This window comes from Stenella coeruleoalba (genome assembly GCF_951394435.1).
Source record: "Stenella coeruleoalba genome assembly, chromosome: 1".
Taxonomy (NCBI): domain Eukaryota; kingdom Metazoa; phylum Chordata; class Mammalia; order Artiodactyla; family Delphinidae; genus Stenella; species Stenella coeruleoalba.
The window spans coordinates 169,118,566-169,262,744 of record NC_137169.1 but is presented as its reverse complement, the minus strand read 5'-3'; the positions used below and the strand labels follow the sequence as shown (position 1 = coordinate 169,262,744).

At 42.4% G+C, this 144,179-nt stretch overlaps 1 protein-coding gene across 1 annotated transcript; it reads right to left on the bottom strand.

The window, feature by feature from the left end:
• Positions 1-40,199: 40,199 nt before the first annotated feature.
• Positions 40,200-93,077, bottom strand: PROX1 (prospero homeobox 1). The gene is made up of 5 exons (XM_079900138.1): positions 92,942-93,077; positions 83,418-85,215; positions 76,356-76,457; positions 70,258-70,452; positions 40,200-45,624 (listed from the first exon to the last, which is right to left on the bottom strand). Exons 1-5 carry the CDS (start codon positions 93,025-93,027, stop codon positions 45,439-45,441), a joined length of 2,367 nt encoding a protein of 788 aa, XP_079756264.1. The 5' UTR covers positions 93,028-93,077; the 3' UTR covers positions 40,200-45,438.
• Positions 93,078-144,179: the final 51,102 nt, after the last annotated feature.

The following is a 144,179-nucleotide window of genomic DNA, read 5'->3' as shown; positions in this document are numbered from 1 at the left end:
TCATAATCAAATAATAATTCTGGTGTGACAAATGCAGGGGCTACAGAAATATTTATATTTTAGAGATACTCCTAAAGACATTACAATATGAAAGGTAAGATTTGACCGGCCCAAACATATATACAGATTGAACAATTCTGACACTATTTGCACAGCACAAGATATTTCCAAGGTCTGTTGTATAAACATTCTAAAAGAGTATTTGATAAAGATAAATTCGAATTTAACAAAAGAAATTGGACTGTTCCTTAGAGTTCAACATAACAAAATGTCCCCCTGGAGATGAGGCGAAATGAACTCAAACATAATATCTAAGACATATATTTTAGAGAGGAACTAGTATTTAACCTTCTCTCCCCAAAACCTAGCACTTGTAAACCTAGTTAAAAAAAAAAAAAAAAAAAACCTGGCAATTTGTATATCTGATACTGGTGCTTTGCATAAAATAATCATTATTTTGATGACTGGACATTCTTACTCTTCAATACCCTTCACCCAGCCTTTTGCTGGGAATTTCTCTCAGGCCACCTACCTCTGGGGATTTCTAGGTTTCCTCTGACTTCCCCTCTTCTTTCTTCTTTGCTCTTCTACATCCCCCAATTGCTGTTCATTTCTTTGTTTCTTGCTCACAGAGTTCCAGCTACTTCTTTGTTTTACAAGTCTTCATCTTTTACCTGTGAGACTTAGGAAAGTTGTACAATCATTAACCAGAGAGAAAGGCTTTCTTTCATTTGTTTGGAAGTAAGGCAAGCAGTTGCATAGAACTCATGGAAGCAAGAAACCAAAACGGAAGCACAAATTCCCTCTTTATTTTCTATCGTTATAATTCTACTGAGGCTCTGACCGCAGATGAGCTCATTGAGAATGTGTGGTGGTGGCCTTGACAGTGAGTTTAGGAGGTTTCCAATTCTAGGAAGTGCAATTGACCAAGGCCTCTAGCTTCTGTGCTCTGAAATCTACCTCCCCATTCACACCAGGGCTGTGCTTCCCTGGAGCTTCTCCCGGCCAATGACTGGGTGTGGCAAGAATACTAAGGCAGATTGCACTCTGGGAGACACCGGACTCCTCTGATGGCCGGCTTTGGTTTGAGGATTTCCCGAAGTCTTGCTGAACCTTCCATAGACTACATGGGAGTCTAGGATGCGTCTACCCAATTTACCCTCTTTTTCCCCTTCCCTTGGGCTAAGACTTGCATCACTGCCTGGCAGATCTTCCTGCTTTCCCTGGTTCCTTCGTCATTTTCTATCACAGAACTTTCCTCTAATAAAATTCTTATGCATGTCTGCTTCCCAGAGCACTTGGACTAAAATACTCCCCTAATGGAAGAGCAAGGCTTACAGTCACATGTGTCCTAAACCCTGATACTCTCACTAGCATTTGGTTCTGCTCACATAACCTACATCAAAATAATTGAATGAAAGTGATCTTATTTGCAAAGGGGCTGGTGGTGGCTAAACAAGCAAATCTGGTGAAGAGTCAATAAAATTTTTATTGAGACATGATCAGAAAGTCAAATGCTGGAAGACATTTGCTGAAATTCTACACTTCACTACCCTCACTTGGCATTGTATTTCTCTCTTCTACTCACATTTCACACAAGAGATAGGATTGAGTGAACAGACGTTGGTTGGGTAAGGTCTCTTCTCTGATCTCTAACAGATTTATTCAACATTGCCTGCATATTTGAGGGAAAAAATTGACTCAGTATTACTAGGAAATTGTCCTGACTCAGAGTCATAAAGTTAGGAATATTTGGTTTCCTACAAATGATCTATAAAACTGAGATAAAATTTTTTACTTATCAGATTGGCAAATATTTAAAAGATTGATCTCATCCAGTGTTGGTGAGAGGATAAGGAAATAAGCCACTCCTTTATACTTGCTAGGAGTATAAACAAGGTGAAAACCTTTCGTAAAGTTAATTTGTCAGGATCTATCAAAATTAATGAGGAACACAATCTATGGTCCAGGAACCCCATTTTGGAATCTTTTCTACAGAAATGTTTGAACAGGAATACAAAGATCTGCAGTTTATTATATTATTATGGTTATTGCAATAACAACACGGGAAGCAATCTAAATGGCCAGCAAGATGAGGTTAGTTAAGTAAATTATAGTATGTCCATACCATGGAATATTATGCAGCTGTTAACAGGATGCTACTAGCCCAGAGGGCACCTTTATGTAAATTAGAAAAGGATACCCTCTCCTCTGGGTAAACAGAGCCAAAGGCTGGGAAGCACAATTTGGTGAATGGAGCACAGGCTAGATTTTAACTCCCACTACCCCCGCTCTGCCAGGTGCTCCCTTGCACTGCAGAATCTGGACAATACTTAACAACATTGGCTGTTAAAAATAATGAAATAATGTTTTACATAATGACATGGAAAGCTTTCCATGATGCTGTACCCTCCTCCCCTACAAGAAAAGAAAGAAAGAAAAAAAAAAAAACACATACAAGAAGAGAAGAAAGTTGGTGAAAGTATTACTTATTTCTGCATAATAAATTTCCCCAAATCTTACTGCATTAAAGTAATATTATATTACTTTATAATATTAACACTAACCCGTATTGCTGGGTGAGGAATCCTGCTATAGCTTAACTGGGTCCTCTGGCTCAGGGCCTCTCTAAAGGCTGATATCAAGGTGTTGGCCAGGGCTGCAGTTGTCTCAAGGCTCAACCAAGGAGGGATCAGCTTTCAAGTTCATGCTTGGGGTTGTTGGCAGGATTTAGTTCCTTGTCTGCTGTTGCACCGAGGGCCTCAGATCTCTGATGGCTGTTGGCTGGAGACCACCCTTAGTTTCTTGTCAGGTGGGCCTCTCCTTAAGGCAACTTGAAACATGGTGGCTGACTTTCCTTAGACTGAACAAGTGAGAAGAGCCAGAGAGAGTGTGAGCAAGATGGATGTCAAGGACCTTTGCAACCAAATCTCAAAAGTGACATCCATCACTTTTGCAGTATTCTGTTCTTTAGACACAAGTCACTAGCTTCAGCCCACACACAGCGGGAGGGGATCACACAAGAGCTTGAATACCAGGAGGTTGAGTGCATTTGGAACCATTTTAGAATCTGCTTACCACAGAATATGCACTGAACTGTAAATATGTAAATAGTTATCTCCAAGGCAGGAAACTGGAGACAATTTTGCTTTTTACAATATTATTCCAAACTTAAAGAAAAGTTGTAAGAATAGTCCAAAGACCTCCTATATGCATGTTTACCCAGATTAACCAATTGTTTCCATCTTGCCCCCTTGCTTTATCATTCTCTCTGTATGTTCATCTATGTATGCATGTTATCTTTTCTTTCTGAACCACTGGAGAGTTAAGTTGGAAATATAGTGTCCCTTTTCCTATTTTTATCTCAGTGTTATTTTCTAAGAACAAAGACATTTCTTTTATAACCATAGTAAAATATTAAAATGAATCAGAAAATTAAACATTAATACTATACTATTACAGAATCCATATTCAAATTTCATTAAGTTTCTCAGGAATTTCTTCATAGCTATCTTTTTCTTCTTGGTCCAGGATCCAACCTGGGATCATGCATTTCATTTAGTGATCATGACGCTTTAGTTTCATTTAATCTGGAGCAGGTCCTCAGGCTTTCTGTGTCTTTCTTGACCTTGATGTTTTTTGAAGAGTACGGGCCAATTATTTTGTAGAAAATCCCTTAATTTGGATTCGTTTGCTCATAATGAGATTTAAGTTGCATGCCTTCTGCAGGAATACCACAAATGCACTGTTACCATTAAAAGCATTGTGCTTTTAATAAACATATTATTAAAATTTGTTCTATTTCAATTGAGTTATTTGTAGTGAGGTGGATGGACCTAGAGTCTGTCATACAGAGTGAAGTAAGTCAGAAAGAGAAAAACAAATACTGTATGCTAACACATATATATGGAATCTAAAAAACAATTGTTCTGAAGAACCTAGGGGCAGGACAGGAATAAAGACGCAGACGTAGAGAATGGACTTGAGGACACGGGGAGGGGGAAGGGTAAGCTGGGATGAAGTGAGAGAGTGGCATGGACGTATATACACTACCAAATGTAAAATAGATAGCTAGTAAGAAGCAGCCACATAGCACAGGGAGATCACCTCGGTGCTTTGTGACCACCTAGAGGGGTGGGATAGGGAGGGTGGGTGGGAGGGAGACGCAAGAGGGAGGAGATATGGGAACATATGTATACGTATAGCTGATTCACTTTGTTATACAGCAGAAACTAACACACCATTGCAAAGCAATTATACCCCAATAAAATTTTTTTTTAAAAAATTGTTCTATTTCAATTATTATTATTGAATAATTATTATTTCAATTTGTTATGATGAAGATTTACTTTTGTAGAGAAAATGGAAGATTTAATATCAATACCAGAAAAAAAGAAACCCTCTTTCTCTATTTTCACCAATTGCACCACTACTTCCCATGATAAATGATAGGACATTGCTTTGGGTGTTTACAGTGGACACTGACCATGGGTTTATTTATTCTCACCACCCTTCTGGTCATAGCATTCTCTTGGATGCTCTAATGAAAAAGCCAGACGGGGTGGCAGTCATCAGTGAAATGAGTAAATACTTTGAAAATGAAGTCTTAACACAGGAAACGACCTACTAATCTTTAATGGCTATAACTGTGATGTGGATTTCAGCTGGAGATGCCAGCAAAAATTCAGTTCAGGTTCAGGGCCAACATTACCTGGCCAATGATAACATTAGTTCGAGATTCAGCTAATCTTCAAAGGACAAGGAGAACTTTCTAATTTTAGCACCAGCACTTATTAGCACTTCAAATGAATGGGTGATTACTTTAAAACACCCCTGCTAGAGGAATGATAACTCAACTTATGACGGCATTGGAAGAAAGCAAGCGTTCTCAGCAAGCGGAAGAAAGAAAAGAAATGGGGTTGAAAGAGGAGGAACTCCCATTGGAGACTGAATCTGAGAACACATCTCCTTCGAAGATGTGTTGTTTCTCCATGATCCTCAAATGCCTTCTTTATTACTGTCATTCACACACCTTTTATGAAGCCTGGCCACGGGACCTTGGCCTTCTGAACAAAAATCTCCCAGGTAGATCAAGCATGGCAGATAAGCAGTGCCAACTGGGGAGCGTTAAACCTCTAGACAGCTTTTGATTTTGAAATTGGAAAGGGTGAGGGGGCCCTTTCTGGGATATTCCCATGGGCGCCCTGCATTTGAAGGTGCCACCCTTCTTGCACCATTTGCCACACGGATCCAGACATCCGCCTCGGCGCTGCAAAGCTCTGCTCATCAGGGGAGCTCTATCCTCAGCGTGGCCCGTCTGGCTTGGTCGCGCACAGTTGTTGCTCTCTTCCTCAAGGACCAGCACCAAAGCTTTTACTTCCATGGGCATGACCTCCCTTATTCGCTTCCCCGACCGGCTTAGCGCTTGGTCTGGAGCCACTCGACTCACTTTCCACCCCCTTGATTCTCATCTTATTATCAGATTTTCTCCGCTTCTCCTGAACGGGAGACTCGGGGGAAGGGATTGTTTTGGCTGGAATTTGACAAGGCCCAGGTGGTTTTACCAGCTGCAAGTTCTTTCGTTCTTGTTGGCCGCTCACCAACTCTTGGTCTTTTCACAGTTCTTTCAGGGGTGGAGGAGGCGGGGCAGGAAGGGACAGTAGGTCCTTGATGTTGTTGTTCCCCATCAGCAGCTGTCTCAGGTTGGCATTGAGTCCAGAGCGGTCCTTCAGGAAGGGTTTTTTTTTCCCCCAGAATTTTTTCCCCCCCTGGAGACTGGAGAGAGCTAAAGGGCACAGCCATAAAAATGGCAGCTCTGCCTGCGTCTTGATCATATCCCCCAGGGGTTGAGGCCCACGGGCTCTCCCTTGCACACACCCTGGTTGCAGTTGTGCCCGGCTTCCGTGCACACAGATCACCGCCACTTTCAGCCTCAGAAATCCAGGCTTGGACTCGGCTGCTTGCCTCTCCTCTCCCTGGCTGGTTAGAGTCCAATGACACCAGCATCGTCTCCCAAAATAGACAAAAATAACACTCAGCTCCATTGCTCACATGCCTCTTTTTGAGGGAAGAAAAAAGGAATTTAAAACTTAAAAGCATTTTCCCTTCCTCCTTTTCCTTTCCAGGCATCTTTTTGATAGCAACAATAAAACACTTGAATGTGCCGGTTGACCTCCGGTGCCACCCCGTTCACTGTTCTCTTCTCAGCCTTTTTTATTTTGAAAACATTCATTGACCCCTTTCCTTAGTAAGGTTTCGAGCCCCTGCTCACGTTTCCTCAGACTTTCCTTCCTGCGAAGCTCTGCTTAAAAACCTTGGTCCTGCGTTCTCCTTGATGTGTGTGGGTGCTCGCCTCCCCCATTAATCTGAGCCCCCGTGAAAGGGGACGCTAAAACGGTCCTTTACTGGTTGATTCCTCTCCCTCTTCTTTCCTCTGATCCTTCTGCTTCGCTTCTCCTGCCCTCCTCCTCCCTAATCACCTCATCCCTCAGCCCTTAGATAAACACTGGGATCTTCATGTTGGCCTTTGCTCATTAGAACAAAGGACTTGCCTAGAAAACCCTCCAGGGGTGCGGAGGCAAAGCCCAGTGTGGCCCCTCAGTATTTCCAGGGTCTCTGACATCTTATCCCCCTGCCCCTTTACAGCTGTACGAAATGCTAATTCCTCTCCCAGCCCCTGACTGAATCACCTGATTGTCTCCTGGGACTCTGACTCTACCACTTCCTACCTCACCCTTGTCATCCCCAAATGCCGTCTTCATCTGTTATACATGATTATTCTGTGTCCTTCCCGGTTCCAACTTGGAAAAGAAAGCTGTAAGAGACACATCCCGCTGTGTGCGTGCGTGGTGTCGGGCTCTCCCAGCCCAGCGGCCCAGCATCGGCTCCTCCGGGGAGTGTAAGTCCATTAGCTGTTTAATAAAGCTTTGTTGATATTCCACCGTTTTCTGTTTGCTTTGCACATAGAGCATTACCTTGAAACCCAAATAGCCTGGAATGAGGTGCTGAAGGATGTTAAGGTGGAAGCGTAGGGGTGTGTTTGTGGATGGTGGGGCAAGGTTAGCAAAGCAGAAGTATCAGTAGTGGGGAAGGAGGTAAGAAGAGGAAAGATGAGGAGTTTTTCTGCTTCCTAGATTTTCCAGGGGAGGACACTACATTGGTACGTATGAATTCCCAGAACCGCAGAGACACCCATCATCAGATAAGTATAAACACACATTCTAAAGCCCAGTATAAATGAGTTTTGGATTGCCCCTTGCTTTGAATTTTCCATACCCCGTTTTTTATCTCCTTCAGCCAGAACAACCAGGAATGGACATTATTTGATTTGGCCAGCACCAGCAATTTAAAAAAAAAAAACCCATAGTTCTGTTTTATATGTCATTGCAAAGTATCCATCATACTTAGGAGAAGCTGCATACATCTGTCAATTCAGCTGAGAAAATATGCATCTTTCCTATCTGTCTCTCTTTGCTTCAAGGGCCCAGCAATGCTAATCTTCAGCAATATTCTTTTCCCAGTAAGAGCTCACATCCAATCTGAATGCTAAATAATGTTGTCACGAGGTTGCATGGGCACTGGTTAAGATCTATGCCCAAACTATAATGAATCTCTCTTCTACATAACTGTTATTGTGGCCAAAACTGGTGAGCAACCCATTCTCGAGGGAGCAGTGGGAGGAGACCAGAATATTGTGTTGGATTCTGTCCTGGACATATCTTCGGCTAGACTCCTGGAGCAGTTTAAATCAAGGGCTGGGCTGAACAGGCCTGAATGGCTTGCAAATGACAGATTTATGGAGGGAGGCCTAATTAGATCATGGTAATTTGTAGTACGACAGTATCTTTTGCTCAAGATCTCAAAGCAAATTTCTGCCTTGATAGGTGGGCAAAACAAAGACGCACGAATGTCAAGGGAAAATCCCAATTTCCCAGAATAAGTCCTTGGACAGCCCAGGATAAGAGTCACACCTTGCATCTGGAAAACATTCTACAGTTTTGCTCCACGTTCATATAATTTTGCCTCACTTGAGCGGCACAAAATCCTGAGGTGGAAGTAGGAGGGGTGGCCAGTATTATTCTCATTTTGGAGAAGGGGAAGATGGAGACCTTGACTGGTTGAGTGACTTGCCCAAAATCAGAGTCAGTAGCGGGGTTGATTTTTGGATACCCCGTGTGGATTGACAACGTTTCTGGAGAAATGAAGTGGTGTGACTCTAAGCAGGAAGGGCAGAAGGAAACCTTGAGATACTGAGATTCCGTTTCTGATGACTCGGCAGAAAGGAGCATGGCTGAGGAATACACGCCCCAGAGATGCCAAACTGGAGACCAGTAACAGGAGGGCTGGGGATGCATCTGGGTCAAATGCTATCCTGAGGGATTATTTCCAGGACCCCTGAGGATACCAAAATCTATGGCTGCTCAAGTCCCCTGTATAAAATGGGACGGTATTTACACTCAGCCTATGCACATGCTTTAACTCATATCTAGATTACTTTGAATATCTTATACAATGTAAATACTGTGTAAATCATTTTAAACACAATGTAAATGATATGTAAATAGTTGCCAGTGTGGGAAATTCAAGTTTTGCTTTTTGCAAATTTCTGGATTTTTTTTCTGAATATTTTTCATCCCCAGCTGGTTGAATCTGAAGATGCGGAACCCGCAGTTATGGAATGCCAACTAGATGCAAAAGCCTTTAGTTTTTACCTCATGGTGTTGCCTCAGCCGAAAGTACTGTTTTATGTATGCAGCCATCAGGGGACTGTGGTGGCATGCCATTCATTTTATAGCTGCCCACAGAGGGGGTGCAGAAACAGTAGTGGATGGAATTCCTGAGTGTTCTCCCTCTGGCCTCTCCTCCACAGGATCGCAGAGTTGCCTGACTGCCTGATGAGATTGTCCATTCCAGGTGACCATTCATTCATTTAAATTCATTGGGAATCGACTTCCTGTTGGTCCCTACCATTGAGGTTAAGGTGATGATGGATTTTGCCTTCAAGCAGTTTACCTTCCAGTAAGAGGGCTAAAATATGTGCCTATATAATAACGAGCTAGGAGGAAAGTGATACCTGTAACAGAAAAGGCTTGTGATCCCTAGTTTCTATGCTAGCTTGTAAGGGCATCATCTAGGTCTTTTACAGGGGACAGACCGAGCCTTACTCTCTTCGGTTTCCCCAGTAGAACTTTGCACATGACTGATGCTCATCAAAATTTGCCAACATCCAGATGACGGTTTCCTTTTCCCTTTTGGTTCCTTAAGATCTCTTACTGAGAATGATCTCAATAAGCAACTGACCTACCTCAGTAGTTTGTTTGTTTTTCATTTTCATTTCTCTGTCTCTCCATCGCGCCCTCTCTTTGTCCCTGTCTTTGTCTCTCTCTCTCCCTTACTCACTCTAAATATGAATATTTTGCCATTTGGGAGATGGTGCCAATACCCGTCATGATTAAAAGCAAATGGCAGAATTTGCAGCAACATGGATGGACCTAGACATTATCATATTAAGTGAAGTCAGACAGAGAAAGACAAACATCATATGCTATCACTTACATGTGAACTCTAAAGAAAAATGATATAAATGGACTTATTTACAAAACAGAAATAAACTCAGACACAGAAAACAAACTTATGCCTATCAGAGGGGCTAGCGGGGTGGGGGAGGGATACATTAGGAGTTTGGGGTTAACATATACACACTACTATGTATAAAACAGATAAACAACAAGGACCTACTGCATAGCACAGGGAGCTATATTCAATGTCTTGTAATAACCTGTAATGGAAAAGAATCTGAAAAAGAATCGATAGATAGATAGATATAGATATATAAACTGAATCACTTTGCTGTACACGTGAAGCTACCACAACCTTTTAAATTAACTCTACTTCAATAAAAAAAATGGTTATACATGTTTTTTAAAAAGCAAATGGCAGAGTTTCATTTTCTGACACTTGTGTCCCCAGCATGTTAGGGCAAATTTTAAATACAGTTTTACACGTTTTAGCAAATCCAAATATCTTCATCCCTAGGGAATAAATGAGAAGAAAAAAGTGAGTTTCTTATTCTCAACAAAGTCACATCACATGGTGCTCAGCCCAGGCATACCCTGCCTTCTCCTTAGAATTAAACCCGAGTGGGCAGATAATGGGTGGAAGGTGGCTTCGGGGACAGGCAGAATCTTGAGACAGTCTCTCCTGGCTGTTGAAGCACATGGATTATGACAAAAATCACACCCTGTGGGCTAGGCAGTTTCCCCCAGAGCAGGAGGGGAATGTGATAGCCTTCTCCAAAGTCAGAGGAGGGATGGGTATTGAATAAATCACAACAAATATGTGATACGTCCTGCGAATGATACGAAAAGTTAAATACAGAGAAAAGTGAAGACAGGGCTTCTCAAATGACAGAGCTGTGGAGAGGGTAGTGAGGGAAGAGGGGCAAGGCGGCAGGGAGGAGGGGGCAGAGTGCTAAATTTGTGAAAAGAAAAACACTGATGCTGTGCAGAGTCTGAGAGACGACACGTTTCCCTCGTCCAGATGGTAGTTTTTTAGAGTCTTACTTGCGTTTTCTGATGGAGTAGACTTTGCTCGGATACTGTTATTCATGTTAGAACTCGGAGCTCGGGCTCCTGTTTTCTGGCCAATGCAAGTCGACCCTGCTGTTCAGCTGCAGGGGGGTTCAGAGTGTCAGAGAGCAGCAGCAGCTTATGCTTCTGGGGAAGTGCACGGCTGACTCCCAGGCAGCCGATCCCACCACTCCATAAACTGGAAGAACCTTGGCTCCCCGTGTGAATTCTCTCTGTGATTTGGAAGACAAATACCTCCACTGAGTTGTCTATGAACAGGTGCTGCAGATGGCTGTACCCTGGTTCTTACAGGCTGTGCTGGAAACGAGGGAGGCTATTTTACTCTTGTTCAGATCTACTAAGTTGTTGGCTAAGGGTGGGCTCTGGGGAGACAACGAGTTATGTGTAACATAACACCGAGGGCAGGAAGGGGGATGCAGGCTGCCATGTTAGGTCTCACTGTGAATAGGTAATGTATTCTATAAGGTTGCTCCTATGAGAAAGTCATTGCGCAGCTTCCAAATGTGTCATGATTCCATTTGCCATAAGGCAATGGTTGGATACTTTTTCTTAGGGAATCCCAGGCAATAGGGAATTCCTCAGAATCCTTCCTCATCTTGATATTGGAATCCAAGGGCTATCTTTCTCAGATCAAAGGATTTCAAGGGAAGCAAAAAAGGAAGGGGACAAATATTACTTTCCAGAGTGTTTTGCTCTTCTTGAGATTTCTAGGTAACGATGGATGCTCAATTCTTTTGTTCAGAGATGTTAGCCTGTGAATCAGAGGCAAAGCTCCCTTTTGGTTTTAGTTGTCACCGATGTCTATTTATAGTCATGGCCAAATGTGACCTCATCCTCTAGGTTCTGCAAGCTCAGCAGAGTGAGGCCAGGTTAGCCTGGCCACAGGTCTCCAAGGAGCACCCCAGATGCTACAGTGTGCCTTGTCAGCAATGCCAAGGTTTTTCTCTTGCTGTTACTCCTCAAATGCCTCATAGCTAAGCACGTCAGAGAACAAGGTGATGGGAGGAGCCATCTTTGAAGTGGGAAATCAAATGGAAGTTCCTGAATATGCATAGGAGTTGCTGGGTTTTCTTTCTTTTCCTTCCCTCCTTCCCTTCTTCCCTCTCTCCCTTTCTTTCTTCCTTCAATCCTCTGTTTTCCTTTTCCTTTCTTCTTTTCTTTTCCATTTTGGAAGAATAAAATGGAGAAAGGAGAAGATGGTGAGACTATGAAGAATTGGTAAATCCCTGATGGAAGCATCCTTGTGACTCTAAAGTCTTCCTGGGATTCAAGCAGGACCCTGATTCTTTCTCTTAAGCAGATGACACATCTGTGAAAATGACAGCTCTCCTCTTGGCAGAAGCGCTGGTGGTAGTGAGCCTGACCTCATTTCACAGTCCATTTCTTGGGGCCCCTTGTTCATCCAGCCAATACTCACCGTGTGCTGCTTCCTCAGAAGTCAGCTTCTATCCATTTCCTGGAGTTTTTCATCTTTAGTTTGAGAACAACCAACTTAGCGATCAAGCTAGAGTTTTGTCTTTGAGGATCAACTCCATTTCTATGACATGGTCTACTCCGTTGAAGTCAATGAACATTTATCCTTCTCTGAATCCAAGAGTTTTCACACAGCTATCGATGGTTCTAGCGATCCCTCCCTTCGTATTTCAGTCATACTTTTTAGGCATGACTTAAATATGTGTCTTCAAATTTACAAGGTCATAAGAATCATAGGATTCAGCTGAAAAATTTAAGTCACTAGTTAAAGAAATGTGACTCTTCAGTCAAGAGCTACACGTTGATGTGGCCAAAGGGGTGACATAATATGAGGCCTCATACACAATGGTTTGCTTAGATGTGGTCCCGGTCCGCCAGTGAACCAACACAGACTAAAATGTCGGGTGCTCAGAGAATTCCATGAAACTTGGAGGAAATCAGCACAGCAATGAAGAGAGTTTTGCAGCAGCTGAGAAAAGCATACATGTGCTACCCTCAACTTCTAGCAGCAAAACCATATTTAAACCACATTTGTGCCATCACAAAGATGTATTCTATAATGGAAGCTGCCTTGATTTTTAAATATGTGTTTAAACTTTAGTTTTTCTAAGATAAGGATAACCCAAAATAAAGCTGAACAAAATCAAGGATTAAAAAATGTGGAGCAAGAAAACAGCAATACAAATATTCCTCTTTCACTAAGTTTCCCTGTCAACTAAAATCCCAAGAAGCTTCTTTGATTTCATTTTTGGTAATTGCAACAGAAAATTGCATCTGGACCGACAATGTGTATACCATGCTTCAGCCCAATGTGCTTACAAATTGCCAAGTTATAGCAAAGCCCGAGTAGAAAGGATGGAGAGTTCTCACAGTCATATTGGCAAACCTTTAAGAGCAGTGCCATTTACTGACACTACATCCTAGGAAAAAGAAATGGAACTGAAAACTGTACATCAGGGTGATCATCAGTGTCAACTGAGTTCTGATTTTTCTTCTCACCCCCCCTGCAAATAATTTGGCTTTCAAAATTGCATCTGCTGTTCTCTCTTTAGTGGATACATAAAATATGCAGTATCTAATTGGAATTCTCCTTCTTCCCCTTCTCCCAACCTCCTGGAAATTTGTTCATTTGGAGATAAATCTGGATATTGAACTGAAGCAGTGGGGAAAACATTACAGGCAAATCACAATCACTTGCGGGGTAGGGAGGGAAGAATCCATTTTTGAGAGCTAGAATAGAAATATTTTAGGAACTATTTAATTCCATGCTGGTTTCCCTGTCCCACTCAGAACTCTCTTGGTTGTCCCCCCGAGGCTGTCAGTAAATCTGTTTTTTAAAAAGCCAAACTTATTTCAGTAATTACCTGAGTGGAACATGAATATTCCTTAACCCAATAGAACGGACTTTTGCATATTTCACTGGGTGGGATTAATATATCTCTATAATTACGAAAGATCTAGAGTTAATTGGAGCTAAAAGTGCATGTTAGAAAGCTCACTGTGTCCATTGTGTCACCTGTGTAAAGAATTTATGTTACAGGGTGCTGGGGGTCATAAAGTGTCCCCATCCCTGAGAGGTTGGGAAGATGTTCTGGAACACAGAACTCTCAGGGATTAATCCTGAGCTTTGGCTGGTTTCACTTGAAGAAGTAGGAGTCTGATCCTCTCCCTGACAAAAATGCAACGGCGACACGATATATACACATCCGAAAGACTAAAGAGCAGTAACATGTTTTTGTGTGTATGTGTTTTTGCTTGTTGGTTGGTTTTGTACTTAGGCTGTGTCTATACATCTGAGCCAGCTTGAAAAAAAAAATACACTGCTTAATCTTGGACAATCATTTCCAGCAACTATCCACTGATTCCTTTGGTGGTTTTCAAAGTAAAATGTTTGATGAGAATACACTGCTGTTTCATGCTATTCTCTACAAGATGAACAAGGACTGATTCTCCTATTTCCTGTAAAACCTGGCCAATAATAGGTATTTACTGAAGACAATTTCACTTATTTATATGCTGTAAATAATTATACCTCACTGTGTGAGGTATCACTATAATAATAATAGTCATCTTCACTAAAATATAGTATTGTTTGTTCTTTTAAAACATGCATGACTACTAGAGTATTAAGTGGTCACATGGTAAAAATTCCCACTAAAACAGGAAAACAATTGAAAACTATGCACAGTCTGGTGCCTTGAATATATTCATCACTGTGTAAGAAGTCAATGTCCAGTCCTCTAAATAGTGATCCGTCAGCCCCATCACGCTAAAGTGGGTTTCTATCAATACTGAGGTTATCTTTGCTCTGCCTCTCCTGACCCTGAGTGGGAAAGGAAGAATAGCTCGGGCACACCTAATGGCTACTTGCCGTCAAGCAGCCGTGGGAAGGGCAAGTGTACTGAAGCAGCGGAATCAATCACCGGATTCATTAATCTCGCAGCCTTCCACCCCTCCCACGAGTTCCCCAGCCTTACAACTTTGCCACCACTCTCCCATCTCTCTGTTCCAAACTCACCCAAATCACCTTCAAGGGGCTGTGCACCTGCTCACTGCACCACACTTCCCTCCTGGCCCCTTGCAAATTGGCAGCTGAAACTTAAAAGAATGTTTCCAAAATAAAACCTCCACTTGCCCCATTACACACACACACACAAGCTACACACACTCATGCACAGGCACACACACGCATGCGCTGTTAAAATGCCACCAGGGTCAGTGTTGCGCACAGATGCCCCTCTGCTCATGGCTCCTAGCCTTCCATTCCTCTCTGCCCCTACACCCCAAGCCTTTCTCTCTGTCCGAGGATGCCATGCTGCCTGCCCTCTGAGACCCGAGCGGCCACTGCCTTCCCTCTCTCCTGCTCGAAAGTAGCTGACTCTCATAAGGGCTCTGTTTGCCAGCCGGGCACCGTACTTCATTAGGCAGCTCTATTTAATGGTTTCAACAAAAGCCATCATTTTAGCCCAACTGCCTTGACTAAATTAAAATTTCCAATCTCTGTTTTAGTGTTCTGCAACTGATGTATACATGAGCAAAACTGGTCAACATCTGCCAGGGGGTTGGCCAAAAGTTCTGTAAAGATGTACTTCACATTTCTGAAGCATGTGCAAAGTAACAGCGTCCTTATCCTCCTGGGAGCTCTCATGCTTTTACTTCACCATTTGTTCAAACACACTTTAGCTGCGTAGAAGCTATACAGTTGATTCTCCCCTTGGTTGCCGTTTTATCTGTAGTGTCATTTTGAGTAATTGGGGTATGGTAGCTGATCAACTTACACGTTTCTCATTGGCAGAAAGGGACCATATTGGCACCAAGAAAGAATATGATGGGTCCTCTCGGTGCAGAAACAAGTGTCCCCCTCTTGCACTTGGCTACCCAAGGCCATTAGGAAATAAGCTTAATGAAGTCTCCAAGTGTATATGTCTTCACTCTTCCCAGGCAGAGGGAGGCACCTATAGAAGAAACATCACACACCAACGTGGAAAGATGGTCAATGTACATATTTAGTCAGTGATCTGTGAAAGTTTTTGAATTAGTTTTTAAAGCTTTGTTAAGACCAGAACGCACAGATGTTGAAAACAAGTTCAGATGTAGCGACAGATGGTATTTGATTATGAAGCAGACTGTTCATATAATACAAAGATGCTGCTTCTGCCATACACAAGTAACTGCAGAGAGTGCAGTAGAAATTTTGGAAGGCAGGCGCTTCGAGAGGGTCATTTTCCAGCAGTGCTAGAATTGGGATAATTTTCCCCTTTTCTTGCAATCAGGGCCTCTCTCTGCTCTTCCACGCCCCGCCTCCCTTTCCAGCCTCTTTTACTCCAGCCTTAAAAACTCCTCTCTCCCTCCGGCAAATTGTCCCACCTCACCATCACGTCTTTCACAACCATGGTGTCGATCAGAGAATGCATAGCCTCGTCCAAGGCAGGCTCGTGCCCAAAGTTAGGGGAAAATAGGAAGCGGCTGCCAAAGTTCCCGTCGTCTAAGGAAAAAGACTTCATCGTTCATGCTTTGCAATGAGAACTCGACCTTTAAACAGAAGCCAGGTTACAGCTTCAAACACACGCTGAGGTGGCCGCTAGCACAGTCTGAGCATTGGTGAGACTCAGCTGTCCCTTCTGTAAAATGGGGATAACGTCGGCCTCTCTGATGTCTCAGAAGTGCAGAGAAGATCACATAGAATGCTGGATTAGAAAGGGCTGAGAATGGGAGAGTGTGGTGTCTTGCACTGAAAGGAGAAATCGCCCTGTACCTTGGGAATTCTCAATCAGAAGTCCACTCTCCTTCCATGTAGGTCCGAGAAAAGTGTTGTGGTATCAGAAGCTGGGCTTGTTAAATGATGTGAGACCAGCAGAAGCCCTGGCTAGAGAGGTACGTCTTCCAAATGGTTGTTTCGCTTTTTCAAATTAGGGACTTATGGGGATCAGTGATTTAGAGATTGTGGTGCTGTCAGATCCCAGTCAATGATAGAACCTTTTCAGTGGAGGTCCTGAGTGTAGTGCCAGGAAACAGACACACTTGGAGAAGAAGAATGTGGATTCAACAGCTTCCATTCCAGACTCCTTCAGAATCCAAGGTTTTAAGTCTCGGTAAGTTACCAGGCTCCATTTCCAAAGCTTTATCTGGATCTATTACTTTTCTTTCTCAGCACCGTGGTGCCCAGTTCTGTGTTACCATGTCAGTGTGGTGGGAGGGGAGAGGAAGGTAAGGGCAGCACAGCCTCATCCCTGCATGGCTTGCAAGCCCACTGCCCAGCCCCTGCAATCCAAGTCTCTTGTTTTGAAGAGCTTACCGTGGGCCAAATAGTATTTAACAAACACAGATGTGCGATAGGGGATGAGGGAAAGAACCATCGTGCCAAGACGAACAGGAGGAGATATCGAGGGACTCCAGTGGGGATGGGGTGGATAGAGAGCCACTCTGGATGGGACCAGGATGGAGGTGGAGGGGGGCACAGGGGGGAATTTGCAGGTACCCACCTAGGGGGGAGGGCCATCCTGTGATGTTTCACACGCTGCTCCTACGAAGACCTCTTCTTTTTGCTTATCTTTATTGGTTAACTGGTTAAAGAAATCAACCTGGTTTTAGTGAGGGTAAAGCTGATCACATATATGTGTAACTGAATCACTTTGCTCTATACCTGAAACTAACGCAACGTTGTTGATCAACTATACTCCAATAAAAAGTAAAAATTTAAAAAACAGCTGATAGGACATTGAGTTATCATAAATGCCTGGAGTTAGATTAGCGAATGAAAACAAGGGATTCAGATGATCTCTCCAAGTTGCAAATGTATGCTAAAGCCCTCTGTATCTTGACTGCACACAGGACTGGTGACATAATTTGCAGAGCTCAGTCCAAATGTGTGGCCCTTTGTTCACAAGTTATTAAGAACATCAAGACGGTACCAGCAGGGCAGTAAAGCAAACGTGGGACTCTCCCTAAGTGTGGGACCCCGAGTGACCACACAGGTCTCATGCCTATGAAGCTGGCCCTCATTGCAGAGGAAGGATGGAAAGGAGACCTTCTCCAATCACCTCCATCTAGAATCTCTGCAGTGCATGGGAGATTCCTGTGGTTGGAATATCAGTTTATTGAACTGTGAGACATTAACAGAGTACCCAGAGTGAGGAGGAAAATGGAAGGCAGTGGTCACAGAAGGCGGGCTAGGCAAGGATTCACAAGTCCTGGGTTTGCTCTCAGATCCTATCATTCATCAGACTAATGAAATTACCCATGAGAGAGGAATAATCAGGTCTTCTTTCTCCCGGAGTCTCAGGGTTGTGAGCTCCGGGGTTGACGATGTGAATATGAGAGGGTAAAGTACAGAGGCTGGCAAGTTGGGGCTGTCGGTTCAGGCCATGCGCACTGCAGGGTAGTGGGAAGGGAGGTGACTGACTAACCAGCCAATCAGGGTTGGTGAGTTATCTTTGTGGTGGCTGCCATAGTTACTGCAGTCATAATGGAGGGGACATTGCTGATGCAAAACCAGGCTGATGGATCTTCTCTCTGAATATGCCACTGAGTGTTACCCATTCCCCAGACCTTATAAGCAGAAACTTTAAGTAAAACTGTGCAAGTGTGTAGGAGGTACAGAGACCACTTGTGAATGTTCACATAGGCAGGGAAACCAGCTCTGGAAGAGGCTATGTTAACCCATGAGAAATTCAAATAACAGTGAACTTGATGAGCAGAAATAGTATCTCTCTGCGATGAATCAATGCTATTCGATTAAGGAGTTCCTTTAAATTGCAAGACACAGCTCCAGATCCAGAGCAGAGAGGCGGGAGGGGTGTTTGGCCCTGGCTCAGGCTCTGTCCCCTGTTCTTGGTCCTTTCTCCCCAGCAAACCATCATCACTCCTACACTGAGGGTCAGAATCTCCAAGGCACATATTTCAATCACCTTGGCTGGACTATCTCTGAAGAAAGGAGATATAAATACTTTTCCCAAATGGCCCTGATTCGTGTGTCCTGCTTTTGGGGTAAACTGCCCCCATTAAGGTGACAGCACCCAGCTAGTCCATGCCTGAATTCCTGCCCATAGAAACTATGAGATGATGAATCTATGTTGCTTTAGGCCACAAAAAGTGCGGTAATTTGTTCTGCAGACGTAGAAAACCAATATGTGTTGCAATATTTTATTATCATGTAGTAATAGCTACCCCTTATTGGGTGTCAACTGTGCACTTTACTTTGAACTAGGGTATATACACATGTTCTCTTGATTCTCACAACAACCTGGTGATGGAACTACCTGAAAGAGCCAGTGACCCTGACGTTCAGGTAATTTGTCAAGAGCACAGAATAAGAGTGGTTTGAAGGGTTTGAACCCAGGTCTGTCCTGTCTAGAGTTCAGACCAATAATGTATAAGGCAATTTTTTTAAACTGAAAGTAATATTCTATTGTATCAATAGTAAAAGTGGCACAAGGACATAAACATTATTAGAGCAGGATACTTCTAACACGTATCCAGAAAATATTCAAGAACAGATAGGCCTTGTATTCAGAGCAAACTATGCTCGCCCAAACCCAAACACCTGGGAGAACAGAGGTAGATTTCTTAACCCTTCTGATGCTCAGTTAACTTATCTGTATAAGGAGTAATGACATCCACCTTGCATGGTTGTGGAGTGTTTTTAAAACTGTGATTTATTCCTTTTTTTCCCAGCTTCCATCCAATCCATTGCCTTTTCGGTTCGGTAACATATGAAGATCCCACTACACGCTTGAATTTCTCCCTCTTCGCTGTCATTTCTGCAAAGTGCTTGAGAAACCTAACCCATCCCCTGCCTATGTCCCTGGGTGCCAAGCCCTCCTTCAGAGAAACGTAGCACCCTGAGCATGTCCAGACAGGATTTTCCCAACAGCCACCTTTGCTGCCTCCTGGGCCGATGTCCCTGGAGCTATAATACCTTAGGCTCCAGCGGTCTTTCACAAGAGCAACTGGTCTGGTGCCCACACCACCTACTGGACACCATCATTGACACTGCAGTGTGAATTCGTTTTCTATGGCTGGGTACCAAACCACCCCAAATTTAGTGGTACAGTGGGCCACAACATGGCATAGTGCAGACAACAAGCAGGGCTTTTCAGTTAGATAGATTTGGATTCAAGTTTTGGATTTCTTGAGCCTCGTACTTACCAGCACTTAGTCTAGAACTAGCATGTAGAAGACACTTATTAAAGTCTGTGGAACAAATAAATGAAGTTAAAAAATACTCATGATGATGATGATGTCATCAGGATGGTGGAAGAGGAAGCCTCAGGCTTTGTTCTTCCACAAAAACACCGACTTAGCAATATTACACGGTCCAAAAGCCTTTAAGAGAACTCCAGAAACCACTTAAGAATTCATAGTACCCCTGGAACCAAAAGCCGAGAACAGTGCATTGAAACAGCTTCATCCTCTGGAAATCAGAAGTGTTAGAGACTTGGAGACTAAGTAATAGAGAGAGGCAGCAGAACGATCCTCTGTATTCACTTGTGGTCTTTGGAAGACACTCCGCAAATTCGGCTGCCCAGAGAAAACCACCATAACTTGCCATAGTGGAGAAAGAGAAAGTCAGAGAAGCATTGTTAGAGTTGGATGTTTCTTATTATTTGAGAGTTAAGAAAAGTCAACTGCATTTGGCAGCCTTGGTGAAATGCATGTCTAGTGATTTACATATTTTATGATTGAAATTGTTTTATGATTTGGGAACTGATTTATTTATAAAGCCTTGTAAAGTGATAGATAAAAATCACATGTAGTTACACATTGAAAAAAATCATTTTCAATGATTAGAAAAAGTTTAGTAAGACAAATGTATTATCTCAAGAGTTTTCATATGGCAGGAGTCTTGGTATGGGCTAGCTGGGTCCTCTGCTCAGGGTCTCAGGCTGAAATCAAAGTGTGGGGTAGGACTGTGATCTTGTGCAAGGCTTTAGAGTCTCATTCAAGCTCTCCAGTTGTTGGCAGAATTCAGGTCCCTGTGGTCACAGTACTAAAGGCATTACTCTCTTGTTGGCTGGTGACTAGGGACCATTTTCAGCTCTTGGAAGCTGCCATCAGGTCCTTGCCAGGTGGGTCCCTATATAGATAGTTCAAAACATGGCATTTCAAGGCCAGCAGGGAAATCTCTTTTAAGAGCTCACCTAATTAGTCCAGGCACATCCAGGATAACTCTCTTTTGATTAACTCAAAGTCAACTGCTTAAGGACCATAATTACATCTGCAAAGTACCTTCATCTTTGCCATATAATGGAGCTTAATCATGGGAGTGATAGCTCATCATATACATAGGTTCTGCCCACACACAAAGTAAGGGGACTGTTCAAGACATGTACACAAGGGACAGGAATCTAAGGGACTGCCCAAATATTGCCAACCCCATAGAATATAAAGACAGTGCAGCCATGTCTGAAGACTAAAGGACCTGGAGGGGTTAGGATGTAGCAGGTATAATTCCTTTCTTTTTAAAATTTATTTTATTGAAGTGTAGTTGATTTACAATGTTGTGTTAATTTCTGCTGTACAGCAAACTGATTCAGTTATATGTATGTGTGTGTGTGTATATATATATATATATATATATATATATATATATATACTTTTTCATATTCTTTTCTATTATGGTTTATTACAGGATATTGAATATAGTTCCCTGTGCTATACAGTAGGACCTTGTTGTTTACCCATTCTGTATATAATTGTTTGCGTCTGCTAATCCCAAACTCCTAATCCTTCCCTCCCCCACATTTCCTCCCCCTTGGCAACCACAAGTTTGTTCTCTACATCTGTGAGTCTGTTTCTGTTTCATAGATATGTTCATTTGTGTCATATTTTAGATTCCACATATAAGTGATATCATATGGTATTTGTCCCTCTCTGTCTGACATACTTCATCTAGTATGATAATCTCTAGGTCCATCCATGTTGCTGCAAATGGTATTATTTCATTCTTTTTTTATGGCTGAGTAATATTCCATTGTCTATATATACCACATCTTCTTTATCCATTCATCTGTTGATGGACATTTAGGTTGTTTCCATGTCTTGGCTATTGTGAATAGTGCTGGATATATGCCCAGGAGTGGGATTGCTGGATCATATAGTAATTCCATTTTTTTAGTTTTTTGAGGAACCTCCATGCTGTTTTCCCTAGTGGCTGCACCAGTTTACATTTCCAGCATGTGTAGTTGTACTTGAGGGAACTTGCAAGTGGATGATGGCAGTTGCATGTTGTGGTCCTCCAAGGCAACGCATCTTGGGGTCCTTTAGTCCAGAGAAATTCAGGACTTCCAGTTTGCACATTCCCACAGTTTTCAGTAACACATTTTCATCCATGCATTTTATTCTTCCTATTTCTATTGGGGCAAAAATTATCACTATTTTTTGGGGGAAATTTTTATTTTCAATGTTTGCAATTTTCCTACTTTCTTCTGGTTTCTAACGTGGAATAATTATTGCTTGTAGAGGCAGCTCTCAGGCTCTCCTTTGTTGTGGAAAATCAAAGTAATGCGCATATGATAGAGAATATGAAAGAAAGAAACCTGAGTGTTTCATAAACTAGATAACGTAGCAGTTAAGAGCACAGGCTCTGGAGCCAGACAGACGAGGTTTAAATCTCAATTTTTCCACTTACTAGCTGGGTGACCTTGGGCAAATCATTTCTTTCAATATCTATATCTTCATGTATAGGGTATAATAGTAGTATCTGTCTTTTGTGATTGTGAAGATTTAATGAGTTGATATATGTAAAGTAGCTGGAACAGTGCCTGGGATGTTGTAATTCTATCTAAGCATTTGTTATTATTACCATTCACAGAGTAAAACACTGTAAGAGACTGGGGAGGGTGGAAAAATGTTTACACAAGAATCTGGGGAGGTTGGGAGTGAAAAGAAGGAGTTGAGAGTGAGTGTCAGGGAGCTGATGCTGACATGTGGGAGGTTTTAGAAGGAGCAGAGATGGAGAAAGAGAAATTTTTATATGTTCGTTGAGCTTTAACATTTCACTTTGTCTTCTAGCATTTCATCCAGAGACTGTGTAAAGATTTGAAGTGCTTTTAATCACTTTATTGTTTCAAGAGAGAATTTCTTTAAATGCACTATTGGGCTTTAGACTGGGCATGTTAAGCTTGAAATCTTTAGTGGACTTCTAAGAGGAAATGTTTGATAGACACTTGGATGTAAGAGTCTGAGAGATTATCCAGCTGGAACCACACGTTTGGGAGCTGGCAGTGTATAGATGGTCTTTCAAGCCACGAGGCTGGATAAGATCACTTAGGTGCTGTACGCAACTGGAGAGAAGTCTGATAACAGTTCTTGGGTGCCCCTATCCTACTACTGTTTACCTTTGTAACCTTAAATATCATCTTTAAATCTCTAATTCTAGTTCTATCATCTTTAGACTGTGTTTTTTGACTCCCTAGTTGAGGGTATTAATATCCCCACTTCCTCCTTCTCTCCACCTCCTAATTTTGGCCAATCATGCCCTTGCTTTTACTTTACCAACTTTGATAACCTTTACATTCTTCTCTGCAACCACCTTTTAGTTCTCTCTGTTAGGTCCGTAAGCTGATCCTCAGTGGTAACAAACAGTAAACAGCATTTATACTATGAAAGCATATAAGTGTTGGGCATTGCTAAGCCACTCTGAGTGCCAAGAGTACATTTCCTTCTTTATGCATTCAAATCATTCATTTACTAAATAGTTATTGACTCTCTGCCGCATCACAGGCACTGTTTTATTTGTTAGCATTATACAAATCAAATTGCCTGCCCTCATCACGCTTACCTTCTTTCTGGCATGGACTCTTTATCACTCGAGAGAGAATGCATCTAGAGTACATTCAAAAGTATTCTCTTCTTAAAAATCCTCTTTTGTCCCTTTTATCAGCCTCTTTTGGTCTGATTTTAGTGTCACTATACCAGCTTTCTTTGAGTTAGTGTGGGCATGGTATATATTTTTCCAAAATGCATTCTCTTCACATAATTTATCAATTGCTTAAGATCATACTGTTTTATTTTCTTTTAATTTCACTTTCTTGTATTTTTGTTTCATTTATTTTTTGATTGTCTTGGAGTTTCCCTCGGTTGTTTTCTTTTTTCCTTGTTATGAGACCAAACAGAATTTCATTATGATTTCACAAATATTTTCAAGCTACTTACTCATTCTGCCCACTGTGTAGAATCTTTTTAACTTTTCTAAAGACATCTTTCTTGCAACTATGGAGTTCCTGCTCTAATTTGAACTAATTGTACTCTAAGCTTGTTGCACAGCTGTCAACCTGTCTTCTATATAACTCAGTTTGTTCTACTTTTTCTTTATTCCACATCTTCCTCTTTTTTGGGTTTTAGCTTCATTCTGTTGGAATATAGCTCAGGTAAATTTTTCAGAAAGACTATATGGAAAATAAGCTTTTGAATCAGTGCACATTGGAGTCTTTATTCTTATGCTTGTTGATAGTTTGGATTAATATTGTATTCTAGGTTTTCATATTCAACATCTGAATAGTGTTTTAGAAAGTAACAAAGAGTTCAAGCAACAAATAAGAAAAGAAAAACATTTAGGCAGTGGGAACATCTGTGCAAATGTACTGAGACATTAAATGACAGGGGATGTTTGGGGAACTACAATACAGTACAAGCAAGTCAATATTATAGGGGCATAAAGGGCAAGAATTAGAGGGAAGGGAGAAAGTAGTGGGAAATACAGCGGAAGGAAGAGGTAGGGGTAATATCCTGAGGGGTCTTATCTGCCATGCTAAGGGGATTGGCTATAATCCTGAAGTGAAAGGGAGCCTCAGGTTAGTCTTAATCTGGGAAATACCAGAGATGTGATATAGACAGATTGATTGCTTATAACAGTAGTGTGGAGGATGGCCATGAGATTGGAAGAAAAAGGACCAGCACAAAAGAAGCATTCATGATAGCAGGAGTGGAGAATGGTAAGGAAGTAACCAGGGACAGATCCTAAGGGGTGTTCAGAGCCACACTAAGGAGTTTGAACTTTATTCTGGGGCAATGGTAAAACTCCAGATTTTGAATAGGGGGACAGGTTAATACTTTAGAAAAATCACTCTGGATAGAGTACAAGAGAATGAATTCATGTTGGGGTGGAAATACTGGAGGTAAACATGCTAATCCTGATATTGTTTACTTCTTGCCATTGTAGAAGCAGAGATCAGAGTTGAGACCTGTGTGTAGAGAGAAGAGAATGGATTTGAGTGACATGAGGAATGTGAATTGACAGCCAAATAATGGTTGATTACATGTGGGAATTGAGAGAAGAAAGACGGAATGACTTCCGGGTTCTCGGTTTGGGCCAGCAGATGGGTGGCTGATGACACCACTTACTTAGGAGAAGACGATTTTGCGGGAAGGATGCCATAATCTGGGATGGAGCAGATCAATCAAGTGTGGCTCTTTTTTTTCTCTCTCCTTAAATATAAATCACTTTTATCTGTCGGGTGAAGCAAAAATAAAATAAAAACCTGGGCTTCCCTGGTGGCGCAGTGGTTAAGAATCCGCCTGCCGATGCAGGGGACACGGGTTCGTGCCCCAGTCCGGGAGGATCCCACGTGCCACGGAGCAGCTGGGCCCGTGAGCCGTGGCCGCTGGGTCTGCGCGTCTGGAGTCTGTGCTCCGCAACGGGAGAGGCCACAACAGTAACAGGCCCGTGTACCGCAAAAAAAATAAATAAATAAAATAAAAAAATAAAAACCTAACAGCTGAGTGTTTTTCCTCCTCCAGTGTAATAGAGCATCCTCGCCATCACAACATCCTCTCCTGGAAACATCCTCTCTTTGGCTCCCTGGCTCCAGAGCTACAGTCTTCCCTCAGGCTTTCAAATGCTCCCTATTTTCTCCAAACTCAGGACCTACTTCTCTCCCCCACTAGAGTATAGCCTCTGTCAGGATAAGAACCACGTCTGCTTTACTCATCGCTGTTTCAGCGAAGCCTAGGACACATGTTTATGGAAAGGATGAAAAAGAAGGATGCCCTGAAGCTTAGCGTGGCTGTGACCTCAGAGATGCTCTGCCCCCGGAGTGAAATGACTCTTCTCCGACAACGCTCAGCAGTTGTTTGAGAAGTTACGGGACTAATTCCCAGACAGCAGCTCACCGCAGGCCATGTTGGGGGGGCACTGCACAGAGTTCAGGCAAAACTATAGCCTCAAGACCTTCAGGATGCACCAATTCAAGTTCTGAGCTGGGGAAGCCACACTTGCTGCCGGACAACTCTGGGCAGCAACCAGCAGGAGGCTTACGATTTTACCACAAGGTGAGGGGGCACACACAACGTAAGTGCTTTACTTCAGGGATGTTTGCCATCTTGTAGACCATGAGCTCCCTGGGGGTAGCCTCGTCTTGTCCAAGACCTCCCCTGGACCATGCTGAGTGCTGGGCACATAAGATGCGCTCAATGTGTATGTGTTAAATAAGCAAATGTATACATTAAGACAGAGCTACTTATCTGCATCTTATCACATTTTTTTAAAGTAAAATTTCTTCTTTTAAAAATTGTTTTAAAATGATAGAGGCAATTAAGCTTGTAAACATTCAAATAATAAAAAGATTATTTAATGAAAAATTAAAGATACTCAATTTTTCTCTCTAATCCCAAGTATCTCTCTTTTATCTATCATTTATCTATATCTATTGTATCTATCTAATCATCTATGTATCTATCTATGTATCTATGTATCTATCTATCATCTATATCTATCTGTCTGTCTGTCTGTCTATCTATCTATCTACCAATCTATCTATCTAATCTGTCTTTCTCTGGTGCAAATTGGTCCAGAACATTCAGAATGAAGCAGTAAGTAAGACATTTTCTTTTATAATGTGCCCCAGCGCCCATGCAGCAGAGCTGGCTGGGCATCTAAACTTGATTACCTGAGGGAACTCTGTCTCCCTTGAGGTTGATCAAAGGCTTATCCAGTAAGATTGAGGATGGGCCTTGGGTCTTCAATCAATTATGTTTCTGTACCCAGTGCTTCCTGCTTATAACGCTAAAGGCTACTAAGGCAAGTGGGTCTGATGGGGCATCTCTGCCACTATGACAAGCTTGGTTGCAGACATCTTTGCTTCTGCCATCGGCACTGTATGCTTAGCACTCTGTTCTCCACAGGCACCTCTGTAGCAATTCCACCCATCCTTTCACTTCAGGGAAGTGACTTTCTCACCTCTTCACCCAAACCCTAATTTCCCATCTCCTCCAGTCACCAGGGCATGGAGTTGGTCTACATCCCTCTCTTCCCCTCGAGGCACAAACACCTCCATCCTTTTTTTCTCAAAGATAGTGCTATCAACCCATAGATCTGATGGTTAGAGGCACGTAAAGTCCCCTGGAATGAGTGAGCCAAATTCAAGAACATAAAGACCAGATGACGCTTAAAGGGAAAGGAAGAAAATTCTATTCCTCCCTCTTCTTCTCCTCCCACCTCTTCATTTCCGTTAAAGCCGGGTACACAAGAAAGGCATCAGTTAAGTTCTCAATTACTCATTCTATTAAATACATAAATAAATATAATTTTAAATATAAGTGGGATCATATGATTTACTGTATTTCATCAAGTCTAAGCTGCATCAATTGTAAAGCATGCCGTAATTTTATGTTTTACTAAGAAGAGAAAAATGCCACCTATTACAATTATTAGACACTGTTGATTGCATGATGCCTCACAATGTCAGAAGTGTTGAAATGTGAATGAAATGATTTTTAGAATCAACAGAATATAGTACTACATTATTCTGCTCCTAGACATTTTTAGTTAGTAATTTGTCTTGGATATTTTTCTGTGTTGATATATAAAGATCTACATCATTAAAAAAAAATCACTCTATAGTATCCCATATAAAGATATAAAATAGGGGCTTCCCTGGTGGCGCAGTGGTTGGGAGTCTGCCTGCCGATGCAGGGGATGCCGGTTTGTGCCCCGGTCCAGGAGGATCCCGCATGCCGCGGAGCGGCTGGGCCCGTGGGCCATGGCCGCTGGGCCTGTGCGTCCGGAGCCTGTGCTCCGCGGCAGGAGAGGCCATGGCAGTGAGAGGCCCGCGTACTGAAAAAAAAAAAAAAGATATAAAATAATTTATTTAAAAAAAATTAAAATAATTTATTCAGTTATTCATCTACTGAGAGATTTTATTTTTTGCAGTTGAAAACAATGCTTTAATGAAGATTCTTGTACTTTCAATGTATTTTGTGAACATTTCCAGTTCTTAGATGTAGAATTACTAGATCATATTAAATTTTGACAATTACTGTCAATTTGTCCCTTAAAAAGGCTATTTATAATGCTGCAATAATGTCTGAGAGTGCCTATTTCCCCATGCACTTGTCCAAACTGGATGATATCAATATTTTTCATTTTTTCTAATCAAATTGACAAAAATGGTATTATTTTCTAATTTGTATTTCTCTGATTGCTGGAGAAGTTAATCATATTTTCAGATACTCATTAGCCTCTTTCATTTCTTCTCTGGTATTCTGACAATTCGTGTCCTTTGACCATTTTACCATTGAGTGGCACAATTTTTTAATTGATTTATAGATGCTTTTATAGTAAGGCTAATAGTTTATATGTATCTACTATTAGACAAATAGTAGACAAATTAGACAAAATAAAAATTTATGAATTTGGATCTTTCTATTCAAAAAGTTACCTGACCTTTATGTGCCCCAGTTTCCTTTTTTTATAAATGAGGGTAATAGTATAAATACCTCATAAAATTTCTGAGATTAAAGAAATCATGTAGATAATTCCTGCCACATTATAAGAACATAATAAATGTTAGTTACTGTTATCATCATTATTACTGCTATCATTATTGTCTGACTGAATTTTTTTAGGTCTTCTTTATGTCTTTACAGCACCATTTTTAGCCTTATTCCTAATATTTTATAGGTTTAGTGTTACTTTATTTCCATTTTTTTTCTTCTAGCTGTTCATTGTTTAACATATAGAAAAATAAATTGAAATATATGCTAATTGGCCACATATTTATTGAGTGTCCTCTATGGTCTCTTCCCATTCCTTCCTCCAGTCTAGCTCTGGTGATATTGGGAATTACCAAAAGTGGAGAAACAGAGGCCAGATTCAGGGGTTACTGTGTGACTTCCTCTCAAGGCTGATGGGTTATCACTCCAGAATCAAACATAAATACGTTTTCAATGCTCAATTGTTCGTATCAATCTTCCCTCTGGCCAGATTGTGTACATTGGAGAATTGATTGTATTGCATATGGAAGTCATTATTGCTGTCAGAACCTTTGAAGACTGGCTTATACAAAATACACATTTGACCATCTACTTTGCATATAGCTATTTATCTAAAGGGTAGGAGGCAAGTTTGCTTTGAGACACCTGGGGGAACTCGGGAGGCCCAAAAAGAGGATATAGTTTGGTGGATTCCAGCCATTCCAAGAATGCTAGGAGAGGAAGTGGCCAAGGGTTACATAATCTACTACAATTTTTACATGTGATAACTTCAAACAAGAGATAGTGTTGGAACTCTAGGTAGAACATAGCAGCTGAGGCTGTATGAGTCTGAAAGAATATTACCTCTCCTTGGAACAAACTATCCAGGAGATTTATCATTTCATTTACTCGGTAACCAAGTTACATCATTAATAATATCAACAGAATACAGTGGCCTCTATGGTGTGTAGATTAAAAATCTCCCCAAAGGTCTCCACATGGAGATTTTTTTGTTGGCAGTGTCCAGGTCTAGAAAGCACAACTACAAGTTTACTTATATATTTGCATTCTTTCAAAATGTCAATGGAACTCACTCAGTTTACACTCAGATCATTTAAAAGTGAACATTGCTGTTCTGAACATTGTTTAACCTTTCCTTTTCTCTATTCACTCTTATCAGGATGGTATCCCCTCAAGTGTCATTGGCCTGATTCCACTATGTCAAATGTATGCAGCAGAGAAAGGGGATACACCAGCAGCTGGAGGAGCTGAGCGGAAGGAAGGAGACTAAAATGTATTAATCCCATTTTAAGCAACAGGCACTGTGTTAAATGCTTTCAGATATAATACCACATTTAATCCTCATGGCTATCTTGCAGGGAGAGCACTGTTATGATTATTTTCACATAGGAAGAAACTGAGGCTCAGAGAAATTAAGATTTGAGCCAGGGTCTATCTAACTCCAAAACCCATGGGTCAGAAGTGCCAGTTCATTCTCAGTTCCTGTTAGAACTACTAGACTTAGGCCACGTCTCCAGGAATTCTTAAGACAAGATTTGTGTAATATTGAAGCCAAAGAGGAGTTTAAATGAGTTGGAGCTTTCCATTTAGCAGTGTGTTTCTTTATTGGCAAAATATTCTATCAAGCTCTCCCCATGGGCAAATCAAAAAATTTCCAACAGAATGAGGACCTAAAGTCATCATGGGAATGCTGCTCTCTTGCTCTTTCAGCTTCAAAATCTACTTCTTAGGGCTTCCCTGGTGGCACAGTGGTTCAGAGTCTGCCTGCCGATGCAGGGGACACGGGTTCGTGCCCCGGTCCGGGAAGATCCCACCTGCCGCGGAGCGGCTGGGCCCGTGAGCCATGGCCACTGAGCCTGGGTGTCTGAGCCTGTGCTCCGCAACGGGAGAGGCCGCAACAGTGAGAGGCCCGCGTACCGCAAAAAAAAAAAAAAAGTCTACTTCTTGGAACCAGGTCACGGACTTGTAGGACTTTCCATCTACAAGTTTGCTTAGTGTGTTAAGATCAGATGAACAGGGCTGAGGAAGCTGTAGGCAGACAGAATTAGTGATAATTCTTTCCCACAATACTGCACTCCATTCTTCTAACATACCTCAAGTGCATGCCCTCGGCCAAAACAGATCTGGCAAGAGGGAGATTAACAATGATGACAAAAATAGTCTCTGACTTGATAAAACAAATATCAACTGGGGCAGGGGACAAGAACTGTCCATAACCAAACTTGGGATCTGATATGCTCTTCATTAGGACAGGATTGCACCATCTTAAGTATTTCACCTCATGCTAACTCTGAAGTTAGACCTTCTACCACTGCCCTTGAACTTAGTCAATATTTGCAAACTGTGGGGGGGGGAAAGAGGATACAGATCAGCAAGAAGGGTGAAAGTAAAATATTCTGGAATCACTTTTCTGGTTTTCTGTAAGCTCATAGTTCCCTATTTGTTGATCTTCCAGAACTGAACTTCAGAAATGAGGTTACTAGGGTAGATGTCTTGTGTGATATTGTGTACATTGTGGGGTAAGAGGTGGTGGCGGCAGTGGTGCTGGTGGTGTTAAATTTTCATTGAATAAAATGTGGCTTTGTCTGGGTCTGGGCTCCCTAATTTCCTCTCAAGATAAAGATGAGCTCATTTGAACCTATCCGTCTTTAGATCAGTAAACACTCTGCATGGGTCAGATTCCAGCCCTAGACCCCGGGCTCCTGCACTTCGGGAGCCTATTGATTTTCCCTTTCCTGAGGCTTTAGGGTGAGAGGTCAGGGCAGGTGGGGATGTGGGTGGCCTGTATTTCCTCTGCCTTCCAGCTCTGCCTCCATACACGCTCTGCCCTAGTCTCCATTTCCTGGAAGTGTAAGCGTCACATCTCACTAAGTCCAGAGCAAGTTTTGACGTCTGAATGGGCATTGTTTACCATCCTCTCTGTTGCCCTCTCTTACCCTGTACCCAGACTTATAGTGTGATTTGGTGCCGTCTGTTTCATAAGTTAATATCTTTTCTTTTTTTTTTTTTTTGCGGTACGCGGGCCCCTCACTGTTGTGGCCTCTCCCGTTGCGGAGCACAGGCTCCGGACGCTCAGGCTCAGCGGCCATGGCTCACGGGCCCAGCCGCTCCGCGTTCCCGGACCGGGGCACGAACCCGTGTCCCCTGCATCGGCAGGCGGACTCTCAACCACTGCGCCACCAGGGAAGCCCCAGTTAATATCTTTTCTGATCACTCACCCTAAACTCTGGTCTTCGTAAATAAAGTTCCCCTGTCTCTTTCCTTACTTCTTCCTCATACGTGGTGGGGAACTGCAAACCCATTATCACACTGACCCAAGCAAAACACAGCATATGCTTTGGGTGTATTTGATGCCTCCCTCCCATCCATAACACCCACACCTACACACCACCTGGAGAGAGCTAGTTTTGAGGACAGTGCAGAGCTCACTCCTGTGTGTGTACCCTGCTTGTTTCCTTTTCCAGATGCTCAATTAGGGTGGATCTGGGCTGCTAAGTTGAGGGAAAAAAAGAAAGAGGAATAGGCCACCAATGGTGCGTTACCGTGTCAATAACCGCCCTGTGGGGACAATCATGGCTCCCAGGGTTATCAGTACGTCTTCCTACCTGAATTTCTCCTCCTCCTACTGTTTAGGAGCACCTTCTATACCAGGCACTTCACACAACACGTCTCATTTACTCCTCAGTTTGAGAGGTAGGTGTTATTTTGTGAAAGAAAGAATGGTGATTCAAAAAGACTAAAAGCCTAACAAGTCATGGATTAAGCTTCCGAGGCAGGTCCATCAGGCTCTGTGCCTCCTACTTTCTTCAGGAGTCCGTGACACCTGAGGCCAGCTGGGTAGTGCAGACTGCCCACTGGAGAGCAAGACAAGACAGGGGATGCATCCATCCAGGGCAGGACCTTGATTCCCCTCTGAAGTGAAGGGCGCACTTTCCCTCTTTGCTTTTGTCTTGGTAGGTAGGCCCCTTACAAACAAAAGTTGTGCTTGCTCACTAAAAAGAAACTCCAACATTACAGAAATCTATAAAGTAAATGTGACAATTACCCCCTCACCTAAACGCTTCCTTGCCCATTTCTACTCCTCAAAAGTAGCATTTACTATGGTGGTGGTGTGTGTATGTGTGTGTGTGCACACACGTGTGTGTGCCTGTACACAAGCGTACGTGAACTTTGTAGATATAGATAGATATATCAGCTGAAAAACAACACCAAAGTGGAGTCATGTTATATGACATATTCTCACATTTACTTGTAAAACTCAAGAACGTATTGTGGAAACTTTCCATTTCACTACATAGCTATCGCTCATCCTCAGATTTTTCGTGGCTGCGTAATATTCCACAGGCCATGGAATCAAAATACAAATCTTACCACTGAAAGCACAAATAAAGCTTTGGAGAAGCCAGATACAATTTTTGTGTGGCTGTGATGACATATTAGGGAAATGGTTATTCTTGGGGTCAGTTCTACCCAAGTCAAGTTCAGCTGAAAGAGGCATAAAGTAACACAATTCACTTTAACAATTCAGCTTGTGATGGATATTTAGTTTGTCTACCATTTTCTATTATTACATACAATCCTGCAATGCGTATTTCTGAACCTGTCACATAAAATTTAGACATATTAACTGAGGTCCTCCCAGCTGCAAACCAGTATCTGTGACTTGTCCTCATTCAGTCACGGGCAAGCACTGCTTCTAGAAGGGACTCATGGAGCAAATGCGGAGAACAAAGAATCAAGGTTTTGACTTTTGAATTTTAAAATAGAGTCTTAAAACTCAGTGTTGAGACGATAGTCTTGACAGTAAAGGCTTTTAATTTGCCAGAGCCTAACTTTTTTGTGATAGAAAAGAGTGCTTTTAGTCTCAAAAATTAAGTCAAAGGAATCAAGGCGTAAAGCCTCATCCTCAACAAAGAACAGAGTGATAACAGATGAGGAGCCAGCCTGGCCCACCTTCACTGGTTGGAAGAAGTTTTCCTAGTCTAGGGGACAAAATGGCTAAGACAAGAGGCACTTAATCAGACCCTTTCCCTACAAAGGGGCCCTGCACCTTCTGTCCTGGGCTGAGCCTGGGGTTTGGGTGGAGGTGACAGAGCAGCCAAGTACGTTTGGAGTAAGAAAGAAGGGATTTGTATCTATGTGCTGCCTGGCACCTAGAATATAGTAGCCATGCAGAAATGCCATGGGCCAACGTAGTGTGGCTCCATAGGGTACCTACAGACTTTATGAGTGCCAGGGGCAGAGAGCATAGACCTCAGAGTGACTTGAGAAAAGAGTCCAACATCCCTGTGTCCAGAGCCCTGACGGAAATATAATGGGGAAGAAAGTGAGCCAGTGAAGGCCTGAAGATGCCTTCGTGGAAAGTGGTAGGAACCCTGCAGGCCGGAAGCTCAATGCAGTAATAGCCATGTTAGCAAACAAAGACTGGTGGCCTGATGACACCTTGGAATCAGAAGTCTCAGGGCTCCTTGCTCAAGGATCAGAGGACCTGGCACTATTAAACACCAGCCAAGAACCAGAAGCCTCCTTCTCCTTGCTAATACCCAAGAGTTTAGATGCCATCCTAAGGGAAAGCAGCAGAAAGGGATGGAACTTCGTCTGAAAAGGTTGAGCACATCTGAAAGTGACTAGATTATTTGCTACCATCAGACAAAAAAGGAGCTTGAGGAAGAGATTAAGTTGAGTTATAGAAAAAAAGAAAATCACACATTTTAACCTAACTGAATATGTGCTTTTGTGATTCCTGTCTGCTTATGCACTCAGTTATTTCCATAAGGTTGATTGCTAGATGTGGAGCTGATGAGGCAAAAACATGCACGTTTAAAAAAATTAAGTATATTGCCACGTCCCTCTCCAAAGTTCTAAGCAATGGAAACTCTCATAAGCTTCACCAGATGGCCTGGGGTCAGTGCTGGCCAAGTCAATACTTCTTTAGAGCCTGGTATCTTATCCTTTCCTCTCATACTATAATTTAGGTCAATATTCCAGAAAATGAAAAAGTCATGATTCCTTTTATGTAGAAGAAATAGCCTATCTTTAATTAGCATTACTTTTCTGGATTTCTTTTCCTTTTTTTATTCTTTTTAAAAAAAAATTATTGAGGGAAATCCTTAAAGCTCTACTAGATGAATCTGACTCTTTTAAAGACTCGGAGTTCCAAAAAGACATATTAAAATGAGACACGGCCTCTGAATTAGGCAACCTGGCAAACTGAAGTGGCTGAAAGAGCAAAGGCTACTTGGCCCTAATAACAGAAAAAATTAGCTGACAGCCCCAATAAGATATATTTGTCTCCATTGTCATTAGAAGGTAGAAAAAACAAATCAGCATATCAGTAAACTTTTTCCTGCTTTTCACCCAGAAAATCAGTAAATCTGGGTCTTCCTTCATCTCAGTTTCATTACAAGCCCTGCTTGTTTATAGTATAGTATAGTATTTTATTTTTACTCTACTGGTGGATTGGAATTTACTTAGGAGTTTTGCAATTGTATTAATAAGTGTGAACTTCATAAAAAAATTGGGATATATATATATATATGTATAGATGTAGGTATCTGAACTGTTTATCCAATATTTTAAAATATTGAATAAAATTCACCCATAAACCTATGAGGCCGGGTGCCTTTGGAGGAGAGGAGATTATATTTGTTTTTGTATTGTTTTTTGGACAGCTTTTTCAATTTCTTTTAGGATCTCGGTTCTATTAAAACTTTTTACTTCTAGTGTAAATTTTGATACCTTCATTTTGCTTAGAGATGCATCCATCTCACTGAGATTTTTCACATATCTAACCATAATGTTGATTCTACAAATTCTTGGCTATTGAGTGGGGAAAAGATATAAATAATAGTTGGTAATCTATATATTATTCATAATTTTTTCTAGAATGCAGATACCCATACTCAGAGGCACATGCCCACACCATGCTTGGGTTCATGATCATTAACCTTCCTCTGTGTCAGACTTCAAGACTCTCTTGCTCACTGTCAGTTGCTGAGCAGTGAACAGGGATTTAGAGAAAATGTTTCTTCTGGTTACCAACAATTTTCATGTTGTGAATAATTGGAAATAGGACTATCGATTTTTGAAATTATTTCCCAACAGGTCAAGGGTAACAACAATGACAAGAAATCCATAGCTCCGATTTTCATGGTCTAGAGCTGCTCACACCAAGGAATTTCCGATACCAGCAAAGCACAGAGTACTGTTTGCACAAGCACTGGGGAAAACCCAGTGCTTTCTCCACCAGCAGATTTATTTGCAGAGACACAGGCATTTTTTCCAGGGTGGCTGCCAAACTGTCTCCTGAGCCTGTCTAGCTAGCACCTGGGCCACCCATCAGGGGGCTTTGCAAATAATACCCTCCCCTTTGCCAGGGTAGAGGCAACCCTTGCGATTGTTTCAGCTTGTTGCGGCACCTTAATCTTTCTAAGCTGCTCCACTCCTATTCTGGGGCCTACCCAAGCATGGCTGGCTGGAGGTGGGGCTACATACAGCAGCTATAGGCCTGAGGCTGAGGGCAAGGGCCCCAGGCAACAGGAGGCATGGGAAGAAACTTTCAGTTCCTGGAGAACGTCTGTGTTCTTCAAAATGTGAATGTCCTGGGAAGCTGCCATGGGTTTGGGTGTAGTTCTTAGATCACAATGGGAAAAAATACGGCAAGATGACAAAAGCCACCGGCTGGGGGAGAAGAAAGGGAACTAATGGTGATTCGGCAAAAAAAACCCACGTGTCAGGCAGGCTCTGTGCTGTTTCTATAGTATAAAAATGATCTCTTTTTTTTGAAGGTTTGCTAGAACTCATAGAAGGTACTATTTTAATTTTCACATTCATCCTTAAAGATCTCTTACTCTACCCAATGAGTATTGTGTTGTTGTTTAGCAGAGCACTCCTTTCCTTATTTTGTTTTACCTTTTTAAAAAAATGTTTATTGTTATATTGTAAAATATACATAAAATAAAAGTTATGTTTTTAGCCATTCTTAAGTGTACAATTCAGTGGCAATAAGTACATTCACATGGTTCTGCAACCATCACCATTATCCATCTCTGGAACTTTTTCATCTTCCCCATTTGAAACCCCATACCCCTTAAACAATAGCTCCCCATTCCCTTCTCTTATCCCCTGGCAACCACCATCCTATTTTCTGACTCTTTGAATTTGACTGCTTTTAGAACCTCATATAAGTGGAATCACACAGCATTTGTCTTTTTGTGACTGGCCTATTGCACTTAGCATGATGTCCTCAAGATGCTTCCATGTTACAACTTCTGTCAGAATTTTCTTCCTTTTTAAGGCTGAATAATATTCCATTGTATGTATATACCACATTTTTTTAATCAATTCATCTGTAAGTGGAAAATTGGGTTGATCCCACGTTTATTATTTTGTGTTTTTGTTTGTTTTTTCATTGATTGACTTTATCAGTAAGCATATATTTTTAAGATCTTTATTTTATATTGGAGTATAGTTGATTAACAATGTTGTGGTAGTTTCATGTGTACAGCGAAGTGATTCAGTTATACACATACATGTATCTATTCTTTTTCAAATTCTTTTCCCATTTAGGTTACTACAGAATACTGAGCAGTGTTCCTGTGCTATACAGTAGGTCCTTGTTGGTTATCTATTTTAAATACAGCAGTGTGTACATGTCAATCCCAAATTCCCAATCTATCCCTCCTCCCCACCCTTCCCCTCTGGTAACCATAAGTTCGTGGAACTCCTTTCTTTAAATGAAAGTTTGACAGAACTTACTTATTGAATTTAATACTCACATTCATACTTAGAGATTTGTTCTATTATACCTGGTGAGATCATTGTTATTTTAAACAGGGAACACCCTTTTTTAAAAATGAACATTTTATTGCACCCCAATATAAAAATAAAGCTCCTTTGGTTAAAAGAGGTCCCAATTTGGTGGCCCCTGAGATAATACACATTACCCTAGAGATCTCGGGAACAAAAGTCACTGAGTTATATTCTCTTTAAAATTTCTTCAGCACTAGTTATTTTCCTGTCTAACCAGAAAAATAAACCAATGTCCAGTGGTGGAGAAGGGTCCCTCCTTCTGAATGATTTTGGAGACATTCGGAAGGACTCTATGAAAACGGGCAGGAAACAAATCCTGCAGAGAGAGAGGAAGGGTGCCCAGACAGATGACACTGCATTCAGGCAAGGTGTAGCCATGAGTGATACGGCTCAAAGGGCCTGGGCTTGTGTTTGGTGGGGAAGGCCTCCAGCCCCTAATCACTCAGGCGTCCTTGGCCCTAATATGAAAACATAAAATGCACCATGTATTTTTTAATGCCTATACCACTGGAAGAGGAACACACCAAGTCAGTGATTTCTTCATGTTACCTTCAGTAGATGCCTCAGTCCCCATGCACAGAGGAAGGGCTTGGGCCACACGAGAGCATTAAATGCTTGGCAGGGGGCAGAGGCACTTACTGACGGGAGGATAGATCATGAACAGAGAGAAAAAGATCCAAAGTCACACTTGGCCAACTTCAGAATTTTGCCCTTGTCTCGCCCTGCAACTTAAATTCCCTTTCTTATGAGAAGCGAAAACATCTTGACAAACTTTTTTTTTTTCTTCTGGCGTGTAGAAATCCTTCGGAGAAAGTCAATATGGTGGCTGCACTGATTCTAAGAATCCTTTAGCCTTTTATAATTCTTTTGAGTCTCCTGGACACTCAAGGGTTACGTGTCATGCCCTGGGGTCCCAGGGAGGCCACATAAAGGTTTTTAGAAATGAATTGATTGGAGGAAGGTCTTCTGACACCCAAGGCAGTGCTCTCTTTATTTTCCTTTAGTTAGAAAGGTTACCCCTTAGGTTTTTTCCTCCACAGTATTGACCCTCCCTCCAAAGGGTTATATTGCTTGTGGGGCGTGGGGGACATGTGTGGCACAATTTATCTCTTTAGTAATCTTTCACCATTTTGCTTAGATATCATATCAGCTGTTTTCTAAAATTGTATGAGCTCTTTTCCTTTATAAATACCTCCCTTGTATTTTATGCCTTCGAGAGTGTTCATAGACCCCAGAAGTTGGTAACACACAGTAAATATTTGATGTTTTCCTATGACTTGTATTCAGGGACATCTATCCCTCACCTTAGCATGTGTGAGTAAATTAATTGTAAAAATGTGATGATCTTTAGCTGTTAGTCTTTAAGAAAAACGTGTAAATCATTTATGATGATAAATGGAGGTACCGATGAATAAAATTAACCTTTTCTTTACTATTAGTTGGTGAAACTTATCCCTTCAAGTATAGCAAGGGTACTGCCAGGCATCAAGACAGACATATGTGGCAAAAGTTTTGTGATCAGAGTTCAGATCAATGTTAAGAAGGACGGTATATATTATTCTGGACTAGTACCGTCAGATAATTAGTCACAAAAGCAATGATTTGAAACTAACATTTTAAATAAACCTCCTCTCAGAAAACATTACCACCTGCTGTAACTTCTTAGTGATTTAGTCTCTCCCTGGATTATCCAATCTGATTTAAAGCAGATTGGTGTTAAATAAGTATCAGAAGATGGGAGTCATTACATTACCACAAATGCCTTCTCCCTTTCAAGAGCAGGTAGAAGGGAGATGGGGGGAATTCCCTTTTTTCTCCCATCAGGGAATAAATATTTTGGCCTAGAGGGACACAGGCATGCTCTTTTGCACAATTTAGTTAGGAAGACTGGAATTTAAGTTTGTGCCATTGATAGAAAAGAGCTGAAAGTGGAAAAGTACTGTTAGCGCTTAATAGTTTCGAGATTGCATTGGTTCTAAGCACCCTCATGACAACAGGGTCAAAATACCAAGTTTTCATCATTGAGGGGAAAAGCAAATGAAGCCATCTGAGAGATGAAGACTCACTGAACAATAATATGGCAGACGGAAAGGGAGGTGCAGCTGTGAATGACATTTAATAGGGTCAATGATTTCTGCTGATTCTTCATGCTCCTGATTGGAAGATAAAGGAGACATGATTTTAAACCCAAAGCAAAAGAGATAAAGAAAAATTTCAAAAGCCATACAACCAATGTTCTTAGTATGAAACACGCTGCCAGTCATGTTAAAGGAACACTTTAGAAAGGTTTTGAATTTACATTAGGACTTAGTTCTGAGTTCAACCAAGTAGAAACAATACATGCTCTCACTCCCCATATTTCAAATAATATATTTACCATTCTGTGATTTTGGGGAACATCTTTCCTTGTTCTTCAAATCGTGAGACATTAGCAATCGTTGAACTGAATTTAGCTCACAACATTGTTTGGAACCAAAATGTTTGTTGTTTTTAAATTTTGAGGGCTAAAGTTAAATCTGTGAGAAGAGTTTTCAGACAGAAATCTAGCCATTTACTACAAACGTCTGAAATAAAAAAGATCATTTCTAGGAGTTGCATGCATCGATCCTAGGTTTGTATCAACGTAATTAAGAATTGCAATAAAAAGAAAACTCCAGGGAATTCCCTGGCGGTTCAGTGGTTAGGACTCTGTGCTTTCACTGCCAAGGGCACGGGTTCAATCCCTGGTTGGGGAACTAAGATCCTGCAAGCTGCGTGGCCAAAAGTAAATAAATAAATAAAATAAAGCGCCAAGTGTGGGGAGAGAAAGGAAAACTCCATCACTGATATTACAGTCACAACGAGCCTGCTGTCCTACAGCTGGACACAGGTCCAAAAATTAAATGTCACATGTTTAAAAAAAAATCAAACGGCACTGAGCTTGTAATGTATATTTTATTTTGCACAAGCTTGCATATATACTGCACATACATTCAGTTTAAGAGAAGATGGAAGGCACACAAGGCAATTGGACTACTGTATCCTTTAAGTGGTACAAAGCAAAAGGTAAAAGTTTGGAGAGTATACAAAAGCTTAAACACACAAAGAAAAACCCCCTTCCCACCCTTCCCCCCACAACTATTTTTTTTTTCCTGTTTTAAAATTTAGTAGCTGCCAAACTAAACTTTTTACTTTTACTTTAAAATCAATTGTCTACTGCACCTTTTTATTTACTTTTTAATATGGACAGGGAGTCTCATTGTTTTTTTATCATATCAATTAATATTACAGTACATCCTTGGTAATACAAAATTGTACACCTTCATCAAATAAATTAGGATAAATTAAACCAATAAATTATGCAAAGTCTTCAGAACAATAGACAACAACAAAAATCCACAATTGAAATTGCCTCTAGCTAAAAAAAAAATCAAAAATTGACTTTATCAGTTCAGTTATTGTACTATATTCAAATCAAAGGGTCTTTATTACAAAAAAAAAGAGCTTAATAATGCTATTTACAACATATTGCTAAATAATATAAAGGCAGTGTTTTGTCACGGTTTATACTATATACATATGAGAAATGGCTGGGACAATATTGGGGGAAGCCAGGACCTTTGATTTTTCTGGGTATTGCTGAGACCAACCCCAAATACATTTGCTTTTCTAATTCTAATTTTGAAGTGGTAATATACAATTTTAAACTGCTTTTCCCACCTATGGAGAATATCTGAATATTTTAAAAATAAAGAATGAAGCCATTTTCACAAAAGCGGGCCAGTCTGTTTGCCTTTTCTGTTCATGTCTGTGCATTTTCGGGGGTGTCAGGTTTGAGAGAGGGCTCAGTTGAAAAGACTCAAAGTCCAGATGCTTCCAGATTCCGTTATATTCTTAGAAGGATGATTATAAGAAGATGCAAAGGTTAAATACCAGTTTTGATCCCAGCTCTGAATATGAGCATTTTAGCTTTAGTCTTATGGATGGTTTACAACCAACAGATCTACAGAAAACAAAACTGCATTTCCTTCAACATCACATGTAAGTGCAATACAGTAACTGCTTTACTCACAGAAACCAGTTACGTTCTTTTAAGGGGAGCTTTTTGAAAACAATGCTTCTTGTAATTTGCAAACACAGAGTTTGTACCAGAACGAAACATTTGTACTATTCACACCAATGAAGATTCTATAATATACATGGCAAAGAGATTCTGCTCTGTCCTCACATGTACACTGCTTCTTTCAGGGGAGTCTGTAAACCACTTTTTCTTTGATGAATTTATGATTGCTTCTGGGGGACATCTTATTTTTAAAGCCCCCAGATCTTTCGCTTTATGACTTAATATTAACCTGTATGTGTATGCATGTATGTGTGTGTGGGGGGGGAGGGAGGTTACGTACTAAATGTCTTCATGTACATAGAAAAGAAATTTCATAAATTTACAGAAACTGCATTACCCTTGCCCTTGACATCTGATGAAAGAGACTGTTATCTTTTAAAAGTAGAGAGCAGGATTTTCAAGAATGCTTTCAACTGTCTATACAGTCACTGAAGTGTTCCTAATAAATTCAACAGATGTTGTGAGAATGTAGTTATTTATTAAAATCTCATGTCTTACGTAACAACAGCCATGAGGTTAAATATTTACATTGCTTTATAAAAGTTCCCCTCTTGCTTTAGTGTTTTTGTTTTGCTTTTTTTTGTTGTTTTTAAAATTTTTTTAAATGATATTCACCCACATCCCTAGCACAGCAACAAAGATTCTGCAAACATAAAACACTTTAATGAAATAATACTTGGAGGCACAAAGCAAACTTCAGGAATATGTGGGTGAACATTTCCTTAAATAATGACTACATTCTACCATCTTCCACGTTGTTTTACCATTTAAAGTGAAATGTCCTCATTAAACAGCCAGAGATACAGTAAGAATTAAATGTTTTGTTGTTGCAAATAGAACATTCTTTTCACAAAACATAACAAATGCCTAAAATAGGTCCTTAAATCTAGATAGGAAAAGGTAAGCTTTCCACTTCACACGCATATATATATGTATATTTTTACATGTGTGTATATGTGTGTATGTGTTTTTATGTTCACACATCTGCACACACATATATAGCACATGGTATGAAATATTGCTTCTATACTACTTTTCATTAGGCTAAGAAAACACAAGATTTGCACCACAGTTACAAAAAATTGGCTTCTACAAGAATTTTCAAAACTCGAATGCTGCTCAAACAATTGAGGAAAAAATAATTTGCGGTATCAAACTGTTCTAAAAATTCTCTTCTTCAAAAACGTATTCTCCTGCTTTGTTTTAAAAAGACACAAAATATGCATAGCTATCAACGTTATGTCAAACAGCCAGAAAAAAAATCTAGTGTTTATTGCAGCTGTAGTAATTGGAAATAAAGTCAAAAAGATGAAATCGAAAGCCACAGAAGGCACAAGAACAATTGTACTTGTGGGAAAAAACTGGAATTTTGAAGGATTTTTAAAAATCCCCCCGCTGGTGCATTTAGGTCTAGGCACAGACTATAACCTCAAGTGTAGATGCAAAAATAATTTAGGGTTAGCAGAAAATAAGTGGAAATGTGGTATTTCAACATGGACTTTAGACTTTGTTTCCCTATGTAAACTGTCCCTAGTCCTTCACCCTCCCACCAGAGAAAGTGAACTTTCTCCCAAGTCGCCAATTTTTACTTGGTGAGAGTTGAGCTAAGATTGGAAAGATGGTGTTTTAAAGAAAACTTGTTAAACAGGAGTTTTGAGAGATAGGCTTTTGTCATTTTCCAATGCACTGGGAGGCACAAGATTTTATGATGGTGAAAGAGAAAAGAATCACCTAAAAGCAAAACGATTGAGTTCTGTTTCCAGGACAATGAGGTGAGTTTCTCCTCACTCTGCAATTTCTACTCTGAAACAATTTCCATGCCTCAGTGAACATTGAGAGGATATTATTGTAGATAAGTGCATCAACATTTGGTAGTGAACACACGTTTTTGCTTAATTTGTCTATTTCAATTAGAAAGGCAGGGGAGAATAATACTAAAAATTCAAATACGTCAGGAATCAATACTGAATTTGCCCCAGGTCAGGAAGATACTAGCAATCTATCTTTATAGGTGAAGACATTACGGTTTTGCCTTTTACCTTGCAAATGGCAACACAATGGTGATGTGAATTACACGGGAACAGCAAAGACCCAGTTCTGTGCTGATGTGAACAATGAATGTCATACTCTTGGTCGTGAAGCAAGGCGAAAGAGTGTGACCACAAGTTGAGATTGCTTCCCTACTTTGTGCTGATTGGATTTTTTTTTTGGGGGGGGGGGTTTCATTTTATTCCAAGGTGATGATTATCCAAACACTTTTTTTTTTTTTCCAAACAAGCCGGAACAAGAACAAATTGGCTCTCATGGCTCTGTAGGAGCCTGCGAGCTGGGCGATGTGTTTGGCTGTGGGTGCAGAGTGAGGCCCAGGGTGTTCCAGCCCGGGCCACTGCACTCTGTCCACACCGCAAGAGGCCACGTCTCCTGAATGACGCAGGCATCACAGGACCGCGCCGTTTAACTTAAAGTCAGCAGGTTTTAAGGCTTTGTGCTGACAATAATTGCCTTCATACATTCCTGTCCATCAGCAGAATTTATAAATGATGTTAAATTACAGCGATTGGGTCACCTAGTTACATGGGTCAACCTGCAGTCTCCAAAGTCAAATGTAATTTTTATAAAAATCAAGGAAAAAACGATATTTATGTTGTATACGATCTAAATACCAGTTTTTTTTGTTTTTTTTTTTTTACTTTGTCACTTTAGGAGATGTAGATCAAGTTACCAAAGGGGAGGGAGAGTTCTGGAAAACACTATTAGAATAAAAAAGGAATTCTTACTGCATCTGCACACAAAACCCATCTAAGAAAACAAGTGTGAACACCACACGGCTTTTTAAAAGCAAGTACGGGACTTTGTACACCTTTGAAAAACTGGAAAAAAAAAAAAGAAAAAGAAAAAAGAGGAGAACCATTGAAGAAAGCATGAAATAGCAGCTAGCTTTCTTATGTGTGCTGAAATTGTGTCTTTTGGGTTAACTCCCAAACTCTCCTATTCTATACACTCTTCACGTTTTGGTCAATTACTAGCTTCTGAATTAGAAGAGACTGTATCAATTTCTTTAAAACGCTGTACCTAAAATGAAGAAACACTTAAAAATTAGACCGTCACCACTTTGAATATCCATCAGGGTAGAGTGGAAATGTATAGGAAAATAGGTCATTCTCATATGTACTCCTCTCAGGAGGGGAAGATCGAGTCAGCTAGCAGCTGTTAACAAACTTCTAGTGTAGGCAGGAATTTTATGGTCAAGTTGGGATGTCCTTTATTCCTTACCATAGAAAGGAATTCAGAAAATAGTGTTTTTTGAAAAAAGAAGTGTTAAATATTAAACAGAAATGATAATGCTTTTAAACCACATAAACAAAGTTGAGCAAAGAATAAATTTGAAACTTATGTGCCTTTTAGTATCTGAAGCAAGATAAATAGAAAATGATAACACGTTATAGGGGTTTTTCTGTATGAAGAACGATAGATACTTACTTATTTCCAAGAAGAACCTATTGCAAAATTTCGAGAGGTGACTAGAAATCACATGAATTTCCAGTCTCATTTTGAAAGAGTCAGTTTTGTACAAACCTGCTTTGCCTCCAAAGAAAATGGTACTAGCTTGTGGCGTTTGCCATTTCTCTTAGGAAAGACTTGACGGTTAGTGATTATGTTCTTTTTAAAATTTGACCTTTTGGGGTACTTGTGAAAAGTGAGTTGTTCATCTGCCACTGGCATTATTTTTAAATGTGTAATAAAAAGCGACTTACTGAGTTCAAACCAAACAAAATATTTAAGTTTATCAAGTGGTTCCATTGAGTTTTCTGACCTTCTCAGCAGTAAAAACAAGAGACACATCACTGACTACAGAGTAGTGCTGTGTCACGGGTCTCCCTCTGCCAACCGCCATGAGCAATAAACCATCAATCCAGCAGAAGCATCTTTTAAAAATGCCCTTCCTTGCTCATAGAGACCTTACACACGTCAACATTCTTTTTCCCTGAAAATTAACCCTATTTTAAGTCTCCAAATGTTAAGGGCCTTGGGCAAAAGTAAACTAAAGGCGGAAGGAAAAGAACCATCCCCTTGCGATGGAAAACAGAAGGAAATGAGAGAAAGATGATGAGGAGGGATTACCGGCTGATTTTGTAACACATCCATGCCTCCCATACACATATATATGAAATCAAAATCTAGACACGGATAACTTGGACATCCAAAGGGGACTGCTACTATTCATACATTCGAAAAGAGTTGTTGAAATTTCTACTCATGAAGCAGCTCTTGTAGGCAGTTTGGGGATTTGAAAATCTCAGGGACTTCACTATCCAGCTTGCAGATGACCTTGTATATAGCCTTCTTCCAGGAAGGATCAACATCTTTGCCTGCGATAATGGCATTGAAAAACTCCCGTAATGTGATCTGCGCAACTTCCAGGAATCTCTCTGGAACCTGCTGATACAAGGAGACAATGGCATTAATAAAGTTTTCAGTTTCAAGTCTCCAGTTCTTCAAAGGAAATTGAGCTAAGTTCTTTCTTTCAGAAAGGGGCTTACATGGCACCTGCATTTTCTAAAAATGGCCGGCCTCTATTCTCTTATGTAAAGTCGTTATATATAGTAGCATTGTAATGTGGGGTTGACAGCTTTATAGAGTTTTAGAAAAAGACTTGTGCAAAGGATACATGCAGGACTACTGAAAAACTGGGATTCCACTGTGAATATCTGAGTAGAAGAAAGGCGACATACGGTTGGGATTCCTCACTTCATTAAATAGGTGTATTCCAGAAGCAAGTCGCCACCTAATCGTTCAGAATTTGAATCATATTTCCATTATGAAAACAAAATGTGTTCTCAACAGTAGAATAATAATTGGCCTTTGATATAAACTAAACTAAGCCCACACTATAGATGAAGATAGCAAAAATCTTAGTTTCCTGCTTGTATCAGAGGATTGTTGACCCAGATGTTAAACTGTATATTAAAATAATCTGCACTATAAAGTACAGGCATACCTTGCTTTATTGCGCTTTGCTTCACTTTATTGTGCTTCACACATAGTGCGTTTTTTACAAATTGCAGGTTTGTGGCAGCCCTGTGTGGAGCAAGTCTATCGGCGCCATTTTTCTAATAGTATCTGCTCACTTCATGTCTCTGTGTCACGTTTTGGTAATTCTCGAAATATTTCAAACTTTTTCATTAATATTATATTTGTCATGGTTATCTGTGATCAGTGCTCTTTGATGTTACTATTGCGAAAAGATGCAACTCAAGGCTCAGATAACGGTTAGCATTTTTAGCAATTAAGTATTTTTAATTAAGGTATGTACTTTTTAAGACATAATGCTATTGCACACTTGATAGACTACAATATAGCATAAACATAACTTTTATATACACTGGAAAGTCAAAATATTTACGTGACTCGCTTTATTGCGACATTTGCTTTTTTGCGGTAGTCTGGAACGGAACCTGCAATATCTCTGAGGTATGCCTGTCCTCTATGTACAAAAAAAGAGTAAGATAATGATACTAACACTGAATCCCAAAATACAAAATTTGAACTGAATCTTAAGATCCTACATTGGAAAATACTTTACCTTGAGATTAGAATTGCTCCATGAGAGAGTGATTTATGCAGCTGATAGCAATAATAAAACCCCACATTTTTGGACTGCTTATTATGTGTCAGGCACTGTGTTATGTACTGAATGTGAATTATGTCATTCAATTCCCCCATCTCTGTGATTATTAACCCCATTTTACAGTGAGAAAATGGAGGCTCAGAGAGATTAAGGGAATCGTTCAAAGTCATTGTACTCTAAGATAAACATTCTTCAAATATTCTTTTCAGAATCCCTATCTGTTAATCCTTTTCTCCCAGAGCGGTGAGTATATATGTGGGTGTTTTTTGTGTTTGTTTATTAATTATTTATTAATAGTGGTTTATTTAATAGTCTAACCTCTTGTCTAGGGAAAGGAATAGCTATTGATATACTTATTCAGTATTCTTTGTAAGTTACACGGTAAAGCATGGCCTGTCTTTCCCCACAACAAGGAAATGGATTCACAGAATCATTCCATGTACTCATAATTTTCCAAACACACACTGACACTCTGTGGATTTCTTTTAGTGGGGTACTTATACATGAATAATGTTTTATTTTTACGGTAAGTGCAGACGTACGAGGAAGTAAACTGCACTGCAGTTATAGGTGTAGACAGATCTGTCTACACATACACAAGAGGTGTATATTTTCACCTTCGTTCACACTTGCCCCTCGCCAAAGTAAAAGGGAGGGATTGTCATTTTGAACACATTTGATCCCTTTCTCCATGTCTTTTCTCAATTTGTGCAGTGGACCTTTTCATAATGATAGTAACTGTTAAAGAAAACGAAAAAGGTACCAGACATCCCTGTCTTACATATTTGGAGTTGGACAAAGAAGTTCAGTGCATCCCACGGCAAGTCACTTGTCCTTTGAAGGAAACCTAATAACACCCCAGCAAAAAAGGACCCCCATCTGGGGCTGATCAGAATCTAGAACAAGTGAGAAGTTTGAGAAGCCCCTCCCAAAGATATTGGCTAGTTTCTTAGGACACAGTCCCCACCACTGCCTGGAAAATCATGGAAACATCACCTTGTCCCCCATGGATGTGCAAACCCATATACCCCAAAGGCCATTCCCTGCTGAGAATTCATCTGTATTTTCAACTGAACTTTGATGATTTTCTCCCCAACCTCCTGCACATACATGAGTATTTGTGGGATGGGAAGGGCCTGGAAGAGCAATCACCCCTCCTAGTCACCTTATACTAAATAAAAAGTCAAAAAATAAATAAATAAAAAGAAATTTAAAAAAAGGGCCTTCCCTGGTGGCGCAGTGGTTGAGAGTCCGCCTGCCGATGCAGGGGACACGGGTTCGTGCCCTGGTCCGGGAGGATCCCACATGCCGCGGAGCGGCTGGGCCCATGAGCCATGGCTGCTGAGTCTGCGCGTCCGGAGCCTGTGCTCCACAATGGGAGAGGCCACAGCGGTGAGAGGCCCGCGTACCGCAAAAAAAAAAAAAAAAAAAGTCATTAAGCAGCCCTTTTGAGTACTCCTCCCTCTTCCCCAAAGATGATCCTTCACATTTTATCAAATGGGCATTACTGAGAGAGGGATTCTGGCTGGAGAACAGTTATGCAGTGCAACTACCCACTCTAACTACTAGGTTTGGGAGCTGTTAGCCAAATGCTACAGAAACATCATCAGAGTGGTTTTCCTACCCATTAGCAACAGATCCACGATGAAGATCTATGTTCCTTGAACACTCGGGGATGCGGCCTGGCCTGGCGGAGAGCTGCAGGGACAGAGGGTATGGCAGCGGCTCCAGATGAAGTCCCACCCACTCCAAGGACCCCCCAAGAGATCTGGGGAGCCAGGGACCAAGGGAGCAGGGCTGATGTTTAAGACAGTCAGAGGAGGGAGGTGCGTCCAGAACGGCATCAGCCCTGGAGGAGGGAAGAAGCGTAGTTCTAGGGTTTGCCTGAGAGCAACTCAAAGTAATTTCTTTGGAGGCGCGTGCAGCCTCCACCCTGTTATTCCTTATCATTCACCATGCTGGTTACTGGATTTTAGTGCGTCTTATCCTGTTTTAAACATGCATTTCTTTTGGCAGTAATCTTGGGCTGTCCTTTAACATCTTTTGTATTTGTGTCTTGATGTTATTTACCTTTTCACCTACTTATTTCTAGATGCAATGAATGTACCATAAGATGTCTTTAGAGAGGAAGTCCTGGCTTCTATTCTGCGTATCCCTCACAATGCTTCACAGAGTTCTTTCGCATCATCTTTGATAAACCGTTCATAATGAGACCCTGCCTTCTGCTTTGTTCTACACTGCGCTAGAGTCACACTTACCTTCTCCCTAAATACTGAAACAAAAAAGGAATTTTAAAGTAAGGATCGAAAACAGAATTTAAAGACTTGAAATAGATCTCAGAACTCATTTTATAGATGAAGAAACAGATTCTGTGAGATGAAGAAATTACGAGATGAAGAGACTCACGTGAAACAACTTATCCAGGTGTCTTTCCATTAAACCATGCTGGTTCCTTTTTAATGCAATGTCCTACTTAGAAGAGGCATCAAAACCTTGACAAGCTGTGGATCTGTGGTTTAGAAAAACCACGGAAGAGCTAGTAACTTCAAAATAAGTGCAAATGACACAAAAGATTCCCAAGAGGAGACTACGGTTATTGGTTTATGTTTGGGAAGGGATGAATTCTTTGCAAATGGTTTGCTAATTTCTTGCTTACTTTGAGGCAATACTCATGCAATGGATTGGGCTAGGTAAAAGAAAGTTATAATGAGATCCTCTACTACTAGAGCAATTAATCTTTCTTTGGTGGCTCCAGAGAGGTAAACTGATGTGTAGCAACTGAGCTGAGTGCCAAGGAATCCCATCCACAGGTAGAACTATCACCCACGAAAAAGAGACCCTTACCTCTCTGCCAGAAAAGTTTCCCCAACTCCATTTAACAGAGTAAGGGGCGGGGGAGTCCTTTCTGATGTTTTTGGGGGGGTATCTTCGAATTCAGGGTTATGAGAATGGTGTTGCCCATATTTTTTCAGTACCTCTTCACACCTAATGGATTTCCAATCACTAATAAACATCTGCAGAAAATCCCTTAGTGACAAGTAATCCCTTATCTAGGTTTCTTTTAATAGAACCCAACAATCTGCAGAATGAACCCCAGAGTTATCTCCTCAGCATCAGGTGGCAACAGTCAATCAAGTCCCTGGAATGCAAGACAATGCAGGCCGCTGGGAGGGGGAGGGAAGGCCGTGCCTTTGGACATGCCACAGGGGAAAAACAAAAGGCTTCCAAAGTCTCTGGCTGGGACTCTGAGGCTATTGTGGGAGTGCTGAGTGTTCTTCAGGAGAGGAGAGTGGAAACTTTGCTTTGATAAAAGGCATCCCAATATAGGAACCTCACCCCAAATGGTCTTGCCTCTCCTTGCTCTGATATTTGGAGGAGAATATCACTGCGGGGAGGTACTTGAATGCACTCATGTATTTCAAGGGGGTTGGCTATCAGCATCCTCCCATTTCACCACAATTGTTTGCACTTGAGTCTCCTCAGAGCACATGAGGGCCCCGTGGGCTTAGATAAAACGGGAGAAATGGGAGGATGTTTTCCAGTCTGTCAGCCCGTGCCCGAGTTGCCCATATGTGCGCGCAAGGCGCGCGCACCCACAGGCGCGCGCGCGCACGCACCGTGTGTTGGGTGAGTGGTTGCTTTGCTGTTCTTTTTTTTTTTTTTAATCAGAATGAGTGGCAAAGACACGTTTGCCCCCCGTCTTCCTCCTCCTCTTCCCAGTTGCTTTACCTTCAAGGATGATTTGTTTTATTAAACTGACTGTCCCTAGCCTCTGCAGTACATAATAAAAGCCTGACATAGCAGGCTGCCTGCTTTCTGTGTCCTGCAGACACTCATCATAAGTGTCAGGACATACCAAGGTTAGCGGTCACTGGAAGTGTGCTCACTGGCCCAAACCTTGCCAAACGCTCTTGGCAGATGAATGAATGTCACAGAGAATAGAAGGGGAATTACAAAGGTTAAAAAGAAGACAGCCTCTCCTATTTTCTGGAGATAGAGAAGCTGATTTTTCACACCTCGGAAACATCCGTAGGCTCATCCATCAGCCTCTCGCAGGGGACCTAAACCCTGCCCCTTTCACAGCTCCCCGTGGATACCTTTCCATCCTCCATCCCCTTTAAAAACTGGTCCACTGGCCGAATTTCATCAGTGGAATGATCTTTGCTGAAATGGACAGAAAACAAACCAGGCATTGACCTCTCTCCCTGGCCCCTCCCCGATAACCAGTGGCTCAAAGGGCTTATCAAGCGAATCAATCAGTAGATTACGATCTTATCAAGAGACATCATCTTTTAGGTTCATCTTTTAAACTATTTTTCTTTTTCAGACTTCAGTGGGGAAATGGAAAAGGAGACATATATATGGGCAGAAGTGGCTAACTGATGGGAAAGTAAAATCCTGGCTAGTATTTTGGTGAATTAGTTTGCGTGTGGGTTTTCTTTCTTCATCCTCCACCATTTAAAAAAAAAAATACTATAAAAGGGCAATAAAATGCTGACTGTAAGAAGACCATGTCAAGGAGAAAAGGGTACTGGTATTTTGGATACTCTTCACTGCTCGCCTTGGAGAGAGAGTTATTCTTGTCACAAACCCTTTTGTCTGCATCTGCTGACTGCTTGCCTGTAGCCAGCAGCATACTTTAACTGTTTTGTCACCTCCTAACATCACATGCATCAGCTGTTGGGCTTTTGTTACGGGTATTGTAGAACTAATCCGCTGTGGCTGGTCTACTGTGCAGTAAATAAAACAGAAACGGGCTTCTCAGACAATTCTGCATGAATATTTCAGATGGCTTTTACAACTCCGATTCACAAAATCAAATAAATAAATAACTCCCACAGTCCCCCGCCCCGGCCTCTACCCACACAGAAACAAAACCCCTCAAACTAGACCCAGATGCCTCCAAGTCAACTGCATTGAAGGCACTGACTTGAGCCTTCAAGCAATTGTTTGAGTGAAGTTGAAAGAACAGCGATCTCTAAACTTCAACACTGTGGTGTTTGTATTTATTATTAGAGTTAAACACGTCTGATTCCGAAAACTGGGTAAGAGGCTTTGAAAATCTCGAGAGCTACTTTTCTCCTTGGGCTTTCTAAAAAAAGATGTCATGCCATCAGTAGTATATAGTTAGAGTTGCCCTATCAAATCGCTTTTATTGTTTCCATCTGCATTTTCTTCCCTTCCACTCATCTGAAAGGGGTCAGAGGAAGATGCTTGTGCATCTAATTCATCCTAAGAGCGTTTCCAAAATGTTTAACCTGTACTGGAGCACAAAAGGAAAAGCAAACTTGGGGCCAGGATTTTTGCAACTGAATTGACGTCGTGAGTTCTCTTAAGGGATAGATAATGTGCTAACCATAACCATATACAGTGAGGCATTTTTCTAGACAACTTCTAAGTGTCTTTGGAGAAGTTAAAAAGAAAAAGGGCATCTGTACGCGGCTGCGTGCATGTGCACACACACAAACATCAAGATCCTAGGAAAGGAGACAAAGTTGAAGTACTTTCCCGAGCATTCATTCACCCTAGTGTGCACGTGATTCCTCTAAACAAACTCTCCCATCCCTGATGTTTGTTAAGTAAATATTGATCAAGGAGAGACATATCTCCTGACGGCAGTGGCACAAACTGGGGACTTAGACTGCAGACAGAGTGGACTTAAATGGATAAACTCAGATGCTTCAGTAACTCCTCATTGAGATTATCAGACAAAAAGGGAAGGACAGATACGTTATTGCTGTTCCTCTCCACTGTCTCACTCTCACTGAATTCTCCTGCCAGAGGTGGAAGAGGGGAATCGCGGAGCTATGAAAGATGGTGACAAGATGCTGCGACTAGGGGGTCTCCCTTAGCAGTCACACACGCATTTATCCTGCGTGTACAGCCGGGGACTAGCTGGCCCTTCAGAAGGGCAGAAAGGGTGCAGGGGATGGTGAGATTGTGTTCCAGTGCCCTCTCATTATGGGGAAGGATTGGATGGGAAAACAGGCACGAATGGGCTTTGTATCCAAATGTATCCAAATAGTATCCAAATGTAAGGTGGTGGTTAGAACCTTAAGGAGGAGTCCATCCACTTCCTAGGAGCCAGTTCACTGTGATTATTAAGTGTATGCAAAGCAGTGTCTTGAGAGATGCTTTGAGGAGGTTCACGTGGCTGATTTTATTGGCCGAGTGAACACACTGAGAAAAGTTGCTTTGTGTTTCCCAAGTTTTATTTCAGTCATTTCATGAGTGTGACCAGAATCCTGTCAGGGGCTGAACGGCCACATAAGCTTCCCTGGAAAGGCCAATTTTAAAATCAACTCTAGAGACTAGGTTTTGTGTATTAGGCACTGAGCACCACAGTCAAAGAGCAAGGTGTTATATTTAAGAGTTCCTACCAAATGGCTACATGGCGTTTAAAATTTAATAGGATGCTCGCACCTCTGTTTCAAAGGACTGGAATTATTCAGGGAGCGCTGGCTACAAAACTGCTTGCAGACGCTACACCGAATGAGGCCGAGGAAGAATCTGCAGCCACAGCCGGGCTTCAGACTAAAGTCTCTCTGACTCCGATGCTCCAGGTGGCTTCAGCTTTCAGGGACCTTACAGGATTAGGTCAGTGTGATGCCCACACAATTTTAGGCCTATGAGTGGGCTCACCTCCTACTTACATGTTTTGCTACTTAAATATGTGAAGGCTAAATGCTTATAGGAAGTGGCTAGAGTTCAAGGCTATCCTTAAAACAAAACAACGAAAAAAGAACCACCCCCCCCCGCCATGTTTCCTCCGTCTAAGCAAAGGAACACATGGCAGTAACAGTCTGTATCAATTTTTTGTAAACCTTCAAAAGAACAATGTTCTGTTGAGCAAAATTCAGTAGCATTCTGTAAACATTAATTTAAGGAAATCAATAGACTCAGTGAACTAAAGCCATATTGCAAGATAAACTGGCCAGAGTGCCACTTTGTCAAATAGATTTTCGTTTTCTCGGCCTGATAAAGACAGTTTCAAAACGGGGCAAACGTGTTGCAACCAAGGTTTGAAAAGTATGTGGCCTTCAAACAGTCTGCTCATTCTTCCTACAAAGCTGGATAAACATACTTTAAAAGTGATAAGACGGTTTAGAATTGATCTGGCTTTCAAATTTTACATAGGGTAGATTTCTTGGTTGTCTCACAGGAAAAGAGAAAAAACAAAATAATGCGCACATTCAGAATAGAAAATAAATGTACTTGGGAGAAGGGGTTAAATTGTCTTGAGAAAAAGAGCTCTGGGGGCAGTGTCGGTTGATGCTTGATTTTAAAAAAAGAAAGGAAGAAAGAAATCTTTATTCATGCTGACCTGATGGGCAACAGGCTTTCTTGCCAAACTCCAAAAGCCAAACTCTCTAGTGGGTTTGGGATCAGAGGTTTCAGCTGGTGGAAGCTGCTCCTTTCTGTGAGCACCATGCAGTGTCATATTAATATGCGAGGGAGGAGCTGGGGGCGGGGAGGCCGACCTGGGGAAGGGCCGGGGAAGGACCCTGAGTGGGCGAGATCCACGCAACAGCCTCAAGGTTTCTCTCGGCCAGCCTGCAAGAACTGCAGGGATCATTAGGAAAAGTGGCAAAAGGAAAGCCTGTCTCTTGTCTTGTGGCTACAGCAGGGACCTGCACTGAGCTTGTGGGGATACACTTCCAAGTGAAATTGCCCGCCATCCCCTGATGCCACACCAGCTCTTATGAATGCCGGCAAAGTGGCGCCCGGCTAGGACATGGTGCAAACAGTCCGTTGGAGGGAATGTAATAAAAAGAACGAAGGGTCACACGGGAACTGCAAGGAGGGAGGTTAAGGATCTACCTTGACTGGACAGTGGAGCGCCATGGCAAAGGATGCCAGGCAGTGGACTCTGGTCTGCGGTGTGGCCGTATGGGCTTGGCCATCACCCCTCACGTGGACTTCTCTCAACAGCGCGAAGGAAGGGCCAAGGCTGCCCTGAGGAGTTTCTTTGTTTCCTCATCTGAATTTGAACCTTTTACCTTTTAAGAGTGGGTATTCCCAAATTACAGAATTCACAATAAAATTCCTATATGTTTCAGATGTTGATAACATACACATTGATAAAATGTGCTGGGATTGAGCATTTGGAAAAACTGTGACTTTAGGTAATAAAAAAGACTGCCTTCACATCGATGCTACCTGTTAATAATTTGTGTATACATTTTAAACTGTGTAAACATCCCACTGGCAACTTTGCCTATAGATACCAAGATAAATAACCATGTCTCCCACAGCCCCAGAAAAGGAAGTACTAGCTTGCTGGGAATGGAATGACGAATGTCTTTATAATAAACTCTATGAGGCTGTCAAAATTATTTTGTGCCGCTGAAATCTGGTTCACCAAATATGCCTAAAGTGGCTAGTTTGCTTGCTCATGCTTGGAGGTCTTGGTGTTGTATGTATTAGGAAATACAGTAGTTGTCATGTTATTCGTTGTCATGAGTTAAAATTTCCTTCTCTCCCAAACACGTCTCAACACATGACTCCAAGTTTAAATGAGCATCAGTCAAAATAAAACAAAAACAAAATCATAGAAAAGGCATCAAACGATAAAATCTCATATTTTCTCCCGTCCCTCCACCCCCAAGAGACTATAAAGATACTCTCCCATCTTAAAAACAAGGGTGAGCTCTCTGCTGGAAGGACACATCTGGTAGGCTGTTCGGATAAGATGGGACCGAGACTACTGCATCAAAGAAGCGTAGTTTCGGAACTTCAGAACTAGAAAGGATCTCAGAGAGTTCACGTTCTACCAAAGAGAGAAAAAGCCTCTGCCAGGGGTCGGCAAACTTTTTCTACAAAGGGCTGGACAGTAAATACATAGGCTTTGTGGACTACATTTGGTCTCTGCTGCATATTCATCTTTTTCACATTGCTTTACAAACATAAAAACCCTTCTTAACAAGGGTCATAAAAAACAGATTCAGTGCCAGAGCTGGCCTGTAGGCCAGAGTGTGCCAAGCCCTGCTCTCAGCCACACTTAAGAGCTAACCACTTTTCTGAAGGCCTAATGCTCTTTCATTCTTCTCTAATCCTGTGTCAGCACACTAGTAGTTCTTGCAAGGGTAGCTGGGATCAACATACCCGAATTCAACCTACATTGTCACGCCACTCCTCAGATGCGTGTAAGGCTGGCCGTGTCTACAGGAATAATTAATGGACCACACAGAGAGATGCGAAGAACCAGGTGGACCTCAGTCTTGCCCTGCTTTGACAGCGAGCTTTTCGTTAGGAGCTTTCCTGCCAGCAAATATTCAAACGAACTACATGGAGGAATCTATCCCTCCTTCGTGACACAGGTAATGAATCAGCTTCGAGGGGAAAATAAGCAGTATACCAGTCACTCTGCAGCCTTAACTAACTTCCCTTCAAGTCAACCCCGTGAATTATGTGCCAACCGCGTCTGAGTTCAAGACAGGCTCATAGTGCTTGAAGTTTAACTTTTGCTACCATTACTGGGTGAGGCAGTAGGATAAATAGGGCCAAGCTTGCTGCCCTTCTTGGATGGGAGATTATTCAAAAACAACATGGCATCAACTCTCCAATACTGCACGAAGGAAGCTGGGGCACGGATAATCGCAGTTACTCCTGTTTCGTTGGAGAATGCATCCCGTGATTGTTTTCTGCAGAGGTTTACCTTCATAATTCCGCTTTGCCCAGGCTAACATCAGAACTAGCGTGTGTCCTTTATTCATGTGGGTGGAGCAATGTGAGAGAGAAGCCTAGGGAGAGACTGCTAGGAAGTGGGGTTGAGGCAGGACAATGAGAATAGCATTGCTCAGAGTAAGCACCAAAGAAGGCACTGGGAGATACGGATGCTAGATGAACAGAGCTTCGGAGAACGCCGGGTCACGGGAGACACCGCCTCTCTGCTGACAACAGCTGATGCAGCCCCAATAATACCTGGGTTGTTTTGGGAAGGGACTGGGATGAAAGGCAAAAAAGTCAGAAAAATTCTGCTTTGTGTTCTAGGGAACTCTATGGGTTTCTCCTCCAGGCTTACCCTTTGCGAAACTAAGCATGAGCCGTATTTCAAAAGCAACCTAAGAGTTTTGTGAAGGGCTTTGACATTCCTTTTTCAAGAAAGGTAAATAGCTCGGAAAGTCAGAGAAACAGATTCCAGAAGGGCCCCGGGAGCCTTTGGAAGTCCTCTAGAACGCTACCGACACCTCATGGGTCTGGAGGTTATGTCTGCGGTGGGAAGACTTAGGATGCTGTCGAGACCTGGGACTGGCCCTGCTGAAAGGCAGGGTCAGGAGTCTACATACAAATTATTTGGTACACCTTCAGGTCATTTAAGATGATGAATCTCTGGGAATTCCCTGGCAGTCCAGTGGTTAGGACTCCACGCTTTCGCTGCTGAGGGCACGGGTTCAATCCCCGGTTGGGGAACTAAGATCCCGCAAGCTGCGCAGCACAGCCAAAAAAAAAAAAAAAAAGATGATAAATCTTGGAAAAATACTCTCTGTATTAAAGGAAGTACAGTGGCCTTGAGAGCACAGCCGACTTCTGCTTCTGATCATGCCTCTTCCTTCACCCCTACTCAAACCCCCCTATCTGTGCTCAGGGAATATATTACCTTTTACTAAAAGTCATTTTTAGTACCAGATTTTATTTTCCACCGTTAAGGTAGCCTTAAAAAAAAAAAACAGAGGTTGGGTACAATTACCGTTAAGAAAGAGAGAAAAAAACATATCCAGGTGACTTGTGTGAGGATTGGATACCTCCCAAACACAACGCTGCACATACAAAATCCCAGTGGAAAAGACATTCCCGATTGACTACTATCATTTGAGACATGCTTAAAGGGAAGGATGATGTTGCTTTTACAAAAACTACCAACCAAACCTAGTAGTGACGGTCGTTATAACATCCAAAACAATTAATTCTGTCTTGAAAGAGGGGAGATGTTGTATATTCTACAGAAGTTAATACGTATTACACAGGCCGATTGTCTGGGCTGAGTTGTGGCCCCGGTGGAACGTGTGTGGGGACAGGTATACAGGCTCCCTGTTAGTTTGTTCAGGTCCATATCGTCTCCTAGAAAACCCACAGGCATGAGGGCTTCTCGGATGAATGACCTCACTGTTTGGCTGCCCTAGCCACCACAACAAAGTGAGCAGCAGATATAATGCCAATAAATTGTCTATGAATTTGAAAAATTCGCCTCTATAATCCCAGCAAGGGAGTTGCCACATCTCCAAGGGCACTGTTAAAAGATCTGCAAAGAGGGCCTTGGGAGAACACTAAACTGGGCACCCTGGAGATTTTTACTAAGATAATTAAGACACAGCAGCACCCCAAGGGTGGAAGTGGCCCCACCTGGTTGCCATCTGTATTCCCAGGGCCTCCACAGTCACTGCTTAAGGCTTTGCATCCTGCACGAGACTTATGTAGAGAAGGCATAATGTCTTCTGTTCTAGAATCGCAGAATTTCAGAGCTAGAACAAAGCTCTGTTTTGAATCTTATCACTTTACAGGTGAACGAAGTGGAGCCCACAGAGGCAGGTGCTGCCAGGGGCAGACCCTCCCATCTGGGGCTCCTTCCACGCTACCCTGTCATCTCGTGGCTGCCCTTCTCATCTGGAACCCACGACTCCAGAAGCCCGGAGCTGTTCCGGGCTGCTGTCATCTTTATAGCCAACCTTGGGGCAGGAGGAATCACTTTCTCTTTTCAAAACCACTTTTGCACTGACTCTTTGTCCCAATTCTAACGGGAACTCCCTGTTTGCTCTTCTGTTTGTTTGTTTTCCTGTTTAGGGTCAGCAGGAAATGATGCAAGAGTTGGGTTACTGACAGTGGCGACAAGGGAACTTCTCTTTGGCTTGACAAATGAATGAAAGCAAATGCTTATATAGCGCTGACTTCGTGCTAACATATTCATGGACGTTCCTTTAATTCTCACAACAACTCTGTGAGGTAGGCACTATCATTTCCCCCATTTTACAGATGAGGACGCTGAGGCAGGCACAGAGAGGGTAAGACACTTGCCAAGGTTTCACTGCTAGAAAGCGTCAGCGCTGGGATTTGATCCCAGGGACTGGTTCCAGAAACCATGCTCTTAAGTTCTACGCTATTATTAGTCCAGGACCACTGACATTGGAAAGACTCCCCCAAAGGAAGTCCCTTTTAAGATCTCAAGGTGATGTTTTTATATAAAATTATACCTACTTGTAAGTGAACATTTTGTTTCCTGCTTGAGAATAATACAGAGATCAGAGCTTTCTTGCCTTAGTTGTCATTTTTGTAGACTCAAGCCCAAGGTTAAGGCTGTGTCTTCATGATGTCAAACACTCCAATACGTTACCTACAAAAACACTGAAAACATCTGCACAGCAGGGTGGATCTGTGCAATTTTTATTTGGCTGGATATGTTCCGTAGAACAATCAGATTTGCAAGAATACTTGCCAAGGGTCTCATAAATTGGTCTCATAGGATCATTTGAACCAGTAAGTGCTACTGAGACGCTAGTCAAGAAATCCAGCCTCTGAGGATGAACTTTGGGGGCGATCAGAAAAGCCGCACTGGAGGTGTATGTGAGGTATAAAACCGTGATGTGGCCGCCCACTGGAATTCTGCCCTGTTGTCCTGTAATTGTAACTGTCCCTCAGGAAAACATGGTCCTGCCGGAAGAGCATTACAGAAGGGCTGCTAAAATGATCAGACGCAACCCACTTACTGTATGAGATTAGACTTTTAAAAAGGATTAGAGCTCCTTAATCTGGAGAAATGAAGATTAAGAGGGAGTAATGATCAAAGTCTCTAAAATCAGAGAGGAAATGGAGAATATGGCCACAGTCCTGTTCACAAATCCCAGGATATTCTAACAAGGGATATCCCTTTGGAGTTCCAGGGAAATCACTTTAACAGCCATACAAAGAAGATACTATTTTCACAGCAGGTAAGACATTTAGAGAATGACTACCTTGAGAAGTGGTGTATTCTGAGAATGGAGTTACATTTTTAAAAAGGTTTTAATAAACCCAGGGCTGATAAAACCATAATGATCTAAAAATGGCAGGTTAGCAATGTTCTGGGGACATCCTGAGTCTTTCGAAAATGATGCAATCAGTGACAGGTACCCGCCTCTCCCGACATGCTCCCTGCCCAGGGCTGCTGGCCTACTGATCTGGCCACCTCTGTCCTCACTCTGTTACCTAGCTTGTTCCTAATATTCAGAACAGGGGTCAATGACTGGTAAGCTCAGAAACCCAGTACAAAACAGCAGCTCACTCCTCGGAGGGGGTTTTCTTTAATCCTTGCCAGGGTCTTTGTCCTCGGATTCCGAATTAGAATTCAGGACAGTGATCTGACCATGCTTCCTATAAAAAATATGAACTTACTCCTTTCAGTAGACCTTCAAATTAAAATCTACATTTTACTCAAACAGAGAGACGTTGGAAACATCTTATGTTGCAGTGGTGGGGGGACAGAACTGGTTAAACTCTCTATTGGAGAAGCTGCTAACACAGATCAATTAACTCACATTTAAGGGGAAATTAAACATACCGATTATGTAGTACCCATCACAGCCCAAGATATTAAGCTCTAAAATTTCCTGCAGTTAATGTAGAAATCAGCTCACCTTAAGAAAAGCTGTGCTGTATGTATTCTAAACATATAGAATAAAACTCGAGAGAAATGTTTTAGCTCGTTTCCAAAACAGCCACGTGTTCGTCACTTTCAATATCTAATAATAGGTCATTGTTGGGGAGCCAAAGGCAGCCAAAAATAAATAAATTAAAAAAAAAAAGGTTATGACAGCAGGAGGAGGGGGCAGGGGATTTTGGGAGGGGGTAGAGTGCAGACGAAGATGCCATGCAGAGAAAAAGAACCTTCAGATGACTATAACATGCTCAGCGAGGCATGAAGAATATTTTCTGTACTCACATTTTAGACTGCTTGCTGAAGATTGGTAAAACGTGGCAATGTGCAGGAGGAAATAAAAGAGCCGAGGAGAGGGAAGGGGCTGCAGGAGAAAGGCACCCATCTCCAAGCAAATGCCTAATAAGTCCTCATTCTAACCGTAAGTGCCACTGTAAGTTGGGAGCAATCCCGTGGTATCTTTTCAAACTGCAAGTTTGAAAACGTTAGTCCTCCTGTTGGGGAGATATTCAGAATCACTACTCGTCTGGGGAGGAGAAAAGTAGGAAGGTGGGAAGGGGTGAGGATGGGTTAAGGGGTAAAGAGTTGCCTTGTTTCGCGTTGTGCACTTTCAAGGGCTCTGGGCAAGAACACTGGGACATCTGGAGTTCAGAAGTCGAGGAAAATGGGGAAGAACCAGGAAGATGAATACACGATCATCAGCTGCACAAAAGAACGGAGCAGAAAGAAGCCTGGATTTGGGCACTCGCGTCTGGCAAGGAGGCCGCCAGCAGGGCTAATGAAGCATTTGTGGTGCAGGACGATTGCCAGCGCAACAAAGAAGATGTGCTTGGGCTCTGCAGATGTGCCAGGGCCCCCAGAGCAAAATAATGACATAATCACCATCAGTGTCACAGACCAGACTGTACACAAGGTGACAGGGGAGCAGGGGGGCTGTAATACACACACGGGGAGGACTCGCCGGGGCCCATGGCGGCTGCGCCCTGAGGCCTGGGACGCGGGCAGGACTACCTGCCTACCTCTCTCTAGCTGTATCTCACATCCTAAGGTGAGGCTTGTCCCCACCACTGGTGGCTGTGTTTTATCCAATCCCAGCTACTCCTGAAGAGGACACAGAAATCTGAAAAGCTTACGAGAGATTCAGACTGGTTGGAAAAGGCTGGAAAAAGAGGAGGAAGGGGAGAAACGGAAGGAAAGAGTTTTGAGTAAAACTCCTTGTGATTCTGCTAAGTTCTGTGCTCCACCTTCCACGAACCTGACCCTAGCCATTCAACCCAACCCGAGGGACAAACATTAGCATGAGTGTCAAGGTTTCCTGCTGCAAAGAAAATGCAAGAAATATTTGGGGGCGCCTGGAGGGAGGATCGCACAGTAGCAATAAATGGTCCACCTCAAAGCAGAGCACGAAAACAACAGGAAGGCAGGAGGGAGCTGCCCCTGCCCATTTTAAACAAGGTCTCTCAGCTGGCCTCGGCACCTGCCCTGGCTTCAGCTTCGTAAGGTGGGTGTGTTAGTACAGCTGTCTGGCTTTTAAGTGACTTTTGTCAGTTTGAAAGTGAAAAGTCTGTTTGAGGAGCTGAAAGAACAATAGCCCAGAGGCCGGAAGAAGGGCTGGCAACACAAAGGACTTAGACTACACTACTGTCCCTTTTCATTACTTCTAATGAAAGATTCATAAGAATAACTTTAATTTTTTATGATCCCCTTTTTGGTATGACTCTAGTAGTTGTGTCAACTTCCAGATCCAGGTTCTCTTTCAATAGCAAAGGGTCTGTTGTGAGAGTGTCTTCAAAGAACAACAGGGACAGAATAGATTCTGCCCATCCTGTAGGCCCCTTTCTCCAGAAAACACTGCTCTCAGGGACACAGAAATGCTCTTTAAATACGGTTTCCTTCTGCCTTGAGGTCTCTGTGAACACTACAGGGAAGCGATCTTAAACCTCTCTAACGTGCTGGTTCAACTGCTCCTAGGAAGAACGATTCTATTTGTTTTCTTGGCTTCACTCTATTTAACAGGAACAGTAGTATAATCATCATTAATCGCTCTCTTTTCCCTTTACTTTGCAAATAGCTGTCTCCATAGTGCATCTTTATTTGGTGTCTCAGCCAAAAGGGCAGGGGTAGGGAGGGGGGGCGGGGAACAGGTTGTATTTGTTTTACGTCCTGTTACCAAATAGCACTGAAGACTGGCTTGAGGCAATCGTTGAAGGTGAAACAATATTTTAAAACGAGGATAATCTACTTTCAAGAACCAAAGTCCTACGCTTCGTCAGAAGAATGTTTGCAAAAACATTCATTCTGGCAAGTGTACACTGAAGTGGTTAAGAGAAGTGACTGAACGATCATTTCATTTTCTGCCCTATGGCTGAAAAAGAACCCAACAGTTAAAAGTGCAATAAAATCCTGGGGGCGGGGCCGGGGTGGGATGGGGTGAGGAAATGTGATTTAAAATGTTATCTGCCACGTGAAAAGGGATCACCAACTTTTGAACAAGCCTGGGGTTCGCTAAATGAGTTTGTTTAATCTAGGCGAAATAAACAGGCTGCTTTTCAAGAGGTGGTTAGACCTGCAGACATTTAATCCAGGATGGGCCGAACACAATGATACCGACCCACTGAAAGCTCCAACCACCACCGGCGGCTCTCAGCAGAGAACGGGCTCCCTTTCTCCTATTGATAACCCTTTGTGGGGCACAGAGAAAGAGGCGAGGCGAGGAGAACTGAACGTCAGACAATGGCCATCATGCCACACACTGTCTCTGAACTTTCCTCATCTCTGAAGGACAATTAATTATGAAGGCCTTAGGGGTAGGTCGAAGCAAGGGAAAAACCCAATGCTGTCCCAGCAGTGGACGCGGCTGCCACCTCTGTGTTTGCTAAATGGCTTTGCCTGTTGGGGTACAGCCACCAAGAGAGCCAATAGATCACTGGGCGGGGGGAGGTGTGGGAGGAAAGCAAAAGATTTTTTTGTGTGTGCGCCTGCCCTTGTATAATTCTATTCTCACTGTGAACTCATCCATACACAAAACACAAGGACAATTTTTTTTTTTTTAAAGAGAGAAAAGCCACAGGGTAGGTTGCAGCAGAAACGGCCTCTCAGTGGTGTGTTAAAAAGGATGGTCTTTTCACCAAATCATTTCACAGAGGCAAAACAGACAAACACAAAGAGTTGAGACTTTTTCTCTGACATTAAATGGAGTAACTGATAAGGTCAGACATATGATACCTAAAGACATGAATCTGTGAACTCTTGAAGTCAAAGGGCCTCTCTGTGCCGAGGAACAATCTTTCAAAGGAAATAGATCATAGAACTCCACTGAATCTGCTTTAAACTTTATGAAGCAGGAGGAGAAAAAGCTCTAAGTAGGGAAGCTTGACAGAAGAGCCTTGAACTATTTTCTGAAGGAAAGATGAGACCCTCCCTAGGCTGCCACAAAACATCTTTTTTTTTTTTTTTCTAAAGGCTCCTCTGAACTTTGATACCAAGACACTGCCATTGAAAGTTGTATAATTATGTGCTATAGCCACTGTAGAAAATGCTTTGTTCCCCCCAACAAAGGACAATAAGCAAAGTAAAGCGACATTACACTGTATCTTTTTCTTTAAGAATGTTGAGAAAGGTCATGGAATGCTATAACTAATAAAGCTGTTGAGTAAGGAGGTTTGAACGTTGATCTTCCTGTGCTTGAATGTAACCCGATGACAAAAAAGACACAGGGCGCTAAAAATGCAACGACATTACCAAATAGATGATAAATCAATGGGCCTGCTTCATTATACTGATCAACACCTTGAATCCCAGATGGACGGCGGTGCAAAAATGAAGCTTCGGGCACGCAGTTCTCCCTGTGCCCTCCCCTACCCCTGCCACCTCCCCCCCCCTTCCCCACCCAGCCTGGCGTCTTTACGGCTCCCTCCTTCAAATTTCAGGCAATCATTCTGTACGAGGAATATGTTTCCAGATAGCCATGTGTGTACATATATTTAGAGAACATTCATTTAGTCTCTTAAAAGATCAATTTGGCTTGTCAATGGGGGGACTGGCAGGGAAGGAAACGGCAAAGGTTTCTTTTCCTCCTGCCACCCACCAAGAGTGCGTTGTGTGATCGTTTAAATGACACCTCGGCTTTGAGGCCAAAAGACTGCAAGAGCAGTAAAAGGGTTTCCCTCCTGTGCCAGTTTTCCAAATGATCACTCATATTTAAGTATCTATTTGGAGCAGAGGGAAGCGCTTCCTAAATCCACCTGTCCTCATTTTTCTTTAAAGAGGGGACAGGGCGAATGAAGGACTTCCAAATATATTAAATCTTCTTAAACGTGCATCGTGTGGAAAGCGGGAGTGGGCTGGGAATGGGGGTGAGCCTGGTGGAGGGAGTGGATGCTCTCTATGTGTTTAAGTGTCGTGTGTTTGGGTGGGTGTGTGCGTGGGGGGATGTGAGGAGTGCTGCCTTTTCATTTTCTCTTTCTAAGAGGAGAGTGAGAAGACACAGAGAGAGGCCTGCAGAAGTACCCTTCTTGCCTGTCATGTGACACCTAGAAATAAGTCAAACCACTGGCTCCACGATGGAGCGTCTGCCCCGTGAGTTATTAGTATCTTAGGAAATGACAGTTACAAGCCCACTAATCAATGAATCAAGTTCTCTTTTCTATTTGTTTCTAAGCCTTCCATCCAAAGCCCTGGGTCTTTATTGAGGGCAAGGGAAGTTAGTCACTCCTCCTGCGAGTTTGGACCCTGCCCGCAGTTAATTGGCTAGCCACTAATGGCCCACGGGGGACACCTGGCTGACCACCGCGGGGGAAGAGCTAGCTCATGGGAATGGAGAAAAGGAGAAGGAGTGCTCAGGGAAGTCTTGGAAATTGATTGCAAGCCTTGCCTTCTTTCCTGCCCCAGTTGTGAGGGAAACAGAAAAGCAATACAGTCCAAAGCACATGCCCCTGCGGTCAGAAGGGTCAGCCCAGAAGAAGGGGTCTGCGACATTCTCTTCCCAACCTCCATGCAGGCCATCCCAGACCCCAAGCTCTGGGTCATCCTGCCTTTCCCAGCGGCCAGCCTACCTCAGTCAACCTAGGGTGGCTGTCTTCCGGCTCCCTGAGCAGTGCGTTTAACCTTTGTGACTTACACAGATCGGTTGCCTTAGTCGAGTTCTCTGCAAAAACGTGTCAACCTGCCTTGGAAACTGACAGCGCTCATTGCCTTCTTTCCCTGCCACAGTTGTGAGGGAAACAGAAGTAATAAAATTCAACTCCTATGCCCCTGAAGTCAGAAGTATCAGTGTGATTTAAAAACTGGGAAGGAATCCCAAACCTCATTTCCCTCCCTATAAAAATCAATTTTGGAAGCTCTTCAAAATGAAGTGAGAATGAAGCATGGCAATATATACCATAACACCTGGAACGACGAACGTATTGTTACCCATCTCATTTAACGTGAAAAGCGGGAGTTAAAAATGAGGCCTGGACTTCCCTGGTGGCGCAGTGGTTGAGAGTCTGCCTGCCGATGCAGGGGACACGGGTTCGTGCCCCGGTCCGGGAAGATCCCACATGCCGCGGAGCGGCTGGGCCCGTGAGCCATGGCCGCTGAGCCTGCGCGTCCGGAGCCTGTGCTCCGCAACGGGAGAGGCCACAGCAGTGAGAGGCCCACGTACCGCAAAAAAAAAAAAAAAAAAAATGCGGCCTGTCACTGAACGTGCCTGTCTGAACACCTTCACGGACTCGTGTTGGGAGGGAGATGCCCGACCCCTGTCCTGTAGCCAACTTTCTTCCCTTGAGCACAAGCTGAAAGCGTGGTTCATCCCCCCCTACCCTCCCCCTTCAGTGTCTTCTTCCACATCCCCTGGGACTTCTCAAGCTCTCACCACCCCAAGTCTGAATGCCGTGCCAAGAATCTTGGCAATTGTGTAAACTGATACAAAAGGCAGAACAGGCTCTCCTGTCACTTAGAAGGTTCTGACTCATACAAGACAGGAAATGCGCAGGGTCTAGAAGAGCAGGGAGATGCGAGCCACTCCCTCTGCACTAGTGATAAACCTTCCCCATCTGCTTTATTTTCCCGCAGGCCAGGGGTCAGCAGCCACTCCAGCCTTGAGAGCCATCAGCAGCAGGGGCTGGAGGGGGGTGGCGCTTAGCAGTGACAGAGGTGCCGCCAGCAAGCTTATGACAGAGGCAGAGGTGGAGCAGAAAGCTGAGAAAAGGCAAGGGGAGGAGGAGGAGGGAAAGAAGGAAGGAGAAGGTAGCAAAGGACAGAAAAGCGTTAGCCTCACCCCCGCTCTCTCTCCCTGGCTCCCCTGTTCCCACCCACTTAGAACTGCTTTAGAAACAGTATAAAGCTTTAGGCAAGCTGAAGTATTTCTGGTATTAATATCCATATCATTAGGACTCACATTAAATTAATTAATATGGGTAGCCCACTTAGAAGAGTGCCCAGAACATACTAAACAGTCAATAAATGTGAGCTATTTTATCATTGCTACAAACCACTGATTAACTGATTGAGGAATTTTAAAATGCAATCAAGAAGACGTTTTATTATTTGGCCAGCTAATGGTTGGTTTAATATATTCCTTTAAATTGACTGGATCTTTGGGCATCATGTAGGCATAACTTCCGTCTCTCTACTAGGCCCCATATCTGGTTAAAAATTTAAGAATAAACCAGGTGTACAGTTCTCTACTTTGCCATCTTCTTCACTTGCTCATTTTAGACTGCAGATGCACTTGACTTGCTCTTCAGGGGAGAAACTTAGATGCAAAAGTCAAGCAGTGCATGCAATAGCAGCTAAGGTATCAGATAGAGGTGCTGGGTCTACTTCTGGCTCACAGCCACGGTCCACACTGGAAGAGCAACAATGATAAGACCAGTGGCTTTTTTTTTTTTTTTTTTACAAATTTATTTATTTATTTTTGGCTGTGTTGGGTCTTCGTTGCTACGCGCAGGCTTTTTTTAGCCACAACTACTGAGCCCACGAGCCACAACTACTGAAGTCCGCGTGCCTACAGCCCCCGCTCCGCAACAACAGAAACCACCGCTATGAGAAGCCCGCGCACTGCAACGAAGAGTAGCCCCTGCTCACCGCAATTGGACCAGCGGCTTTTTAAGCATCTCACTTAAGCACTGACCTCCATGCACAAAGGCACAGAAAAGAAGGATCATCTTATCTGAAGATTTTATTAGTAAGTGCCCCAAACTGAGAGGCTAAATTAAAAACTACTTCATGATATTAGGATCATATGTGGTGGTAGGGGTGTGTATGTGCATATGTGTGGGTAAGTGGAGGGGGCAGGGCAGAATCCAGCTCCTGCTTTGTTCTTAGCACATTTCCGGAAAGAGCCTAGTTTTTACCGAAGGAGGAATAAGGCCCAGAATAGTCCAATAACTTGTCTGAAGTCACATGAGAAGTGACAAAATTGCTCCCTGGGCCCCATACTCTTTGCACTGAAGCAGTCTTAAAATAGACACTGCAGATAAAGGAGAGGTGGCCTGGCTGGAAGTGGATATGATTCACAAAGAGAGGAGTATCAGATGGTAATCATATTAAAGGAGGATTTAGATGATGCTAAACGGAGCAGCTTGTTGGGTATCTCTTGATTCCAGCCATCCCGTTTGTGTCATTTTGGCCCTTGCGCTGAGTAGGGGATTAAAACCAACCAGGTAAGGTTTACACGACCCTAAAAAATCCTAATGGGCACTGTCAGGATTTGTTCTCTTGAGTATGTCACTCAGCAAAAATGCACAAACCATCCCGTGGATCTCGGGCAATTCTTTTATGAAGCTTGACGCACGCCGCCAAACGAATATTTATCATAATAAACTGCAATTAGTTCACTAGCACACCGCTGAATTCTCTTAGCTCAAAGTTGACAGCAAAAGACTTATCAGAGAGGGGGTGGGGAGAAGTGAAGCTTTTAATAAGATTTCTTTAAAATGTTTAGCCATCGTCATCATGCAGGAGAAACGGGTTCGATCCCTGGTCAGGGAACTAAGATCCTACATGCCACAAAGTGTGGCCAAAAAAAAAAAAAAAAAAAAAAAAAGTTTAGCCATTGTCACAATCTTCAGCTTTAGAAGAAATCTGCTAGAGTGTTCTGTCGAAACAGTAAACCAGTGCTCTGTTCCAACAGAGACTTTAAAATACTGAAGCAGTAAGTACAAGAAAGAGCCTCACTTTTAATGTGTTTGGCCAAAGAAAAACTTTGCTTATAACCCATTTGGCAAGAAAAATACATTGGTATTGGATAGCAAAGAGAAATTGGTGGCTTGCAGTATAAACACTCCAACTTTCAAGGAAAAACCATGACTTTCCCGCTGCTAAACTTCCCCATTCAGTTCTTCATAAGCCACAAAAACTGATCTGCTAAGACCACTGGGAGAAGGGTCCCCAGAGGAATGGGCAAGCAGCGGGGGACAGTGGGGTTCAGGTCGGTATTGACAAGGCCAGACCGAGGTGCCCCTTTCTCCTTTTTTTTTTTTTTGCGGTACGTGGGCCTCTCACTGTTGTGGCCTCTCCTGTTGCGGAGCACAGGCTCCGGATGCGCAGGCTCAGCGGCCATGGCTCACGGGCCCAGCCGCTCCGCGGCACGTGGGATCCTCCCGGACCGGGGCACGAACCCGTGTCCCCTGCATGGGCAGGCGGACTCTCAACCACTGCGCCACCAGGGAAGCCCGCCCCTTTCTCCTTTGACACTGAGAACTTTGCGGGCATTTGGGGGTACCTATCTGCGTAAGGAAAGCAAGAATATTAACATAAGGTCCGCGCACGAGCAGATGTGGGGGAAAAATTCTCCTCCTCAAGGTACTACAAGAGAAGGACCACCTTTGTCAAGCCACAGCCTGTCCATTCTCATCATCAGAGGTTCAGCCTGCAGAACCCTTCCCACATTCCCACTTCCAGCCATCATTGCCCCAGTCAGCAGGGCTCAGCGAAATGCTTTTGTGGGTACTGGGAGATTCGCTGGTGTTGTCTCATGGAAAGTCATCCCGTTCAATGAAAAACGCTGAGGCACCACATCAGCCAGTAAAGAAATGCCTTACTCATAGCCACACATCTCTTATAGTTGCATAGATACGGCTTTCTGGGAACCATCTGCACTGCTTCATATGTGCCTGGAATATGCAGGTTGCAGACACATGCAAGTATGTATAAGACCGTATGAAGGAAGGGCAGCAAGCCCGTGAAGCTGCACGTGTGCAAAATGAACACACAAGGGTGTCCTCCCAGAAGAACAAAACCAGAAGCAAACAAGCGAACAGAGATGTCCATGGGTCTCTTATCATAGGTACTTGGGAAATTCTCACACCGTTTCTTCCAGAAAGGAAATGAATGCTCATGAAAGTTTGAAACCATGGAATCACTTCCCCACCATCTTTCTAGACTTTTTAAGAAAACAACTTTTGAAGCTACCACTGAACGCAGCATATGTCAACTCAATCCACACGCCAGAATCTAAATGTGAAAAAGGCCTATTGGGGGAGGGACCTCTTCTCTGGAAAGGGAATCACTCTGTGTGTGTTCCTTGCTGCCGTTTCTTTGGATTCGCCAGTTCCCTCTTGTGTGGCCACATGGGTCTTCCAAGCAAGCAGCAGAGGCAGGGGATGGGAAAGGAAACGGAAGTGGGTCAGCTCCCAGGACTCTGACGGGACCCATGGGGGGGCTCTTCATTGCCACTCGACCTCTTACCCTACTGGGGGATGCTTGTGTGAGATACCAAAGCAAAAAAAAAAAAAAAAAAAAAAAAAAAGACAGATTTGGGGCATTTCTAAAGAAAATAATTTTTTTTTTAAAAAAGGGAGATGACCGAAAAACAAAGATGAGTTCCTACCTCAAAGTCATTTGCTTTATTGTAGTGCATGTTCAGAGCCCTGTACAGCTCACAGTCTCTGGTTATAGACAGCTCTTCGGTACTGGTGACCCCATCGTTGATGGCTTGACGCGCGTACTTCTCCATCTGAATGTAGTAAAACTCACGGAAATTGCTAAACCACTTGATGAGCTGAGAGGTAATGCATCTGTTGAACTGTTAAATTTAAATGTTGAAAAGGATAAGAACATTGCCATTTTTCTTCATTCATTCTTTAAGCATTTGAAGAATTTTTAAAGTTCCCCTCCCTTCCTTACTTGGAAAGGTATGTTTTTAATTCCACCAAAATGGTGGCAAGAGCAATGATATACTTACGGGATATTATAAAACCAACTAACGATGGAAACTGCGTCACGACCCTCCACATCTCAAATGGAAACCTCATGTTCTAAATCTGATTTTCCTTAAGCTGAATGTCTTATTTGAAACGTTGTCCTTCATCTTTCGGTAGAACAAACTGCATTTGTATACTTCTTGTGGACATTCGTTCAAGCCACAGAATCCTGGGAAGTCGTCATATTCAAGTACCAGAGATGGTGAGTCACGTGACTTCACCACGAGCGTGATTTATTTTTTAAAGAGAATTTGTGTCACCACATGACAATCTCATTCAATGCTGGCAAATGGCTTTCACACAAAAGGGGAGGAATCTGGCACTCGCTTAGTTTTGGGTAATGGGTGATCCCCGTGGCTGTCGGCTATGATTCCACTTAATGTCTGCACCCGGTACCCACGGCTGGTGCTGTCTGGTCAAACCTCCGTACCTGTTCATACACTTCCTACAGCCAGCACTGGAGAGGACCCATGCCCCCTTCCCACTGGAGTCTATGCAGTTTGGGAGGTGTGCTTAAGACACAGTCCACAGACAGCATAGACAGAATCTTATTACAGTGTTTTAAATGCCAAGTTACAACAACATGATCAGGCTTTACAACTTTGTTTACCAAGGTTTCCCAGTGACCTTTTAAATGAAGATGTCTTCCTGGATTCATGCAAGTGATACCATTCTTATTGACAGTCCTCTGTGCACGTAAAGGACAGATGCATCTCAACTTGCCAAGTCAAAACCAATAAATCCATAGCTTTATATCAGGCAGGCTGACAGACAACCCCCTGCCTTTTGTCATCACAGGCATTCCCTTCCCTGGGCCCCCAGAAAAAGATGGACATTCATCAAAAATCAACAAAGACCACTTATCAAACACTGGCCATGAGAACATCCAGACTCCAGCAAGATGACAGCTAAAGTGTGTATCGGGGCTGTAATTACTACACAGAAAGTTGTTTCTATACCAGCAAAGATAATAAATGAATGAAAATTTATGGCAGAGAATGGAAGTAACAAGGAAACAGAAGCAGGGAGACTGGTGTTTCTCCCAAAAGGCCAACTTGCATCATAATTGCCATGGAGTTGCAAGGGCCCTTACAGATAATTGACCAGAAAATGATTAAGTCATCAGCAAATCGCTTCTGCTTGCTAGAGTTCAAACATGTACTTAACCTATCCAAGAATTATATTTTCACTCTGTGTGTCTGCTCTGTCTCTATTCAGCCTTGCGGGGAACCCGATTAAAAAGACAACTGAAGGACCCCCGTTATCTGATCTTCTGGTTGCCGATTTCAATAGAACTTAAACCCATTACGATTTGCTGAACTTGGAGTTCTTTCCATTTTATCTCAGCAGTAAAATACACTGTCCAAATTTCCAGACACTGAGATAAGGACTACAGGCCCCCGTGACGGCTTACTGTTCCTTTTTAATTCTTTTAGAATAAGAAACAAAACATTACAAAATGATAGCAGGCTGTGCACTGGGGAATGAAAATTGCTTTGACATGGAGATTAGGCTTCTGTATTGTTACAAGACATTGTCTCATATGGACAAGAGTACTGTAGAGGAAAAAAATAGAAGGGTTTTTTTTTTCTAGAATGGTCATGAATGACCTAATGGGGAAGGACAAAAAAGTAAGTGCACTCGCCATTATTTAGGAATGGGACATAAAGGGAGATTTAAAGCTTATTGTTAGAGAATGGAAATACCAGAGAGGAAGAATGGGCAAAAACAACAGACTCCCCAAACATGAGACAAGGAAAATGACCAGCACAACAGCTTGAAGAGCAGGGTTTGCTCCACGGGGAGGTAACTGAAATTTACTGAAATTCGTTCGGTTTGGGCTGCTGGCCACACCAGCAGAGGCCGGCCCCCTCTTTTCCAGAGAGTCACCTTGGGGGAGAAAAAGTGTGCAACTTGAAAGAGTTAATGTCCCCCATTCTGTAGTGGCTTCCCAGAAAAGGATCAATTGTTCTGTCAAGGCAAGCTCTGTCGTGTTAATGTGTTACTGCAAAAACTGATCGCTACAATAAAGAGGCTGTGTTTCCACAGTGTACGAGTCTCTGTGACTTTGATTAATGCTTCCCACGGGACATCTCAGCCTCAATATGGGCTGGAGAAACTTCCTAAATATTCAATGAGCATGGTCAAAAGATGTATAAAACAAATCAATCTGACACCTTAATCTGGCCGGACAGCAGTTGACTCAAGGGGTGGAGGGAATGAGATACATCATTTAACACCGCCGGCTTGAAAAGCCGTGAGCGTCTGTTCTTCAAAGCTAAAATGGCACTGAATCTGTTGTACTTAGTGGTCTAAGAGTTATTAGTTTGTACATTAAAATCAGCACCCAGGAGTGCCCGGGAAGACGGTGGAGGCCCATGGATCCTCGGCCTCCGTCTCCCACATGCCCCCTTGCCCTTCTCAAAGGAGCTGAAGGCCCATGAGCTGAGCTTTTTGTCCGGCTGAATGTTGGGATGAGGGAATTAAGCTGGACTCTCTGTGAGAACACGGAACTTTGTTTAGATTCTTACTCTGGGAGTTCAACTAAGACGGCCCTGGTTTCGTCCTTCATGTATATCATCACCATAGAAGAATTTTTCTCACCAAGCCAACGTCTCTGAATTGTATAGGATTTCCTCCTACCTCTTTTTTTTTTCCAAGGTAATTTAAAAACCTTCACTTCCTTCCCAGAGTGGAGAGTGAAGCACTGTCTCCCTTCCTAAGGAGAAATACAAGGGAGGGAGGATCGCTCTGGTGGGGCTCACCTACCAGGAGCTGGTTGGAGATTAACTCAGTCTAGCGCTACCTCCCAACTGTGTCTTGGATGGACACCTAGGCTACACCTTATTCATGAAACAAAATATTTTCCACTCGTGTGAGTCTCTTGGTTTTTTTACTTGCAAAACGAACTTCTGATCACTATTTGAAATGAAGTGACTCTGTGATTCAGAAAGCGACATTTTGCTAGAATTAGGAATTTTCTCTTCATGTATGTGGCCACAAACAAGTATACGCTTGTATCATTGCGACAAGTATTACTTGGTCCAGAGTCACAAGAATATGTCCTTTTCAAGATATATGACGCAGGGTTTCATTTCTGATAAAACCCTAAGGTCTCTTCTCCAATTTCTAGGGATTTCTCAATTCTGTGGTTTCTTGAATCTGGACTGAAATAAAATTTTGGATCGTATATCTATATAGTTATTTCAGCCTTGCAAATAAGTATTCACATTTATATATCTAGATAGAGATATGTGTGTATATATATATATATATACATACAAACACACTATATATATATATATATATATATATATATATATATATAAAACACATACATATGCATGAGTATATGCACTGTCAATATTCAAATTCTGGATTTTCCTTAATATTAAAGAAATCCAAGAACGCTCTGCCATTGCTTCCTAGAAAGTTTCTGGAACACCTTGTCTGGACTATCCTTCCCTTTCTATGCATGACTTTCCACTATCATTCGTGTAAGCTCAGGGAATATAAATTCATTTATTACTAGCCAAAGAAAAAACACAATTAGGAAAGTTAAAAATGTATAATTCATTCCAAAAATAAAAGAGGAATGACCTTCGGTGACTTTCTGCTTTGCCTTATATGCCCTACTGTTTCCCCTCCATTAGAGTGGATAATTGGGAGTTAACCAGACTCACGTACATTCTAACTAACAGCCTTCTTTCCCAGTATGGATAGAATATGGATGGAATCTATAATCTGAATATTAATGCTTTTTTAAATGAAATGGTCACCCAGGTATTTAATTGTTATTTACATAAAGTGAGTGATTATTTGCAAAGCTGAATTACTAGATGTGTTCTAAAGGAATGGGAACAATTTCTTGGTGGTTTACAGTGCCCGGTATTTCTAAAGCTACAAATCCACAATCTCCCCCACCCTTGCCCTTCCCCCCGCCACACGTGTGCAAAAGCATGAATGCTTCTAATATTTACATCTACCGTTGGATAGTGTTGCTGGCTCAGAATGGCTGCTACTTTCCACCCTCTAGGTGTCTGCATGTCAGTGGTAGATGAGTGATCCCTATGTATGCAGTTTGTAAAGCTCTTTGGCCTTCTGAATGAAAGGATATTGTATTATAGATAATATAAGGTGTTGTTATCATTATATCACAACACTGCAGATCACAGCGCCAAGAGGAATGAAGGAGGCAACATGGACATCTAAACACACACACACACACACACACACACACACACACAATAACAATTTTCTCCCTCTCCTCAATGTCCCCCTCCTAGAACTAAAGGGTTGGGAGGATGCCCTGGAAGAAGAACTAGGCTCTAGAAGCTGGTTGGTCCTCAACCAATCGACAAATGCCCTTCAGTTTGTCAGTTTCAGATGGTCCCCCACAAGGTCCCAACCCTGTCCTGGTCTACTGTGGCACTCGACCTTTCTTGGGCTTAGTGATTCTTATCCAGCTGTTTAAGTAACTGCCTCTCTCTGCCTTCCCATCCTGCCCAGTTTGCTGGCACTGAAGGAGGGGGAAACATGCCTTCCTTAAGGAGCTCAGCCAGGGAAGGAGAGAGATAAAAGGCTGAAGTTGCTACACGATTTAAAAGCAAACAGGAGGGAAAACAGAACTTTTCTTACAAGGCCAAGTAAAACACCAGTGAAGGCAAGACTGAAATGGGTCGGCCTGCGAAAGGGGCCAATGAAACGACTCAGACATTGGGCACAAAACCCACTGCAGAGAGAGGGGAGTCGCGGAGGAAGGAGCACATTTTGGCAGCTTGTGGGTTCTCCGTGGCAGAAATAAGAACTTGTACACACGGGGGTGGGCAGGAGAGGGTGGGGGGAAGAGCACCCAGCCTTAATAAACTAATCTCGGCTAATGTAATGTTTATCGAGTTCGTTGGATAATGATACCATGTGTGTCATTATCATCATCAAAACCCAATCTATGTTTTAAAAAGTTACAGATGATTAACACAACATCAAGTTGTTGCAAACAATTACTTAAAACCCACACATAGACACAGACGCATACACACACACACACAGACACACACACACACACACACACACACACACACAGAACCAGGAGGTCCCCATATTCTGTAGAATGAGGGAGGCTGCAGCTGTAGGCCGACAGCTTTCATATCCTCATTTGAATAATGTGTCCTGAATCTGTCACTTTATTCATTCTCCTTATGCTCAGTGTACTCTACATCAACAACAAATTAAGTTGTAAATAAGAGACAATCATCACTTTTGTTTTTAAGCAGCTACTGCAGAGAGAATTTCAATGTACGCTCCTTTCGACAGGGGGAAAAAGAGGTGCTAGTGTTTGCTTTCCTAAGCACAAATATGGGGAAACTAACAGAAACAAAAACAGAAACAGTTTACTGTGGCTGAGGGGAGGAAAATAAAATTCTCTAAAGCACATCCCTCCAGGACCAACTGAAATTTCTTCCCAGGAGTTAAGACACAGAAAGACGGAGGTTAAGTTTCCCGGACTAGAATGAAAACCTGTGCGCCCAGTCCTTTCGTCTTAACACACAAGGAGCCTCCTCTTCGCTTGGCAAAGCCTTAGACCAAAGGACAAATGCATTAAATCAATTACAACGTAGGTGTATTCACCAACCAACTTCACACTCATCTCCATTAACTTCCAAGAGTTCAAATCACTACCTCATGCACAGAAATTGAAAACATTAATAATGAAATATGTCCTTACCTTTACATCAGAGAAGTAGGTTTTCAGCATGTTGGAGCTGGGATAACGGGTGTAAAAGAACATGAGCTTTGCTTTTTTCAAGTGATTGGGTGACAATCCTTCCTGCATGTAGGATGCAATTGGTTAAGGAAACAATTTCTTGAAACACAAGCACCTACCATCCCTCCCTTCCCCCCCCCCCCCAGGAATCTGGAGGGCCACCACCCAGCCGCCATAGGCATTCTGGAAGATAAATGGCGCTGGCCATGGAATCCACCACTAACTTGCTGCTGCCTGCTCACAATGACCACTGCCGGTCAGAATTTGCCAAATATAATGGCGAAGATGCACAATTTAGTTGCGGAATCCTGGAGACTTCGTGGTGAGGATGGCAAAACATTCCCCCTATTTGAAGTCCTTACGCTATCTATACGTTCACTTGTTGCTAAGGAGACAAATGCACCCAACAGGTACTGCACAACTCTTTATCGTGAGAGTTTTTTCCTTCTTCACAATTACAGTTCTGTTTGTTCTCTCCGCTCTCTGCAGATGACATCCAATTATTATACTAATGTACACGAAAATATAAAATGCATTATTCTGAACACTGTCAGGCAAGCTTCACATTTCACCTTTCAGCGCTCATATAACGGAGCATCTTGACTCACTTTCTTCCTGTCTTATTATTATATCCTTTTAATTGTTTCCTTTTCAATAACAGCTAAAACTGGGGAGGGGTAGTTTGGGCACCGAGAGAACGGGGAGGGGGGGTCGCTTTTGTTAGAGCAACGATCCAAAACCAAATACGATTTGCCTCTCCTGGATTTATAGTTAACTCCTTTGAGAGTGGCACAGTGGTTGGAGCTAACAAATCAATAAATGTGGGTTAGCAGATCAATAAATGGCCACTTACCCAAAATAAGAAGGTCTATTTATCTGGAAACATCATTACCTTTTAGATCTGTAAACAGCAGCAACTAAAACAGTTCCCAAGAGAATGTGAGGCTAAGCATAACCATCCAGGCTTCCTGATTCTCCCCCAGATTCTTGGCACTCCTCAGCAGACTCGGAGCTGGGATGGCTCTGGTCACATCTGTGCCGCAGCCTGGCCCTGCCATTTCCTCAGCAAATTAATGGCTTTATAATTTATCAGAAATGAAGATGCACGTGGAGAAAATCAATGTGGTCCCCCACAAGGTCAATTAAGGGTCCTTCCTAGAAGCTTCTCTAAGGATTTTCTCTTAAAAGAGAGTCTGGGAAAAAATAAGGGGAAAAAAAAGAAAAGAAAATATGTACGTGTGGGTGTGCGCACACACACACACGCACACGTAAGCAAACACACACACTTGGCTGACAAACCCAACAAAAATTTCACACCGTATGAAGCAAGGTCAAATAAACACAGATATTTAGGAAAGGTGAAAGTTTCTAAATTAACCATCATCAAGTACGGCATGACCAAGCTTAGGAACACAGGGAAACCAGAAAGTTCCTAGAGAAGCATAATCGAGTTAATACTGATAAGTTCTTGACTACTTATGACAGGGGGTTTGACCAAATATTCTGCTGAGAATTTGATCAATTAGCATTCCCGTTAATATCACGCAATTTGAAAAAGATCACCTTAGTTTGTAAATTGAAAGGTTAAATATTGAGCCTTTTGTTTTCACTGTAAATAAACACTGAAGAAAGAAATTTTGATGTTTTATCTGTAAGCCAAAGCAGTTTAACTGAACTTGTGTTTTTGTTTGAGATCCTTAATGATTACAAAGACGATAATTTATGACTGACATACTTCTTGTGCCAAGGAGAGGGCTGAAAGGCCCTCCAGTAACCTCCATTAGACTGAGAGAGGGGACTAAAGGAGCCCGGCACACTTCAGGACCATCTGTCCAAATGGATAAGTGAAATAATAGTTGCAAGCTGTCTCCTATTGCCTCGTGATAAGAGTTTTAGGCAAGTCCAAACTTTGACAAACATCCTCAGATCTGGGTTCTAATCTGTTCTTTCAGAAGGCTACGTCCAAACAACCTAGTACAATTAATTATTAGCAGGGAAAAGTTCCAAACCTTTTCAAATTTGGTCTCATACAAAATGAATTGTTTTGCTGTGGTTCTCAGATAGTTACTGAGCCACCAAAACTTCCTGAAGCTTTCAGTGTCTTTAAATTATGCTAAGATGTTTTCGTCTTTTTTTATCTAAAAAGACAGAGCAAAGTATCCATCGTATTTTCGTTGGGATTTAAAGGCTTTTTATTTCATGAAAAAAATCATCCTAATTTGAATTTCTCAAGTACGTTTTTTTGCTTTAAAATGCTTCCTGTTGGAAATACTTGGAATCAATCAGTGGAAATGAAACACAGAATACATCTTTATTTCTTGCTCATCGTGTAATTAAGATAAAATTCCCATAAAATATATGTTTCTAATAAACTATTAAAAATAGCTAATGAAAGATTTAAAAGCCAACAGTTAGATAATCCTTTTTTTTTCTCTTCAAAATAAATCTGAACTGACCAATTGGTTAATTTCCCTTTTAAGTGCTTGTGCTGAAAAGCAACTGTTCTTCCAAGAAAGCACTAGCTGTTTCCAGGATACTTACACACGCACAATGACTCATGATGGAATAGATTCAGTAAACATACAGCTGTACTGAACACGAGCTAAGCTCCATTCAAGGCCAGGAAAGAAAATGAGCACAAATAAATATTAAGGAGGTAAAGGGGGGGGTGGGGTGAGGGGGGATGGAACGCAAACAAGATCTGTCCCGGCAGCTCATGTGGCTTTGCCTCAATTCTCTTAGCCATAGCTTTGTGAAGACAGATGACATTCAATTCTATGTATAATGCAAAATAGACAATAACTGCTGAAACTTGAGACAGCTGCCAGGTGTAAAAAAAAAAAAAAAAAAAAAAGAAAAGAAAAAGAAAGGAAAAGAAAAGAAAAAGAAAAAAAAACGATGATAAATCCATAAATTAATGAAAGACATCTGCTCGGGAATATAAAAGATAAGAGAAGTAGGGTACTGCAGCTGAACCTAAAATGGTGTGCAAACAACCTGAGAATTTAAGTGTTGTCTGTTTACCAAGCACAATATAACTTCACCTAAACAGCAGCCGCGGGAGAAGCAGCAGAGGCAGCAAAAAGGCAAATGGGAGAATAATAGGTTGTGAAGGCTGCAGGAAGAAAACTCTTTTTTTTCCAACTGAACCCTGAATTGTGACTAGAGGTTTTACATGCTGCAGTTCCAACCAAATGGATCGGGACCACTTGCTTACAATTTCTAAAGCGCTTTGAAACCCGGAGAATTTTAGCTTGCTCCTTAGGCTCTGATTTGCTATGTTTCTAGTTTTCCTCCCTTAGAATCCTTAAAAGGGGAGAAAAGATCTAAACCCTCACATTTAATTAAAGGGACAGAGCAAGTTGTTGCTCCACAAAGGAGTTTAACATAATCGGTGGGATGTGTAGTTTATGGATATATATATTTTTAATTTACTTAGTCCATAATTGGGGGGAGGGGGAAGGGGAATCCAGAGTCTTCCAATCTTTAATATACATGTTTCGCTACAGCTAATACACCTAACAGAATTCCTATGGCCCCGCACCACTTCCAAAGATGTAAAACATCAACTTCTATGGATTAATTCCCATTTTAGAAATTCATTTTTAACTCAGGTTTTCTAGATGGATTTTAGTTTCAAATTATTAAATCATTTTCCTTTTTGAACTTCACGTGTTTTTTAACCTTCTCCCTAAAAGTCGAACAGGGAAAGCTGACTGTCACGGAGAAGAGGTTCAGTTTCTTCCCTTGCATGTCTTAAGTGCTTAGAACACCGCTCTTGTGCTCTAATTGGGTGCATGCAAATGTTTGAGGCCCGAACAAGGCTATTTTTCTTGGGATGCAAAGAGGATGAATGACAAGGAACATCAGGAGGAAAAACAACTGGCTGGCTGTTTCTTTTGGAATTTGAATAAAATTCAATATTTGATTAAATAGATTCATTTGCAAAGATACTGAACACAGTTTTTATATCCAAGATGTGACCTTCTGGTGCAGGTTCACTGACATTCAGTTTACCATGCACACACATTCACTAGTTCCTTTCTATTAGAAGGGGTAACAAGGTAGTGTGCTCTATTACGTACAACATATATGCCTAATGTGCTGAACTCAGAATGGATTTATCCGATAAGCTGGTGTCCTTAATAGTTCTTATCTTGGCTACTTTGTTCAGGGAAACAGATGATGTCTTTTGCGGTGGGAAAGAATTGTTCCTTAAGAATTCAATTATTCATTACAGTTTGGAAAGCCATGGACTAAAAATAAAAACAATAATGACAGTCATGAAGGTACCATTTCATCCCATTTCTCCTCACTTCTATTGATCTTTTCTAAGAGTAACCGCAGAACAGGTTCACATATGGCCTTGTCTACCTAAACTGAAGTAAGATGACTTGCTGTTATCTTACTTCAGTAAGATAACCAGAATCTCTGGTTCCCAGAGGTTTCTTTAAACTAAAAGCTTGAGAATTTTGCCTAGACACCATCAGGTAAGTCAAGGGGAGAACTCATCGCCATACAAGGATGGAGACAGGAGAAAAGCAGACCCAACCTCTCAGCAAACACTCAGATCCTCACTGGCTTCAGAACTGTGTGAACTCTAGAAAAGGATGCTTGCCTATCTTCTTCCTGAGAAATAATACAGCAAAGAGATAAACGGCTAAAAGGGCGAGATCATAGAAGGGAAAAGAGAAAGAAACAGAGGCTGGAAGGCCGGCATATGGGAAATGTAATCATTCACTGCAGCAAGAGGCCAAAATTATTTAGCTACACAAAATAAACAACTCCAGGTGTAAGCAACTAACATTTCCTATGAATACAGGTGTTTCCAAACCGTTGCTGTTGAGCAGAATCTTCTATGGTAAGACAGAGGTGAAGTTATTCCTCTGAAGAAGAAGCAACTAAATTCTCTTTAAAGTCTTTGATATGTATAGAAAGAAAAGGAAGTTCTTTCTATTCAAATCCTCAAAATTCCTCAGGGGATTTAGAGAGGGTGAGACAGTGAGCATAGTCAACACTTAGAGCGATCTAAAGATTTTTTTCTTAGAAGACCCAACTTATTAAAAAAAAAAAAAGCACAGGCATAATTATCTGGATACGGTGACAAGTCTAAAAAAAAAAAAACAAAACAAAACCAGAAACTGGAATCTTGAGTTAAAGAGTTTAGTATGGCCTTATAAGACTTTGAAACCTGGCTTCAAATATTCATCCAAATGGGCACGTCCCTTTCCTGTGTGTGTGCGCACACACGCGCACAAGTGAGAGAGAGAGAAACAACCCACCATCACTACCACTGGCTTCAAAATGAAGTAAGGGATCTCTGAGGAGCAATGGGGTCTAGCCCTGGACATGAGCCTGGTATGAACCCCAGAAGGTGCTCTCCTGCAGAGGGTAAAAAAAAAAACGTTCAAGGTCTGTGTCTATGTACTTTGCCTTTCTCATCACCAACAGCTATAGTCCAATTGGACCAATGTTTATTGCCTGCCTATGATGTGTAAGGCATGGCGCCTGGCACAGCTTTGATTCATGACTGGTGGATTAAACTTTAGAGCTCTGAAAGTCAGAAGTTAAATCAGCAACCAAACCAACACTCGATTTCTATTTACATCTTAAGTCCTCAAATCTTTCTCTCAAGACGTCATTCTCCTCTTCCTCTCTATGGAAAGAGACAATGTGCTTAACTACCCAAGTGTGTCTCATACTTGTGGCTCCCATTCACCTTATCAGAAATCTTCACTGTTATCCTGAGCTGGCTGGAAGGAGATGAACTTCATATCAAGGAAAACACATTTCCACCATAGCTGGGACTTTGCACTTACACGGCAGCCTCTGGAGTAGGGTTAGATATGAAAATGTCAATCTCTAGTCATCAAGACGATTGCTCAAAACCCTTAATTTAGCAACAGCCAACTTAATTGCTAAATTTCATATCCATCTGGCAATTTATAGAAAAGAAATGTCTCTAGTTGCCCCCCAATGCTACTATTCTACTCCCCCAAAACATCAACCACCACAAGATTTTAAAAAATTTACTGAAAGGACCAATTTACAGAGAAAAAAATCGTGAGTTAAAAATAGCTAGAGTTCAGGACAGGTCTAATCAAAAAATGTAACTGGCATCTCTACATAAAAGTCAGGTTCAAACTATAAAAGAGACATAAAAGAGGCATTTTTAAAGTCGAATACGGCTGAGTTTTATATTTAATTGTGCTCTCTCGCTTTCCAAAATAATTTGCTTTGTGTATGTTAGGACAAAAGATTTCTGTGTATGGCTGAACAGAGGTTAATCATGCATAGAGGCAGCTGCACCAGACCCAAAGAACAGACCTTGGGTGAACGGGAGAGAGATGGATACCGTCTGAATAAATCAGTACCTGTATATTTCCTTTAAAACAAACAAACAAACAAAAGAACACACCTCACTTGAAGAATAAGGAGAGTCTCTAACTCCCTATCCACAACCATCTTTCTCCCACTGCAGCCTCCCATCAGTAGACTGTTCCTCATAAGATTTAATCAGGCCTTCTTTAAACAGACCAGGAGCCTTATAGATTAACTAAGGGGAGAATTCTTCTTATGGACTCTTAGGGATCTGAAAACTGATTTTTCTCTCTTTATTCTGCTATGAAACTTACATTAAAATAAAACCTGATAGAATTCAATATTACAATGAGATTTTTTTTTTTCCACCTCTAAATCTACTCTTGGGGAAAAAAAAAAAGGATTAGAAGATAATACCGGAAGAAACAGCAGAAAAAACCCTGCTGCAAAAGCACAAATTAAATACTACCACTTTAGGGCAATTAACAACTTGTGAAAGTTACAAAAATGTTGGTTTCCTGTGAAGCTTTTGTGCAACCAGAAGTGCCTCACGCCTGCTGATAAAAGCCTATTACTCGGAAGAAGAGGAAAGACTGCATTCTTAAGAAGATAGTCATCTACATCATTCTAAACAATGTGTAAACCTGACCTTCTGGGAAGCCTTTTTGGTTTGGGCTTGTTTTCCTTGGGGGGCAAATGAAAGGATATTGCACTTCCCGAATAAGGTGAGATTTCGGACATGTCTTGAAGATCGCCACACTCGGATTTGATGAGAGACAAGGAGAGCCCTTCTGCGGTGCTGGGTGGATGTGCTGGTGAACAAGGATGGTGGCTCAGGTGGTGGGATGACATCTTGGTCCTCAGACTCGTGGTCTCCCTAGTTAAGTCTAAGGATTCAGGAGAGGCTCTGTCTTTTCCCGAGAAGGAGCCGGAGGGAGCACCTAATGGACTCTGAAACGGGTAGGCCATCAAGGGGAGGGGAAAGGGGTGGCGGAAGGTGGACGTGGTAAAGCCTGCGGTGGCCGACAGAGGCGACTGGTGCAGGGGCTGGTGGTGACCGCCGGCAGGGGGGCCGGAGGCAGACTGGTCAGATGAGTTTTTGCGGACCACCAGGGGCAGTGCTTCTGTCTGGTCTGTGGAACTGGGCATCTGCACATTGCCAAAGGTGTCCAGGGGGTTCGGAATGATGACATCGCCAAAGCACTGCAGGCGCTGGTTGGCGGTGTGGAAATTGTGGTTCTCCCCGTTGACTGCAAATCTGGCCTGGGGGATCTGGAGCGGCGGAAAGACCTGAGGAACCTGGCGAGAGGGTTTGGCGGAGAAGACTTTGACCACAGTGTCCACAACTTGCGACATGGCAGTGTTCAGTTCTTGTTTCAAGGTCTCGGCCAAATGTTTGCCTTCGGGTTGTAAGGAGTTTGGCCCGTGGTCTCTTTCTTTGTTGTTGCCTTCTCGCTTCGGCTTGTTTTCGGCCATTTCCTGCTCCCGGATCAGGGCCCGGGCTCGGTCGATGAACTGCCCCGGGTCCAGCTCGCACATCTCATTGTCTGACCTCCCCACGGAGTCCTGGGCCCTGGCATCCAGGATCTCCGAGCGCATGCTGTCTTCAGACAGGTTACCATCTTCATCATTTTCAGAATCAGTGCTGTCATAGATCTGGTAGAACTTTTCCTGCAGCTGGCGCAGCTGTTTCTGCATGTCCTCCAGCTGCTGTTTCAGCTGTCGGCGCTCCTCTCGCTTCTGTTCTTTGCGGGCTGAAACCAGCTGCTGGAAACTCTGTTGCTGCTGCTGGGGCAGCTTCTGCTTGCGTTTGTTTTCTCGGTAACTTTCTCGGGGACTCACAGACTGCGGGGCCATATCTCTTTCATTTTCATTGCCCCGTAATGCCACACTGGGGGAATGGCTCATACCCCGGATTATATTCTCAACCCGGGCGCGCTTTGCTCTCAGGTGCTCGTCACATAAGCGATCCATATCAAACTGGCTCATAGTAGGCCTGCCAAAAGGGGAAAGACACTCTGGGGGGCTGTCTCTTGAAGAGTTGCTGCATATATCCTCCTGATGTACTTCGGAGCCTGTACTAGAGAGACCGCTGGCTTGGAAACTGGGCTCCGTGCCACCATTTTTGTTCATGTTATTTTTCAACAGCTGGGAAATTATGGTTGCTCCTGGAAAAGGCATCATGGCATCTTCATATGAGTTCGCCCTCTTCAGCAGCTTGCGGAGTACATTTGACTTTTCCCCATCTGCATGCTGCACCACTGAATACTCAACATCCTGCTCGGAACCTTGGGGATTCATGGCACTAAAAAACGTCGCTCTTGCCTTAGCAAAAAATGCAGATGCTGTCCCTACCGTCCTTTTCACTCCAATGTCAACTCTTCTCCTCTTGGTTTGCCGGCTTAAGAGGGCTGTGCTGTCATGGTCAGGCATCACTGGACAGTTATTGTGCCATCTTGAAAAGCTCGTCAGCTGGGCACAGCTCAAGAATCCTGGGACCCTGGCCAACAGAACAAAAGGACTGATGAATCATTTTCTTTAAATTTCTCCAAATTTCCTGACCTCAATCCTGAATCAAATGCAAAATGCATAGGCTCTGGGATTTATGGCACATTACAATTATTGCAATTTATTATGCACTCTGCTTGAAATGAAACATTTTTAAATATTTCTGCTCCACTGGTTTAAGATGGATTAAGATTAAAAAAAAAAAAAAAAGCAAAAACTGCTTAAGCACCAGTAATATGATTCTCTTTCACAAATGCCTAAAATGATACTGTTTATCTTCAGAAGAAACAGTAGATTATAAGAACACAGCCTCTGACAACCAATTGATTAAATTTTGGGCACTGAGATTCATATTACAAAAGAAGATAAAAGTGGTCTATACTTAAGAAATAAGGTTACATTTTGAGGATGCGTGAAATTTGGATGAAAAATTCCATTTCTGCGATAAAATTATTGTGGCTTTAACACAATTAAGGGGAAAAATGACTCTAAAAATGCAAATATTTCACACACACACCCTTTATTACTGAATTTTAAAACATTTTTGTCATACGTGAAATGGGGAGGAGAACACTCCCACCAGCATCTTTCCAACATAAATGGCCAATTTAGCATGGAAATAAGTGCACAAATACTCATTCTACAAGTCTGCTTATTTAGCACAGATATGTGCTTTTTATTACTAAAATCACATTTGAAGACGGTATCTGTTGCTGGATTTTAATGTAAGTATGAGAATATTTAAAAATTTTCATGATGTCGTTTTTGATGACTTCAATTATTATAAAGTTGGACTCAGTGCAGAAGAAGGACATTGTCACATTTTAGAAATCAATCTGTGGAACAATAAATTGAGTTAGGCAAGGATAAATACATCTTCAGTGCTAGTTTTTTTTTCTATAATCTGCCAAAATAATACTTCAAACGCCTAAAGAAGCTCTTTAACATACACCATTTGTGAATCTTATTTCTTGTGCCAAATTAAAGGATGAGAAAAACACAGGCAGAAGAAAAAGACTGAAGGAAGATATATAAAGAAGAAAGAAAATAACATCAATTAAATATGTGAGAAAGGGAAATACCGTCTCTGTATATGAACTTCCATTGTTTCTTGGGAACACAATATAAAAAGGCACTTGCATGACATTTTTTGTGACGTTAACCAGCGATGCTAACCCCAAATTTTGTATAAATGTTAAGATGTCGCATCTTTTTGCTTACAATGAACGTTTTATGAAGAAAATGAAAAATTTTTTTCACACAGGGTTTATCTAATATTAAACTTCACGTTTGCTTAACAGAGCACATCTTCACAATAACAGGGTCTATTGCCAAAGGCAGCGTGCAGAGTGTTTGGAACAGCTCCCATCTCTTTCGGTTCACCTGTAAAAACATCTACGTGCTCCCTAGGACTGCATCTGTGGCTAGTTTTAAAGAATGACTATCCATGCAAATAGGCATAATTTCAGCATGAAATAACCTGCAAAAATCAAGAAAATGCTCAATGCTTAGATGGCAATGTGTATTTTTTTAAGCGACAAAGATTTCATCATGTAGCCCTTGTTCTCAGTTTTTATATGAAGATAATACATTTAAATAAAGGCTGTATCAGAGTGTCAAGAAAGCAACATGATGCTTTTTTGTATGTTTTTTTGGATGCTTGAGGGTAAAATACTTTTTTGTGTGCCTCAGGATAAAATTTCCTGAACTTGGAATGGAAACAGATCTTGATAACTTCCATGTATGGGGTTCAAAACTGAATTCAAGATGATTGTGACCCCTCACACATTAATAAATGAAATTGGTTTCAGGAATACAAAAATGCAATGGCAAATATTTCACTAACATGTTAGATCTGATAAATCAGGTGCAGCTGTCAGGTGAGAGAAAGAAAAAAGGGGAGACGGAGACAAACAAGAGAAAAGATGAATTATTTTAAAGCTCAGAAAGACTTGCATATTGAGGTGGGATGTCTTTGCGAGGAGGACTTTGTGTGTGTAGATCAGCTTTTCAAAAATAGAGTTTATTGCCATTCTTTAAAAATTTTACCTCTTGTCTTTTTGGGTGCAAATCATTTTCTCTTTAATATCACCTGAAAAGCACATAGATCACCAATCAAAATGTTGAACAAACTTTCTGCAGTATTTTCTTCCCCTGTTCCTCTTAACATCCAATCTGGGTTTTCCCCCTACCCATCCTTGCTACAGGAAGAGCATCTCTGCAACAGAGGCTCAGAAACAACACGCTGGTGTAAGAGATGAGCACAAGGTCATCCCCAGCCATCCTTCCCTTCCCAGCTGCCATTTACCTCTGCGTCAACTGCACTTCCTCTCATCTAGCCTAGGTATCAACAGCTGCATCCCTACCTCATGCCTGAGCCAAGGGGAAGGCTGTGCTCTTCCTAAGGTGGAAAGAAATCACATTCTCATCTTCAGTGGAGAATACATGTTAATTAAACGTGCTTGTTGGGTCTTTTAAGAAGAAAATATCCTGTAACTTCCTTCAAATTCACCGAACGAAACTGATTTTTGCAATTTTCTCTCAACTGGTCAGCATTCTTGGATTAAATAATGATTTGTTTCTGTTTGGGACTAAGAACATTTAAATATTTGGGGGTCTTATTGTAAAATGTACAGCTGACACATAACAATCAGGACAAAACAAATGAGAAAACTAGGAAAAATTATATAATCCAGCAAGACAAGGCATTATATTAGTAGGCGTGAATAAATAGATCTCTATGTATAGCTTTGACCTAAACTCAGAAATAAAGGTATAGTAGTCATACACATTGGGATTATAACCCATGAAGGCTATAGGCAAGATTAAATAATTATAACTGGCGGACTGTAGTACTTTATTAGCATCATGTTTCACAAACAAGATATATATACATACATATATATATATATGAATATTTTACCACATAAGAAAATGCATTGTTAAATGACTATAATGTAAATTAAATCACTTGAAAACACTTTCAAAGGTGCTTCCATGATTTCCCAATTCAGAATTTAGAGACTGCTATGCAATTAATTTATCACTGATATCATCCTGTCCATTAAGATTTTTAAAAATTCCTTTATTTCTCAATATATGTACTAAGCCATATGTTTCAACTACAATTATTACTGATTCTTATTATGTTTTAATTTTTATATTAATTTGGAGTTTAACCCAGCGATATGAACCTTTTGATCAGCACTGGTGAACATCAGTATCAGCAAGTATGCAGAAAAATACTGACGTAGCATTTGAACCCAAATGTATTATCGATTGGATACACATATTCTATCCCTGTAAACTCCTCTGTAATTAATATGAAAATCTACATAGAATATTTTTATTATTAAATATTGTGTCGTACCACTTGGCATCTAACTACATAAACACTTTAATAATTCCTATACGAAGGGTATCTTAACATTAGCAGATTCCTCCCAGAAAAAGGTAAGAACGTTCAACTAGGATCAAGTCAGATTTTAACTACTCCAAAAGATTCTTCATTAAAATCTGAATTATCTGGAGAACGTCAGATAATTTAACATGGAGAATCCTAAGGAAGCTGATGACAACGTTAGTAGAAAAGAATTTTCAGGGAAGCATTTCAAAGGAACACTGCAGTGTGAAGTAGAAAGTGCTGAAGTGTTCTGCTTTAATAAAGAAGCTATTTGGGGAAGGGGATGCAACTTTTATGCCTCGATCTGGAGTCCAGATTCTAGACAAAGAAGTGATCACTATGATTATTACTCAGATAGTTCAGTCAAATCTTTCATGAGAAGGGGAAGGGTAAGGTTGGCATGGTTTCCTGCTTGGATGATTTAGACTATCTGTCTTTGTCGATAAAATGATTTGAAGAAATTGCTCAAGCCTACACTTTACTTCTTTTAGAAAACAACCTTTGAGTGGGCCTCTGATCTACTTGGGTCAAGCCGCTTATGAAACTGCAAGTGGAAGAACACCAACAAAGAACCTTGTAAATCCATCTGGAAATCAGTAATTCAAGGGGGGCAATCAGATGATTTGATTTAGGTACTCCCCCACCCCTGCCCTTTACCAAGCTGTCCCCTTCACTGGATTTAAGAGTTCATTTCTGCTAATTAGCAACTTTTCCTTTGGAGATGTTTCTGCTCACTATCAGGCTAAGAAAGTCTTTGATGTTTATTGTGAGGAATCCACTTGACATTAGTTAATACTTAAATTAACTAACATTGTATTGTCAAAATCTTATATCAGGTTTAAACTTTCCTATGATAATAGAGATCTCAAATCAGAACCATTTTATCTTAAATTCCTCCATTCTATCAAAAATTTCATACATTTTTCACCTGCAAGATGAACACAGAGTATTTTCTGAGACATGCCTAAAATATTAAAAAGTAATAAGTCACCAAATTAGTAAATAGTGAGAAATAACTTCACGAAGAAACACTTACATTTATTTTTTTTCTGAAGAGAATTGAAATACTCTAAATGTCCTTTGAAGCTTTCGAATACACCAGGCAATAAGGTTTTAGAAATTCCTTATGTATATGTCCTTTCCAGTTTATACAGATACTTAATTAGAACCCAGTAATAATATATCATGCACAATCCATCTTCATATTATAAAATCGGTAACATTTTATAATCTTTTGTTAATCTTGAACCTAAATATTCCTTATATTTACAGTTGCAAATGCAAAACAATGCCTCTAAGAAATTCATGAAAAAAGGCCTATTTCATTTTGAACAAATAAAGAGTACGCCTGGCAGCTAGGTTATGTTTTAAGATTGTAAGTGCTACTTATAGAGGAAAGATGCGAGGGAATGAATAAAGTGAGAACAAAGATGCATGTTAGGTATGCATGACTTTTTCCCCACAAGGTCTTGGTGATTAACCTAAATAGAATTCTGCACAATGGACATATAAAAATATCAATAAGTGCCAAGCACAGATAACCCTTATTAAAAATAAAGCAAATGACATATCCACAGATGACATTTTAGTGATGAAAGAACTTCAAAAGCATCCAAAGAAAGTATTAGGAGGAACTTGGATGTTTAAGTCAAAAGAATAAAATGACACATACTATCTCATTTTCATGAAACAAGGATGATCACCCAAGCCACCAAACCAACCAACAAAAACCATTCACCATCTGATCTATTTCTATGCAACTCAAGAAGCAGCCTGTTTAAAGAAAAAAAAATTAAAAGGTCCGATTTTGAGAATCCATATACTGTGCTTACCCTGAATTCTCAATCGCTTCCCTCACACATGAAGCCACAGTCCTTACTTTCATCTATTTTACTATTGCAGAAACAGGTCCATGTTGTAGCACATGGACAGGTTAACCAAATTACTCCCCTTTTTCTTCTTCACCACCCACAGCCCATTTCATTTTGATAATGCTCAGAAGTTCTTGCAAGAAACTTCAGAGGACTGACTGCCTACATCTTGCATCAAATAGAAAAGCACAGTTACCTCTCACATACTTGAGATTTTCCTTCTCCATCAAAGTAATAACTAGGACATCTGGCACATGTCTGGTACAATGACAGGCTCATTCTACTTTATGAGAGTATTTAACATACGACCTGCAAGAGTTTATGCACATACCTATTCCTTCTGGGCAGGGAGAAAGCGCGCTAAAGAACATAAGCTTTAAAAACAGTAACACTTTCAAACTGACTTTGGTATTCTTGACAGGTACACACACCATCCATGGATGTCCAAAGCGCGCACACACACACACACACACACACACACACAAGACGCTCTCACTACTCCCCCTCCCCCGAATGCCCCCAAAGACCTGGGAAATAGGCGTAAACCAGAGGGAAGCGAAGGGAAAGTCAATCTCCCTCCACCTGCTGCCTGAAGTGGGGGTACTTTCAGCTGCCTGGCAGACAGGAGCCCGAGACACAGCCTCAGCAGCAGCCTGCCAACATCCTTAAGAAAAATAAACAAACACATACCAACTTGTCCTCCACCCCCAACCAAAGAACTCACATGGCAGGGCTCAAAACATAACAACAGCGCAGTTCCCATGAGCCCGGACAATCCTATTAACCAAGGCAACCATAAACCCATAAACCTCCGCAACCCTGGAGCACACCCTGAGGTCTGGAACTGTACAGACACACACAGACACAGAGGAAATTTGCACCTGTCTTTCTTGACATAACACACCTGTCAGGCCCTGCCCATGGCGCAGCTCTCGGCTAACAGACCTTTGTCTACCTAATCCAGGAAAGGACATTATTATAATTTTTTTTTTTTTTTTGTAAAGGAGGTTATAGATGGGAGAGAAGGGGTGGGGGGGAGAACAAGAGAAGAGACTTGTAGCCTTGACTTTGAGAGCAGGCCACCCTGTGCTTGCACTGTTATTATAAGCTCAAGGAGACAACACAGACCTTCTGGGAAAAATAAAAACAAGCAGGTGAGTTCCCAGCCTTCCCCCAGGCGGAGTGGGTTCTGGATTGCCAAGAACAGAAGTTTCACACTCCAGCCTGCCTCCTTGGGCTATTTGAGACTGTCGCTCAACCCCTCCTCCCAGGTCTTCTGTCGGCCAGCCTGGAGGACTCTCAACTTCCGAAAAAAAGCTGAGAAGTGGCGGGAGACCTGTGAGTCTCTCTCCAAAGCTACTCCCCCTTTGCCTCCCTCCCGCCCCCCGCCCCCCTCACCTCGCCCCTCCAATCCATACCCTCCACCTACGTTCAGTTTTAGCAGGAGGAGTAAGTGGCTGGCACAGCAGAAGAACCAACAATTTGCTAACCTGGGCTTTGGGTAATGTCTCCCCCCAGCTTGCCCCCGTCGTCCCCCTCCTTGCCGGTTCAGGCAAGATAGCAGCTCTTCTCGCCCCCTCACTATTCTTCCCAGTAACAATCACTCTCACCTCTTCACTCCTCCCTCTCCAGCCCTCCGGAGTGGGGCAAAATTGCAGGTACCACCCAGACGAACCAAGATCAGATCGAAGCAGCCCAACCACGTCGACTGCCAGCGGTGACTGCGAGCACATCCGCTGCCCGAGAACATCCTCTACCCCCACCCGGACCTCGATCCTTCCATCCTCCCGCCGCGCTTGAGCCCCAGTCCTCCCACCACAGGACCCCTGAGGCTCCCGGTGCCACCTTACCCTACTCAACTTGACCTAGCCCTGGGTCCTGGGAGCACAGGGGAGGGGCGCCGTGCTCGTTTCCCAGGACCATCTCTCCATTGCTCCAACCCTGATTTCAACATTTCGGCTTCGACAGCGTTTTGAGAGGAAAGTAACAGAGCGCCCCCCCACACACACCTCCCTCTCCCTTCCTCCCTACTCCCTGGCCCTCTGCTGGGGTTAAAAAGGAGAAGTGAAAGGTATGCAAATGACAAGCAAATTGGAAGCTCCTGGAAGAAAGGCAGCTATAATAAACAAGACAAAGAGCAAGGACGTGGGGACTAGCCCAGGAGTTTTCACCGGGGGAGATGGGAAGGATGAGGCTGGGAGGAGAGCGGGGATCCAGACGAACAAAAAGCGACCCGGTCCCCCTCGCGGTCCTCTCTCCTGGGAAGAGAGGGCAAGAGAAAGAAGGAAAGGAAGGAAAAGCCTCCTCCCCCTCCAGAAACAGTACACAAAAGGTGACAAGATCAGCGACAAGTCCAGCACTATCAGCCTCCCCCCTCTCGCCAACACCACCCCCCAGCCACCAGCAGGAAAGAGAAAGAAAGAAAAGCCAAGCGGATCACTTACTCGTAGGAACTGGGAGAGGCGGAGCGCTGAGTTCCACTGAGGCTTCTGCTTAGAAACTGTTTAGACACTATTTTATTATGATTCATTTAAAGAACACCATTTTCTCCTGGGGAGGGTGGAAAGATGTTTACACGAGTATGAGTAATGGGAGTCTCTTTTCTTTTCTTCTCATTCAAGAACAAGCCGGTACAAGTGATTCTGGAAAAGGGGAGGGGACTCGCGAGGGGGAGAAGATACTTACTCGGTGCAGAGAGCAGTGGGACCGAGCCTTTTTTGCAGGCGGAGAGAGGAAAACACGCGCGCGCACACGCACGGTGAGATCTTGCGGGTGATGAATATGATAATTGGACAAGGGACGGTGAGTCCGTGCGGGAGCGCGCGAGCGGGCCGACGGGGAGAATGAGGGGAGAGAGAGGAGAGGGTGGGCAGGGAGAGGAGAGGAGGGAAGACAAGAAGAGAGGAGAGAGAGGAAGAGAAGACGCGAGAGGAGGAGAGAGGAGAATAGGAGAAGAGAGAAGAGAAGAGAAGAGAAGAGAGTAGAAGAGGGGAGAGAGGAGAGGAGAGAAGAGGAGCGAAGCGGAGAGGGAGCAGGCGGACCCGGCGAGAGCTCTTTTGCGCCGCTCTGCTTTCCCCGGCTGCAATGGTGTATTATTTCAGAGCGCTCCCTCAGCTGAGGGCTCCGCTCCACAACAAGATTTACTTTAAGACACAGCTGAAGGAAACAGGAAGACTGCACGTCACAGTCTGACTGACGTACCCGGCCCCAGCACCCAATCGCGAGGCGCCTTCGGATTCAAGGGGGGATAGCGAGGCAAGAGAACTTGGGAGGAAAAAAAATATAAAAGGGGTGGGGGTGAGGGGCTGGGAGGAGAGGAGGGGAGAGGGGCCCCGCGCTCCCCTCCCCCGCCTCCATCCCCGCCCCCACCCCCCCTCACCCGCGCGCAGCCACTGCTTGGGGGCGACCGGATCGCCGCGCCCGGGCCGGAGCGAGCCATCTGCGGGCGCTGTGCAAAGCCGGCGACCGCGCGAGCGCCGCTCAGCTCACACTCGCTCTTCCAGGACGCAGGTCTCTCTTTTTTTTTTTTTTTTTTCCCCTTCATTTCCCAGATACAGCTGATCGAGTTCGCTGAGCGACAGAGCGAGTGAGCGCTCCTCGGACAGGGGTGGAGGAAGGCACAGAAAAGTATACTGGAGAAAAAGTGGAGGTTTTAGGGGTGGGGTGGTCTAAGAGGAGGGAGTGAGAATCCTCAAAACATTCCACTTTTTAAATGATCATAGCTAGTATCAGGAATACATGTCACCCTTGCTTCCTTTTAAAGGAGAGGCGGACAATAAAATACAGGTAGGTTTGGGATTAAAATAGTAGGTGTCAGAGGTTTCACACCGGCTCCGCTGCATCTGATATAAGAAGACTAGTATTGGCTGAATCCCAGTCAATCTCCCGTCAAAATTGTTAGGAAGAATATTTGTCCTTGGTTACCTCTAACAACTTTATTTGGATGGTAGGTACAGCAACCTTTACGGGGAAAAAAAATGTTACAAACAGTACCACGCGATGACGCTCAGTAACTCACTCACCCCAGAATGATTAAAGAGAGAGGTTTCAAATAGGATTTACACAGTTTTGAGCCCTGGGTAACAAACTTTAAAGTATACTCGGCAAGAAATTTCAAACGCTTAAATTTCGGGCTTCTAAGTCAAGCCATAGAAAATTCACTTTGGTTTGACATTTCTTGGACGAAAAATAACCAGCAAGACTTCTTTAGATAACGTGGCTCTTAAAGGGCTTCTTGGGATTTGAAAGTTGCTAATGCTAAAGCGCAAGAGCCCAGCCGCAGCTAGAATGTCTCTTTCACCGGGCACAGTAAACGGCTTTTAATAAAGCAAATGCGCTTATGACTTAAAGATCCTATAAAAGCTAGGACTTGCAAGGGCTGCGAAGCAGAAACATTCATACCTAGTCGATAAGACACTCATTTTTTGGTAGGATGGGGACAAGTATTTTTCGTGTGTCCCTCGAATTTAATCAGATCAAAGGTTGAATCGTGTTGCGTCGTGACAACAGAGTGTTTGTGAAGTGTGTTACAAGTGTACTGGCCGATCATTACCACCATCTTCTGCAACACACGCACGCACACACTTTTCCTAGGACACTTACAATCTCAGCCTCAAATTCATCAAACTGTGAAGTCAAATCTTTGAATAAGAATAGTGATGGTACTATGTTCGAGTCCATACCCTGTAGGAAACTTTTGGCACGGGACTCAAACATTGCAAAGAAGAAGAAAAAAAAAAATCAGGCCGGCCCGGTTAGGTGTTGGGAATAAGAAAAAAAGACTTGCTTGAGCATCTCCAGCCTTCATTTCTCCCCTTTTGCCGCCTCCTGACACTCCCCCCCCCCCACCCCATTACGGAAACAACACAGACCCTCACAAACACGCTACTCACACTTCCAATGATCGGCTACTGTATTAAGTGTTCTAACTGAGAAGGGACAATTTAGGCTGGGGACAGAATCTATCAACGTGCCCATTACATACAGGACGGAATAATGCTTCTGTTGGTTGGGTCCTTTCGAGGGAAGCGGGTGTACTGAGCGGGGAAATGTGGGTTCTGTGAATGAATCAAGGCTACTTCCTTTCTTCTTCTTCGCCCTATTATTTTCCTTAAGTATCCCAGTATGTACATGTGAGCGCCAGCCCACAAATAAACTGGCAGGAGTAAAGGATACATGCCCTCCACACCTTAAAACCATCTGCTCAGTTTGACATTTAAAAGGGAGGAGGGCAGGGAAGGAGGAGGGGGAGAAGGGGGAAGAAAGGAAGCTGGGAGGGAGAAAAGGTTCAGACCCTGGAAGGAAACGGCTTGAACTTTAGCCCACAAGTTTATGTCACTTGCACCTAGCGCTCGGGTGCAGTTTAGCACACACTACGCCCGGGAAGTGGCGGCGGGAAAAGTTCCCTGCGAGCCCCAGTAAGTCCTTTATCACTCCCGGGGGAAGGCAGGCCCCAGTCTTAGTCGGGGTAACCCGCTTGGCAAACAGGAAAGCTCCCCCACCCCCAGCCTCGGCGACGGAGGCTCGCGGCTTGCCAGCTCTGCGCGGAGGTTCGCAGCCCGCATTTGGGCACAAGAGCGGCTTTTTGAAATAGCGCGCGCGACGCTGGACGCGCGAGCTCGGTCCACAGCCCAGCTCCGCGAGCTGCGTACGCGGAGCCCGGTCCTGTCCCCTAATGTCTAGGCGACGTACAGGCCAGGCTCCTGGCAACCCCTCTTGCCAGAGCTGCGGCGCTCTCCCGGGTCTCGCACCGCCCTGGAGCAAGGCGTGAGGCCCGAGCCCTCTATCTCGGGCTACTCCCGGTTTGTTTTCTGATCGGCGAGAAGCGATCAGTCAGCCCCGGAGACAAGAAGTCGCCTAGATATTAGCTCCATCTCTGAAACCAGCGGCCAAGCCTAGGGTCAGTCCCTTTCTCCGCCCCAATGCCAACACAACCCCAATAACTTAAAAGTTAACACAAGTTCTGACTGGTCTTCCAACAAACCCTATCCCTGCAAGCTACATTTACTTATTTATATGAAGGGTGATCTGTGCGTTCTTAGTCAAACTCTTGCACTTATCACTTATGCCTCTGGTTCTGGGTTAAACACACTTCGCCTTGACATTTTCTCGGTGTATTTTACCCCTCCGGTTCTTTCTTAAAGCCAGTAGGTGGGGGTAGGAGAGAAGACTGCATATAAGTAATTTAAAACCTTACAAACAACCGTCAGCAGATCTTAAACAAACCAATTCTGGGAATTTCAACTAGACCAGTTGAGAGACAAACGTGGATGTTTATTTCAGGAGAAGGATGCTGGAGATCCAGCCATGGACACACACACAACACCATCCACCACTCACCACCACCACCACCCTGAAAAGAGGAAGAGAAAGAAATAAAAAACAGCTCTAGGGTGCAGGCCGGCCTTCTTCAGGCTGTCTAGAGGCAGACTGACTGCCTGCCGTATTCTCCCTCTCTCTCTCTCTCAATCCCTATGCCCAGTGTGACGCCAAGCCCAACCTGGATTTGTTCTGAATGGGGGGGAAAGTGAAATGCCACGAGATCAGTAGCAAGTAGCAGCTGCACGGTTTCTCTCCTGGGAACCCCACTGCTTAGAAGCCTCCCGAGTGATGTTTGTTTAACCAACAGCTTTCAAAGTAAACAGAAGCGAATCACTCCAAAGAAGCTGAAATATAACCCTTACAAGAATTTGGGGTAAGGGGGGTTGGCAGAAAAAAGTAATTTTTTAATTACTAAAGCCCCCACCCCCAAATCAGGGCCCATCACGACGCCTAAAGGAGCCTAGAATCGTCATAAAAATAAAAATTCATTGAAAGGATTCCTTACAATAAAGTGGCCTCGAAGAAAATCCCTCTTCTCCCACAGACACACTCCCGCGGTTAGAGGGGGTTGGTTGTCAGTGACTGAAGGGGCACACTACTACTTGATTTTATGGAAGAAGGCGAAAACAATCAAAGAGAGGTATGTTCCCTGCCCCGAAGTAGAAAGGAGTAGGCTGGGAGCTCTGCGTCGCCAACGCTGGCTCTGCCTCAGGCACCGAACTTTCCAATATCAAGATATTAACAGATGGTGGTGAGCACATGGAGGGCTGTTACTTACATAATCCAGCCACTCCGCCTGGCCGCGCTGAGCCCGGCGAGGCGCCCGCCAGGCCGAGCGCGCGCCTTCCGAAGGGTGCCGTTGCCCGCCCCCCGCCCCGAAATAAGTTGACTTTCTCCAACCCTACCCTGCTCTTTGAGGGCTAGGATTTGGAGAGGTCGTGATTTCAGAAAAAAATACACATCGATCCGCTTGTGCTTTATCCTCTTCAGTCCACAGTAGTGAAGAAGCCAAGGGCACAGCGAAGTGAAGGGGACGCTTTCGGGGAGAACGGGGCGCTCTCCCTCCGAATCTGGGGGTGCTAGGCAGTGGGATTCGCGCCATTTACACCCCTCCCTCTTTGGCGCGGATCAGCATCTCTTTCCCTGTCCCTGAAATACAAGGGCAGTCTCGAGCTGCAGCCGGGGGGCATGGGGTGGGGTGAGGGTGTGAGTGTGAGGGGACGCCTCTGCACGCGGGGGCGCAGTGGGCAAAGTTACGCAGAGCCTCTGGGCACCGCTACATTTCCGAGCTTCGGCAGGATTTTAAGCACTGGTTCCCACGCGTGGGGAGCCCCTTTCGGGCCGGGTGGGCGCCCGCTGCCTGCACGCCCTCAGCGCTTCCCCGGAGGCCCAGGCCCTCCCCGTGTGCCTGTGTACCTCCGCGTGCGTGCCCGGGGACAGGTTTGTTTGACGAGCCTCCTTCCCTCTGGCGACTCGGGGCCGCCGAAACTCGCGCGGCACACGCCTGCGTGTGTTGGAAAAGTTTCGGGTCGGGAGGGAACGCTGGGAGTCTCCTCTCCGGCCCCAAGGCGGCAATGGGGCTTCCTCGCCTGCAGCTTCCTCCCGGTCTCCTCCTCCCGCCCGGCCCTTCCTTCCTAGCCTCGGCCCCGCGCTAGGTGTCGCGGCCTCTCTGGCCCGGAGACGTCGCGCTCGAGAAGAGGCGGCCGTGGCGCCGCGCTGAGGGCGGAGGGCGGAGGGCGCGCCCCTCCCTCCCGCGTGCCCCTTGGAGTGTGGGTCGCCCCGCGCCAAACCCGCGGCCCGGGCCTTTCCCGGGGGCCTCCGCACGGCCCCGCTGACCCGAGCTGGGCACACGCCGGACGCAGAGAGCAGCTACCTGCTCCCAGCGCGCCGCGGAGCGGGGAAAGTCCGACGCCTCCGGGCCCGCGCGGCGCCGCGGCCGCCCCTGCCCCCGCCGCCAGCCTGTTGCTGCGGGGCCGAGGCGGCGGCGAGATGGTGGACGCGCTTAACCTGCGAGGTTGGGGCCACCGCCGGGGACCCAGAGAGGGGCGGGGACCTTTGGAGGGCTGGAGACCTCCCCTTCTGCTCACCCCCTTTATTTCTTCGGTCTAAGGATATTTGGCCGTTACTCCCAGCTTCCCTTTCTTCGGGCTTTTAAGTCAAGGGTGTGAATTCGGAGGAGATGCTCTTTTCAGGGGCTTTGATGGTAGGATTTAAGTAATCCCTACTGCCCATCTTACAAGGCTTTTATTCAGGACGCCAGTGAGTTAGAAATAAATAGGTGTAGGCCAGGCGCACGCAAGGAAAAAGAGAAGGAAGCTCCCGGTTTGGATTTATTTGGGGGGAGAGAGAGTGACTCTGGAAAGTTGCATTTTGTTTAAATTAGAGCAAGACAAAGTTGAAAGCCAGATTTCTATAATTTTTCTGGTAATATTTCTTTTATGAAGTATCTAAGTGTCTGTTTGTCATCATTTTGAGATCAAAAGGAAAATCCATATGCTGCATAGTTTTTCAAAATTGCTATTTAAATATGTTTTAAGTGCTTTATCCAACGCGGAGAAGGCTGCTCAGAGGCAAGGCTGGTGACAGGGATATAGCGGGCTGGTTTGAGGTGGAGCAGGGGTCCCCAAGACGGGGCTAGTCAACAGGAATCACCAAGGAAGATTTTCAAAAATAAGGATTTCTGGGCCCACACCAGCTAGGCAATCAGCAGGAGGACGTGGGAATCTGGGGGTCATGCTGTGTTTCCAGTTACTGCTCAGCCAGTCGCTGCCTCTGTGACCGTGGGTGTGTCACTTTATCTGAGCCTCAGCTCTTTTTATCTGTTAAATGGTAATAGTATCCAACTCCTAATTGTAGAGAGTTTTACATAAGTAATATCGTTCAGCACATGACTGGTGTTCAATAAAAATGGAAACTGTTTGGTCTACAAATGTGTGTTCTTCACACTTGCGCTGACCTGTACTCCTCCTGCACAGAGCCCTCTCCCATCCAATATTTTGGCGAAGCTAAGTGGACTGTCATTTGATGTGTATGCACATTTTAGCTTATGCATACTGGCTACTTTGGACACTTTATATGCTCACCTCTCACCTTTTAAGCCATAAAAAATAGCATTGGTGTATGTTTGGAAGTTAGGCCCTGTGCTCTTGGACTTAGAACTGTCCATCAGTCCCACTGGCAGACGGGAGGCATTTACCGATGTGAAATCAATCTTTCTTTTTTTTCTTTCTCTCTCTCTCTCTTTTGTTCTTTCTTTCTTCCTTCCTCCCTCCCTCCCTCTCTTTTCCTTCCTTCCTTCCTTTCCTCCTTCCTTTCTTTCTTCCTTTCCTTCTTTCTTTCTTTCTTTCACCTTCCCTGCTTTATAGATGGCAAACCTTTCCTACAGAAGCTGCCTGTCTCACCAACAAAGCCACAGGACGAAAAGTTCTATTCAAGGAGGGAACAACAAGAAGGCAAACAAAGGGCAACATTCCTAGGTAAAACTAAAATGTATATCGTCTACCATATGTTTTTACATGTGTGAATGAACAACTCCCCCAAATCTATGTCATGTAAAATACAACCTTTCTTAAAATTATGTTCAATGAGTAGGAACACACCCCAAGGTCATTAAGGGAGAGCCCAGCCAAAGACAGCTGTGAGAAGGGAAAGAAAGATAGAAGGGAAAGAAAGATAGGCGGGAAGGGGCCATCGCTGGCTGTGACTCTGCAGCAGGGTGAGGGGAAGAAAGCCAGAGGAATGGAATAGGCATAGCCAGCAGAGAACAGATCAAGAAGGCTGACAATTTTAGAACTGGAGATGGCCGTGAGTGGCTAATGAAACATCCCAAGGAAGGTGTTTTGCTGGTATCCTCAGAAGGCTTGAGATTAGTAATCACTGCCTATTCCTGGGTTAAGGAAGAGATTTCCAGCTTGGGGCATCCGAGGGCCCAGCCCCTAGGCTGAATGAGCCCAGGGGCTGGGAGTGGGCACCCTTTACTCTCTGCATGAGGGAAAGCCCAAGCTTGATCCCTAGATGCCCGTCCTTCCAGCGTTTGTGTATATCTTTGGGCCAGTGTGGAAGATTCCTGCTCTGTGACTACTGGGGGTGAGAGAGGGATATGTCTGTGACTCTAGGGGACAAAACAAAGGCCCTCAACAACCATAGAGAAACACACATCCGGAGCCAGGCTGTAGGGAGACTGGTATCAGCTTCTGGTTCCTTACCCCCAAGCCCCCTCCTGGTGGTGGTCGTGGTGGAAGGAGTACTTTTGCCTATTCTTGTAGGGGAGGAGGGCCGGGGCAGAGGCTGAGAGGAAGGTCTGGAGGAGCAGGGTGGGGTGGGGGGGTGGGAGAAGGGGCGTGGGAAGGGAGCGTGTGGGAGGGTGCCGGGTAGGGGTGAGGGGAGATTATAGGTGGAGGTGGGTGGACTAGGTGTCCTGCACAAGGTAAGGGGCGGGGTGGGTAGCTGGCAGTGGGGCTGAGGGAGTGGAGTTCAGGGGAGAGGTGGGGCTGGGAGTGCGAGGGCCAAAGCGGATAACTGGAGGGGATGGGGGGTGCAGGAGGTCGGGGGTGGGCGAGGAGGCTGGGGGGTGGGGTGCCGGAAGGGGTGTGAAGTGTGGTTTGAGGGACGGAGTGGGAGGCGGGAGCGAAGGCGAGGCTGGAGGCTAAATCGGACCCTTGCTCCGGCTCGCGGGAAGGGCGCCTCCTGCCAGTCTGGCGAGGCTCTGGAATGCTCTGGGTCACCCGCTGATCCAGGTTGGCGGAAGGCCTCGGGCAGCCCCCCCTCCCGGCAGCTGCCTCTCGGGGGCGGGCAGCCCGGACTCCCCCCGTGCGCGGCGCTGTTGGTGCGCGTTCCCGATCCGGAGGGGTGTCGCCGTGCGTCCCCCACCCGCAGCTTCCCGCGCCCCGGCTCCGAAGGGGGGTGGGTCCCCCCAGCGCCCCCGCACGGGCTCCGGGCAGCCAGCTTCCTCCTTCCTCCCAGCTCCACCTCCCCTCATCCCCATCCTAGGCCCCAGGGTGGCTCCCTCACTCCCCCAGGTCCCCGAAGCCCCATGCTTTTCCCTCCCGGGGCAGGCGGAGTTCATCTAATCTTCGGTGGTCTCAATGCTAATCTTCGGGGCTGGTGCCTGGGGAGAGAGGGCAGGAGGGGCTGCGGAACCCAAAGTGGGCTCAAAGAAGATAGAATCATTCAGCAGATAATTACTGTTTGCAAGACACTGCTGAGCGTGGCAGTTGGTGACCCTGTTGAGAGAGCGAGTGGACTGGACGATTTTGGTTCTTATCCAACACGGAGGGACAGTTATGATGTGTTCGATTTAGCCAGGTTTCTGAAACCTCGATTCGGAGCAGGAGTCTAGAGGAATCTGGGTGAGGGACAAAAGTGTCAACACCTCCTTCTCTCCATGTTTCAAAGTGGTCTTTCTGCGAGAATATGGGAGGGAGGGGCCTAGGCACAGTGATGAGCAGTGATAGACAATTCTAGCATCTTCTGAGCACCTCCTACCTCAGAACTGCGCCAGATGCTTTATGTCCAGCACTTCCATTTTCTTCTAAAATGCCATAGACTCTAAGACACACCATCCATTTAAATGTGCCCTTTGGGAGAAAAGGGAAACATAATGACCTTAAATGCACAATCGATTGTAGGACATATTGATTGCAGGAACGTAATAAAATATGAGAAAAAGTGAACCTGAGCAGTGAAGAAATAAGTACATTAGGTGCAGTTCTCCCAACAGCCCTGATGAGAGTTATCCCTGCTGTACTGTATGCATGAGTAAACGGGGACAGGGAAGGTTTCACCACCTGCTTAAGGCCACAAAGCCGGTAAGTAGCCGTCAGAATCGGAACCCAGGTTTGCCTGCCTTCAGAGCCGGAACGGTTCCTCCCAGGGCACACGGCCTCCGCAGGGATGGGGCTCTGTCAGCTTCTTCATAGCCCAGGTTCTCTCTTGACCCTTTTACCATCAACACTCCCTCCCCCACCCTCCACGTTATGGAGATTTCCAGGAGGACAAAGTAATGCATTTGGGGGAGGGGGTACAAAATAGTCAAATTACATTTTTCAGATTCAAATAAAGTCTTTAAAGAGTAAAACCCATGCATGCCAGGTTTTGCTGTGCACCGCAGGAAGTCGAATTCAAGGATCCCTGTATTGCTGAAAATAGAATTGTAAAAAATAAAAGGGGTGGAGGGAGAAAGTGAATGAAACTAATCCTATTAAACGTGGTAGCATGTTTCTGTGGCACGCAGGGAGAGATTAAGCACAGGAAAGGGGATAAGTACTGCTTCAGTTTCACTAAACTAATGTGACAACTTGTCATTGGAAATCTTTGCAGCTTGTTAGTAGATGACTAGCTGATTCAGAAGTGTTTTCTATCATTCCCTTTGTGTCTCCTGTGAGTTTTGTTTCTTTTTTCAATTTTCTTTCTTTTCCTGTTTCTTTCTTACCCATGCTGCTCTATTTTGCTTTTTAATCCTGCATGTCTCCTTCAAGTCAAAACATTTAGCTGACTCTAATCAAGATTTAGTTTTGAAGATGCCCCTTGACCTTGTCTTGCCCAGAGAAGCCCCAAAGGGGACTGACTGCTCTCCATCCTCAACCTGGGGTCTGTCTTGTGGCTTAAAAAACCAAGCTTCTGGGGAAAACCTCTCATTTCAGATTTCATTTTTCTGCACTCCTTCTTCTTTTCTTCTCTTTCTTTCTTTTTTGCTTTATCCTTTTATTCTCTCCTTTTTGCCTTTCATTTCCATCCTTTTTTTCCCTCACTTACCCCTTTCTCCTCTTCCCTGTTTTCCTCTCTAATTTCATTTTCTCTCTTGCTTTCCTCCCGTCAATGGTTTCATTTTTTTTCCTAGAATTTCTTTTTCCTCTTTAATACACTCCAATAACTCTCTTATTCTTTCTTTCCTTCAGATAAGACAGTTAAATTGGCAGAGAAAAGGTAGGAATCCCTCATGGTAGTTACCATGCTGGATTAGTTCCTGGCGAAGGGAAGGAGGCAACATTGTGGGGAAGGGGCCAGGGCAGATCACAGACATGCAGGGAACAAAGAGCTGATCTAAATCGTGAGGAAGAAAGAATTTTAGGCTTGGTCACTGTCTTTCCAAAGCAGGTGTCCAGCTTGTTTGGAAGCGTGGCTCACTGCCCCTCTCTCCTCTGCCTTGGCATCACTCTCTCCCACTTTCCTCCTCCCTCCCCCGCTCCAACTTTCCCCACTGGCTCACCACCAGAGGCGAGATGTTGAGTCAATGGAAAAACAACATTCGCCAACATTAAAGGGAGACTGTTTAGAAAAGGAAGGCCCTGCTGAGGTGCAGAGGAAGCCTGTACATTAACACGGGCCACCTCTTATCTGGGGCAGCTGGGCCCAAGCTGCCTGTGCTGATTCCCCAGCTTTGCCAAGAGGCCTTCAGCAGAGGCTGCCTGCTTTTTGGGGGCGGGGGGCTGATTCTTACCCACAGGCATCACCAGCATTTTTAGAAACACAAAGACATCGATTTTCTCCCAGGGACTTCATGGGAGACCCCAGGCCAATAAGCAAAGTTTCGCAAAAGGCAGTGCTGTTCTAGGCCTCTGTCTCTGGACATGCCTCACCATGAACCTGGCCCCTCTCATCTGCAGTCCTTTTGGGGACTCCCAAGCACGGGAAGGACTGGCCATTCTGACCCGAGCGTGAATTAAGGGGAAGGACAAGCTAAAGTGACCCAAAGGAAAAGAAGAAAAAGGCATGTGGGTAGGTTCACCCTGGCTCTAAATTGCTTACCGTTAAGTCTTGAACCAGCTCCTGATGGGAAGATAAGGCAAATCTCTAATCAGTCAATAATTAACCGAAGCTCCATTAATGGTCCAGTCAACCAAAGCCTGCTGACACCTTCAGAACCCTGCTGGAGTGGCAGGGTTAGGTGGGACCTTTTGATAGAAAGATCTGTTTAGCCCACTGTTCACTCCACTCACAGGTCACCATACAAGGGGGAAAGTTATTCCTGTGTCTGCCAGTGAAACCTTTTCTTAGTTTAACTCCTTTGGATAACTTTCTGAAATTTCACTTTTAGAAATCTCAATATGTGTGTGTGTGTGTGTTGTGTTGTGTACAGAACAGCTTGGGGGTCCATTCAGTTCCAGGTCAGTTTGAATCAAATCCCAGCTGTGTTCTGATTGTTATTACATTATTCTTCCTAGAGGATCGTATTTTCTCTCCCCAGCCTTGCTCATCTAAGTCTGTAGTTTATTCTCAGTGTCTATAGATATTTCTGTTCCTTGTTTCTCAATGTTAGCTCCTCCTCAATTTGTGATCAAAGCAGAAACATGTTGTGAGTAATAAGCAACCACACATCCCTACCAAAGCATGCAGATAATTCTTGAATTTTAAAGAAGCAGGACTTTAAAAGACTAACACGGATTTGATTTTGGTACTTCTGGTGGATCCAGGTCTTTTTATTTCTTACAGAAGCAAAGTTTTAGGAAGGGTGAGTTTAGGTCTTACATTTCCTTTTAATGGAAATTTTTTTATTTTTTGTTTTTGCTTTACTTTGTTGTTCTTCTGTACAGCATTCAGTGTGCTACCATAAGCTTGTAGTCAATCTATTAGATGAGAAAAATCAGTGTGTTAAGTGTAGTGTGAATTTTTCCTAAAGTTAAGTTGTAAGTCATGCTTGTGTGTCAATCAATGAACTTGGTTCCTAATTTAATCCGTTCAAGCCACTTGAAAAATGTGTTCTTTTAGACATGGGAGGAATAGGGTGTGGGAGTGTGGCTTGAAATGAATCCATCTCCATCACAGGAGAAAAACAATAAAAATGGCCTGTTTGCCTCCCAGGGTGTCAGTGGTTATTCCTGCATACAGAAGATGGTTCATCGAGCTACACTTCTATTGCCTCCCTGGCTCGGCCTCTGAAATCGTCGGCACAATTATTCTCCTCTCCTCATAGAACTTGGTAGCCTGGGTGCTCAGTTAATCTTGGGCTGCTCGGGGGAGTTGCCAATGGGTAGAAATTCCGCCAGTGATCCGTGACACCCTTTTCCACAAATATTAATTGAGTGACAATTCTTTTTCCCCCCAAATCATCCATCTGTCCTTTCTTAGGCAACCTTTGAGTTTCAAAAGGGTAGAAGGCAAGCTTTCTTTCTGGCACACATGTCACCTAAGAAGACAATCTATGCATTAGGCAATATAATCTACCGTAGCCTTGTAAAGAAATCTGAAAGATTCACCAGCCTGAAGCAACACGTTAAATATAAAACAATTAAATTCAGCCTTCTTTTCCTTTGCCCATTATAACTTCTCTTTCGGAAGGCAGCTGGTAAATGGCTAGACGCAATGTTGTTGTAATCATTTGGGGGATTGGGAGAAGGAAATGTAAGAGAGAGACCGTGAGAAGTTTTAAAAAAAGTAGTCATTATTCAGTTTGTAGGTAAACAAATCTAGGATCCAGTTTTCTTAGTTTTTATGCTAATTTTTGATTATTTTGAAACATCAAAATCATCTCACTAATAAGAGTGTTAAGTAAAGCAGAAGACATACATCAAGCTGTCTGTGTGGTGGTCCTGTTGCTTGGATATTAAAAGGAGATTTAAAAAAAATGGAACCGACATCTATTTTTCGGTAGGTCGAAAGGCACTCATAATTACACTAATAATTTTTGAGTATCATACTAATGATGATGGGAAAATGTAGACCTTGACAGTGGCATGTTTATTTACATTCACTATGAAAAAAAATGTTGCTTACCCCTCGAGAACTTCTTAAGGAAAAGAAAAATCAATCTTCATCAATGAGCAATGTTTTTGTCCCCAAGGCATATTGATCTGAACATTGACTTCACAATGGGTGAGTTATTTCCCTCAGACCCCCTCTTATGAATTGTTAGGTGACATGTCTCTTATGAGACAATAAACATGCTGTTTCTCGTATAGTGATCGCATCAGGGAGATCCCAACTTCTGAATTGTGGTTGATTTGGAATATTTCAGCTTCTGTGGGTCTGGGTTAAATATTTCTGTGGGATATATTCCAAGTTGAAAAAGTGTTATCACTCATCTTTCTGCCCTTTTAAATGAGGTATAGTTTTGGGGTTTTTTTTGCGGTACGCGGGCCTCTCACCACCGTGGCCTCTCCCGTTGCGGAGCACAGGCTCCGGACGCGCAGGCTCAGCGGCCATGGCTCACGGGCCCAGCCGCTCCGCGGCATGTGGGATCTTCCCGGACCGGGGCACGAACCCGTGTCCCCTACATCGACAGGCGGACTCTCAACCACTGCGCCACCAGGGAAGCCTGAGGTATAGCTTTTTTGATGCTTGTGAAGGAGAATCTGGTGGCAGTGAATAATTCCCTTTTCTGCCTGCTCCTCCGCTGGGCATCCTCTCAGTTTATGACTCATGTGTAGTCATGTAATGTCTTCATGATTCCCTTTTCTCCTTTTGTGTAACAGGACAATGTTTCTCATTTGAAAATGAACCAGATTTTCAATTTACCAGAGAAACCAGTATGTAAAGGAAAATGGTGGTAGGTGGGGAGGGAGGAAAGAATAGGAAATGTAGAATTCTTGTTAACGTGATGGTCGTTCTTCAAGTTATCTGTTAGAATTTGTGTATATTGTGTTTTCTTAATGAGTTTCTTAAAAGGGCTTATTTTCCCACCCATTTATTCTTCAACAAATATTCAGTCACACTCCTGTCATGTGCCAAACACTGTGTTCAACGTTGGTTGAGCACAGGATAAAGAAGACCCATCAGAGGCATTCGCAGTGGTTGGGAAGACATTAGGCAGGATAGTTATGAAAATACTTCAGGAGCCCTGAAGCTTTTCTTTAGGGCAGTTTGGACTATCAAGGAAGGCTTCAGGGAGGAGGTGAGCGTAAGCAAGTAATGAATCAGACCAGGGCCTTAGGAGAGGAACGGAAGTGAGTTCATGTCTCTGGTACATGGTGAGAGAAATCTTAAGCAAGTTCCTGTACCTCTCTGGGCCTTAGTTTCCTTGTCAGCAAATTGGGGATAATAACAATATCTGACTTTTGAGATTACTGTGAAGATTAAATGAGAATGCATGAAAAGGCCTCATCACTGAGCCTGCCACAAAGTAGACATGCAATAAGCGTGTGCTAGAAAGGTATGAAAAGAGTGACAGATTTTAGCATACTCTCTAAAGGTGATCTGACAAATATTTATTGGGTACCTACCACGTGTCACATCTTAGTGCTGGGTCCTGGGCAGGAGCCCAGCAGTCTGTCAGGAGGCACCGTGAGGGTGGAGTGAGGGGTAGAATGACGGGTAACTTGTGCAAGGCATGGAGGAGACACATTGCATCTGTGCCGGGGGAGCCTGAGGTGGCCTCTTACTGCTGGAGTACGGAACCCAGGGGAGGCCTGGCAGGACCAGGAGAGGCCTCATGGGGCAGCGCTGGCCTCAGAGCCGGAAGGACCCAGGCACACATGTTCATTTGGGGGTTCTCAGTTCCCTTTAAGTTTTCCATGAATGCACATTGCCTTTCTGTAGCTTGGTTATATTCTCTTCAGGGACCGAGGCACCCATCTTTTTGCTGCTCCCACCCTCCCCGTGCTGCCTGTTATAATGAGGAGCCTCTACTATATCCTTGATAAATATGGCCAGGTCTTCATACCGCCCTCTTCTCCGCATGCTGAAGTAGCTCAGCCGTTTCGTACACCCAGGTGATTCCAGAATGCTCAGGCTACGACGCTCGCTTCGGTGCTTAGTAGAGAGATTCCTGAATTGGGAATTGTGTTCCTGTCACTGCCTAAAACTCTCTGTGTTGCACAATAAAGTCCAAAATCCTGAGCGTGTCCTGCAAGACTTGGCATCATCTGGCTCCCGTCCACAGCTCCCACCTGATCTCCTGAAACTCTCCCCTTGGCTCCACGTCACTGGCCTTTTTCCTGTCATTTCAGCACCAGGAGCGCCTTTATATGTGTTGCTGCCTCTCTTTGAAAGGCCCTCCTTAACGCCTTCTCCAGACAAACTCCTCTCTTTACTTTATTAATTTACTGATTTTAGTTATTAAAAGTCCTTTGCTCAGGAAACGCCTCCCTCATTTCCTAATGATACATGCTCACAACACCTATAGTTTTCTTTTATTCTGCTTATCCTAATTGAAATGGAGTTATTTGAACATAAGCCTTATTTATCCAACACATATTCTTGGAGCCCTTAATGTGGCGTAGATGTTGGGGATACCATGCAGTAAGGCAGTCAAAGTGCCTGCCCACGGCACTTGTATTTTAATAAGTGAGGCAATGAATAAGAAACAAATATCGGTATGATACAATGTTTGGTAGTGATGAATACTATGGGAAAAAGTGAAGCCGGGTAAGGGGACAGATAGAACTGAAGATAAGCTGGAGATGGTTAAGAAGGAAGGGCTTTTAGGCTGCTTCCATGTCCTGGCTATTGTAAATAGTGCTGCAGTGAACATTGGGGTGATGTATCTTTTTGAAAGGAATAGATAAAGAAGATGTGGTACGTATATACAATGGAATATTACTGAGCCATAAAATAATGCCATTTGCAGCAACATGGATGAACCTAGAGACTGTCATACTGAGTGAACTAAGTCAGACAGAGAAAAACAAATATCCTATTATATCACTTATCTGTGGAATCAAAAGAAAGGGTACAAATGAATTTATATACAAAACAAATAGAGTTACAGATGTAGAAAACAACCTCATGGTTATCAGGGGGTAAGGGGGGTTAGGGATAAACTGGGAGATTGGGATTGTCACATACACAGTACTATATATAAAAAGATAACTAATAAGGACCTATTGTATAGCACAGGGAACTCAATACTGTGTAATGGGCTACATGGGAAAAGAATCTAAAAAAGAGTGGATGTATATGTATAACAGATTCACTTTGCTGTACAGCAGAGACTAACAACATTGTAAATCACTAGACTCCAATAAAAATTAAAAAAAAAAAAAAAAAAGAAGGAAGGGCATGTGATTGTCCTGTCCAGGGTGGAATTTCCAATACCCAACGCAGCACCCAGCATCTAGAAAGTATCCGACAAATGTTTGCTGAATGAGAATCATATTGGCTCAAGCAGACTCAAGGGGTGAAGGGTAGTGAAGAGGGCTAACTGGGTTGTATAGTTATGCATGTTTCCCCCCCCCACGGTCCCTGAGTATGTCTGGGACAGTGTAGTCTGTGTTTTCACCCCATATCCAGTATCAATGTCAAACCTAATTCCCTGTTCAAGTTGACTGTAGTCACACCTTTTGTGTTGTAGCTTTGCATACCTTCTTCTTAATTGCCCTGGGATAAATTGCAACTGGTTGGTGAATGAAATATTTATGCTTTGAAGAATTGGTGTTCTAATCAGTTTCTATTTAAACTGATAATCAACTCTTTTCAATGAGGAGGAGAACTTTTTCTGTGATCTATGGGCTTCTAAATGACTAGTGATGTCAATCTGGGCCTGGCAGATTTCTGCCACGACTTGGACAGACGAAGCACTCATGGTGTTGTGTTACTGCTCAGCTCGCTGGTACACTGGTTCCCACTGCAGTGATCTCATTATTGGCATTTCATTTTCAAAGTACCAAACCTTCCCCTTTTGCATTATGCCTCTGTGTGGCTCGGACTTGAGGCACTGTCTGCCACTTTTCTTTCAACCAAGATGAACTTCTTATAGAGTCGTCTAAAGATTAAGCATCTTCTGTTAGCTTTGTTTTGTTTTCATTTTGGTGTTGGGGAGAGAGAGAAATTCATGCTCTCATAATTATCTTCTTCAGTTTGAATGAAAGAACTTTTGCAGATCAATGTGGATTGAGATCCAGACAAATTGGGTCCATTCTCTAGACTTGGTTTAAAAAATTGAATAGCATAAAGGAAATGAGCAACAGGAATGGTTCCTTTCCTCATCTCTGGACCCTAGTGCATCTTTTCTTTTGTGCTGTCACCTGGCTTCACTCCTCTCTGCCCCGGGGGGCCTTTTCTGGTTCTGCACTTCCATAGAAGTCCATTGCTTTGTTTGTACCACTCTTTGGACAAGAAATGCCAATCAAAATCCATACTCTAGGGGAATTCCCTGGCGGTCCAGTGGTTAGGACTCCGCACTTCCACTGCAGGAGGCACGGGTTAGATCCCTGGTCAGAGAAGTAAGATCCTGCATGCCGTGAGGCACAGTCAGAAAAAAAAAAAAAAAAAAAATCCATACTCTAAGTTCATTTTGGTTCTAATTCATGCAATTTTGACTGTCCCACCCCCTTCTCTCTATGCATCACTGTTTATCTCCGTGACCAGATCCCCAACGCCCCAACAGAAAATCACATATTTTCTATCTAGCATTAACCAACTTCCTCAACTACCCCAGGCACTAATAATGAGGTCTTCAAATAGTCGCTGCTTGTGGGATCGGTTAAGAAAAAGACTGAAGAGGAATAGAATGTTTCCCCATTTTCACTCTGTTTCCTTCAGTCTTATCAATTTGTAATTGTATATTTATTTATCTTTTCACTTATTGACTGTCTCCCTTCCCATAAACACTGGGAAAGTGTCTGCCTTGCTGGCCAAGGTATGCCCGATGCTGGCCAGAGTAAACATGTTCAGTGAATCTCTGTGGAGGGGAAGGAGCTTATTCAGGGTGGATTTCCACTCACCCTAAAGAAGTGAAATGAAAATCAACTTTGGTGGTTTTTGTTTCACTGTGGGCAAATTCGTATGGACTGAGAAATTCAATTAAATGTATTCATCAATATTTGTCTCTGGGATAGAGTCATGAGACTAAGACCCAGAATTCTTGGTCCCCCCCCCCTTTTGTGGCATTAGAAAACAACAACAACAACAAAAAACTTGGCATATTACACCAACCAGATTTTTTTCTTTGTCTCAAAGAAGCCTCAGCTGAACACTAGATTCCTCACCCAGTGTAACAATCAAAAACTCAGAAAACCTCAGCTGCCTCAGATGATGTCACAAAACCCTTAAGAATGCTCACTGCTGAGTTGGGCACAGGTCCAGCAAACACAATTCTTTCTGCCAGTTATTCAGGGTCTTTGACAGATTAGGTGGTCTTTTTTTCTTCTTCTTCGTCTTCTTCTTTTTTATTTCCATCCTCTTAAAAGGCAGTTCAGTTTACCTCTAAGCAAGACATTAGCTCTGGCTGCCCCAAATAACATTTTAATTGAAGTCTCAGTCCAAACAAATGCCCGGCCTCTTTATTAACCCCAACAGTGTAATTTTTCAACCTAAGACTGATTCAGGGGGGAAACTGTCTCACTTAAACTGCCATGCAACGGAACATGGCAGTTTTCCTCAATCAGTCTCTTTTCTGACCTTAATTTGAACCTTAATCTCTTTTGACCATGTTCTCTTTATTAGCTGCTCATGACTGTGGCACAATACTAATTTTGCTGTTTTTAGACTATCAGTTTACAGAAGTATTTCACTCCCCCGTCTGCCCCCAAATGTATTCCAGACTTCATGGACCTTTTTGGGAAAGGGAAGGTAACACTTAACCTTTTTTTAGGTTTAGTAATTTAAATAGCTGCTTTGCAAAATGCTCTGTAGAATTTTAGACCGGCTATTTTTGAGGTACATTAAAGTTTAGGTACAAAAAAATTATATACTTAATTGTCAGAAAAACCTAAAAAACATTTTAAATAGTAACAAAAGAGTTTTCATCAATAGACAGGTCCACTCTCATAAAATAACATGGAAAGTAAGGCTATTATCTTAATAATTTAGGCAAAACCAATATGTTTTTATTAGAAACCTCTACTCATTTGGGGGGACACCTGAATTATCCAGATAATTGCTTTCATTCCTTCCTTTTTTTATGCTTAGAAATAATCAATGAGTAAGGACAGAGACAATCATTTTTTCCTTAATTATATCTTCCCATTTTTTGACATTGGTAAAATGATCCAAATTAAAAAGAAAAAAAAAAAATCCACCCTTTTCAGTAACAATGAAAAAAAAATGTGTTTCTCTATTTGGAGTCTACCTTAATATAACAGAACTATGTAGGTAGAAAAACAGTGCTTATGATCATGTGCTCAATTAGATTTATTATAGGTTTTTGTACTTTTTGACATTAGCATGAAAGCATATTGGTTATTATTCTTTCTAGCCTAATTGAAGGCTTTGTATCTAGTAACCCCTCTGTTCTTTCCTTGATACAATAGTTTGTTGATTGCAAAAAATTACATTTCTGTGACTTTAAAGTCCTAGACCGAGGACTGTCATTGAACGTTGGAGATTCAGCCTGGTGTTTGGAGGGCAGGGACCATGTGCCCTCTGGGTGTGAGGAGGTAGGCAGCTGGGAACAATGGTCTGTCCCCTGCGGTGCTCTGTGGCGGTAGCAGCATGTTGGCACGATAAACTTCGCCTTCATTTCACTGGCTCGAACAATTAGTGGGATTGAATCAGAGTTCTCCTGGATCATAGTTTATTATATGTTATTAAATTCCATTATTCCAGAAGTTGCTGCTACAATTCTAAAACTTCCCGATGTCTCCCACAAAGTCCCCATCTCCACTCTCTGTGTATTTTTTTTTTACGTTTATCTTCTGCTTCTCTGATAGCCAAGGTTTCTTTTTTCTTTTTCTTTCCCCTTGGTACTTATTTAAAGAGCTAAGAGCTAATTTGAAAATACATCTTTGAAAGGGCAACAAAAATGAGATGTGAAAAAAATAGATGAAGATTCTTAATTAGTCCATTATTTGACATGCACGATTTAACATGGTATGCTTAGCATTGTGCATTCCCCAAAAGAACAAGGCTCTTTTTTTTTTTTTTATCCCAAACTTTAACTCCCTCTCATTCATTATATCCCTTCTTGTCACTTTCCATTAGCTGATCATGACATCCTTTGCTGGAAGGGCAAGCAAGCAGATTACTTCCAAACTGGTGTAAGTGACACTCAAAAGACTGGCCTAAAGGGGGTTCTGTGATAGCAGCAAGCTCTTCAGCCCCTGGAGTTGGAGAATGTCATTTCAATAATATGTTGGAGTCCATTGTCACATCATTTCTGTAGCAACTTGGCAACTTCCCAGAAGTGGCAGGAATGGGTCTTCTGCTGGAATTTGTGTGTGGATAGCATCTAATGATTTTATAGGTGCTACTTATTATAAATTATATAATAATTATTATTTATTTTGCCAACCCAAACCTATCTAGCATCTTGCATTTTACAGATGAGGAAACTGAGGACAAAAGAGATTAAATAAATTATCTGTAGCTGATAGTGTCAGAGCTAGGATTTTAATTGAGGTCTGGCAGACTCCAAGCTATGTCTCTTTCCATTAGAACAGGCTACACGCATCACACCAATGTCCAGGAAACTTCAGCATGTCTCCCTAAATCTAAAAGATAAAGAAATGATCAAAAGCATATTCATTCTAATGCAACTGAAAAATATCCCGTCACCAGGCACATCTAAACAGGGACAGGGAGTGACTGAATGAGTCAGGGATCAAACAAACATGGGTAGATTGTGTGACGAAAAGAAGTGGAGAATCTGATGCTCTTCTCAGATTAGTCCTGAAGATGTGAACTTTCGCCAGCCCATCATCCCTGCCCCCCACCATCCCACAATCCCTCCCCTACTCCCAAATGTCCAACCTTTGGAATCGTATCCTCAGCCTTGGAAGGGGGTTGACCTGGGGAGAACTGAAAAGTTGCAGATGGAAGGTGTATCCCAGTCAGTCACAGACAGCAATGAACTCTGGTCTGACCAGCGCCAGGACTGACGCTGGCTGCCACTCAGACTATCACTCCAGCTTCTGAACTTGTGTGGTCTTCTGCACCCGAGAAAACCAAGTTTTCTTCATTAACCAAGTTTCAGCTTCTTTCCTTCCTTAAGCAACTTTTAGCTTCTTTCCCCAGTAATCCTTCAAAACATTTTGATTATAAAATAGAGAATATGGAAGTAGAGAGCAAACATTAAATAAAAGTCCCCTATTATTCTACCATTAGGGGAACATGGATAGTCTCATGATATAGATCTTTCTAGTCTAGGCTATCCATTTATATGCTAGGCGGTAAAACAGGCTGGTTACAGGGATAGACTCTGAAATGAGACTACTCATCTTTAAATCTAGACGCTGCCATCAGCAGTGTCACCCAGCCTCTCTGGCCCCCAGTTTTCTCACATGTAAAATTTCTCCCTTACAGAGTTGTTGTGACAATGAGCTAATGCCTGTGAAGCAGCTGTCCCATGGGAATCACTTACTGCATTTTAGATACCGTTACATATATGTTGGCCCCATGTTCTTGTGTTATTCGCTTTTTCTGACCGTGCTCCCATCTCCTCGAGTTCAAGCCTGTAGATATCTTCATCCTCAGCCGTGATTCTGTCTCTTTTCAGTCCATTTGGTTTGAGCGGCTTCCCCCTCACACGGCATCCGTGATTTGTCCAGGTCTCAGTTACCGTCCATTTAACCATAACTCCTTAATAAGCATTGCCAACGTCCCATTTCACCTCCTGTCTGATGGACACATTTTTCCCTGGATGGCCTGCTTACCCAGCCTGGCACCATGGCAAAGCCTCGGCGGCCTTCCTTGTTCTCTTCCGTCTTGAACTCCTCGCACTGAGTGCAGGGAGAGGCAGTATCAGGAGCCTGTGATCACGAAGACAGCAGCAGCGCCCACTCATGCCTTCGGGGCCTCGGGAATGTCAATGACAAACTAGACATAGGTAATACAACGGCAAGTTTGTTCGTTTAAACCATTTTAAATGTAAAAAAGGAGGTAATTATGAAGGGTTTAAAAAATCATTTTCATTTTAAAAACCATCTTTGTCAAATCCGTATTCTCAGAGGTCTTTGCAACGTTGAGAAGGGAAAAAATATAAATATTTATTTTTTTATATATACATGTTTCATATATTATATATATATATATATATATTTTTTTTTTTTTAACTTGGAAGTATATACGATGTGAGAGTGGATGGCCAGCCACAGGAATGGGAGAAGAGGGAATTACATTTAATGAAGCTGGGACCTTTCACGTGGACCTTTCAGACTTAAAAAAAATGTTGATTTCACATGCCAAAGTCTTGAAAGAGCCTTGATGGCTCACGGCTTTGGTGTATTTTTCCAGATGGTAGATGCCATTTTGTGTTTTGCATAAACTGACTAAATTTGCTTGCTCTTTGTACTTATTTCAGAGGCAACCATTCTTTGCTTTCAATAGGACAGAAGAGCTCCTTGGCACTGGAACCCTCCTGGTCTGGGGAGGGAGGAGTGGTTAAGGGACTGTTCTGAGGATACGCAGGCGTCATCCCAAACTTCCTACGTTCACTCTGAAGAAGGGGTTTGGGCCAGGGCTTTGAATTCTTGTTACCTACAGATGTTTCTGACTATGTGAGCAAATCACAGAAAGTAAGCTGTGCTGGAGAACTTCTGAAAGTTATTTTTCCAGTTTTCCCATTGCTATCTCCATGGAGGACAAATAGGTTCGTTATGTTCTTATTTCAACTCCTCTACAGCCTGCTAACTACTAGTTGTATGATCCCTTAACTTAATTCCTTTGAGCTTCAGTTTTTGCAAAAAAAAAAAAAAATTAAGATGCTAATAAAAATAATGCTTATCTCTTAAGATTTATTGTTAAGATTCCATGAGTTAATCCATTCTTAAAGGATTAAGAACCGTGCCTGACATATGATAAGTGCTCAAGAAATGTTGATCAGTGTTGTTGTTATGATTACTTTCCATGGGAATTTTCACTTTTTTCCCATTTTCTGATGGACACTGCCCTACTCCCATCATCATTATGCTAACTCTTGGGGTCAATTTTATGGAAATAGGCTAGTAATAGAGTGGTTACACTACAGACTTTGCAGTCAAACAGGACCAAGTTGAAATTCTTGAAGTAACATTTCATAGCTATATCTTCTCAACAAGTGACAATTTCCTTAAGCCTCAGTTTCTTGATCTATAAAATAAGGATGATAATAACAGTACCTACCCCATAACATTTTTGAGAGGCTTCAATGAGGCAATGCTTGCACAGTGTCTGGCAAGACTATACAGCATGCTATATCTTGTCATTATTTTTGCTGCTCCAAATATGCTGGTAGGGCTCTTCTACCCAAAAGTGCTTCTAGAAACTTGTCAAGGCTCCAGGGCTCTTGCTTTATGTCAGCTGCCCCACCAGAAAAGAGGGCAAGCACAGAAATAGAAAGATGCTGTAAGGCCATGACTTGACCTGGACTCTTTGCCAAATCATGACACAGACTTGACAGTGTCGAGTATCGCTCAACGTGGATTTCAATTCAAGTTAGAAAACTCACATCCTGAGCAGGCCAATCCCACCTCACTACACTGAGGATTATTCCAAAGGATAGGAACTATTGTGATAGGAGCAAAAGCCTATTCCTCTATCCTAAACCCCCCAGAAGAAAGCACAGAGTGAGGTAGGTTGTGAGGAAGAAAAAGTTACTTGTGCTGGTTACCTCTCAGGGAGGAAGGTGGCATTTATACATTATGGAATATTCAAATTTTGCATTTTCAAAAATGTATTTATTTCTTCCCTCAAACTGAAAATGTATAGAAGTTGCATCTGTGAGTGAAGGAAAACCCTCTAAACACTATAATTGCGTCATTGAACAGTTGAAAACTGTCTAACTCACTTTTGCCCTTGATGTCTATGGGTCTCTATTAATAATTGAATAAAGAGAGAACAACTGAACCCTTGAAACGTTTGCCCCAAAGCCAGCATGAAACCTGAAAAAACTGAAGAACATGGAACAAGGAAGTGTAAAAAACATCAACAATCTTGCAAATATTTTGTGTGCCCTCTTAGATTTGTTCTGACCTCTCTCTTCTGCTGCCTATGACTTCTAACAGTAAGGATAAGATGGGGTTGAGTTGGAAGGAAAAGGCACTGAGATGACTTCTTTTCTCAGTTCTGATAACAGTCCGTCTTTGTTCTTGACCTCACACATAGAAATTGCTACAATGATCACGAACAGTAAAATAAGAGAGGAGAGTAAGATCAAACAAGAGGCAAGAGAGAGAAAGTGCATGTCAAAGGAAAAAAGAAGAAAAGTTGGAAAGAATAAGAGGAAGCTATATTATTAAAATGGGGGAAAGAAATTATATAGCAGAAAGGAAAAGAAAAAAGAAAAGAACTTTATATTATTGTAACAGAGATGGCTAGCTGACCAATCAAGATTTATCCTCCCCTTTCACAATGCAGAGTCGTTTCTGGGAAGCAATTTTTCAGCCAGAGGCTACATTTCCCAGCCTATCTTGCATGGATGTGGGACTATGTGATGAGCTCTTATCAGTGCAATATGAGCTGAATTGAAGAGATAGTTGTCACTTTTGTTCTCAGTTAAGGTCATATGTAGTTTCTCTATTCTCTCTGTCTATCTCTCTCTGTCTCTCTCCTTCTCTCTGTCTCTCTCCATCCTCTGGCTGGATAATGCCAGGAAAATCTTAATGTCATCCATATACAGGAGATGTAGAGCCATTACATGGAAGGAATCTGATTCCTGACTCACTGTTTGAAGGAGAGCAGCCCAGGACAGCTGCCCAACCAGAAATATTCACATTAGACTTTTGGGGAGTGAGAAATACACTTTCATATGTTAAGCCACTGAGCTTTGGGGGATTGTTTGTTATACCAGTAAACATTTCTTACCTTGACTCGTATAGAAACTGATACCAGAAGGAAGCTCCAGAAGTAGTCACTTTTACTTTTCCTCTTTGCTTAAAAACCAGTTAATCATTTTCTGATATCCTCTTTTTCTTCTTTTATGTTGTCAAAAGCAGCCAATAACAACCAGCACATGCTGTTTTTCACCTATAAGCACAAGAGTCGTGTGGTCAGACTCTCAAGTTACTAAAGGCAACAGTTTTGCCGAGTGTTTTTCCACTGCACGTTATGGGTCTCCAGCCATCCAGCCTAATATATCTGCTTCTAGCAACTTGACCACAAAGTCAATGCCACACATTTTAGGATTTTGTTACAGGACACCACATCTTGTACCAAACAGAACAGTCAAGTTTAGTCAGAAAAATAGAAGCCTCTTGTGGAAGATATAAGGCAATGTGTTCACCAAACCATTTCTTCTCCCTGGACACAGAAGAAGATCATACTGCCCTCTCCACTGCAATTTAATTGGGGTGTCAGGACCAGTTCTCTGTAATGGAATGTCAGCAGGAGTCCTGTACCACTTTTGGTCCAGGGAGTTCAGAGTACCTGTGTGCTTTCTCTGTGCTCTCTCCTCCTCTTCCTCAGGAGACTTGGAGGTCATGTGTTCAGATAGTGTAGCTACAAGATAGGAGCCACTCAGCCTACATCCCGAAAAGGAAATAACATTTTTTCTTAATAATTCAATGTTGCTGTTATTCTTTATTTGGGGGGGGGCTAGCAAAGATTTAAAAACAATTTTTAAAGTTTATACTCCATTTACAGTTATTACAAAATATTAGCTATATTGCCATGCTGTACAATACATCCTTGTAGACTGTCCTATACCCAGCAGTTTGTGCCTCCCTCTCCCCTACCCCTATATTGCCCCTCCCCCTCCCCACTAGTAACTGCTAGTTTGTTCTCTATATCTGTGAGTCCGCTTCTTTTTTGTTATATTCACGAGCTTGTGATATAATACAGTATTTGCCTTTCTCTGTCTGACTTATTTCACTTAGCATAAGGCCCTCCAAGTCCATCCATGTTGCTGCAAATGGCAAAATTTCATTCGTTTCATGGCTGAGTAGTATTTCATTGTGTGTATATACCACATCTTCTTTATCCATTCATCTGCTGATGGACACTTAGGTTGCTTCCATAGCTTGGCAAATGTAAATAATGCTGCTATGAACATTGGGGTGCATGTATTTTTTCAAATTACTGTTTTTGTTTTCTGGATGTATACCCAGGAATATTTTGCTGTACTATTCAGAGTTTGGAGGTTGTTACTGAAATATACCTTTCCCATTCTGACTAAAAATTGAAATATTCCCATCAGGAAGGTATTCAATGTAAGCAGTTAGAGGTTTACAGGATCATTGGGAGAGCTGGGGAATAAAGGTCAAGGGCGTTGTTACTAAATTTCAAAAAAAAACACCTAAATTTCAAAAAAAAAACCTCAAGTGAAGAAATCATGCCTTGGGTTCAAGATGGTGGAGTAGAAGGATGTGCGCTTACTCCCTCTTGTGAAAGCACCAGAATCACAACTAACTGCTGAACAATCATTGAGAGGAAGACACTGGAACACACCAAAAAAGATACCCCACATCCAAAGACAAAGAAGAAGCTGCAATGAGACTGTAGGAGGGGTACAATCACAATAAAATCAAATCCCATAACCACTGGAGAACAATTATACCACAGAAGTCCACCCACTGGAGTGAAGGTTCTGAGCCTCACATCAGGCTTCCAAACCTGGGGGTCCAGCAACGGGAGGAGGAATTCCCAGAGAATCAGACTTTGAAAGCTAGTGGAATTTGATTGCAAGACTTTGACAGGACTGGGGGAAAGAGAGACTCCACTCTTGGAGGGCACACACAAAATAGTGGACACATTAGGACCCAGGAGGAAGGAGAAGTGATCCAATAGGTGACTGAACAAGACTTACCTGCTACTGGTGGAGGGTCTCCTGTTGTGGGGGGGGGGGCGGCGGTGGCGAGCTGTGTCTCACAACAAGGACAAGGACACTGGCAGCAGACATGGGAAGTACTCCTTGGTGTGAGCCCTCCCAGAGTCCGCCATTAGCCCAACCAAAGAGCCTTTGGGCTCCAGTCTTGGGTCGCCTCAGGCCAAACAACCAACAGGGAGGGAACACAGCCCCACCCATCAGCAGACAAGCAGATTAAACAGATTAAAGTTTTACTGAGCTCTGCCCCCTAGAGCAACACCCAGCTCTACGCACAACCAATCCCTCCCATCAGGAAACTTACACAAGCCTCTTAGATAGCCTCATCCACCAGAGGGCAGACAGCAGAAGCAAGAAGAATTACAATACTGCAGCCTGTGGAACAAAATCCACATTCACAGAAAGATAAACAAAATGAAAAGGCAGAGGACTATGTATCAGATGAAGGAAAAGATAAAATCCCAGAAAAATAGCTAAATGAAGTGGAGATAGGCAACCTTCCAGAAAAAGAACTCAGAATAATGATAGTGAAGATGATCCAGGACCTCGGAAAAAGAATGGAGGCAAAGATCAAGAAGATGCAAGAAATGTTTAACAAAAACCTAGAAGAATTAAAGAACAAACACCTAGAAGAATTAAAGAACAAACAAACAGAGATGAACAATACAATAATACAATAACTGAAGTGAAAAATACACTAGAAGGAATCAATAGCAGAATAACTGAGGCAGAAGAATGGATAAGTGACCTGGAAGACAGAATGGTGGAATTCACTGCTGCAGAACAGAATAAAGAAAACAGAATGAAACTAAATGAACATAGCCTAAGAGAACTCTGGGACAACATTAAACGCACCAACATTCGCATTATAGGGGTTCCAGAAGGAGAAGTGAGAGAGAAAGGACCTGAGAAAATAGTTGAAGAGATTACAGTCGAAACCTTCCCTAACATGGGAAAGGAAAGAACCACCCAAGTCCAGGAAGCACAGAGAGTCCCAGGCAGGATAAACCCAAGGAGAAACACTCCAAGACACATAGTAATCAAATTGACAAAAGTAAAAGACAAAGAAAAATGAAAAGCAACAAGGGAAAAACGACAAATAACATACACGGGAACTCCCATAAACTTAACAGCTGATTTCTCAGCAGAAACTCTACAAGCCAAAAGAGAGTGACACAATATAGTTACAGTGATGAAAGGGAAGAGCCTACAACCAAGCTTACTCTACCTAGCAAGGATCTCATTCAGATTTGATGGAGAAATCAAAAGCTTTACAGATAAGCAAAAGCTCAGAGAACTCAGCACCACCAAACCAGCTGTACAACAAATGCTAAAGGAACTTCTCTAAGTGGGAAACACAAGAGAAGAAAAGGACCTACAAAAACAAACCCAAAACAATTAAGAAAGTGGTAATGGGAACTTACATATTGATAATCACCTTAAATGTGAATGGATTTAGTGCTCCAACCAAAAGACACAGGCTTGCTGAATGGATTCAAAAACAAGGCCCATATATATGCTGTCTACAAGAGACCCACTTCAGACCTAGGGACATATACAGACTGAAAGCGAGGGGATGGAAAAAGATATTCCATGCAAATGGAAATCAAAAGAAAGCTGGAGTAGCAATACTCATATCAGATAAAATAGACTTTAAAATAGAGAATGTTACAAGAGACAAGGAAGGACACTACATAATGATCAAGGGATCAATCCAAGAAGAAGATATAACGATTATAAATATATAGGCACCCAACATAGAAGCACCTCAATACATAAGGCAACTGCTAACAGCTCTAAAAGAGGAAATCGACAGCAACACAATAATAGTGGGGGACTTTAACACCTCACTTAGACCAATGGACACATCATCCAGACAGAAAATTAATAAGGAGACACAAGCTTTAAATGACACAGTACACCAGATAGATTTAATTGACGTTTATAGGACATTCCACCCCAAAACAGAAGATTACACTTACTTCTCAAGTGCACATGGGACATTCTCCAGGATAGATCACAGCTTGGGTCACAAATCATGCCTCAGTAAATTTGAGAAAATTGAAATGATATCAAGCATCTTTTCCAACCACAATTCTATGAAATTAGAAATAAATTACAGAGAAAAAAGGTAAAAAACATAAACACATGGAGGCTAAACCATATGTTACTAAATAACCAAGGGGTCACTGAAGAAATCAAAGAGGAAATCAAAAAATACCTAGAGACAAATGACAACGAAAACACGACGATCCAAAACCTATGGGATGCAGCAAAAGCCGTTCTAAGAGGGAAATTTATGGCAATACAATCCTACCTCAAGAAACAAGAAAAATCTCAAATAAACAATCTAACCTTACACCTAAAAGGAACTAGAGAAAGAAGAACAAACAAAATCCAAAGTTAGAAGGAAAGAAATCATAAAGATCAGAGCAGAAATAAATGAAATAAAAACAAAGAAAACAATAGCAAAGATCAATAACACTAAAAGCTGGCTCTTTAAGAAGATAAAATTTATAAACCTTTAGCCAGACTCATCAAAAAAAAAAAAAAAATAGGGAGAGGACTCAAATCAATAAAATTAGAAATGAAAAAGGAGAAGTTACAACGGACACCACAGAAATACAAAGCATCCTAAGACCTAAATGCCCATTGACAGATGATGGATAAATAAGTTGTGGTACATATATACAATGGAATATTACTCAGCCATAAAAAGGAACGAAACTGGGTCATTTGTAGAGACGTGGATGTACTCAGAGACTGTCATAAAGAGTGAAGTAAGTCAGAAAGAGAAAAATAAATATCGTATATTAATGCATATATACGGAATCTAGCAAAATGGTACAGATGAACCAGTTTGCAAGGCAGAAGTAGAGACACAGATGTAGAAAACAAATGTATGGACACCAAGGGGGGAAAGTGGCGTGGGGGGGGTGTGGTGTGATGAACTGGGAGATTGGGATTGACATGTACACACTAATATGTATAAAATAGATAACTAATAAGAACCTGCTGTATAAAAATAAATAAATTAAATTAAATAAAAAAAAATCACCACGAAGCCAAGTTGATGCTGATGATCTCAGTTGCCTGCAGCACTGAAAGGGGTGATTCTTGGGAGGATGCTCAGGAACCGGCACAAAGCCCCAGGTCCTCTGTCTGCCAGTGCCCACACACCTGCTTGTAGCTACTGATAGAGAAAATGGGTTTTTACTTCTACCTTCTGGTGATTGCATCTCTCAATGCCAGGTTAGACCAAGAACCCTACTGGCAAGGGAGGCTGGGAAATGTAGTTTCCAAGCTGTCCACCCTTTTGGTACAGAGGGACACTTAGAAGGACAAAGATGGTACTTACAGAGTCTCAATAAAAAATTTCTGCTACAAGTGCTCCTTGTTTTTCCCATAAGATATTCAGGTGTTCGTTACTCCACAACCCATTTTCTCTTGAAAGCTCCCTGAAGGCAGATCTTAATCCATTCTCTAACCCCAGTGCCAGACAAAACCATAAAATAAATTGTTTTCAGTTGATTTGAATGGAATGAGAACAGGATCAATAGCAAAGAAGAACGTTGTCTCCCTGTGTTGAAGTTAGATTTCAAGGTCTCCTGTTCATAGAATCTGAAAATTTCCCCTAATGACTGCCCTAGATTCTGTCCCAGCTTAAGCCATTTTCCTTCCTAGCCTGCTCAGAGTGAACATGAAGAGCTGTTTGCTCATCAAGTGACCTTAAGCTTGAATTCTGGGACCCGTCTGCACAGCCAAAAGGAGGGGGATTTGACAATAGTCTGGTTTATTGGATCCATGGAGACTGTTAATTACATATTTTTTGCTTTAAACTGCATTATCAAGTTGGTCGTGTAGAGTTAGTCAAAGTACTTCTATATTTTATTCATATAGAAATATGAATTTCTGTATTTTATTCATATAGAAATATGAAGGTTCCAAACACGACCTTCGTGCTCTGGCAGAGTTGGGATCTCTTTGGGAATGTGGAGTTTATGAGTTCACCTTGGGGCAGGGTTTGGAGTATTCTAATTGAAAAGGAGATGGAGTGGATTTGGGTGTTAGGAAGAACCTGTTCAGCCACAAGAAAAGGATACTCAGGAAAGAGAGGACCAGACCCTGGTGTGATTTCATCTGAAAAGGCACAGAGTTCACAGACAAAAATAAATAAATAAATTTATTTTAAAAAAGAGAAAAAGAGAAAAAAAAAAAGCTCTGTGGAAGATTAAAGACATCCTCTTGATATTTATTTTCCTCACCCAAAAAGGGTAAGACTATTGTGCCTATAGTAAAAATAATGGTAGAATGACTCAGACTTACTTTCAATCATCAAAGAAATGAAAGATATGGATCATGTCACTAATTAATCTTTTTATCATTATCAAGTGGTGACTGTATCCAGCTGAAGAGTGCTGTGTGCATAATAGCACAATTATGGGGGATGTGATGATGTAACAGCTGCTAGTGCCCAGCATTTAGCCTCTCTTTTCCATTCCCACCCACCCTGATCTCTGGCTATATTTAGTTGTTTTACACAGTGTACCTGGACCACAATCTGTTTTACAAAATTAAAAGAATAGAGAGAAGATTCAGAGTCTTCATAGAAAAATCAGGCCTCACAATGTGTATCTCCCTTGGTTACCCATGTTCCTTCTTGGTTAATGTATTTTCTCCTACATTGCACCTAGAATCATGGCTGAAATACAATCATGAGTTTACTTTGTGTAAAGGGAAGTAGGGCATTGAGCAATCATCTAATGAATACAGTCAAGATGGTTAGTGAATCTGGAAAATTCCACTCTCAAAAAAATTACTTTCTCTATTCTGTAGCAGATTTCCTCTTGGCCTTAATTATCCACAGAGTTGTCCAATTTTCTGATAGTCTTTACTGCTGTTGACATCACCTTAAAAATTTATTTAATGGATTTTACTGGGTTCATTTGGGAACCCTTTATTCTTAGTGACTTCTTTTATCAATTAATTTATTTATTCAATAAACGCTGAACACTGTTCCAGTTATCTACTGCTGTGTAATAAGCTACCCTAAAACCTAGTGACTTAGTGCAATAATTTAGTATCATCACACATAGTTTTTGATGTTGATGGGCTCAGCTGGGCAGTTCTTTCTTAAGTCCCTCATACAGTTGTAGTCAGATGGTGGCTGAGGCTAGAGCTACCTAAAGATTCCTTCACTCTGTGCCTATCATTGTGCCCTTCAGGAGTCTCTCTGTCTGTCTACGTGACTAGCTTGGGCATCCTCAGAGCTTGTTGGCCTTTTGGTAATCAACCTTCTTACCTTGTGACCAGCTTTCTCCAGCATGAGTGTTCTAAGAAAGTCCAAGGAGAAGTTGCAAAACGTCTTCCAACCTAGCCTTACAAGTCATGCAGATCACTTCTCTCTTCTGCTTGTCAAAGCAGTTTCCAGCCAACCCAGACTCCAGCACCTGGAGGGGTAGATTCCACCTCAAAGTAGTGGAGTGACTTGTGCCTTGTAAGATGATGGTGGTCATCTTAATGTCAAGCTACCACAGGCGCCTGCTATCTGACAGGCCCTATGGTGGATGCTGGGGAAAAGTGTTGAATAAATGAGACACTGCTTCTGCTCTTGTGGAGGTGAAAATCTAGCTTAATTAACTTTAGTGTGATGTGATGGTCTTTATAATCAATTGCTGAACAGTGAATCTCAAAATCAAGTATATTTGTTTATGAAACTGGCAAAACAGCTATTGTGATCCTTTGTGGTCTGGTCATTTTGACTTTCTCAGTAGCCCAACTGAATGAAATTTGTGGTTATCTAATCTATAACTTGATAACCAACTTGATGAGCTGATTCATCCCTGTAGTTTTAAAAACATGGCCTGAGCAAAACTGGGAAATTCATCTGTGGCTTAACATGTTGAGTTCCTGCTGGGCATGGAGGCTGAAAGTAGCTTTTTTTTTTTTTTTTTTTGCGGTACGTGGGCCTCTCACTGTTGTGGCCTCTCCTGTTGTGGAGCACAGGCTCCGGACGCGCAGGCTCAGCGGCCATGGCTCACGGGCCCAGCCGCTCCGCGGCAGGTGGGATCTTCCCGGACCGGGGCACGAACCCGTGTCCCCTGCATCGGCAGGCAGACTCTCAACCACTGCGCCACCAGGGAAGCCCTGTGAAACTAGCTTTTTAAACTCATAATAGGGAATATAAGAGAAGCTGAGAAGTCAGGTTTTGCTCCTGATGAGCTTCTATTCTTTTGAGGAGTTCTGATCTAGTGCAGCTGGGGCAACTGGTGACAATGACAAAGCAAGAGGGGAACCCAAGACAACACCTGCTAAACTAGACAGGAAGATCTTTCAGTTTCCCTCCTGAGAATTATCTTTTGGGGAGAAGTAATGGACTATTTGCCTTCGTTTTCTTCTCTCTCATGCCATTAAAGGAAGGTGATCTAGGTTTGTTAAGTAAAAGGAGATTTCAGGACAGGAATGTTGACAGAAGAATCAGTGCTGTTCAGCAATTCTCAGATCTTATTGTTTTTGGCACAGTTTGTGTCCATTCAGTGTAACAGCTATGAGGGGCCGGGGGAGGGGGCTCATGATGACACAAGAGATACCTTGACATTTCAGAGACAAAGGTCAAAGCCTGAAAAAGTCCAAGAACACACAGAATTCCTGTGCACACTTGTCAAGTTCCCTGTCATGAAACTATTATCATACTGGGCCTTCTTAGGTTATGTCTGTATACTATGTTAACTCACAGAGCATGAAAAGACATCCTAGGGGATATTTTAAGTAAAACAAAAACAATAATATGTACTTGGCCTTAATGACAAGACTGGTTCAAGCAAAACTAAATTTTGGCTTGTCATATAGTGACTCTCCTGTATCAATCCATTCACTTTAACTTCATAGTTTATCCTTCATCGATATGCATACTTTTCTCACACTAGCGAATCTTGTGTCCCTTGGGTGTCATTTGCTAAATTAAATTTCTTTCCATTTCTCATGCCAAATTATTTATCTGTCTGAAATGCCTGTATCTACTTTATCTGGAAATTCATGATAGATGTTAATTATAACCTATTCTTCATTCAGCCAGAACATACTTATATGATGTGTTTTGCGGTAGGTTGTTATTTTGTGCCTGCTGATAGATATATCACTTTATAAATTTTCATAGGCATCTAATTTGCCCAGTTATAGTTGGTAAACTGGCAGGGGCTTCTCTATTCATATATATATATATATATACACATACATACACACATTATATGGGTAGTATGTGTATACATACATGCATACACAGGAGACATCTCTCAACAGCTTATTGACATGCTCTATGCTCCACTTTCCTTTTGTTTTTATTGGTTAATATCAAGTAGATTATTTTATAATTACCTGATGAATTGGATCAATACATATTATAATGGATTATTCAGATTTTTAAAGCACCTTAACTTCATAAAGGTGAAAATAATCTAGATTATTGCTCATCTTTTCCTCTGAGAAAATTCTTTTCATAAATCCATGACAAACATAAATGCTTGAACTATGCAAGTACTTGTGATTGATTATTTGGGGCAAAAAATTTTTTTTCTAGAATTATTGAAGTCTTAATTCTCAACTTGAGGCTACCAAGACTTTGAATTTCCATGTTGGCCTTGTGGGAGTTTATCAGGTTTTGTTTTATTGGTTGGGAGGTAGTCACAAGCATGGCTTGGAGTACTCAATCTCTTTCTTTATAAGGCCTGAATATTCCTCCCACTCAGACTCCCTAAATGAACCTAAATTTAAGTAGAAACTTGAGGTTGGCCTCAGGAAAAATCTCCTAACCATCATGTCACCCCTACTCTTCTCTTTTCTAACTGATCTGATGTCCCTAAAACCTTTTTATATACAAAGTTTTGTGCTGCTGCTGCCTGTTTGCTAGATAAGGGACATCCCAACTTGTCTGATTTCAGGGCCACTAGAAAACATCATGAATTATTTCTATGTTCCTGATATTACATTAACTTGGAATAAAGCTTTCGTCTCATAATGAGGCATATACTTAGGGTATAAATCCTGTTGGAAGTATTAATATAATATCGGGTCCTTATTCATATAAAATGATAATGACTAGCAGATATTTTCTTGAAAACAACTTTTGATTAGGGCAAGGTATTTATTGAGTTTGGGACAACGGTATGTCACTGTATTCTTAAAGCAGTGGGTTCAGAAGTAGGATATCCATACCCTATGTAGAATCCCAAATAATCCATTGGAGTGCAGAAAGAAGATATTAAATCTTCTATTTATTTTAATTTTAAATTTCATCTTGAAATTTGATGTGTATATTTTTCGAGGCACACGATACAGAAATACATATGTAACTTACAAGTAAAATACATAGATTGGATATGCCTCAAAAATTTTTTGATAGAGGGATATGTTCTAAAAAGTTAGAAACCATTGCTTCCAAAGAATGAATGTGGATAAGGTCTTCACAGTGCTACATGGAGTAACAGGAAATAGTTGCAGAACAAGTGTTTGCAACCTCAGAATTCTGACTCCAGTTATTACTGATTTCAGTTAATTGATCAATAGGTAGTTAACTAATTCTCAACCTGACGCAGGACAGTCCCTTTTAAGATGTTGAGAAATTGCTCAACTTTAGGATGTTGACCGAAGAAAGTAGATTTTAATCATGTTTTTTGTTTTTTTCATTTTGTTTTCTCAAGGGTCCCATGGGAACAGAAAGTTTTGAGGGTGTTTACTGTTTGTGCAAATGACTGGTTGGGTAAAGAAGTCCAAAGTTTATTATCTGCAGAACAAATAAAGCCTGGGCAAAGGTAACTGAAATGAATGTCTCCCACCTTGTCCCTTCAGCCTGTCTAAGGGGGTGTTTGCGCCAGTGGTTGCGTAACTGAGAAACTAATCTATGCAAGTCAAATGGAGAGGAGGTGCGTTTTAGACGCCTACCGGTTAAAAATAGTCACTGACTTCTATTCTTCTTGGTCTGATAGGCAGTTGATGATGGTGCCTATGCAAAAATCATTTTAAAAATCTATTTGTGGGTAAGTTATTTCTAACTCTCCAGGTATTACTTGTCAGACAGCATCTGGGTGACTGAATTAGAATTGTTTTCTCCTTCTCCAAAGGTAGATACAACATAGTGCCAGGCAAATACTAAAATAAGTTTGCTAAGTCAAGGCTCATTTGGACTTTCGTTGGTGGTGGTGATTAATGACATCAAGGTTAACTGGATTGTTCTTGTGATTACTCCATAGTAATTACTGACAAGTATTCAGAATGGACAAATATATAGTGTGAAGCTCAACTGTCTTTTAGAAGATAACATCCTATGCATAAATGTTGATGAGAAGGAAGTGGAATGTGATTGAGTGGTTGAGCTTAAGAACTTATTAATGGGAACAAAAATGCTTTAGGTCTCAGATCTCCTTACTGACCAAATACTTACTTAATCATTCTCATTTTTTGGACTCTTTGTTGTTTTTGTTGGAACTTGATGTTTATAAATCCAGTTAAAGAGGCATTTTATATAGTACAGCCATGAAGTGTGATAATAAATGAGCCAGAAGCCAATTAGAAGTTAGGTAAATTAAAGAGTTGACCTTTCATTTTAAATTAGGTAGTACAGAGTTTTATAAACTTTTTCCAAAAGGACTCTGAATCTTCTCTCTATTCTTTTTCCATTTATCATCCAAAGACTTTTTTTCTCAAATAAATATTTAAGAAAGGGTTTAAACATTAAGACAAAGCAGTCAGAGTGAGACTGCCTAATTTTTGGATGGTTGAAAAAAATTCTAGTAGGACTGATAATGTGTTGTGGGAAATCCACATAGAATTGCCTCTGTCCGTGTGAGTATGTATGAATATACAAAGTAATAACTAAAACTAGTTAGTTGTCCAGATTATCCAAATAACCATAACATTTACTGGCCCCTGATGGCGCAGTGGTTGAGGGTCCGCCTGCCAATGCAGGGGACACGGGTTCGTACCCCGGTCCGGGAAGATCCCACATGCCGCGGGGCGGCTGGGCCCGTGAGCCATGGCCGCTGAGCCTGCGTGTCTGAGCCTGTGCTCCGCAACGGGAGAGGCCACAGCAGTGAGAGGCCCGCGTACCACAAAAAAAAAAAAAAAAAGTCTTCAATTTTCCAATATGGAAAAGCAAATTCCCATTTCTAAAGCCTAAACCCTGCTGTGACCTTGGTTTGGAATTTCACTTATGACCAGCTATTCAAGTGGAAAAAAACTAAATACAGTATAAATCCAGATATTTGGAAGTACAAAGGACTGTGAGACACTGAACTGAGTTGTAAAATGGGTGTGTAGATTCTGAACTCTTTCAAAGCCCAGAGTAGACAGTTATCTTTCTGAGTCTGTAAACTTGTAGTTTTTCCTGAAAATAATGACCTTTGGAGGGTCCACCAAGCTCTAGCATTCTGTCAGCCGCCCATCAAGGGCTTACAACATTGAGTGTGTGAATCATCTGTCCTGCCTTTAGAAGGAGCTCCCTTCTGAGGAAGGTTGGTGACTGTGGGAATACGTGAATGTTGAGAGAGAAAGTGAGCTGCACGGTAGAGATGATGGAACAGTTCGTGAGTCAAAAATAGCCTTGGAAACTTGCAGCGCCTATTAGATCAGCCAATGAATAATCATAAAAACAATAGCTCTCTACCCGGGGACATTAAGGCATTTGGTGAAGAAGATGACAGAATGGAAGAGAAAACGAGAGAGACGGAAGGGGAGAGCCAGAGCGAGGCGCACATGAGGCGCATGGCTGACGGGCTGCAACTCAGAGGGCCTGGTTTTCCAGTCTGGCACTGGGCTTGATGAGTCTGTTTATTCAGCTACAGTATCAGACGTTCCCTTTTCCTGCCCGAAGAAGTCCCCTTTGAAGAACTGCTCTGCTGGGGAGTAGTTTCCCCTTGGACGGGCTACTCCTGTTTGCAGACCTAAAGGAAAAGCACTGGAAAGGCCACAAAAATGTTCTTTAAAGCGATATTCCAGCGCCACGTGAGGGGAGGATGAAATAGCAGTAAAAGATGTATTTCCTGGTTGAGGTATTTTTTTCCTCTCTCAAGTGAGTTTAGCGCTGAACAAAGGTGTCACATGAATGCGACAGGGGTCAGATGTTCTTGGGGGCCCTCGGGGTCTGTGTGGTCAGGTGGAGGCTGGGGGTAGGAGAGCAGGGGCATTTCAAGCTTCTGTAGACTTGGAGTGAGGAAAGCACACCTGCAAGAGGCAGAGAGAATTCAATAGGACCAGCATTCTACTCCTGCAAGTCTTTATCGGCAAAGTAATCAATGGTGGTGACTTATCAGAGGACCAGCCTGTGCCTTCAAAGCAAAGTGGCAGAGAGAACTTGAGTGACTTGAGGGGACAAGGTTCATAATCAAATTGGATACTTCAGGAATTGACATTTTTAACTTTGGGGTTTTCATATTAATTTCTTATATTTCAGTAACACTTTTTACTTTTCAAAGAAGCTTTTCATCTAGCCCTCATGTTAATCCTTTGAAGTAGCTAGGGTAGATGGCAGTCTCCTCAATTTTCCTCTTTGGAAAAGGATGGGGCCAAAGAGAGATGGTTCCCTAGCTCATTACTGACAGGGGCAGAATGACAACCCAGGTCTCTTGACTCCTGGACCAGGTCTCTTTTCTCTGTGTTCTTGGGACCTGTACAAAGTAATGATGGGAGTTTCAGAAAAAAGGAAGGTGACATTCTCCATCTCCTCCCAGGCACATACAAAGTCACTGTGACTTTGAAGCCACTGCTTTGCTGTGTCCAAACACTCTCTCCGGGACTGGCCTTAGGGAGGAGATTCAAAGTGAAACCTTCAGAGGGGAAGTCTCGTATTCCAGTCACTGTGACTGCCCATGTCTCTGGTGGGTTTGTTCAATCTTTACCTGCGCCACATAAAACAGGACTTCTCCAGAATGAAAAGGGTTCTTTGTTCCATCTCTGAGATGAACACTTTGAGTAAGAGATGCCACTTCACGGTGAGGCCTGGCTTTCCAGGAAAGGGGATGGGACCCACACTCTCTCCTTGACTCCTGTCAGAGACTCTGTGACTCATGGGGACTCTCAGAGCCTAGGAGCGAGGTTCATGCAGTGCACACTTGAGGACTAAGACAGAACCAGAATTTTCTTCTGGGGAATACAGATTTGTCTGTCAGGGCTCCAGAGAGAAACTAGAAGAGGTCTTATGTACGGGCTGCCTTTTCTGCTTTGATATACACAGGCTTGTATTTTAACTATTTCTGGATGTTTGTCTTCTTTCTACATGGAGAGCTGAAGTTGCTCGACATTGAGCCATATCTTGTAATTATTTGTATCCTCTAAGGCTTCCTAGTGCTTAAAATATCTGATGGATGAATGGGAATCCGTTTTCAGTCAACTCCTTATCCCACTGTCTCTCAGCCTACAGTTTGAATCAGAATCATCTGGGAAACAAGCATATGTACTTTGAAATAAGTCCTGAGATGAATCTCATGTGAACCAAAGTTTGAGAATTATTGCTTTATCCTTTTTCTCCTTGGCTTTGAGAGTTCTTGGTGACTTTGAACAATTCTATAAACACAAACATGATCTCAGATTTGCGTCGTGCTTTCTGATGTACAAAGTTTACTTCTCATGTGTGTCTCGTTCAATCCTGATGTAATGGAGCTACGTTAATAACAGATCTATGATGTGGGTTCTTTTGCCACTCACTCTACAGATAAGGAGACAGAGGAGTGACAGTCTTTTTTTTTTTTTTATAAATTTATTTATTTTTGGCTGCGTTGTGTCTTAGCTGCTGCATGCGGGCTTTCTCTAGTCACGGCGAACGGGGGTTACTCTTCCTTGCAGTGTGCAGGCTTATCATTGCGGTGGCTTCTCTTGTTGCAGAGCTCGGGCTCTAGGCGTGCGGGCTCAGTAGTTGTGGCTCACGGGCTCAGTAGTTGTGGCTCTCAGGCTCCAGAGTGCAGGCTCAGTAGTTGTGGCGCATGGGCTTAGTTGCTCCGCGGCATGTGGGATCTTCCCGGAGCAGGGCTCGAACCTATGTCCCCTGCATTGGCAGGCAGATTCTTAACCACTGAGCCACCAGGGAAGCCCCAGGAGTCTTTGGCTCGCATAGTCAATCTGTGGCAGAGCCTGCATTCATCCTAAGTCTCCTGATTCCAGGTGCTGTGCTCTTTATCCCACAACCCCTGAAGTTCAATACCTTTGCGGTCATTGCTGTTATTTGTGTGGAGGATGTTATTCTTGATACGGCTTGCTGTCCACACAGCTGGGGACAGTTACCATGACACAGATGTGAAGCCAGAGGAAGCAACACTGTCCGTACTCCTAATGGAGTCTGTAGAAGGATAAGTGGCAAAGACTAATAATGACCTGTCCTTTCATGCAAATATTACAGTATTTTTGTTCATTGTCATATTGGAAAAGCAGAGCTGGGTACCTGGTGAGAGGTAAGGTGTCCTTTCAGAGAAGGACAGTCTGTGTGTTTGGTGACCTGAGAACCATCTGACAGGTGAACTGTGCTCTCCTAACTTCATTTTACTGGGAACAGAGAAGGAAAGGGAAGCAGATTAAGCCCCTAGAATTTGCTGTGTGACCTGAAGTCCTAGGGATGACCGGGCCAGCCCTGTTCAGTTTGGCCGTGTTAGAAGTCTGGAACGTTTGCAGCTAGGGAGGGTCAAACAAGATGCCTGAGGAAGGAGTCTGGACATGGAGAACACTGTGAAGGAGGGTTGTTTTCCTCTCACTTAATTGAAAATGTCCAGAATGCTCCAAAGTCCACTTGACACTCAAGGGAACATGTAGTCACACTTGCATAAGCAATTTAGTGGTTGCTAGAATATTCTAAACAGAACTTTCTGGATGGTTGTTTACTCTTTGATTAGTTGCAATATACAGACAGCCATCAGCAACAGAGACTTGTCAACTGAAAGAAGAGGCGGGCCTGAAACTTCTGCTTATCCCCAATTTTCTTCCACCCAGCTGGGAAAGAAGTGCTTCTTTCATCATTGAGTAATAGATGATTGATATGACTGTACTCTGGTTAGAAAAGGTTTCATTTTACTTGTGCAGGGTACATGGAATTAGTTAAGGACTGCACAGGAAAAGAAGTGATGGACTATTGTTCACATTAAATTATAATGACAGCCTTCCTAACCACTGTGTATTTATTATGTAAGAAAAGAAAATGTCTGGTAAAATTCTGTATAGGTTAATAACACCTTCATAATATACTCCTTCTTTTCTATTGACTTGAATAGCCCTCCTACTGACTTTTAATGGATTATTAGAGTTAATTACATCAATTGCAATATAATTGATTCTTAAATACTATGTAGAAACCTCATACAATTATGGAAAAACAAAAGTTATCTAGACATCTCAGATCAAAAAAGATTTGGAATTCCTGCACATTTAATTTCTGATAATCACTAGTCAGTTTGGACATTAAGATTGCATGGTGTCCTGTTTTCTCTTTGCTAGGTTTTGACAGAATTGATAGTTTTACAACATTTAACTCAATACGCATGGAAATATAAGATTAAAGCTGTGAATGCCATTTTTTTTTTCTAAAAAAAGATCACTTCATGGCTTAAAAGCTGAAATGTGTTACCTGCCTAACATTGACAGAAACAAACTCAAGGGAAAATCAAAAGTGGATTTGATGTTGAGTTTTAGAAATCTCTTCTCCACAGGTGTAAAGATTCCTGTGGGTCTTAGGGTTTGTTACCTGAGGGCTTTAAAATGTGAGAAGGGGGTGAATTGCCTATAGGGGTAAAAAAATTTCTCGTATTTTGTTACCTAGACATGGGCTATGTGTTCTAATGTCAAAACCACTGGTTGAAAAGTGAAACATCATTAATATCTGTTATTTGATGCCATACCGATCAAAAGAAAGCCCTGTAATAGAGTGGTTTGAATGCAACCTTTTCATTTTTAACTGATTTGGGGAAACTAGTTTGTGGGTATTGACATAATTATAAATGTGAGTTTTCCAAGGGATTCTTCTGCTTCACAGATACAGATTTCTAGACCATTCTAAAATAGTCTACAAATAAATGTATAAAAGGGTGACAGCCTGTTGCAGTGGACAAGTCACTGGAATAGGCATCAACAGACCTGACGCTTTCTGTTACCAATTAGCTCGATGACTTAACCGGACTAGGTCTTAACGTTCTCGTCTGTAAAATGAAAGCAAGAGCAAGAGAGAGCCTCTAAACTCTCCCTACTGTGAAGCTCCTGCCTTTAAACTCTTACTGTCTATAGTAACTCATTTGCTTCTTAATATAAGCTGCCTTATATCAACGTGTATATTGTGTATATCAATATTCCTTGACATGTATATGTATATATGTCTTATCTAGTTAACTTGGTTGTAAGTTTCCAAGGACAGGGGCCATGCCACATACATCTCTATGTCCTCATAATACACACCATGCTTTTGAGTAGCCAGTCCAAAGGAAGTGTTTCTATTTATTCCCTGAAGCTCTTGACGTGATATAACAAGAATAATAACAAAACATCTCATTTATTTGTAATGGTTTAATCTTTAAAAGTATTGTACTCAATTTTATTTTATGAAACTTTGAGCTTTAAATCAGATGCATTTAAAATGTAAAATTTCACTCCGTTTTTTCATAAATTGAAATGCAGTCCCATTTCCAACGGGATTTTTAATGGGGTTTGAGCAGCTTATTCTATAAATCATCTGGAAGAGCAGTGCATGACAGTGGCCATGAAAGACAAGGAGTTAGAAGGAGTGGGAACTTATACTAGTAGTTATCAAAACAAACTATGTATTCATTTGAAGCAATACACAAGTTTAATGATAGAGAAATAAAATAACCAAAAAGATTAGAGTCCAGAAACAGACCTAAGAATATAGGGGAATTTAACAGATATTATGGAGGCATTTCCAATCTGTAGCTAAAGAGTAGACTGTTCAGGAAATGGTACTGGGACAACTGGCTCTCCATCTGGACTCATAACATACACAAAAGTAAATTCCAGATGGAATAAAGCTCTAAACATAAAAATCAAATCTATACAAGTATTGGAAGGAAATATGTATGAATCTTTAAAAAAAAATATTCTTGGGTGAGAAGGTCTTTGTAAATAAAATGGGAAATCCAGAGGCCATTAAGAAAAGCTAACAGAGTTGATTTTATTTAAAAAAATCATAAAGTTAAGACAAATGGCAGAATGGGACAAAATATTTGAATTAGACATTATTGAAAAAAGAGTTGCTATCCATCAAGTTAATGAGAAAAATATAAATAACTCAAAATGGGCTAAGGATATAAAATAAGCAATTCTTAGCAGAAAGTGCAAACGGCTAAGAAATATTTGAAAACTATGCTCAATCTCATTAGTGGTAAAAGAAATGTACAATAAGAGAACGTGAGTTGCCATCTTCTACGTATCAGATTGGCAAAAAGTAAGGGAGTTGATTGGATATATCAGTTAAAAAGAATGAATATATAGGCTGTCAAGGATGGATGTTGGTAATATGTTGTTAGGTGGAGGAAGCAAGTTATAGAATATCATACTATGTCATTTTGGTAATGCTTTTAAAAAAACATTTGTATGTAAATATATTTTAAAAATTGTTAAAAATTATTTATGCATCACAAATGCATGCCATTATCTTGTATAATTACTGTCTCTTGGAATAGTACTAAGATGAGTATAAGTATACATCTCTATTCTTTGTATTACTTTTCAGCTGGAGAACATTCCTTTTATTATGCCTTATTTAACACTCATCAAGCTGAATAACTGATCTCTAGGAGGCAGTTACAAGTCATTAGTTCATGGGGTGTAATTGAATTGAATATTATATGAACATAGTGCAGTATTTTATGGAATCTCAGTCAACTCTGAATAAATTCTTCAAATCAATCTTGTTGACTTGGGTCAATTTAATAGGGTTCTGGCTCCCTGTGGTCTTGGTCAAATCTTGTCAAGACCTCTTCAATCTTTGGGTTCCTGAGCTTTGTGCAAGGGCTGTGGTAGATCTGCCTCCTCTGTCAGTTGTAATTATTCCATGTGACATCCAAGGGCACTTCTCACCTGCTTCGTGAACACTCTGTGCATTAACGAAATCACAACATCCTGGAACCCAAGCCGTAAGTGGGGTTAAACAAGTCAATGTAAATAAAGTCTTGTGATAAGTCTGAACTTGCTTCCAAATTGTTTTGTTAACAAGGAGTTAACAAGTTCAGACTTTTGGTCATATGGGTCTTTAAGGAAAGCCTTTTTTCCCCATTCCAATGACTTCCTGTTCATGGGAAAATGAGAGGAAATGAACCTCTAACAGGAGGATGGACCCACCCTTTTCCAGTCGTGTGGCTAATTTGTCAGGTGTAATATTGGCACCTGGTGGCTTGTGTTGGCTTCCTGCCCACCCTTGCTGGGGAAGTATCCAAATACTTGCAATAGGCGTAGAAGACTTCAAAGCCATTTGTAAGAGAAAGGATATTGTCATTAAAGAACTTAGTGGTGAATACTCCCAATCATTTAGTGATGTCAAGATGAAAGGAAAATTTTAAAAACACATTATCTAGGGGTTTTTTCTGAGTATCATATGACTTGCTAAAACAAAGCAATGTAGTTGACTTAGTAACAATACATTTTCAAGAATATGTATATATTGATTGAAAGTTTGGTTTTCCTGTTTTTGAGAAATTAGCAAAGGTATCAATTATTTATAATAAATTGTTTCTTTAAGGATACAATTCTTCTTGCTCAAAATCACTTTTTTAAAAAAATATTTATTTATTTATATTTGGCTGCATCAGGTCTTAGCTGTGGCATGTGGGATCTTCATTGTGGCACACGGGATCCTTCGTGTGGCGCCTGGGCTTCTCTCTAGTTGTGGCCCATGGGCTCCAGAGCACACGGACTCAGTAGTTGCAGCGTGTGGGCTTAGTTGCCCCACGGCATGTGGGATCTTAGTTCCCTGACCAGGGATCGAACCCGCATCCCCTGCCTTGGAAGGCGGATTCTTAACCACTGGACCACCAGGGAAGTCCCTCAAAATCACTTTTAAATAGGTACTCTCTTCGTGCCTGCCAATGGAATTATTTCCTTTGAATTAGGAGGGGAAACTACACTTTCCCCTTCAAAAGGACATTGTAGGTTTTCAGAACTCATTAGGAATTTTGGATGGGCACAGCTGGCTCAGTTCCATACCTCTCAGTTTTCAGCTAGAAATAATTACTGCCTTTTGAACAATGGTATAGTTAGTTGTCCAGCAATTCAAGGTAAACTTGTCCACGAATGGGGATTAACCAAACTATAATCAGTGGTCCTTAAGCCATAATAAATTCTACATAACAATGGAACTTCTTTTAGTTTTTATAATTAATGTAAACTATACTGGCTTTAGTATCTAAAACCCTCATGGCAGAGTCAGTATTCATGGATATGGAAAACAAGAATGACTAATCTCTCTAAAGCATATGTTCATGGTGTCATCACTTGTAAACCTCAATCAGTTAATTGTCATCAAACGATCAGCAAGTATTTATTGAGTTTTTATTGGCCAAATATAGTATTAGAAAAGTTCTATAAGTCATTAATTAAACAGATATTTGTTGAATATCTGCTCTATTGAAAAGTATACAGTTGGATTTTCTCTGGCAGAGACTGAAGACTACCATAGGGGGAACAGTAAAGACGCATTGCACAGGGGTCCCTCAACCCTGTGAGTTGATGGCAAACGTTTCAACTTTCCAGAGATCTTACACTCTTTTACAACTCAGTCTGGCAAACTTGAAACACATGAACCATTAGAAATAATGCATTATGTGCTATAAACTGTAAATGGGGTGGGAGTTTAGAAAACGGAAGATCAATGTTGATTGAAATAACCTTTGAGGAAGAGGTTAGTTTGCTGAGTCTTAAGAATAACTAGTACTTAGACAACCCAAAAGGAAAACAATGGGCATTCTAAGTGAGTGGGAAATAGGAATGAGTGTAGAGTGGGTAGGTCCTTTGAGGAGGTCTAGATGACAGCAGCACTGTTCGCAGGTTCCGGCATAGTGGGAAATAGGGTAGATTGGTTTAGTGGTAATCTGAACGGTCTTGTGAGCTCAGCAGAGGAATTTAGGCTTTGAAGTATAGGGTGGGGGTGGGCTAATAGGATTTAAGTAGTAATTTAGGAAGATTTTTCTGGCAGTGATTTATAGGATGACTACAGCAGGGAGAGGCTGTCAGGAGGGAGAGATTTGTTAGGGGCTCTTTCAGGAGACAGGGTTAAAAGAAAAGCCCAGATGGTGATAGTAGAAATGGATAGAGAAAAATGATCTCAAAAGACATTTTGAAGGAAAGAAGGAGGGATGAGACAAGGTGGCATTGGTTATAGGGGTTGGGAGAAGAAAAATGAGTGAAAGATAACTCCAGAATTTCTATCCTGGATGGCTGGCTGATTGATAACACCACTGATCTCTTGAAGGAAAATTATGAGTGCTATTTTTAGACAGGTTATATTTGGGATCAATTGGGATGTCCAGTGGGACTATCTTATAAGCAATTATAAACATGGAACTAGTGAGTAGCCAAAAGGCCAGGGAAAACATTAATGAGTAACAGCTACACACTGCCTGTAAATCCAGATTCCACAGCCTGATTTTCAAGGTTGCTGTCACCCAGCCCCATGCTACCTATTCACATTCATCTTCAGACTACCCCATAGTCTGCGCCCCTCCTCCTGGTCCAGTCAGTCAGCAAACTACGTTTTTTTTTTTTTTTTTTTTGGTCTTTGTGTCTAAATTCTTATTATTCTCCATGCCTGGAACCCATTCCCTAAATCTCTAATTATTAGCATTTCTCTGTGTGTTAGGGCCAGCTCAGGACCTTTCCACATGAAGATGTTTTTCAGAAACTCCAGTGCATACTCTTCTCTTTTTTGAAGTCTTGGAGCATTTAAAGCTTGTGTTATTTGTAAAGCACTCAATCATATACGTGTCTATGTTCTTGTTTAATCAGGTCAAACATGAATCCCTATCTTGTTTTGTCAGTAAAACTATAAATGCCTTCAGGGTAAGGATTGATGTTCCTCTCGCATCAGTTAAGAATTGTATTTAACTACGAAAAACATAAGCTCCTAAACAGTGGCTGTAAAAAATTAGGAGTTTGATTTTTCTCATATATGAGAAATATGGAGACGGGTCATCCAAAGCTGGTTTGGCACATCTTGATAAGTGCAAAGACCCAGCCTCCCTCACCCTTTCCACTGGCCCATCCTTAGCATGGATTTGTCATTTCAGAATCACAAGCTGGCTGATCCTTATCAAGTGTAGTATCTGTGCTGCAGACAGAGAGAAGAGGGAAGGCAAGGGGCGAGCGGGCTTGCCAACCTCATCAGCCCTACTTTTAACCTGCTTCCCTGGAAGCTCCAAGCCCACAAGTTCTGCTTCTATTTTTATTTATTTATTTATTTATTTTTTTGCGGTACACGGGCCTCTCAGTGCTGTGGCCTCTCCCGTTGCAGAGCACAGGCTCCGGACGCGCAGGCTCAGCGGCCATGGCTCACGGGCCCAGCCGCTCCGCGGCATGTGGGATCTTCCCGGACCGGGGCATGAACCCATGTCCCCTGCATCGGCAGGCGGACTCTCAACCACTGCGCCACCAGGGAAGCCCATCTGCTTCTATTTTGTTGGTCAGCGTTAGATACAGAGCCACTCCTGTTTGCAAGCAATACTGCAAATATTGGTTTTTCAGTTGGACATATTACCATCCCCAACAAAATCTGGGTTATTTTTGTGAAGAGAAGGGCCGTTGACAGCACACGGGTAATCATGTATTTGTTCTCTGTCTCTGCCTATCTCTTTCTCTTTCTTTGTGTGTGTGTGTGTGTGTGTGTGTATTCTTGTTCAGCTACACTCACCCACACACATATATATGGAGAGAGACGGAGAGATGATATTATATCTCTAGATCTTTATCTCTCTATATTTGAATAATATATAAAAATATATAATGAATATATATTATATATGTGTATATATAGAGAGATTTGTTATATCTCTCTCTATATATATGTATTTGAACACACACACACACAAGAGCTAGACATTGTTAAAACTGAGCAAAATCCAGTAAAAGTACAATAAAATAATCTGGTATATTAAATATGATGCCAATTGCCATGCCTATTATAGTTAGGAACAAGTGGAGCTATTTTTACATAAATAACTATTGGTATTATTTGCACAAAGTTAAACCAAGGCTTTTCTATTGTTATGGTAGCTCTGATTAGTTTTCTAGTGCCCATAGTCAACATCACTGTTGACAGGAATCTCTGAAAATGGTCATACCCTCACATTTCTAAGCAGAAGTTACTGAGTTAGTGATTGGGGGGTTTAGTTTCTGCATTCTTAAGTTTTCCCTTTGCTCTCTTACACTTCCAAGGTTTAAGGAATGATCCTCAAACTGTGTTTGTGATATATTTTTGAATGTTAGAATTATCATCAGCACAAATGAAAAGATGAAAATACATTACAGTAAACTAAAAAGAAATCAGCTGATAATTCGACACAGTCGTGGCCATTCTAGCAGCCTTAGAGAGTTTGTAGACGCATCCCCAAATACTGGGTCTTCTACCCATCACTGTTCATACCATGTCATTTTCACCACCCTGACTGTGCTTTGTTTTGTCCTCCCAAGGCAGTAACCCCATCCTTTTATGAGCAGAGCTGTGATTAGGACTCAGGTCACAGCTCCAGGTTCAATGCTCTTTGTACTGTTATTCACAACAACAGTAACAACAAAACAGCAATATACGTTTGTGTAGAACTGCACAGAGTACCTCTGTGCAGTTAGTTAGAAGGAACTTTCCCCAACAGATTACACATACTCAACGGGTAGCTCTTAACCAAGCCAACAGATCAGAATGTCCCAATCTGAACCCCTTGGATTAATCTGTTGGAATGAGGTGACGTTTGCTTGCAGGGCCATTTCCTAGCCACTCTTCCTATAATTTAATCTTAGGCAATGTTATTATGTCTTGGTAGCGAAACAACCAAATCAATAAGAAAAATAAAATATTACCGTGCCCTCTTGCTACACATCATTGCCTTCAATATGGCACTGAAGCTTTTAGTTTTCTAAGGCAACATTATCACTTAGGGTTTAGACATCTCTTAATCTGCTGGCTGATGGAGTGTGTGGCAGGCATTTTCACACCAGGACCATATGTGATATAATAACCTAAATATCACAAAGGAGATATGTATAGGAGCTGTTGCATATCTATTAAGGGGATGACATTGCTTAGGTAACATAGATCAATGGCAGTGAAATAGTTAAAAGACACTCAACATTAATTGGAACTCCCTTGTTTGTTTTCTTTTGAAACCTTAAAGTTATCCAAATGGAGTGTTAATTTAAAAAAAAAAAAAGAAATGTTTTCTTGGGAGAAGACAATGTTTTGAAATGTTTTTAATTTATGAGAGCCCGTTTCCTTCAGCCTCCCATTGCTGCATGAGGTTGAACAAATGTTAGCTGCAACTAATTAATTAAGTTTGCAGAAAGTAGCAGCAGGGGATTGGAAAGTTGAAGTGGAAGTGAGCATTTTGACTGTAAACATGTTGCCTGCCTGAGAGACTATATCTGGATTGAGTGGTTGCTGAATTATCCAAAGAAATGCATTATCTCTGGGAAAATCAGCCTTGGCAGGGAGATAAAATAACAATGTCTCTTGCTGGCAAATCCATTCATTTATTTCCCCGGTTCATCTCATGTGTTTTGCTTGATTGCAGCCATACACTATTACTGTGCCATCCTCCCTGTGTACGAAGATGACACCACAGACTTGCGCTCAGAAGAGAAGGAACAAATATTTGCTGAGCACTTTTTCTGTGCCAAGCTCTTTTTTATGTACATCATGTACTTTCTTTCTGTAAAACAGATATAATTCTCTCACTTTAAAGATAAGGAAATTAAGACTCAGAATTTAGGAACTCTCCCAGGATCAGTTTATAGGCAATGGAACTGGGGTTTGAACCCAGACTCATCTGACATTGGAGCTTTTTCAGCTGCACCAGGATGATTTCCTGGGGTCCAGGGTGGGAAAGGCTGCAGGGAGACCGGGCAGCCTCTTGCCTGGTTTCCCTATGGTTGAGGGAAGTATAACCCAGCGGAAAGACCTAGGGCTGTGGAATGTAGAAAGTGATTCTCAGACCTGAAGGTGATCTGCAGATCACACTGAGAAATACTGGAGATTCCTGAGCAAGATACCCTGAACTTGTATCCCTGTAGCTAGTCACACTGGGCTAGTCACATTCCTTCTCTCAGGAATTTGAACCCAGACATCATATCAAAAAAGGTGAGGGGATTAAACAGAGAGGTCGTAATACAGAAAGAGGGACCAGGTCAGCCATAAAGGACTCCAGGAGAGCTGAAGTTATAAGGCAGTAGAACAATCGTGATTAATCATAGGAAGCTTTTTGTAGAGAAAGGAGGCAAGAGCAGAGGCATAGAGAGAAGTAAGGGCAAAGCAAGTTGAGATAGAGTCAACTCCAAGTCCTTAAGAGCTGTTTCAGTCCCCAGGGTCTTCCTGTTCCAACCATGACACAACACACGCTGATCTTGCTATCACAAGCCCACTTCAATTTCATCATTTTGCTCTTTGCAGTGCCAACGCCAAGCACTATATAGATTAAAGACTTGTAGAAGAAATTTGTTAGAAATGCAATAGACCAATTCAGGATGCTGAAAAATTCTGGAATATCTGAGAATTTCACACAATTTTCTTAGAGATTAAATAAGACTTAAGTGCATGTCATCAGTCTTTTATTGAGTTTACAATGGATACTGCTGGTAAA

Excerpts from the sequence above, each read along its gene's own strand:
- PROX1 (XM_079900138.1), bottom strand. The coding sequence starts at position 93,027 with ATGAATCATAATAAAATAGTGTCTAAACAGTTTCTAAGCAGAAGCCTC. Across the intron at positions 70,453-76,355 it reads CCTACTTCTCTGATGTAAAG|TTCAACAGATGCATTACCTC; the intron begins GTAAGGACATAT and ends TAAATTTAACAG. Across the intron at positions 45,625-70,257 it reads ATAAAGCAAATGACTTTGAG|GTTCCAGAGAGATTCCTGGA; the intron begins GTAGGAACTCAT and ends TTGTATCAGCAG.